General features: G+C 35.0%; 1 protein-coding gene across 2 annotated transcripts; it reads right to left on the reverse strand.

Moving 5' to 3' along the window:
• Nucleotides 1-41,971: 41,971 nt before the first annotated feature.
• Nucleotides 41,972-108,285, reverse strand: LOC149560108 (AT-hook motif nuclear-localized protein 10-like). Of its 2 annotated transcripts, XM_089824510.1 has the most exons (5): nt 107,683-108,285; nt 91,868-91,920; nt 65,529-65,660; nt 42,653-42,814; nt 41,972-42,567 (listed from the first exon to the last, which is right to left on the reverse strand). In XM_089824510.1, the coding sequence occupies exons 1-5, from the start codon at nt 108,041-108,043 to the stop codon at nt 42,343-42,345; spliced, it is 933 nt and encodes a 310-aa protein (XP_089680636.1). In that variant the 5' UTR covers nt 108,044-108,285; the 3' UTR covers nt 41,972-42,342. The 2 variants fall into 2 exon arrangements, with proteins under 2 accessions (XP_089680636.1, XP_089680637.1); XM_089824511.1 differs by lacking the exon at nt 65,529-65,660.
• Between the last annotated feature and the right edge of the window lie 35,894 nt (nt 108,286-144,179).

Raw genomic sequence — 144,179 nt, forward strand, 5'->3', positions numbered from 1 at the left:
GCATTTAAATCAGCACACTTTGAAAACTATCAATCTTTGAAAAGATGGAAAAATCTTCACTTTTTCATATTTCATACTTCTAGCTCATACTCCTTTATCCAGCTCAAACATGGCCATTGAAAATTATTTTATGTGTTAAAATGTAAAGTTGCAATGATGCGATGACCTATTTATCATTTCTTCACCAAGTTTTTCTTTCTTCCCTTATCTCTATTTGTGACCATGAGAAATAGGTTATTTCTACCATTTCGCAACTTCACTCCTCTTTTCTTTATCTGCTATGTCTATCTCATGATGTTGCAATTTCCTTTGTTCGTTGCTTTGCAACTATCTAACACTTTATCTTTCTAACCGTTGTGATCTGACAATGACCTCTTTATTCATTACTTTGCATCTTTATTGCAATTTGGAACCTAACATCTTTCATGCTTACGATGATGTGATGCTTAATATAATGACCTTATCACTTCCTCAAACTTTCTAGACATGATGTTTACTCTAACCATGCGATGTTGCACTAGCCCTTTTTCTTAACTGCTACTTTATCTCACAACATCGTAACTCAAAATTTCAACTGTCTTTGAAAGCTTGCAAAAGTGCGATAAACAATTCTTCACTGCTTTGCAACTTAAAATATTAACAACAAATGAAACCATGTGAAGATGTGAGGATCACCTTTAACTATAACATTTTCTTTTGTTTGCAAGCTCACAACTTCATTTCTTAACCATAGCTTTTGACCTAGAAGGATCCAATCATGAGTATTTCACAACTCTGACCTCAAGTCAACTTTTACTCCTTGCGATGTTATGATTTATTTGACCTTAAATGTTAGGTTATTGTTTGCACATTTTCAACTATCAAATGCAAGCATTGCTTGGATATGAGATGTTGCAACCACCAATTATACTAACTACCACTTTATCTTGCAATTTTGCTACCACAACATCTTAACCTCGCTAATCCTTATGATGCTGTGATAGTTTAAATTTTGACTACTTGACTACTTTCCACACCATCACAACTTAAGTTTTCATTTCATTTCAAATCCTTGTGAAAGACCATTGACCTTTTCTTCTAACCATCAGATTCCCTCATAGCTTTCCAATTAAAACATTAGCTTCCAGCTTACCAGTGTGATATTGTGATCAATCGTTAACTTGATTGTTTTCTCCATCGTCGTTGCCTCACAACTTAAACACTTAACTCAATAAGTAACCTTGTGAAGGCATGATTACAAGCTTTTTTAGCCTCCCCACCTTAACCTAAATTTTCTCTTAACCACCTACAAGCATGCGATAATCTTAAAAGATAACCATTGTTGTCTTTCACATCCTCGCAACTCTACCTTCAAGGTTTATCTGACTACCTTTTATGGAGAGATAACTATTTAAAATTAATTACTTTTATCGAAAAGACAACTCCTTTGAAATTTAAAACATAGGTTACTCTTAACTACTAGTGATGTTGCGATAGCCTAGACTTTGACTATCAAATACTCTTCACAGTTTTGCAACTTAAAATTTACTCAATTCTTTCTAGCCTGCGACCTTGCGATAATTGTTTGAAGCTAACTGTTTCCTTTTCATCTTAACCTCACAACTATACACTCAGACATGTCTTTCAGCCCAATGATGTTGCAATAACCATCTTTTTTACTACTTCCTTCTATTCGTAGCATTGCAACTTAGACTTTAGAGTTAATCTGATTGCTTTTGATCATGCGCCAATCCAAATTTAGGTTGCCACTTATGTCCTTGTTTGTATCATCATGACTTGAATTTCTTTAAGCCCACATTGATCTATGATGATATGATCTCTATTATATCACCCCTTTGCACCCTTAACTTGACAGTTATCACTAATATTTGTGAAGTCGCGCTGAAATAATGATAGACCATTTACCATCCTCTCACCCTTCAAAAAGATTAGTAAGCATAATAGAGTGATGTTGTGATTAAATGACTTTTGCAACATCACAACTTAAGAGATAAGAGAAGCATGAAATATAATGTGGATATACCTAGGGATATAATTTCATAAGAAAGATTTGTATCTATCCCTATTTGGCACTTCATGTCACTTTATGAATATTTCAACACAGCATAAAACATAACCTTTTCCCTAGGGTTTTTTCATGTGGGAAAAAAAATTTTCTCAGAAACTCTAAGCAAAGTAAACATAATTTCTTCCTAATTTTTAGAGAATATCACAAAATTTTTGGTAGGTGAAAAATTAGGCCATCACAACCAAACATGTTTGTGGATTATTTGATGAATCAATAAGATATTGTCAGTTCTCTCTCCTTGGTGTTGTTCTTTATGTTTTCTTTCATTGTATTTTCTTAGTGAGGTGGTTAGATGGTTAGTAATTCCTCTAGCCCTAGTTAACTAAACTACACTTGTGTCACATCCCAAAAACATCAAAAATTAAATACAATGAAATTAGTTCTTTAATTAATAAGATAAATTCTAGCTTATTATAAAAATTCTTAAATTACCAAAATCTTTCTTTGTGGCTACCATCTTTAGCTCCATTGACATGATGTCCTCCTAAACATGTCTTCTTCATGGCTTTACAATATGGATCCTTATTATTGTAGATATTTCTACTTCTATTTCATCTCAAGTGCCTCTATCACTTTGGTTCTTGTGATTGTTTCCTCCTCTCAAATATGAAGGTGTTTAGTTATCAATGACATCACCATGAACTGTTGGTTAATCGCATCTAACCCTATAATAGGATCTCATATTAGATCAACATATATTTTTTGATGCCCTTATCAACCCTTTTACACCACTATTGTACTTGATAACATAGACTACTCTTATTTTTATTTGGCTGGATTGGTCTCCCTTATCATAGAAATCTCTCACTAATTTTGGTTTCTATCTTTACTTCCTAAGATGATTTATCCTCATAGACCATTTTATCAATCCTCTATAATCTATTCTCATTTATGGAAAATATATTATTGTAACATCTTAGTTTGGTAAGTATTAATGCTTGAGTATTTTAATTAGTCTGTCTATAACTTCTTAAAGTTAAGGAAATACTATAGGGAGCTTAAATATAACTTGAGAATGCTACCTATTATAGAACATTTAAGGATATGACTAAAGTCATTATATATTGGTGTATGCTCAAAAGATGAACACACTTCTATAGACCATTATTCTTGAGAGATTCCATGATAAATAGCATCTCAAGAGGTGATCTAGTTTCCTATTTATGAAATGAAAGGATTCAAAGTAGTATGGTTGCTCTCAAAAGAACCTAGTTAAGAAACCCTTGCAAGGTACACCATATAATGAAAGATTCACAAGAGTAGAGACAAGACTACCAATATCCTAGAATCATAATTATGTAATAAAAATTGAAATCTAAGCTAAAAAAATGAAAAAGTTACAAAAAGTCAAAAAACCCTAGCTATACTATGTGAGCTAAGCTACTGCATAAAGAAAATATAAACTAGAGTGTGAGTAAACAAAATGATAACATAATATTAGAGTGCAAGCATGAGATATGAGAGAGTGAGGCAAGAGACTTCTTTTAAAGAGAAATGGATGATAGAGATTAGGAGAAAAAATCTATGGTGGAGAATGAGTCTCATGTTGACTATGTGCACAAGATTCAAAGAGGAAAAATCAATGGATATTTTTAACAGGAAAAATATGTGTGGAGAATAATTAAATTTATTTAAAAATAAATAAATATTCCTCTCACATAAGAAAGTGTTCCTCAATGTGTAGACAAAATCCCTTTTTCTTTTTCTTTTTAAAATAGAAAGAATCCACTTCATGTGCACACATAGGATAAGAGAGACTTCTAGAATTTTTATTTAATTAAAAGGGGACTGGTTTTTTTATTAAATAGGAACATAGGATACGGTGGTAAAATATAAAGTATTTTGAATTAAATCAAGATTTGATCAAAGATGGTAGATAAAAGAGATTTAGTTGAGCATTTAGGAATTTAAAAATATGGGTGATTACAATTTGTTGAAAGGAAATTATTTTATTTGACAAATTAAGATCTATGGAAAAACTAGTAAAACTTTTTCAATTTATTATGGATTGTGAAAATATTATGATTTTAATTTTTTAATAACTACTAGTTGTACGTATTTGAACAGATGCTATGGAACATCAACATGAAGTATGTGTTGAAAATAATTGGTTAATTGTGTATTGTCTTCGATGTTACACAAAATGTCATAACTTTACCAACCAGTGTATGTCGAGCTCACTAGAGCGATGAAGATAGTTTCCTATGTTTTTTCAGCATTCCAATGTTTGCCAAGTTTAGAAGGTAGTATCTATCGAGTTCACTTGGTCATCGAAGGGAATTTCACATAAATTGAGTGTTAACTAAGCTCATTCAAGTAACCAAGGAAATTTTGGATGGAACTAGTGTTAATCTAGCTCATTTGGTTACCAAAGGGAATTTGTAAAGATGCAGTGTTAACTAAGTTCACTTGGTTAACACAAGAAAATCATTTATGAGTTAGTGTCTACTGAGCAGGGTCGACTAATGAAGGATTTTTTTTTTAGGCATGTCAAGAACAATGGATTTTTTTGTTGGTTCTAGCTAACTAAGGGGATGAATATTAATTATATTAAGTTGTATGCAAGCCAACTTGACAATGTCTATGATATAAATATAAGGTCAAGTTGACGATTGACTGTGACTAAGTGTATGGAAGAATAGAATACGCTTAGAGGACACAAAATAGAGAGATAAGAAGAATATCTTTGAGGAGTTTCAAAGACACATTTGATCAGAAAGGATCAAGTATTCAAGCTAGAATTGAGATCTACAATCAGCAATCAAGTTGCATAAGAAATTAGGTCATCTCATTGTTACTCTCTAACCATTATAGTAGTGATCTGAATCTCGTAACAGAGTTGGTTTAACAGTTATTTGTAAATCCTCTAACAAGGTGGCATTTCTAGATCTGATGCAGGAGCATCCAGAGGTATAAGGGCAATCCTATGTCACCCAAAAAAAATGTACTTAGAAATAGTTTATATTTCATGTGTTTTCATTTTTGGATACCCATTTGGGTCAAATAAAGGTTCAACCTCTCACAGTGCCACTATCAGTGTTCTAGGATAGAGTATTTGAACACCTTGGGATACGTGTAAATGCCAAAAAATAGGAGTATGTAATTGAGAAATCATTTTGGTGAAATAGAAGGTGTAAATTTTTCAAATGATTGTAATTTTAATTTAGAGCATTCCAAAAAAAGAATTAGGTCAAAAGGCCCCACGGTTTGAAAGTTATCGCAGTTTTTCAATTTTTGGAGACCTCCTAAGAATGCTTCAAAGTCAGGTTAGGGGCATTAAATGAAGTCAAAAAAGACCAAAAAATGGGTTACAAGTGAAGCTGGTCCATGGGGATATAGAGTACTTCAAGAGCTTTCCGAAAATGTAAACGGTTTGTCAATCGGAGCTACGGTTCAAAAGTTATGCCTCCCGAAAGTTCAGTTACCATTTTTGGATTCTTCTAATTTTGTGCCAACTTCTAATGCAACTTTTGGAGCCTTCTATTTGATTGGTGGATGCCAACTAGCACTTTCTAGAATGTATTCCTAATCCTTAACCCTCCGGGGTCTATTTAAGAACATTTCTGGCATTGTAAAAGGCAGTTCAGAGTGGAGTTTGAGAGAAGGTACTAGGAGAAGAAATTATCTCCAGATTTATACTATTGTAAGCCCATAGGGCATGTTTTGAAGTCTATTTTCTATGTACTAAATGTATTAGCATATTTACATAGTTAATAAAATTTTCCCCTTTCCTGTTGTGTCCATTCTGTGCTTGGGTTGTGTCCCCGTCAAGTGGTATCCGAGCTGGTTTTCTTGAGTGTGTAGACAGAGCACCGCCTATGATGCAGTTTGCACTAGGACTGTGTGGTTATAGGTTTGAGTTAAGAAGATGCCTCCATGAAGAGAGCATGGTGGAAGAGCAAGAGCTATTAATCCTGAGGAGGTTAGAGCCCTCCAAAGGCAAGTACAACCATTGCAGGAGGAGCTTCGTAGAGGAACAAATGTTACTGCAGGTGATGAAAGTGAGGATGACAATGAAGAAGAAGAAATTGAACTAGAAGGGGAAGTTGACAGGGAATTTCTAAATCAGGTAGAGGAGAGGCTTTTTAGGGCCATTACTAAGTTTGGGAAAAGACCTATAATTGATGTGGGTGTATTTTCAAGAAACCTGAAACCGGATGAGTTGATCAACTGGATCAATGAACTAGAAGAGTACTTTGAGTATGAGGATATCAAGGATCCAGATAGGGTTAAGTTTTCAAAGGCAAAACTGAAAGGACATGCCAAAATCTAGTGGCAAGAGGTTCAATTGGAAAGAAATAGAAGAGGAAAGGATAAGATCACAAGGTGGGATCGCATGGTGGATAAACTAAAGAAGCAATTCATTCCTATTGACTACGAGATTGATTTGTTTAAGAAGATGCATGGGTGAAAGCAAGTAGGAAAATCAGTCCAAGAATATAAAGAGGAGGTTTACCGACTTCTAATTAGAGCAGGGCATGCAAAAGAAAATAAGGAGAAGGTTGTTCATTATATCAATGGGTTTCGACCTAGCATCCAGGAGGAATTAAGTCTGGTAAGAATGACTAGCGTTGAAGAGGCATACCAATTTTCCCTACGAGTTGAAGAGAAGCTAAATAAGAGGTTTGAAGGGAGACAAAGAGGGCATGGTCAAGGAGGAAGGGGTAGTGGTAGGTCATCTGGAGACTGAAATGAAACCCAAAAGAAAAATGAAAATGTGGATACTAGCAAAAACCAAAGGAATGAGGGTTTCAACCACTCCCATGATTAGGACTTTGGAAATCAGAGAGGAAGAGGCAGAGGATGTGGACAAGGAAGAGGAGGCCTCCATGGTACCTATTTCCATTGCAATGAAGAAGGTCATCGTGCCTTTAAATGCCCTCAACGACAAGGAAGGACAAATAGGAGATCTGAGGGTCAAGCTAGGGTTGCTCATGTGGATGAGGATGCACAATCATCACATTCAGAGGATGCAAAAAGAGGAGATACTTTAGTAAATGAAAGGGTTCTACTAAGTGGTGAGATTGAACCAGGACAAAGGAGGAGTTTATTCCATACTAGGTGCAAGTGTGAGGATAAATGTTGTGATGTGATCATTGATGGTGGTAGCACTGATAACTTGGTATCAGAGGAGATGGTCTCTAAGCTAAAGCTCAAGAGGAAGAAACACCCCCAGCCCTATCAGATTGCTTGGGTGAAAGATGATCATAAGGTCCTAGTAACTGAACAATGTTTAGTGAAGTTCAAAATTGGGAGTTACCATGACGAAGTTCTCTATGATGTTATTCCAATGGATGTTTTCCATATATTGTTGGGTAGACCATGGCAGTTTGATAGGCATGCAATACATGATGGTCATGCAAACACATACTCTCTAACAAAGGATGGAGTTTGCCACAAACTGAAGCCCATGAAAAAGGAAGGTGAAAAGGTATGTAGCAGTGCTAGGATTTGTCTTGTTGATGGAAGGAAGTTTTTAGATGGCATGAAACATCAGCGTATGTGCTATGCTTTGATTCCTAGGAAAGATAAAGAAGGTAGTAGTGAAATACCACTTGAAGTTTCAGATTTACTAGGTGAGTTTGGAGATGTCATCTTTGATAATGTTCCAAAAGGATTGCCACCAGTAAGGAAAATCAGTCATCAGATAGATTTAATCCCAAGAGCTAGTTTGCCTAACAAGGCTGCTCACAAGATGACTCCTACTGAAAGTGAGGAGCTAAATAGACAAGCTTAGGAGCTATTGAGGAAGGGCTTGATTCAGGAGAGCCTGAGTCCATGTGCAGTACCTACAGTACTGGTACCAAAGAAGAATGGAGAGTGGAGGATGTGTATAGACTCTTGAGCTATAAATATGATAACCATCAAGTATCAATTTCCTTTGCCAAGAATGGATGATCTTATGGACTACTTGAGTGGAGCTCAGTATTTCACAAAGATAGATCTCAAGAGTGGCTATCATCAGATATGGATATGAGAGGGAGATGAGTGGAAAACTGCCTTCAAGACCAAGGAGGGTCTTTATGAGTGGTTAGTCATGCCATTTGAATTGACGAATGCCCCAAGCACCTTCATGCGGCTTATGAATGAGGTACTTAAGAAGTTCTTGCAAAAATTTGTTATTGTCTATTTGGATGATATTTTAATTTTCAGCAACACTTTGGAAGAACATTTATTGCATATTCGTACTGTCCTTGAAAGGTTAAGGGAAGAGAAATTTTTAATTAATCTGAAGAAGTGTATCTTTGCAAAAAAGGAATTAGTCTACTTGGGGTTTGTTATATCACCTGAAGGTCTCAAAATGGATCTAGAGAAGGTAAAATCCATCTTGGAATGGCCTACTCCAAGGTCTACTACTGAGCTAAGATCATTTTAGTGGCATATCTGCACCCTTAACTGACACAATAAGAGGGGATAGAAAAGAGTTCAAATGGACTGCGGCAACTACAAGAAGTTTTGAATTGCTGAAGAAGAAGGTGATAGAACAACCTGTGTTGGAACTTCCAAATTTTAGAAAGGTTTTCCAGGTGGATTGTGATGCTAGTGGCAGCACTATTGGGGCTGTATTAAGCCAAGAAGGTAAGCTTATTGCATATTTTAGTGAAAAATTGAATGACGCGAAGAAGAAGTATTCTATTTATGATCAAGAGTTCTATACAATAGTTCAGGCCTTAAAGAAATGGAAGCATTATTTATTGCCAAATGAATTTGTTTTATATACTGATCACCAGGCATTAAAGTACCTAAATAGGAAAGGTAAATTGAATTAGAGGCATATGAAGTGGGTAGAGTTCTTGCAGAGCTATACATTTGTGTTGAAGCATAGAAGTGGAAAATCTAACAGGGTTGCAGATGCATTAAGTAGGAGACAGTTGTTGCTTACAGTAATCTAGGTTGAAGTAGTTGGGTTTGATGAACTCAAGAATCTGTACCCTAAGGATCCTAATTTTTCTAAAGCATAGAAAGCTTGTAAAGAGCATGTTGTTGTAGATAGAACCAAGTGGCTAGACTATTTGATTCAGGATGGTATGTTGTTCAAGGGCAGTCAATTGTGCATTCCAAGGAGTTCCATGAGGGAAAATCTGATTAAGGAGAAACATAGTGGAGGGATGGTAGGACATTTTGGTCAAGGTAAGACCATTGCCATTCTCAAAGAATATTATTTTTGGCCTCAAATGTCACAGGATGTGAAGAAGTTTGTACAAAATTTCCAGGATTGTCAAGTAGCCAAGGGATTTAGTCACAACACTGGACTATATTAGCCATTGCCTATTCCATCAAAGCCATAGGAGGACATAAGTATGGATTTTGTTCTTGGATTGCCGAGGACACAAAGGGGTAATGACTCAATATTTTTAGTGGTTGATAGGTTCTCCAAAATGGCACATTTCATTCCATGCCACAAAACTCATGATGTTGTCCATATTGCAAACTTGTTTTTCAGAGAGGTGGTAAGACTACACGGTCTCCCAAGGAGTATAGTTTCTGATAGAGATACTAAATTTGTGGGGTATTTCTAGAGAACATTGTGAAAGAAGTTGAGAATAGACTTGAAATTCAATTCCACACATCACTCGTAGATTGACGGCCAAACAGAAGTGGTAAACAGAAGTCTGGGCAATTTGGTGAGATGTTTAGTTGGGGATAAGCCCAAGGTGTGGGATTTGATTCTACCACAAATAGAGTTTTCTTACAATAACTCTATAAACAGGAGTACTGGTAGATCACCATTCCAAATTGTATATGGAAGTACCCCAAGGACTATACCAAAATTGAGGAAGATAGAGCAAGGGGAGAGGACAAGTGCTGAAGCTGAAGAATTTGTTGAACATATCAAGCATCTACATGAGGAGGTCTAGGCACACATTACCAAGATGAACCAACAGTATAAAGCTAAGGCTGATCAAAGGAGAAGACATAAGGAGTTCCAAGTAGGGGATCTAGTCATGGTACACTTAAGAAAAGAAATATTTCCAGCTGGTACTTACAACAAGCTGAAGATGAAGAAATTTGGCCCCTACAAAATTTTGAAGAAACATGACTCAAGAAATGCATATGAGGTGAAGTTGCCAAATGGTATTCACATTTCTCCTATTTTCAACATTGCAGACTTAACAGAGTATCATGATGATGGTGCAAATGAGGAGTTGATGTGAGAGCCATGTCCAATTCCTGCTTCTAAGAAGGAATAGATAGAAGACATTCTAGATCATCATGTGGGTAGGAGTACTAGAAATAGGCAGTATGAAGAGTATTTGGTCAAGTGGAAAGGACGACCGATAGAGGACTCAACTTGGATATCAGCAGCTGAGGTTTCTCATTTGAGATTTCCTCTACCATTCATAAAGTGACAAGGTCGCTTTTCAATCTACCTTGGGTGTCTGATGCAGGAGCATCCAGAGGTATAAGGGCAATCCTATGTCACCCAAAAAAAATGTACTTAGACTTAGTTTCTATTTCATGTGTTTTCATTTCTGGATACCCATTTGGCTCAAATAAAGGTTCTAGCTCTCATAGTTCCACTATCAATGTTCTAAGATAGAGTATTTGAACACCTTGGGATACGTGTAAATGGCAAAAAAATAGGAGTATATAATTGAGCCATCAGTTTGGTGAACTAGAAGTTGTAAATTGGTTGGATGATTGTAATTATAATTTAGAGCATTCCAGAAAAAGAATCAGGTCAAAAGGCCCCACGGTTTGAAAGTTATCACAGTTTTTCATTTTTTGGAGACCTCTTAAGAATGCTTCAAAGTCAGGTTAGGGGCATTAAATGACCTCAAACAAGGACAAAAAAAGGGGGACAAGTGAAGTTGGTCCATAGGGCTATAGAGCGCTTCGAGAGCTTTCCAAAAATGTAAACAGTTCGTCAATCAGAGCCACGGTTCAAAAGTTATGCCTCCCGAAAATTCGATTACCATTTCTAGATTCTTCTAATTTTGTGCCAACTTTTAATGCGAATTTTAGAGCCTTCTATTTAGTCGGTGGATGCCAACTAGCACTTTCTAGAATGTATTCCTAATCCTTAACCCTCCGGGGTCTATTTAAGAACATTTCTGGCATTGTAAAAGGCTGTTCGGAGTGGAGTTTGAGAGAAGGTATTGGGAGAAGAAATTATCTTCAAATTTATACTATTGTAAGCCCATAGGGCATGTTTTGAAGTCTATTTTCTATGTACTAAATGTATTAGCATATTTACATAGTTAATAAAATTTTCCCCTTTCCTGTCGTGTCCATTCTGTGCTTGGGTTGTGTCCCCATCAAGATTGAAGTGTCTAAAGACCTCTAACAAGGCCACTCCTAATAGGGTGATTAAATCTTCTAATAGGGTCACACCCAACAGTGTGGTTTGTAACCTTTAACAGGGTTGGCTCCTAACATTGTTCACTTCAAAAGAGTGAAAATCAGTAACTAGTTGCAATTGGTGGTTTTTCCCAATTTGGGTTTCCATATTAAATTTTGGTGTCACCTATGTTCATATTATTTCTTTCATGTGTATGCAACTAAGTTAATTAATGTTCATCACAGAAAACATCTTAAGATTTTCATGTCAAGCATTTTTCGAGTTACAACATATTATCAGTATTAACTGAGTGTATGTGTGTTGTTGAGCAATAGTATTTTCAGTAGTGTTTATGTTTTATGCTGATATCTAAGGGATCTAGGATTTATTTTAGTGGTAACTAATTCATCCCACCCCTCTCAATTACTCCTCTTATATTTCTAACAACTAGTATCAGATATTTTGGTGCTTACAAAGAAGGTTTCAAGACCTAAGTGAAAGATCAGGATGTCTTATAGAAGAGAGATTCCCAAGCTGAACCAAGATAACTTTAAGGCATGGCAAGAAATCATGAGATTGCTTTTGGAAACCATTGGAAACTCAAGCCTAAAGCACCTAGACATCAAATATGTGACACCTGCTAGAACTATGACTGATAAAGAAATTATAGAGATGAAGAGTCATAACATCATGATGATTGATATTGCTTCATTTCTCAACTATGATGAATTTGATGAAGTCAAAGACTGTGGAACTTCTTATGAGATGTGGATCAAGTTGAAAGCCATATATGGAGGTGGTGATAATATTATAAGAGCTAAATTTGAAAGTCTCAGAGAATAATTTAATCAAATAAAGATGAGAGAAGATGAGAACATTGAAAAGTATAGTGATAGAATCAAAGCCAGTGTTTGTACAATCAAAGCTTCAAGAGGAAAGATTGAAGATGAGACAGTGATAAGTAAGTTTCTTAGAACACTTTTTCCTATATATGCAATCAGAGTATCAGCAATTCAATAAATTAGATGCAATCCAAAGAATGATATAACATTACATGCATTAGTTGGAAGATTGACAGCATTTGAGCTAGATAATTATGATAATTATATTCCTAGTTTTAGCAATCTTGAGTCTGCATTTGAAGCCAAGTTATCACTCAACAAGAAAGCTAAAAATTCAAAAGGAAAAAAATTTGAAAGTGAAGAAGAAGATAGCTCTAACAGTGATCTTGAAGCCATTGAAGCATTACTTACAAGAAGGTATCCCAAAGGCAAAGGAAAGTATAAAGGTAAAATTTCTTTATTTTGCTTTTCTTGTGAAGAAGTTGGTCACATTGCAAGGTGTCCAAATAGAGAAGATAAAGATGAAAAGAAATGCATCAAGTTCAAAGGAAAGAAGGATTTCAAAAAATTCAAAGACTACAAGGATAAAGGTAATAAATCTTATTTTATGGCTAAAGATTCAGATAGTAGTGATGATGATGAGATGGTTTATATTGTTGTAAAAGATGAATCTGATGATGATGAAGATAAAATGGAACTTATTTTTTATATTAGAAAAAATGATACATGTATTATTGATAGTGGTTGTTCACATCATATGATTGGTGACAAAACAAAGTTTGAACATACAGAACACTATGATGGTGGAATTGTGAGATGATGTTGCATAAAGGGAAAAGGGTGTATCTCACTAACCAATGAACTTAGATGTGATAATGCTTACTAGGTTGAAAGACTAAAACATAATCTACTGAGTGTGGCACAATTTAATAACATTGGATTCAAAGTAGAATTCATGAATGGGAAGGTGAAGATGCTAGATGGAAAAGGAAATCTAGTTGGGTCTAGTAACCAAAAAAAAGGTTACTTATTCTACCTAGATCTTAGTGAAAGATCATGTTTTATTGCTGAAGTAGAAGAAAGTTGGTTGTGGCATAAAAGATTATGTCATGTGAACTTTGATAACCTAATCAAGATAAGAAAAAATAAAAGAGTGAGAGGTATCCCTAATTTGAGGAAACCTAATATGGGCCTATGCAAAAATTGTAAAATTGGTAAGATGGGCAACATAAGTTTCAAAAGCAAGAACTATCATTCTAAAAAAGTCTTGGAGTTGGTTCATACTGACTTATGTGGACTTATTGGAATTGAGAGCTATAGTGGAGATAAGTATTTTATTATTATTTTTTATGATTATTCTAGAATGATGACTGAAATGTATCTGAAAGATAAGTCTGAAGCATTTCAAAAGTTTAAATGGTATTTGGAAAGAGTAAAGAAGGATACTAGAAAGAAGCTGAAGTGTTTGAGATCAAACTGAGGAGGTGAATTCATTTCCAATGAATTCTTTATTAAAAGAGGAATTAAAAGACAAGTATCATCCCCTGGTACACCACAGCAGAATGGTATAGCTAAAAGAAGGAACAAATTCATCATGGATTGTGCAAGAATTTGGATGATAGAAAAGAATGTTGCAATCAAATACTAGAAGGAAGAAATTGGTACTGCAATACATACCTTGAACAGAGTATAGTTGAAGAAATACTCAAATCAAACTCCTTATGAACTATGGTATGACTAAAAAGCTAATGTAAGTTACTTGAAAGTATTTGGTAGAAAATGTTATATCTTGAAGGAATCTAGGAAAGGTAAATTTGATGTCAAAGGTGATGAAGGCTTATTCCTATGTATTCCTACAAAAGTAAAGCATATAAATTTTTGAATTTATCCACTCATAAGATTATAGAAAGTTTACATGTGAGAATTAATGATTTTGTAGAAAAGAGTGAAGAAGAGAGCAACAAAGAACTTGAGGATTATAGAAAATTTATCTACTCTAAACATGATACATTGTCAAATTCAATTAGAAGTTAGAAAACTTCACCTCCCAAGTCTCTAAAATCTTCAGAAGCTATCGAGTTGCAACCAATGCAACCTGAGTCACAATTTGAAGGACCCGAGTCACAGTCAAAAGCTATTGAGTTATTGCCAGAGAAAACTAAATCTGAACCTGACTTGAGTCATAGATAATGGGACTTGAACTTGATGCAGAAGAACATGGTGACGCAAGTGGAACAAGTTCTATATCCAAAGTACCTATGTTGGCAAGATATGTTAGAAGGCACCATGCACCAAATCAGATCATTGGAGATAGGTCACATGGAACAATGACAAGAAACAAATTGAAAGGTACATGTTTGCTTACTGAATTTGAACCTAGATCAGTTAAAGATGCTTTAGATAATGAAAGATGGATTGAAACTATGAATGAAGAGATAGAAAATATAGAAAGAAATAATACGTGGACTCTTGTTCCTAGACCCAAGGATAAAAATGTAATTGGCACAAAGTGGGTTTTCAGAAATAAGTTGAATGAAGATGAAGTTTCCATAAACAAAGCAAGGTTAGTATGAAAAGGTTATTCTCAAGAAAAAGGTATTGATTATGGTGAAAAATTTTCTCCTATTGCAAGATTAGGTGTTAGAACTGTACATACTTATGTTGCACATAAAGGACCTATTGCAAGATTAGGTGTTAGAACTATACATACTTATGTTGCACATAAAGGATTTAAAGTTTATCAAATGGATGTGAAATTTGCATTCTTGAAGAGGAATTTTACATAAAACAACCTGATGGTTTTGTAGATCCTAGCAAAAGGAATATGGTTTGTAAATTGCACACGGCATTGTATGGACTCAAGCAGGTTCCTAGAGCTTGGTATGAAATACTTCATAACTACTTGATAAAAAATACTTTTCAAAGAACAAATGATAATAGCAGCCTATATATCAAAGAAGGACCAGACAAGAAGATTGTATTGGTAGAAATATTTTTGGATGACACATTATTTACTAGAAATCATGACTTGTCTAAAGAATTTTTAGAAGAGATGAGTAGAGAATCTGAGATGTCCATGTTTGGAGACATAAAATTCTTTGTTGGATTGCAAATTCAGCAAAAGAAAGATGGTATCTACATTACTCAATCCAAGTATATCAAGAAGATGCTAAAGAAGTTTGGAATGGAAGATTCAAGACCAGTTGGAACACCTATGTCTACTGGACATAATTTTTTCAAGAATGATGATTCCAAGGAAGTAGATTAGACCACATACAGATCAATGATTGGAAAAATGCAATATGTAGTGCATACAAGGCTTGATATTGCATTAGTAGTTGGTATGGTGGCAAGATTCTCAAAAATCCTAAAGAAAATCACATGATGGAAATCAAGAGAATCATGAGGTATATGAAGGGTACTAAATACTATGGATTATGGTACGAGAAAGGAGGCAATCTAGATTTGAAAACCTTTATAGATGTTGATTGGGCAGGAAGAGCACCAGTGGTGGAGCATTCTTTCTTGGTAAAAGACTAGTGTCTTGGACAAGAAAGCAAAAAAATTGTATTTCTCAATCTATAGTAGAAGCAGAGTATGTTGCAGCAATAGTTATTTGTTCCAATGTTGTTTGATTCAAGCAAGTGTTGGCAGGTATGAAGATAGAGATCAAGGATCCAGTGGTTATATTATGTGATAACACCAGTGCAATTAATATATCAAAGAATCCTATGATGCATACCAAGGCCAAGCACATTGCTATAAAATATCATTTCCTAAGATAATTGGTGCAAGATAAAGAGGTAAGATTGGAATATGTAAATACTAAAGAGAAAATTGCAGACATGTTCACTAAGACATTACCTAAGGATGCATTGTTGTATCTAAGAGATAAGTTAGGGGTTATTCCCCTATCTGAAGCTCACTAAATGAAGTTTAGTTATGCATCAGCCAGTACATGTTGAAGATCAGTTAGTTGATGTAGTATTGGAAAAGGGCAGATTGCATATGAATCAGTACATGAGGTACATTGATATTCACTAAATATTGTCTTTGGCATAAGATGTCAAAGAGGGAGAGTTTGGCTGTCATATCAAAGAAATTGTCTAAAGACAAAAATTTTGCATATCATTAGAAATTTTGGCATAAGATGTCAAAAAGGAATAATTTGGTCTGATATCAAAGAGGGAGTGTTTGCTAGCAGAAGGAGTTCACACTGATAGAGAGAGTTCTTGTGGACGAGAATCAGAATGAAACTAAGGATATTTTCCTTACTTTATTTTTTCTCTGAATTTTTATTGTATTATGACATGTTGTGTTTCCATCAATGCCAAAGAGGGAGATTGATGAAAATAATTGGTTAATTATGTATTATCTTTGATGTTACACAAAATGTCATATCTTTACCAGTCAGTGTATGTCAAGCTCACTCGAGCGATGAAGATAGTTTCATGTGTTTGTCAAGGATTCCAATGTTTCCCAAGTTTCGAAAGAAGTGTCTACTAATTTCACTTGGGCATTGAAGGGAAGTTCATAGAAGTTGAGTGTTAACTGAGCTCACTTGGGTAACAAAGGAAATTTTAGATGGAACCAGTGTTAACAGAGCTCACTCGGTTACCAAAGCAACATTGTGAAGATGTAATGTTAACCGAGTTCACTTGGTTAAAACAAGAAAATCATTTCTAAGTTTAGTTTCTACCAAGCAAGCTTGGCTAACAAAGGATTTTCTTAGTTTAGCATGTTGACAACAATGGATTTGTTTATTGGTTCTAGCCAACCAAGGAGATGAATATTAATTATTCTAAGTTGTACTCAAGATGACTTGACTGTGTATGATATAAATATAAGGTCAAGTTGATGATTAAATGTGAGTAAGTGTATGGAAGAATAAAATATTCTTAGAGGAAGCAAATTAGAAGGATAAGCAAAACATCCTTGAGGAGCTGCAAAGACACATTCAATCAAGAAGGATCAAGTATTCAAGCCAAAATTGAGATCTATAGTAAAAAAATTAGTTGCATCAAAAATCAGATCATCTCATTGTTACTCTCTAATCATTGTAGCAGTGATATAAAATCTTAAGAAAGTTGGCTTAACAGCTATTTGCAAATCCTCTAACAAAGTGGCATTTCTAGATTGAAGTGTCTAAAGACCTCTAACAAGGCCACTCCTAACACAGTGATTAAATCCTCTAACAGGGTCACACCTAACAATGTGTTTTGTAACCTTTAATAGGGTTGGCTCATAACAAGGATCACTTCAGAAGAGTGAAAATTGGTAACTAGTTGCAATTGGTTTTCCCAAATTGGGTTTCCATGTTAAATCTTGGTGTCACCTGTGTTCATGTTATTTCTTTCATGTGTATGCAATTAAATTAATTAAGGTTAATTACAAAAAACATCTTAGTATTTTCATGTTAAGAATTTGTTGAGTTATAGTTGTTATTCAAATGGTTACCAAGTTACAGCATATTATCAGTATTAACCAAGTGGCTATGTGTTTCCCGAGCAACAATATTTTTAGTATTGCATTCATGGTTTTATTTGTCATTGATGTCAACATTCTGGTGTATCTATAAAGATTGGCAGAGTAACAGATAAAGAACAAGGTTGTACAAACTATGTGTTGATGCTCAAGTCAAGTATAATTGTGGAAGAATTCTACATTGTGTCCTGATGAAGTGGACAAGAGCGTGTGTAAAATGCCAAAGATATGAAGAAGATAATCCTAATTTACAGAGGATAGTATTCAGATCGAGTACCTGAAAAGCAGTTTTTGATGGTTGGATTATATCTCCTTATAGAGATAGAATCTTGATATGAGAAGTTAGAAAGTGATAGTAGATAGCATCATCATGATGTCAGAGAGTGTGCAAGGAAAGGGGTCACATGTGTGAGAAGTTGTAAAGACTGAGCCAAAAGTATTGAGTAATTTTAAAATTATTGTTTATCTTAAAGAGGTCCTATTATAATTAATTGGAAAAGCCTCAAGGATGAATCAAGGATTTATTTTGAGGATATGGTATAAAGGAAGGTTATTATACTTGTGGTAAAGAAGGGAATTGAAGTATTCAAGTGTGTGATATGTGAAGTATTTTGTAAATGTGAGTAAATGATCCAAGGGATTATTGGATGCAAAGTTGGTGATCTAGTATCAATATCAGAAGAGGTTTGGTCCAGTTAGAGAATAGAGAATGACCTATACATTTCTATTATTCTACAAGGAATAATCTAGAGAGTAATTGGACAGTGAGTTTGGTTGTATTGCTCCTAAATCTATTTGCACAGTGGGTTCGTCTATCTTCTATTGTTAGAAAGGCCAGTGTTATCATTGTACCAAGAGATCAACATATTAATGCTTGATACAACCAATAGTCTTATAGAACCACATAAGGTGGTTAATCCATGGCATGAACCTTGTGAGGGATGCTAGCCCACTGTAAAAAATCCCCCTCCCATCATCACTCGCCATGGCTTACAAGATTCAAAGTTGTGACCAAGCTCTGATACCAATTGTTAGAAATGCCAGGGTTGTTGCACCAAAAAGATCGGCCTATTAATAGCTAATACAACCAATAGTCTTATAGAATCACAAGAGACGATTAAGCCCTATCATGAACCCTACGAGGCACGATGGCCCAGTGCCAACATCTACAAGTCCTAAGAGGGATTCAAAGTCTCCTAACAGGGATTGATATGTACTTAATGTATTTCATTGACTCCTAACAGGGTCCATCCTCTAACAAGGAATTTTTATATCATTACATCATTTTGTGGGTACCATCCCCACCAAGGTTTTCTCTCTGATCAAGGGTTTCCCTATAAGTTAATACATCTAGTTTTTTATTGTGTATGAGTATCTTCTTATGGTTGTTGATTATGGGTCCAAGATATTAGTTGATGACAAATAATGAAAAAGAGATTGTGGAAGAAAACAAACTAGAGGAATGCAGTAAAGCTTAAAGAGATTTGTTTATGTGCAATATGCTTTCCATAAAAGCATCATTGTCAACTCTTCTTGAAAATGAATACAGTCAAGTAAAATCACTAGAGACGTCTCATTAAATTTGGATCCCTTTAGAATCTACTTTTGAAGGTGATATGAATGCTAAAAGAATCATATTATAGAATTGGATATGTTTGTTCCAAGATGCTAAAATGATGGAAGATGAATCTATGAGAAGATATGTTGGTATAATATCTAAGATTGTTGCAGGAATCAAGTCTTGTGAAGGACCTAAGGATGAAGATGAAATTATCTAGAATATTTTGAAAACACTAACACCACCATTTAGACAAACAGCATAGATTATTGAGAAAGTGATACCTTGCACTGAGAATTTTACCAGAGAGACTTTACTTGGAAGGTTGGAATCATCAAAAGTGAGCTTGAAGAAATCCAGAGAATTGTCTAGAGTGGAAACAACTTTTAGTGCATTAAGTGTTTGGCCTTCTTTATCAAGAACTGCAAGCACCAGTGGAGACTATGCCATCAATAGTAAATCCAGATCTGAAGATGACAAAAAAATTGAAGGGATAGCCATGCTTATAAGAAGAGACTCAAACGGTAAGAAAAAAATTTAATGTTGGTCGACTTGCAATGAATTTGGTCATTATGCTTCTAAGTGTCCTAAAAGAGAGAAAAATTATAAGAAGAATTTCAAACCTAGAAGACCTAGAGATTTTTTTTATGCAAATGAAGATGATGAGTCTGACAAAAGAGTTTAGAGTAAAAGTGATGATGATTTAGGATTTATGGCTATAAAAGAAGAGAAATTTGAAAATGAAATTAGAGAAGAAAAAGCCCTAGTTTTGCAAGTTGAAAATAAATCTGATTGGATTATAGACAATGGATGTTCACAACACATGATTGGAGATATGAATAAGTTTGTCAAATTTGGAAATCATGATGGTAGAATTGTTAGAGTCGATAACAATGAAGCTTGTCACATCATGGGAATAGGGTCTATTACTCTTGATGGAAAAACTAATAGATATGATGTTTATTTTGTTGATGGACTAAAGCATAACCTACTAAGTGTTGGACAGTTGGTTGATAAAGGTTATCAGTTGCAATTTACAGACAAGGCATGCATTATCAAATACAAATATGGTAAGTTGATCGGAACTGGTACAAGATCTAGAGGTAACATGTTTCAATTGAAACCTACTGAGATGACTTGTTTAGTTGAAAACATGGTTAACAGTTAGTTGTGGCATAGAAGGTTTTGTCATGTGAACTTTGACAATATTGCAAAGGCTAGTAGTACATTTGTTGTCAAATATTTACCTAGAATCATGAAGTCTGCTAATGTTTCTTGCAAAGAATGTATTATGACTAAGAAGAATAAGGTTTCTTTTCCTAGCAAGAAGTTCACTACTATATAGGAATTGGATATTGTTCATACAGACTTGAGTGGTCCTACTAGAAAAAGAGGATTCTATGGAGAAAGGTGTTGGTGTTGTTTGGACTACCAGGTTTCTCTAAACCCAATATTAGGATGCACAAGATGAAAACAAGCGTAAGGATTAGCTAGGTCCAATATTCAGCAAGATTCATCTCAGTTTTGAACCAGCTTCAACAGAGTACACTAGACTCTCTACACTTTAGGCTCTATAGGGTCAAGGCAAGTGCACTTTAGGGATATGAATATGACTAGTTATTTTGATTTTCTCTTCAGACACTTGCTCACTAATACTTCTTCTTTGAAACCTATCCATTATAGTGGATAATGGTCACAATTTCTTCTTAGATTTGCAACAAGCTCCTTGATTACAATAGCTAGTTATAACCAAAAGGAAAGCTATCACAATAAGTGTTGACCAACAACTTTAGTTCTTCATTACATAAATGGAAAAATTATTTTTGATTGATATATGTATTTTACAACTATATGAACCATCAACTTACAAGTGAATTTAATTGATCAATACCTTATCCATTGTTACATAGAGTCAAAACTAGCAACTTTAGACCTATTTAATTGACTTGCTATTAAATTTGTCAATAGTGAACTCTGAATCTCATTCTTATCATATCCCTCTCATATACCCGAAACCCTATCACTTATGTAAAGAAATTACTCAATTCATTGAACTAAAACCAATCAATAAGAGACATACAATTCATCCAAATTGCATTAAACTGAAAGAACATTGTTCGCTTTAATCCCAAGATCACAAATATACAAGAAAGGAGACAAAACTCAGATACAAAAATATGCAAAACTTCCTTTTGTATTAATTTCCTTTAAAAATGAATACAATATTGATATAGACTCAAAATTAAACTCATAACTTGACAACTTGAGCATTCATATTCACTGTATCTTCAAGTTTACAAGACTGAATGCGTTCATATAATAAACAAAATTGGACGGACTGTAAATGACATAAAAACTAAAATTTCTACAAACTTCTGACCTCTACTCCACATCTTGGAAATCCTTATAAAGGATTGTAACAAGCTTCAGATGGGAGGAGGACATATGTCAAAACCTTAATGGAAGAGAAAGGTGGCAAGACATGTACAAAAAAGTTACAATCAAGACATTCCTCTACACTTGAAACAAAAATAGGAAGTAGTTGTAAAGTCAGCAAGTGACTATTTATTCTTGGAGCTTTAACTTTAAGTCTTTTTCTTCTACTATCTTCAGCAAGTAAATCTTCAACTACCTCCCGCTAGTAGAGTTTTTATTTCTCCAACCACTTCCCAAACATAGATCTCTCTTTTGGTGAGCCACTCAGTTGATTTAACGTCTTCAAAGTCCTTCGTGGTTTTAATCCACCTAGCATCTATTATAGCTTTTGACTCCACTAAAAACTTATTTAAATCTAATTCAGCTCTGAACAAGGAGTCAATCAAATTATTGAATGGGGCATCACCATTATCTTCAAAAATTGTTGTTGTGGTTTCTTGAGTTAATATTGCATTGAAGGAAATAGACCACTCTTGCCAATCTCTCAATTTACTATTTGCATCCAGAATGGGTGGAATAAAGGGCTTAATTCCCTAAGATAAAACTTTCAATTTTCCTCATATTATTTGCATTTTTCCAGTAAAGAATCCAATTAATTCCTTTACCATCTCCAGGCCCTCCTTTACTGTAATAATCTTAGCAGGAAAGTATATCTTTTTAGCCATTAACATAGTAAGCCTCTCTAAAAATTGAATATATGGCCCGAAAGATTAAATGTGGGTGACAATCATGCAAAAGGTTCATTGCAAACCTGCTGAGCATCTTGTAAAGAAACATAGAATGTATGGGCATGTTGAGACATATTATTTAGAGTTTCAACTTTATGGCCTATCATACTTCTAAGGACAGTAGTTCTTACCTCATTACCTTTTTGTATTGGTGGAGCATCAAAGCTCATTCTTCTAAGCTTTGTATCCTTTGCCTCTAGCTCATTTGTATGTGTAGTTATCTCTGTTGTGACCTTAGCTAGCTATTCCTGAATCTCATGTGCCTTTCTCTATTCTATAGTGGCCATTTGTTTTTGATGCAAGAGCATCCAGAGGTATAAGGGCAATCCTGTGTCACCAAAAAAATGTACTTAGACTTAGTTTTTGTTTCATGTCTTTTCATTTTTGGATACCCATTTGGGTCAAATAAAGGTTCCAACTCTCACACTTCAACTATCAGTGTGCTAGAAAATCTCAAAAAAATAGGAGCAGGCAATTTGGCCATCGTTTTAGTGACCTAGAAGGTGTGAATTGGCCAAATGAATGTAATTGTGATTTAGAGCATTCTAGAAAAAGAATCAGGTCAAAAGACCCCACGGTTTGAAATTTATTGCAGTTTTTCGAGTTTTGGAGACCTCCTAAGAATGCTTCAAAGTCAAGTTAGGGGCATTAAATGACCTTGAAAAGGGCCAAAAAATGGGGGATGAGAAAATCTTGTCCATAGGGCTATAGAGCACTTCGAGAGCTTTTCGAAAATGTAAACGGTTCGTCAATCGAAGCTACGATTCAAAAGTTATGCCTCCCGGAAGTTTAGTTACCATTTTTGGATTCTTCTAGATTTGCACCGACTTCTAACGCAGCTTCTGGAATCTTCTATTTGGTCGGTGGATGCCTACTAGCACTTTCTAGAATGTACTCCTAGTCCTTAACCCTCTAGGGTCTATTTAAGGAGATTTCTGGCATTGTAAAAGGCAGTTCGGAGTGGAGTTTGAGAGGAGGTACTAAAAGGAGAAATTATCTCTAGATTTATGCTATTGTAAGCCCTTAGGGCATGTCTTGAAGTTTATTTTCTCTGTATTGTTTTTACTAGCTTATTTTCTAAGTTAATACAATTTCCCTTTTCTGTTGTGTCCATTCTGTTCTTGGGTTGTGTCCCCATCAGTTTTGCATTTGAAAGTCGCTCTTTGAGAGATGCAACTTTAGCCTCCAATCCTTGGACCTTAGCCTCAAGCTCTTCAATTTTCTCTTTATAAACATGGCACTTTTTGAGCTCATCCTCATAGAGCTTCATGACATCAATGTAGTCATGGAAGGATTTGGCTAACCTTGTCTCTATCTCCTCTACCTTGGCCTCATTCATGAATCATAAATGAGAAGTGTTTTACAGCCTTGGAGATCTATGCACCTGAGGTACCCTATAATGTCCATAATATCATGTTGCCCTGATTTGTGCTTTGTGCATCTTAGTTTGGGCTTGTTTTTTGTAGGAGTCATACTCAATACTACTAGAGACTTGGTGTCAATGTTAAATCCAAATCTTCTCTGTAGTCCACAAACACCATATGCCTCATATGAGATGGCATTGTTTTGTCTTCTAATTTGGTCAAGCATAAATGCTTGTTCCAAATCCCAACCAGGTACTAGTAACATCTCCTCTTCACTAGATCCCTTGCCTCCTCAAGAGTCATGAATCACTTTCAAGATCATAGGCATGCAGTTTCTCAACTAATTATTGCTTTTTTCATCTAATTCCCCTGGTTTCATCTTTAACACAAGTTCACTCTGATTTATTTTATACAAGAAACTCTTGGATTCAGCAGATTTGATGAATTAATCATCTTCTATGAATTGTTGGGCTTGGATGATCATGTCATTCAACCTTGCTGTTGCTAGTTCCAAGTTAGTTAATGTGTTCTCTGGTGCAGTGACTCTATGTTGGATATAACTTTTTCTTAAGTTAGCAAAATACTAACTCTTACTAGGCAAGATCTATAGTGTCCTCTATTTTACTTTCTCAGGAATGTGCACTACCTTATGCCTCTTATTTCCTTTGGTGACCCATGATGCTTCAACAAGCTCATCTTCTTCAATCTCTAAAGTCACATCAGTTCTAGGGCTATTAGGGTTCACCCTCTCTACTTCTCCAAGTGGTTCCTCTGGCATTTGTGTCATAATTTCCGCATGGTCGGTAACCATCTTCCTTATCCTTTTTGGGTAAGGGACATCTAGGTAAAAACCTTTGAAGTTTGGATCTATTCTCTTCAACTCCCTCTCTACCCTCAACACATCATCAAACTTGGACAGTTTTTCCACTGCCTCCCCCTCGGCAACAATGTTTGGAATAAGGTCCTTATGGGGAAACTGTTGTGTACTTGGTAGTACATAGTTTTTTATTTCCTTGAGGGTGTTCCTGATCCAGTTATTAGGGACATACATCCTATATGGGCCAATTGATAGATTATAGTGGTGAAGGAAAGAATGAATATGGTCTAGAGATTCTTTTTTGATTGAGGAATTCCCTACCCTAAAACATCTACATAAGAATGTGCCTCTATGCACCTTTGGTCCTAAATACTCCCTGTTTAGCATGAATAACTACCACATGAATTCAATGACGAACAATCTAGGGGGAATGAATTTTGGAAAAATATGAGGCAATTGTGGACAACCATAAACTCTCATTAGGGAGAAAGTAGGAAAAATAAAGATATCTTCCCAATTGCGATCTAATCTTGTATTTTCTAGGAGTAGGGCTTTCCTTAAAAGACTTCAAAATCTTAGGGGCCCTAAAATAGCCTAGGTCTAACATTTTCGTGATAAATGTACTAAAATTATTAACAAATGAAACAGAATCATAGTAATGATAGGAACTATCTCATACCCATGTCCATAGTTGAACTGGAAAATCTCCATTGGCATCAGAAGTGTGATCAATGAAATCTAGGCTTATGTACCCCACATTCTTGTACAGGATCAGGTGCATCAACAATTAGTAATGATGTAATTTGAAGTTTCCCATTTCTCCACTCTATGCTAGTCCAATATTATCCTTCATTACTTCTACATCCAAGGATGGCTTTCTACGCTGAGCACTTCTTAGTTATCTGAGATGGGATTATCGTACGCCCTGAGTACTTACATAGATACTAGACTCACACCCTGCGTATCTCCCTTGGCTCCTTTAGGGTGGGCTCACACAAACTCTGAATTCAAGTCGATCACCATATTTCTAGAGAGGATTAGGTGTGTACACTTTGTACCTTAGTAGAGGCAAAATTTGAGATTCATTTTCTTTTCAGATGCCCCATATACTACGAGATTAGAGGGAGATTTTACTATTTGTTTAGAGATTGCGGATCCCTCTCAAATTTTTTCAAGTACATTGATCAGCGTTGCATTGCACTCTATCTCCGCAAGTCCTTACAGCTTCGTGACCATACTTTATAGCTTTCATTTCCCAGGAGTCAGACCCAGGCACAGCTTATTACGACCTTCTTCTCACCCTTAACTCCAACTCGGGGCATGAAGCAACCATACAGTTTCCCTAACACGGGCTATTCCAGATCAGTGAGACCAGCAAGGGACCTTTTTGCCAACGACGGTCCTCTCGTGGCACTCAGCTTCATCATAGAGCTTTTGGTAGCCATACAGATCAGTCACTGTTGGACTTTTTTCCTGTGAAGACGGATACCTAATCTTTTCCATGATGTTTCTTACTTTCTTCTTCTTTTGTCGTGCTTGTTCTTTCTTTTTTGGACACCGTTTGTCTGCTTTTTCCTTGTTGTAAGCTTCCTGTCCCATAGACCCACATTGTGGTCTTTTGTTGGACATTAATAAATTTATCTTATCTAGAATATACTCAACATAGTCATATTCTCCTCCATGGTAGGAGTTGCACATCTTTGGAAATGATAAATTGGGCTCCATAAACCATATCAGTTCCATCTGTGCCAACCACCTTGTGGACACCATACACTATTTTCACAAAATAGATCTTGAACTTATGTAGTAACCCCAATAGATTATAACTTCTTCAAACATCAAAAATCTTTATACTTCAGTTGTTTGACATTTCGTCAAACACTTTGCAAGAAAGCTCTGATACCACTGTAATAACCCTCCTCAAATCTGCTCTCAAAGATGCTGATTGAAGGCTCAAAGAATTTTGTCAAACAATTCACATGCAAGAGACATATGACTGATATAGTATTTCAGCTTGCTTTAAATAACTTTTTTCCAATTTGCATCAATGAGAATCTAGTGATAGAAGATTACAATGAACTACACAATGACCTAACATGAGTGTGCTCCTAATTTTGACAATATTCAGTGCATATATTATGATCTAAGCATGAGAAAAGAACACCTACAGCCAACTGGCATTTTTGCAAACAGTTGGTATGCAAACTATCTAGCTGATAAATAATGAGATTGAATTGCTTAAATGACACTAGCAACTATTATCTTTTGATTGCAATCAAATTTCTAATACAATGCTCATGAAATATAGCCAAGACTTTGGCATTTACATGGATTACCAAAATGACAATGTTGGTATAATGCACACTTACAGCTGAAACTTATAATACCCTAAAAAAAAAAATACTAACAAGGGAACCTGGTTGTTGATGGTTGTAATAATTTTCCTTCAATGCTGCCCCTTCTGCTTTACTTTTTCGAACTACTTTTTTGGCCTACTTTTTTGGTTCCGCTTTTTTCGCTTGCTTTTTCGATTCTGCTTTTTTTGCCTACTTTTTTAGTTCCGCTTTTTTCGCTTGCTTTTTTTATTCCTCTTTTTTCGCTTGCTTTTTCGGACTACTTTGTCGTTTCTGCTTTTTCGGATTGCTACCCTGTTAAATCTCAAGACCATATCTTTCAATGGCGTCAAGATTTTCAGCTTGAAGGGATTTCGTCCTTCAAACTATTGAGACATAACCTCCAAAAAATTTTCCAATTTTTTTGATATTTCCAACCATGCTTAAAAGAAGCTCTTCCATTTCTTTTATAGTGTTCTTACAAGAGCTCCATCCTTCGTTTTCTCAATATGGGATAAAACATAACTCCTTTTATGTAACTTATGTCTCCAATGTGTTATAAAATAAAGGGGACTCTTTTAATTTAAATATTTCCCACAAACTATAGTTTATGCATTAATAAAGTTAAATATTTAAATTTAATTTTATAAATAGCTTTATCAATGCAAAACAAATCTTATCAATGATAAACAAGTCTTCTTGCTGATTTTAAACAATTACCATCGACGTATCGTTGCCACTGGATGTCCACCCATGCCCAAGATGACTTACTATAAATAGTAAGTATGCCCAAAGTTGCCTCAAAACCCCTCAGAAAGACCTGCAACTGAAACTATCTAGGCCAAATGGCCTCTAAGCCCCTTTACTGTCCTGGTTAGCCTACGGGACCGTGGGGAAATAGGCTAACGACAACATCATGCTATGAATGCTAAAAAGGGGACATTACAGTCTGCCCTTCCCAAAATTGCTTGTCCCCAAGCAATGGCCGAACAACAACCCAATCAATCCACCTGGATCCCAAATGTAGTCATGAACTATACTGTTGTCAGTCAACATAGGCTCCTGCAACAACCTCTGAAAATTAACCAAGAGGAATCCATAATCAAATTGGCAAATACAACTCACCCAAACTCCAAAGTCAGGAACCCATGAGAAACAAGCTCTCAAAATATCAGAACCCAAGTAGAGTAGATAACCCAAACTGCCAACACAGTAAATACCATCAACGCATCCCACTGGTCTATATGGAATGTACAATCCAACTCTGCAACAACGGTGACCACTCCCACATGAAACTGAACCAAATGCAAAGAATCCACACACTGTACATCTACTGCAGTTAACACAACTCTGTAGATTACGGGCCACTGTCTCATAACCATAACTCCCATGCACCGCTGATGGTGAAAAGACATCACAAGATAAACAGCAAGAAATGGAACCCAAACCAAATCTTCCTGCCACCAACTCCTCAACACAAGGATCAAATGCTAACTGATGTACATACCCTGCAGTATAATGCTGATAAAAAGAACCAACCCCAGTCAACAGCTCACCATGAACAAGTGATACAACCCACTGTGACTGATCACCAGCTAAGTCAGGAGATGTCATAGCCAAAGGAGTAGAATCAATAACAAAAACCGCTGAAGAATCACTCCCAAACTCCTGCTCTAAGTCATGTATTATCAAGCTATCAACCATAGAACCTATTGCCATGTCATGCCCATCACAACTCTCATCCTGTGGCGTCAAACCATCCCATAACTGATGACAACCACTAGGAATCAAAGTATATCTCTATATCATCATCTCATCAACATAGTCATCAAAGGTAAATTGATGAGCATACCTCACAGTGTAATGTCGATAGAATGCGCCAATCTTAGTCAGTGGCTCAGACTGCAACCCAGATGAAACTAACTGTAATTGATCACTAACCAAGCTGGAACTGACTACTACCTCCGAAGACATCACCAAGGGAGTAGTATCACTAGCAGGAACCATGCCAACTGTCGGCTCACCAACATCACACATGATCTTTGATACAACATCTCTAGTCTCTGTGTCATCAGTACTAGAGGCCACCACCATGTCAGGCATACCAAAACAATCTGCTATAGCACCTAACTCAACTGAACCTGACTCTAGTAGGAACAAAACCGATATGCCAATGTTAGTATCAAGGGTGGATGCATCCCCATCTCCACTGTCTCTGACAATCTCGACCATGGACATCCTCGGATCACTAGACACCACAGATTGTGACTGTACAGAATCTGGTAAAGACTGCAGTCGCTCTAACTCCATGGTCACCTTAGTCAAATGAAACTGTGACTCCTCGAAAGCCAACTGTGTACTCTCAAAAATCTCAGAAGTCACCTCGAGCTGCTAAGTAAGCTCACTCACCTCATCTTCCTTGGCCAATAATGCATTGTATGTCGTACTCCCCCACTCCATAAGATAATCTCTGTCGGCTACCAACTGCATATAATCCTATCTCAGAATCCAAATAGCCTCCCATAAAGAGTGGATCTCTATCAAGGAAAGATAATTACCTCCCTGCTCATCACTAGTAGGACAACCCCATCAATAAACTGCTAAAAACTGACAAGCAGCATCAAAATGCTAGCAAGCGATAGAAATGTCTCGCTCACTAACTCTCAACTGACTAGACACGTGATGACACTGGCTAGATTGTCTCCTACAAACCTCCTCTGACACACTGTCTAAAGGAGCATCCTCAAAGTTACTGGTCTCTAGAGTATTACCATCCATATCCTACAAATCAACTCCAAAGCTCATATCAACATACGTAGTATCAAAAACTGTAGCATCGTTGTCCAACCCCTTCGTACCATAAGAAACTGTTGAGGAAACTAAGTCCTCAAAACTATCCACAACATCCCCCTGGGTGTCGTCTGTAATAATTAGATCCTGGGACTCTCCTGTAAACTCTGTCATCTTTGAGAAATCATCAACATGTGACCTAATTATAAAAGAAAACTGAGTCCCTGCTATAAGCGCTAACTCCCGAACTGAGCTCACCTCAAGACAAAGCTCGTCCGCATGTCTCTCAAAATCTTGGAGAGCCAATTGAATACACACCAAGGAATTTTGAGTATCCTCTAGCTCATGAGAAAGCTGGTCAACCTCCTCCTCCTTCTTCAATGCATCTAAATAGATCCTTGCAAGATTAAGGAGATGATCGTGATCTGAAAGTTGGTGTATGTAACTTACCTTCATTGCCTCCATGCCTTCTTTGATCTGCTGTAAGTCATCACAAGAAGAACCTGTTGTGACTCCTTTCTGTCTCTCTTGCAGTTGAATCATCCAAATGTGATTCTCAATCAATCCATACATCCTGTCATGATGAGATAAAGCCGTGACAATATCCTTGTCCCTTGTCTTTAGCTGGCTTGCCAAACCAAGTGAAGAGCTACTAGCCTCTATCTCATGTGAAGAAGCATCCAACTGTGCTTGATACTCATTCTCTGCAAAGTCCTGAATGCTCACTTTCTGATCAACTGTACTATCCTCAAACATGACAGTATCCTCAACTATTGTAACTTCATCCAGCCCAACTATACTGGAATCACTATCTGTGTCAATCATGCAATCCGATGTGCCTATGATATCACCTTCTAATGCAATTGGCTCAACCTACACAACATCTGAAACCCCTTCTACCTGTGAAGATGATGCAGATAAACCATTACCTGAAGATGTGTTGAAGTCTCCCTGTATCGAATCTGCATGTCTGTTAAACTCCTCATGCAAGTTTCTACCTGTCATAGGGAAGGTATGATCCTTAGGCCTATCAAAGCATTCAATCAGTCTCTCTGAAAACTCCACATATGAGGTAATGTGTGCATGACCCATAGTGACCATACCATGATGCCACCACTTGTGTGCTAACCCATCCAGGTGAATTGCTGCATACTTAATAGCTTCTTTCTCAAGCATAGGGTTCATTTGAAAGTATGTGTCAAGCTTTTGAACCCAAGCTCTTGCTGTAGACTTCCCTGAGCCACCATAATATGGTAACTAAAGTTTCCCTACTTTCTTCTGTAGCTCATAGCTTCGGTTCCTGTCATGTCCACGTGGCATATGCTTCATTCGCACATCTATATACTCCCTAAAGGTAATTGCAGCAATAAAATATGGACCTCTGACTTCCCAATCTCTCCTCAACTGGTTTTGTATATCAGTGATCTGGGGCTCTGGTACGGGCTGCTCTAGAGCTCTAGGAGGAAATATGGGAATCATGGGCCGCAAACTCACTGTCCTAGTTTGCTGGGGTGCATGACCGAAATTGTTCCCAACTTGTTCGCCTCCATTATGTGCCCCATCCTGATTATTACCATTCTGATTATTCCCTCCACCCACATTAGCATTCAACCCCATTTGACAAGCCATCATCTACATCATAAGCTCAAATCTTTGACTCTGTTCCTGTGCTCTTTGTCTGTTGATCACTATCCCTGTGCTAAGGTGTCTAATAATTGTAAGAATCTTTCCTTTCCCTGATCTGGACCGGCATTCATTTTGTCAAACATTTTTCTCTCTATCTGGCTATTCCAAATTCCTTATAAGACCTCCACAGGATGGCAGGACTTATAGCTCTGATACCACTATAGTAACCCCAATAGGTTATAACTTCTTCAAACATCAAAAATCTTTATACTTCAGTTGTTTGACATTTCGTCAAACACTTTGCAAGCAAGCTCTGATACCACTGTAATAACCCTCCTCAAATATGCTCTCAAAGATGTTGATTGAAGGCTCAAAGAATTTTGTCAAACAATTCACATGCAAGAGACATATGACTAATATAGTATTTCAGCTTGCTTTAAATGACTTTTTTCCAATTTTGCATCAATGAGAATCTAGTGATAGAAGATTACAATGAACTACACAATGACCTAACATGAGTGTGCTCCTAATTTTGACAATATTCAGTGCATATATTATGATCTAAGCATGAGAAAAGAACACCTATAGCCAACTGGCATTTTTGCAAATAGTTGGTATGCAAACTATCTAGCTGATAAATAATGAGATTGAATTGCTTAAATGACACCAGCAACTATTATCTTTTGATTGCAATCAAATATCTAATACAATGCTCATGAAATATGGCCAAGACTTTGGCATTTACATGGATTACCAAAATGACAATGCTGGTATAATGCACACTTACAGCTGAAACTTATAATACCCTAAAAAAAAAAATACTAACAAGGGAACCTAGTTGTAGATGGCTGTAATAATTTTCCTTCAATGCTGCCCCTTCTGCTTTACTTTTTCGAACTGCTTTTTCAGCCTGCTTTTTCGGTTCCGCTTTTTTCGTTTGCTTTTTCAATTCTGCTTTTTTTTGCCTTCTTTTTTAGTTCCACTTTTTTCGCTTGCTTTTTTAATTCCGCTTTTTTCGCCTGTTTTTCGGTTCTTCTTTTTCGGACAGCTTTTTCGTTTCTTCTTTTTCAGATTGCTACCCTGTTAAATCTCAAGATCATATCTTTCAATGGCGTCAAGATTTTCAGCTTGAAGGGATTTCGTCCTTCAAACTATTGAGACATAACCTCCAGAAAATTCTCCAACTTCTTTGATATTTACAACCATGCTTAAAAGAAGCTCTTCCATTTCTTTTATAGTGTTCTTACAAGAGCTCCATCCTTCGTTTTCTCAATGTGGGATAAAACATAACTCCCTTTATGTAACTTATGTTTCCAATGTGTTATAAAATAAAGGGGACTCTTTTAATTTAAATATTTCCCACAAACTATAGTTTATGCATTAATAAAGTTAAATATTTAAATTTAATTTCATAAATAGCTTTATCAATGCAAAACAAATCTTATCAATGATAAACAAGTCTTCTTGCCGATTTTAAACAATTACCATCGACATACCGCTGCCACTAGATGTCCACCCATGCCCAAGATGACTTACTATAAATAGTAAGTATGCCCAAAGTTGCCTCAAAACCCCTCAGAAAGACCTGCAACTGAAACTATCTAGGCCAAATGGCCTCTAAGCCCCTTTAATGTCCTGGTTAGCCTACGAGACCGTGGGGAAATAGGCTAACGACAACATCATGCTATGAAAGCTAAAAAGGGGACATTACAACTTATCCAAAGGCATCTTTGTTTTCCACCTTTTTAGGGTAATCACCCACTTTCTTTAGGTCCATGGGAATATGTTGTAGCATACACTTCCCTGTGTAAGCTTTAGTGTTTGTTTTAAATTTATCTTGCAAGTCAACTAGGTCTACTGGTTTGCTCATAGCTCCATCTAATCCAAATTCTTCAATGAAAAAACCTGGTTCAATGTGCATAAAATGGTTCCATCTCTCCTGTGGAATGATTTAGTATCCAGGTTGTATGATTTGATTAGGGGCTTTACCAAATCAACGTCCACAAAAACCTTTGGAAAGATAAGTTTTGCCATATTCTTCTTCCAAGGATTGCACTGGGATCTTCTTTGGATGGTTATGGTAGAAATATCCAAAAAGTTCATAACCAATGACTCCATGGAATGTAGCATCTCTGCAAAATATATAAGGGTCTCTGAAATCATGATCATTTGCACCGATGGCATTAGAGGATTCTAGGAACAACCTGATCCATTCCTCAACAAACCTATTAGGTTTCTTTTGCCTAATTTTCCCTCCATTGGAAATTGAAGTTTCTGCAACTTCCATGTTTGCAGCTTGAATCTCTTTCACCTCCTTATTAGACATCTTGAAAGTAGACTAGAAGACTAGAACACTCTACAGCCAGCGTTGAAAACAATAATCTTCTCACACTAGAATACTCTGCAACTACTCTGAAATTTCTTCTCTCTGCAAACGCTAACAGATTACTAGATTATGGAATGTTTTATGTTGTGCATACTTTCATCAATCTTCTCTGTGCATTGATATTATGCATGTTCGAGCTTTAAATTCAATGTTGTCTATCACCTCAAATGGAGCGTCCACATAACTATCCAACTCAGGAACTTTTGTACTTTTCTCAAATTTCATTGGTCGCAGGTGTTATGTCATTATTCCATCTTAGAGAAGTAAAGTTCACTTGTTTATGTCAAACTAGGGTTTACCATCTTATGATACATTATGAAAGAAGAGCTCTTCATATCATCTTAGGCAGGGAAATTCGGCTCTACGATCTTACAGTCCTTTGAATTCAAACATTTATCACATTATCGTAAGCCTTGAAAATGGCTTTCACGATCCTATAATAAACCATTCATCGTGTCTTCGAAACTTACCCTTAAATATCCTATGATCTCATGAGACATAGTGTATCTTAAGATTGTAACACCAGAAACAATGAACACCTTTAAGAGCCGCAAAGTTATGTTGAGCAATTAACAAACCCCTTCATAGCATCTTATCTTGCCTTCACTTGCCTTACGATCTTACGATCATGGCTTATTGGACCACTTCATAACTTCAACCATTACCTTTAACACCCTTACAATGTTACGAGCACTACTTTGGTGTAACATTGTATCTCCACTTTTAGTTCCTTATGACCTCCCGATCATAGTCACTAAACTGACTTTTTAACATCGGAGGTCACCTTTAGCTACTATCATTGACCTATGACCACACGACGGTGGTTATCCTTTCTTTATCATAGCCTTGGAAGCATCAATTTTCATCTTCATGATCTCACAATCTAACACTACTTCGTAGCTTCGTAAAGCTATTGAATTGCCCTTGAGATCTTACAATCTACTGCTTCTCGTAGCATTAGAAAATATGAACTGCCACGTGTCTCAAAACCTTATGCAAAATGTGCCTAGCCCCACCTTACTTTATCATTTTTATCTTACAATCACTTCTTTATCGTGGCATCAAACACCTCATATTTTTCTCTCACGATCTTACGATCATAAGCCTTTTGTATCTTCAAAGGTCTCCTTGAAAGTCTTAACAATGTCTCGATCTCCCCCTGTCATAAGATCAAAACTCTCCACAACCCTTTGCACTTTTATGTCCTTGAGATCTTATGATCACCACTTTATCGTATGGTCGAGAGCCTCCATTTTTGTCTTTGTGATCCCACGATCACCTGTTTGTTGTAACATCATACACCTTGATTTTAAAACCTTCCATCAAACACTTAAGATGACACGACACAAGGGGAATCGTAAGATCAAAGACCTTATTTTGAACACTTGTAATGCTATGACCTACATCATATCTTAAGATCAGGAGACTCAACACATTACCCCTATGATCCTCTGCTAACCCTTACATCGTAACATTAGGAGAGGAAAATTTTAAGCTCACAACTAGACGCCTAAACCTTGATCGTAAGATCATAACATATGAAACGGATGACATTCAATCTCTCGCTTGGAATAAAACCTAGGGTAAGGGTAAAAACTGTTGTAGATTTTAATGAATTTTTTCATGACACTGATGAAGACACAACCTTAGGATATCACATTATTCCACTAGGGATAAATTTTCAACATTGGGCTAGGGCAAAAAATAACCAGGTTAGGGTTGTTTCTAGAAACTAATAACAAATAAAACACAAACCCTAACAATGCAACACAGTTCAAAGTATTTTCACAATGAATTTTCAAATTTTTGGCATAGTGAAAATAAGGGCTATCAAAAGGTACTTTATGATTTTTTTGTTGATGATTTCACTAGAATGATGTTGGTAGTATTTCTTAAAGAAAAATCAAGGCATTTGAAAAGTTTAAGGTGGTTAAGAATAGAGTCAAGAATGAATTTGGTGTAAAGATAAATGTTTGAGATTAGATAGATGTGGAGAGCTTACTTCTAGAGAGTTTAACATATTTTGTGAAGAAAATGGAATTAAGAGACATTTATCATCACCCAAGACTCCTGAGAAAAATGGGTTTCCGGAAAGAAGGAACAAGTCTATATCAGAAGCAGCAAGAGCAATGATGTTTGAGAATGATGTATCCAAGAAATTTTAAAGAGAAGCGGTCAACACAGTAGTATGCACCATGAACAAAGTGCAAATCGAAAAAGGTACAAAAAAAACTACTTATGAATTATGGTTTGAACATGCACCATCAATAAAAAAATTTATAATCTTTGAAAGTAAGTGTTACATAAAGAAAGATAATGATATTGGTAAGTTTGATCCAAGAAGTGATGAAGGCATATTCCTTGGTTATTCATTGAAAAGAAAATCTTATAAATGTTTAAATTAGATAACTAAGACAATTGTTGAGTGTGCAAATGTGAAAGTGGATAAAAAGTTTAGAGTTAAAGAGAGAATGATGGATCATATTTCTCATGACAAAGAAGATAATCCTAAACTTGTTAAAGAAAATTTTGAAGATTCGACCAACAATGATTTGTAGAATGATGTTCAAAGAGGTGAACAGAGATCAGAACCAAGAGAAGAGATAAGAGTTGAGGTCGCAACTCCTACACCTAACGGGAACTTGGCAAAGAATCACCTCGTTGAACATATCATTAGAAGTAAAGACAAAGGAGTGATGACAAGAAATAGATTACATGAGGAATTATGTTTGATTTCTCAAGTTGAACCAAAAAGCACAATTAAGGCATGCAAGGATTATCATTGGATTCAAGTAATGAAGGAAGAACTAAATCAGATTGTGAAGAATGAGACATGGGAATTGGTGCCTAGACCTAAAGACAAGAATGTTATAAGAACTATATGGGTATTCAGAAATAAGATGAATGAACAAGGTGAATTTGTATGGAATAAAGCTAGACTGGTATTAAAAGGATATTCATAGCAAGAAGGTATAGATTATGAAGAAACATTTTTCCCTATTGCCAGAATGGAAGCACTTTACATGAAGCATCTTGAAGGATTTCCTTTGACAGAAAAAAAGGATACAAAATGCAAATTGAAGAAAGCATTGTATGGTCTAAAGAAAGCACTTAGAACCTGGGATGCAAGATTGGACAAATATTTGGTAAATTGGTATTTGTGAAAGGTATGACAAATAGTAATTTGTCTTTGAAAGAAATTGAGAATGGATTATTAATCATTGTAATATTTGTTCATGGTATAATCTTTGGAGGTAATAATGAAGCAAGTGGTAAGTTTGTTGATGAAATGAAGAATGAGTATGAGTGATAATCTTATGCCCTGATTTCCCACAGTACCGGCAATCTCTTGGTCCTCGAGATTGAGACCTCTTTCCCTTCGTTTTGTCTCTGTTTTGTGCATTCAAAACACTTCCTAGTGTAGATCCCCCTCATCTTTTCTTATGAGTTTCATCACTCAGAATAACACCAATCACATCATCATATTTTAGAGTATTAGATCTAGAAACAGAGTTACTCATAGCCAGTACCAAGTCATTTCAACTTTCAAGCAAAGAACACAAAATCAAGAGAGCCCTAATTTATTTGTGAAAATTAACATTTATAGAAGATAATTGCCTGGTAATTGCAGTAAATTCATTTAAATGATTCACAACAAATCCACATTCTGTCATCTTCATATTAAATAAATGTTTCATGAGAAATATCTTATTTGAAGCGAAGGGTTTTTCATACAGCTTCGCTAGGGTTTGCATCAACTCTTTCATCGTCTTAGCATTTGTAATATTAAATGTCATAGATTGCACCATGCATAAATGAATACATCCAAGTGCCTTTCAATCCAAAATATCTCAGTCCTCACCTGTCATAGCAGTTAGTTTCAAGGATTTTCTTTGCAATGGCTGCCATAAATCTTTCTAATAAAGATAGTCCTCCATTTTCATTTTCCATAACTAAAAGTTATGCCCATTAAACTTCTCAACCTTTAACTTGTCATTATCTTTCATCACTCTCACTCAATCGTGAGACCTTCCTACAAAGGATAACTAAAAGCAACCTTACTCTGATACCACTTGTTAGGATCAATGAGACAAAAATAATAATTACATGCAAATATAATCAATATCAAAAAATAATAAATCACACAAAAGAGAACACAAAACAAAAAGATTTCACATGGTTCACCCAATCCCTAGACTAAGTCCACCAAATAAAGAGTCCAATATCATTTTCATCCAATGATGACAACTTGATTACAATCTATAATCCCTTACAACTCAATACTGCCACAAGAAGCTACAATCGCATCATACATTACGAAATCCCTATCCCTGAGCCATTTTATACAAGCATTTTGTTGCTTACAAATTAGGGCTAGAATAAGCCGACTAATAGAAAATTGTAACTTCCTATGCCTTTTACAATAGTAAATTCATTTTGGCTTCGAGGGCGTTGTGCCTCAACCCCACCTTGTATCGCGACATGGAGCGCCTAGGGTCGCTAACCACAAGACCCTGTAAGGGGCGCTGCCCTAGGAACTCATAAGGGGTGTTGTCCCTTGACCCCTAGAGCATAAAGGCGTTGGCCCCAAACCCCTGTAGTATAATCTAGAAGAAACTACACCGAATAATATGGGGGGAAATTAACCTCGGAGTCTAATTAGGCTCCACATCACAAAGAAGTGGATTTAAAATCATGGAGGAAACTCCATAGTTAAGCACGCTCAAGCTGTAGTAGTATTGGGATGGGTGACCTTCTGAGAAGTCTCAATGCTTCACCTCTATGAACATCACCAAGATCCAATGAGTGCTAAGTGTTCCATTTATTGTCATGAAAGATGGATTCGTGTGAATCACTACTCATGAATCATGAGTCAATGAGTTTGAATCAAAATAAACATAGTGAAATCCTAACAGCAATATCACAATTTGACTTGCTATGGAAAACTATATCCTACTTATCAATTGATGAGCTTGAGGGGCTTTCTAATGAATGATTCATAAGACACAACACTTCGTGAATGTTTTGCAAATGAGGTTGCAAGCAAAGCAAGTTTAACCATGGAGGAAACTCCATAGTTAAGCACGGTCAAAGTTGTAGTAGTATTGGGATTCCAATGAGTGCTAAGTGTTCCATTTATTGTCATGAGATGGATTTGTGTGAATCACTACTCATGAAACATGAGCCAATGAGTTTGACTCAAAAACTACACCGTTAAATCCTAATAGCAATATCACAATTTGACTTGATGTGGGAAACTATCTCCTCATCAAGAAATAAGTAGCAAAAATCTATAATTTTTTGGGCAATGACTGGTAATGAAAATAAGCTTGGCAGTCACGTGAGAACCTGCCCTTACTCTTAGAATTCAATTGTGCAATTTTTTAAGTTAAACTCATCAACCTATAATTTTATATATATATATATATAAACAAATTAGTATTGTCTCTCACTTAACCATAGCTCATAAGTCCCAATAAGAACAACAAACAGCATAAACAAAAGTGCTGACCTTTTACAGAGACCGATCAAAAAGACCATTTACAACAGAGACAAAAAGAGACAATAAACATCAGATTAGCAGAAAAGCCTGGGCTTAGCATGTTACGCGCAAAGCCTGTGTCCCAAGCAAATTAACATGACAGGCTCAGTTTAGACCCTGCCGAATCCAACTTACTGTCAGAAAATGCTTTTTATAGTTGACAGGTCCAAAATCCACTTATGGATCTTATCAATAACAAACTTCCGTCCTATAAACGAATGCTTTCTACGAAATTCAAATTTTAAAATCGATTAAATGTATAATATCGACAGAAAACTCTCTTTCCAAGAATGGTCTTCCGGCAAGAAATTTTTTAACACAAAAATATTGATAAATCAAACTTGAAAGTTCATACATCACTTTAATGATGCCTAATATGATTTCTTTCAATAAGCTTTCTTTCAAGTAACAGGTATTGTGACTTCTGAGATGCTTGCGCTATAGAAGATTATCCCTCGGCTAAAGATGCCGACTATTCTTTCATGAATAAATAAGATTTTTTAATATTTTCTCAGTATCAGTAGTAACAAATAATATTCCATCGTCTGTTTGAAGAATTGTATGATTGATTTTGGTTTTAACTTTGTATATTTTTCCAATCAACATTTTAGATCACCCAGTCATCCATTATCAAAAAGCATAGAGTGATGCAAACTGACAACTAAAAAAACATGGTGTTATAAACCTAACCATCGATTCACCATTTTAGATATGCATTCATCATGTTAACATAATTTTCATTTTATTGTACCCATACATCTTTTCAGTAGTTTTCAGTGTATGAGCTATCATCCAGCTTCGATTATATCAGTTTTTTGGGCAAACGTGGCACCCAAGCAGATATCATCTTCTATGATATGTAATATGAGGAACTGTCTTGTGAAAGCTTAATTGCCTAGGAACAAGTAGCCCTTTTGAGTCACATATGAGGTAGCTTGGAAAGTGTTTAAAAAAAACCTTTTTTTACCATCTATCTATCGAGCTTTAGGGTTGAGTAGGAATTATCATAGAAAACTTATTTGCCAGAAATTACTACTGTTAAGTACCATTCACTTCAAAGATTATGCAACATACAAGAACCGCTGAAACAAAATTGAAATGTAACCAAGTACTTGCCTGTGGTATAATTACGATACTACGGCAGATTACATTTCGCTTCAACCAGTTCACCAATTGTCACATAACTTTTCCTTATAATTTGTTTTCGCAAATCACTTTAACAATTTGTTTTCGCAAATCACTTTAACGAGTATAAAAATTAGCTTATTATATGCATTGATCCTAAAATGGAATGAACCAGAAGCATATATCATTTTGTTATCAATATCATGAAATGATATTCAACAAGCAACTCAAAATACATGTTAGCTTCTTACAGATGCAAAATACATGTTAGATTCTTACAGATGGAAAATTGTCAGCCAACTTCCAATTCCTAACCTGACACATCATTAACTGAAAAAGAATTGATAAGTAGTAGTTATTTTCCACAGCAAGATAAATTGTGATATTGTTCAAAATTCAACTATAGTTTTAAAGTCAAATTCATTGACCCATATTTCATGGGTAATGGTTCACAAGAACCCATCTCTTATTGCATCTAGGTGATGCTCAAAGAGGTGAACTGTTTTGGCTTCTGGAGATCACCCATCTTGATACTACTCCAGCTCAAGCGCACTTAATCATGTAGTTTGCTCAAAGGATAAGCCCACCTCACTTGAGACCTCATTTCCAAAACCTTGAACAAGTGGTGCGCATTATAAACCATTCATTATAAAGAAGCTTAAGTCCATCAATTGACAAGTCAGAGGTATTCTTTGTAGCAAGTCAAATTGTGATATTGCTATCAAGATTCAACTGTGTAGTTTTCACATTACACTCATTGACCAGTGGTTCATGAGTAGTATGGTTCACAAGAACCCAACTCTCATGAGAATGGATGGGAAACTTAACACTCATTGCACCTAGGTGATGCTCGTGGAAGTGAAGCGCCAGGAATTCCCAGGAGGTCATCCATCCCAGTACTACTCCAGCTCAGGAGGGCTCTTAATAGTAATAGGACAGGGGACCTCCTGGGAAGTCCCGGTGTGTCACCTAGGTGCAATGAGCGTCTAAGTTTTCCATTCATTCTCATGAGAGATTTGTGAACCACTAATCATGAGACATGAGTCAATGAATTTGACTCAACGACAACACAGTTGAAGACTGATAGCAATATCACTGTTCAAAAGAAGTTTATTGCTACAGATTACATATTCCAAAGTACATGTTTTCGAAAGACCTTTCGTTGCAATTAATTTTATAAAATTCAAGATAAGCGTACCTTGATATTTACTTAAAGATGGTCATAAATTATTTATAGTTTTAGCCTTCAAAATATTAGCATTAATAAACCTTAATTGATCAAATTTACAACTATGCGCTTACTTCAAGTTACCTCAAATACACTGGATCAAACCAAGCTGTCTGTAGAAATTCTACTTAGCTTAGCTGCTTGGAATGTTTGAGTGAAAACATCGTAAATGTTTGACATAGAAACCCAACAAAGGGAGAAAACAATTAATCACCAAAGCTAATATATACAATCCCTGAGTCATAATACAGAGTGAAATAAAATAAAATCTTGGAAAGCATACATAAACTACAGCTACACATTATGCAATAACAATAAAAGATCTGATCTCGGCGGCAACATAAAAGATGGTACCTGCATGTTGTAAAGAACAACAAGTGGTTCTTTATCTATTGTCAAAGCATGAAATGATACAATTCGGACTTTACAGATTGATTCAGAAGGTTGAAAGTACCCACAGCCACTACAATTGTCATATTAGGCTTTAAATTTCAGTTAGTTGGCAACAGATTAGAAAAATAACAACATTCTCTTTGACAAGATTCCAAACGTGCTGCACATAACTACAGCACAATGTAGTGCCTAATGGAAGTTAGCTTCTCAATTCTAATAAATATGGTCGATGACCTAGCTGTAGAGAAAGATTCAAAGCCTCTTTACAGCTAACCCCCATACAGAAGAAACGTTAACATTTGTGGCATGCATAGGCTCTCCCAAAAAAAGGGAATCGCTTTAGCTTGTTGACTGATAAGTGGCCAAATTGTGAGTTGGCTGCATAACAACACCATGAACACCTGAAGCACCAGTGCATGGCTTCAATGGTGGACTACCTGCAGCTGGATGTCTAGCTCCTAGATGTCCTGGAGCAGATGAATGCAGCGAGCCAAATGAAGATTCAGGATTTTCAGACTTGCCTTGGCTCTTTTTGTTGTCCAAAAGAAAGCTCCCTACAATCACCTGCATTACAAAGCACGGCATAAAAACACAGCAAAAAACAAACCAAACCAAGCATCAAAATTGTAGAACCTCACTCATATGTCACCTGCACTGGGGTGGCTGCCATTAGCATTCCAGACACTCCACCTCCGAAAACACGACCATCAGGGCCAGCCAATGAAACACTTAACCCACCTGTTCTACTGCGTGCTCCATTATCATCAATTAACAAGAATGAGCCGGACAATGACACTATATCAAAACGGCCCTGCAGAAAGAAGTAATGGAACATAAACTCCAATTGTGCATCCAGACAAAAAAAGCATCAATACAAAAGGCACTAACTAGAAACAAGAAACATAGCTACATCTTAACCTGAACCTGCATGACAAAAAGTAAAGGAAATGAAAAAAAGCCATAAATGAAACAATGTTTGTGACAATACTCTGAAACATGGTCTTTAAACATTGAATCATGGAACTGGACACAAGCTCCACTAAAGTTTAAAAGGTTAAGGTGATTGATATCATGTCCCTTTTGTTTGAGCAAAAATTTAAAACTTTGGGCCTGATCAGTTCATATTACTATTGATCCCGTCTATTGAAAATTCTAAAGGGGGCCCAATCAATGCAATTTATGAGTATTTTAAAGTACATAGAAAGCTCAAAAAGAAGCAACTATAGAAGAAAGGCAAACACATCAAGCAAATCAATGTATTATTATACAAACAAATCATAACAACCCCATGCATGCATATAGATATTTTCAATAAATACATACATATACACGTGTGTGTGTGTATGTTTGTATGTGCGTATGTGCATAGATTCATACATGTAACATGTTTAATGTTCATTCATCATTGGTTCAAATCTTCAACTATATAATAATAGTACTAAGTTAGAGGTGTGATAATCATAAACCTATAATTGACAATAAAATTATATATAAAATGCCTCGTATATCATATCGATAAATTGCAAAAGTCTCAAAATGTCATTGCACAATGAAAACTTCAATTGCAAGCCATAATTCATATGTTATATCCAAATTCATCTCATTATCTTCATAGAATTAAAGATTCACCATCAAAGAAAAAATGCTTCAGCTGTAGCACAATGTAAAAATGATGAATAATGCTTGACGGATGAATGAGCGATCATCAAATGACCAAACACATGCTTAATGACCAAAATTATGGTCTTAAATGCAATTTATGAGTATTTTAAAATACATGGAAAGCTCAAAAAGAGGCATCTATAGAAGAAAGGCAAACACATCAAGAAAATCAATGTATTATTAAATAAACAAATCATAACAACCCCATGCATGCATATAGATATTTTCAAATAAATGCATACATGTACACGTGTGTGTGTGAGTGTGTGTTCATGTGTGTGTGTGTGTGTGTTAGTGTGTGTGTGTGTGCATAGATTCATACATGTAACATGTTCAATGTTCATTCATCATTGGTTCAAACCTTCAAACATATAATAATAATACTAAGTTATAGATGTGATAATCATAAATCTATAATTGACAATACAATTATATATAAAATGCCTCATATATCATATCCATAAATTGCAAAAGTCTCAAAATGTCATTGCACAATGAAAATTTCAATTGCAAGCCATATTTCATATATTTTATCCAGATTCATCTTCATTATCTTCATAGGAATCAAGATTCGCCTTCAAAGAAAAAATGCTTCAGCTGTAGCACAATGTAAAAAGGATGAATAATGCTTGAGAGATGAATGAATGATCATTAAATAACCAAATACATGCTTAATGACCAAAATTATGGTCTTAAATGCTTTTCAGATTTGAAAGTAAATAACAAATGGAATGTGCGGCCCATTTTTTGGGCACCCACAGCCTTGGTTGGTGCAGGAGCACCTTAGGGTAGATGCAAAACCCTGGTCAAATTTTGGCTTGATGACTCTTGTATGAGTCAAGGATGTAATAAGGGGCCTTAGGAAGTCCCAAGTGTGTGGTTAAGTGTTTTTGGTGTGCCTTAGAAGATAATGTCAAATTTGGCACTAAGTTGCCCAAAGTTGCTTTGTAAAGGTAAAATGTCGTCAAAGTGGCCAAATAGGGCCTAGGACTCAAAAGGTTGATCTGAATGGTAGAAATGCTTGTTTTGAGCATAGACAGCCTTAGAATGTCTTAAGAATCATTTCACAACTTGGGTTGGCAATGAAACATGCAAATTTGAAAAGTTGCAAAAGTTGTCAACGACAACTAGCAATTTTTTTGCAACATGTTGACAACTTTTTGCAACCTTTGGCAAAACATGGCCAGGCAGTTATGCGCGCCCAAGAATCAGTTGGGATCGGAGGCATGGGTATTTTTAAGCCCTCTAGACTCATTTTGTATGGTTGGTTGTACGAAACTGAGAAGTTGAATGCAAAGACTGCCAAACTGTTATCACCAATGATACTTGCAATTTGGATATCTATGCTCTAATGGATCACATTTCAAGTCTTTTTGGTGTGAATAGTTGGTTTACATTGTTTTCCATCTTTGTACATATTGGTGAGGTTAGCAGTTGAGTTTTGGTGTGCTAAAAATTATTTTGGTTCACTGCCAGTCACTGGCCTGTATAGAGTAAACGGGAGAGAATGGACTCCCATTTCATTTCTCACCGTTGAAATTGTACGGCTTTTGGAGGAATGCAACTAGGGAGCGTCTATATTATCATATTTTTGGTTGGAATTAAAAAGATGCAATCTGCTAATTTTCATGCGATACCCTAGGCAACATAGTGTGATTCCCGGCCAGGAGTTGATCACATAGATTTGCCTTATACTTGCAAGGGGGGAAGAAAAGTTGAAGAATCTTGTTTGATGAAGCTAGGACAATGTCCAAAGATAGTTCATGTTGAAAACCAATTGGATTTGAATCCATTTGCCAAGGTTTTGAAACCGAAGTATACAGTTGATCCTTGAAAACCCTAAAACCCTTTTAATCCCTCACTTTCCAGTTAGGGCATGTATGAATAGAGTCAAAAGTTGAGACCAAGAAAATTTTGTGGGGAATCCAAAAGGGTATATAACATTGATTAATTTGAGGGGTTGTTTGGACGTTTTCAGGATTAAGGCCCAAAAACCCAATTAGGAGGCACAATTGAGTGCTAGAAGGCTACAAGGCATAAATAGGAGATTTGGAGAAACGGTAAGACAATGAACATTGGAAGGGATCAAATGGATCATCAAGGAAGTCCGTGTAGTTCGATTGCACACCTCCACACCCCTGCAATGTTTCTTTAAATGAGGTAGAGGTCATGCTAAGTTGAGTTAACAAGTGTTAGGAGAGAGGAAGTTGCAAACTCTAGTGATAGGATATACCCTTAGTTACTGATGCGGCCTCCTGGAGCCTAGAGGCGGAAGCGTATGCGGACAGATGCGGGATGCATTTGGAAGAGCGTTGGATGCTGGCAGGGTGCGTTTATTGAGTGCTAACTTCTATTTACTAACCAAATCACTGCCCAGAACTCCGTCAGACTCAGTCACTGCCCAAAACTCAGCTACAGGCCTGGTACTGACCTCAATCATCTTGTACAACACCTTTAATGGAGTATTTCAGACTTATATGGAACTACTGTAGCAGTCCCTATCATAGACAGCTCCTTCTGTGGCAGTACGACCCTCCAGTAGGTATGTACATTGTATATAGAGCCTTTGAATGTGTGAAGTCCTACTCCAACCTTGATGGCTCTCACAAAACTCCCAACATTGCCCAGATTGGTATGGCCAGCTGATAGACAATTTGTAACAGCAGTTACCACTCAATGAACTCCCAGCAGAAAGACATTTATATATTACCCTGTGTGAGCAATGTTGGGTGTTTTGTGAGGGACAGCAAATAGACAATTAAATATATAATGTTTAGCAATTTTATATACACACACACACAGGCATCCATATGCATCCGCATCCCTCGCAAAAAAAAAATCACGCTTCCTGCATCCGCTTCACGCATCCATTTCAGAGTCTACATCTGAATTGGTAACTTAGGATATACCTAGAGAAGTAGAGAGAAGAAGCCTTTGCTAAGCATTGGGAAACGTCTTTAGGGCCTTACTAAGCATCAAGAAACCCTAAGCTCAATCAGGAATGGTTTAAAGTAGTAATGCTCTAGGTGATACCTATCACTGGTATCCATAGAATCCTCTAGATTCCACCTAGATCCTGGCCGGGAACTCGGATTCCTTGTGCATTTCCGACAGGAATTCAGCCATAATTCAAGAGGAATCAGTATTGGCATCACATTAAAATGAGGAACCCACAAGGAATCTGGATGCCCGGTTAGAATGCTAATCTGGGCTGAATAGGAATTAGTAGCTGATTGCGCTGTAATTAGGATCTGGGCCTCTATGCAGGGATCTCGTAACTTGCAGTTTTTATTTGTTTTGAATGCTTATTGTTGTTTTTAGGTTTAGTTTTTTTTCCAAGACCTGTGCGGGCTCTTGTACTGTAAGAGACAGCTAACTGTCCCTGGGATTGCCAAGAGATGTCATAGGCATACCCAGCTTGTCTCAAGGATGAGTAGTCGTCCCTTGTTGTTCAAACTTGTGCAACCCTACCGGAAATGTATTGGGTTTTTTAATGAACTTTCGGGATGGAAGAGCAGACTGCCGAGGCATCCCTGCATCCCTTAGATGTTTTCAACTTGGGATGGCCTGATTTTGGTCAGGTATGCATCCTTGGTTAACTTAACTTACAATAGTAGAGAGAATCCTTGGCTTTTGAGCCTCCTTTTGCATAGTATTTTAGTAGGATAGTTTGGCAAGGAGTATAGTACAGCAGAGCTGTTTTGTATTTGACTTGGATATACCTATGAAGAATTCACCAATATATTTCTTATTCCTCATTTGCTGTTTCAATGTCCCGTGGTATTAAAAGACCAATCAAAGGGTGAAAATTTATCTTTACTATAAATCTATTGCTGTAATCTGTATCATATTGATATATCTATCTATTGAGTCATGCTCACTTCTTCCCTACAATGCCTATGTATCTTATCTACTTCTTTGCTAATATCATCATGTGATTGTATTACTTCAATGGGACCTTTGTTTCAATGACAGATTGTTGAGAAACAAAGATAAATCATACACATTGTTTGATGATCAATCTTCAAATGGACCCTTCACTGAAGGAAAAAATACTGAGGCTAGAGTAAGATGTTGAAGGCTTAGCTTACCCATCATTGGAAAATCCTGTTCTACAATAAAATTGTTTGGCTCACCTTCCACTCTATTGTCAGCTGTTTTTTACCCACAAACAGGATGACTAAAAGCTTAGGTGCTTCTAGAAATGACTGAAAAAGTAGTAGAGGGTATGCCTCTTGACCATATCAAATCAATGGTTTTGTCCTCATCTCAGGGAATTCAAGTGTAAAAAAATAACATTATTTAGCTTTTTTCTTATTTATGCATATCAAAAGTTACCTACTCAAAAAACATTTGACAATATTATGTTTGAAGACAATACCAAGTTATTAACTCAGATGATACAGTGGAACTCAGGATTCCCCACTTGTGTACACATGATGAGTCTGATAAGAATTGGTTAGTAATGGTTACACAATCCAACACAACATGGATAAAAATTATTAGCAACTCAGTCTGCAAAAAAGAATTCTGGATTTGAAAAAGATATTAGGCAAAATTGGGCGGCTAAGTATCTAACGCAGACTGTTGAACCTGGCAAACTGAGGCTGGTGACTCTGCTCTTGCTGCCACTGCCATATTGTTGTGTGAAGACCTGCATTTTAATTTGTTTTCTCCAGTCCAGTTATATTTTAATTTTATGGGTTTTTAAAACTTTCCATTTGGTATATGAAGTGTAGTTTATAAAATAGATTTTATTTATACTGTATTTTATATTTTCTATTTACAATTTGTATCTTTTTATTCATTTATAAACTGAAAATCAGATTAAAGGTTATATTTTTTATCTGTGGTTTGTATTTTATATTAATATTTTATAGTTTTTATTTATCAGTGTACTTTTTAAAATCTCTAAATTAAAAATCCTATTAGATAAAATTGTTGATTTTTTTTTTTTAAATGCTATATTTAACTAGTTATATATTGTTAAATTATTTTAATAATTCATTCAATACTTTATTTATATTAATATGTATATAATTATATAAAGCGAATTTAATCTGAACTTTTTTCTTAATTCTTACCCTTGCCAAACTTCATCCAAATTTTATGGCTGCTGAACTCGAATTTGAATTCGAATCTTGAGATTTAGCGTATATGTATTGTGCTTTCGAGAGCAGCAATAATATTTCTATAACAGACAAGAGTATTGTTGTGTATTTTGGATTCACATATTAAAAGTTCTCTTAAGTAATATTTTCAGAAATTGTCACAGAATATATATAAATAACTGAGACTCTTCTAAGATATATGTGCAGATCATTATTGAACAGTTACGGTTTGCAGAGCAATTGTGATTGATTTGTTTCAGACTGGATTCAATTTGCAAAAGTTATATTTTAAATTCATGTACTTAAATTCAGATTGATATCAAAATCAGAATATTTTTGGCATTTCATATTTCAAAGGAGAATCGCAGAAAGCATATTTTTCATTCATGTACATTCTCAGTTAATTCTCAGGTTGATGAATTATGTTTGTAAACATTGGTGCTTAAGAAAAATTGAGTAGGTGCTCATATTTATAAGAGATGATGCTCTAATAACAGGGGTTTGGAGACTCCTCAAGGTTGATGCTCTTAAAAAGATGTAATGAAAACTTCTTTGGAAGGCTGGATTAGGACAGTAGATCCTAGCACCAATTCTCACTTTGGTTTTTTCCCTTCTTGGCTTTCAAATTCACATCCCTTAGTGAATTGTCCTTGTGTTGTATCTTTCTTCAATGGTTCGCTGTTTTTATTTCAGTTTTCAGCTGGAAGCAATTGATTAAGGGAATTTAATTGGATAAGGATTAAGATTTACTTATTCCTAATTCACACACACACACACCCCGCCCTCTTCTTGTAGTAAATCTGTGTTCTACAGTAACTTGGTGATTCAACCCTAAAGATATATTTGGAAAATATGTAAACTGGAAATGAGATACAAATCAAGTTCCTTTCGACTTTCTAGTCATCCAGATCCTATAGTAGGCAAGGTAACAGCATATGATGTATAGGAATACAATAGCTTCTCAATACTGCTTGATGAAGGGTACTCTTATTAACACAAACACACAATAGAAATAGAGAAATAACAGCAAATTGCAAGAACATGAAATTGGCTTCTTATTATCTCTAAAATAATGGAATTACAATATTCGGAAATGGCATGCAAAGCCACATGGGCATGTTAGGATTAACCACGGACAGAAATAACAACTACATACAAATATAACCAATATCAGAAAATAATAAATTGCACAGAGAACACAAGACATGAGAATTTAACGTGGTTCACCCAATCCCCAGGCTATGTCCACCAATAGCAAGTCCAATATTATTCTTATCCAGTGATTACAATCCACAATCTCTTACAGCTCAATACCGCTGCAAGAAGCTACGATCTCATCATACATTATGAAATTCCTAACCCTAAGTCGTTTTATACAAGCTTTTGCCACTTACAAAATTAGGGCTAGAATAAGTCGTCCAATAGGAAAATAACAGCCGATGCCTTTTACAATAGTAAAGTCATTTTTGGCTTCAAAGGTGCTGCCCCGAAAAACCCCCCCAGGGTGTTGCCCCTCAACCCCACCCTATATTGCAATAGGGAGCACACTTGAGGCACTGCCACTTGACCCTATCTTGGGGGTGCTGCCCTCAAACCCCTATATAAATAATTTCGAGCGAAACCATGCTGAATAAACCTTTGAGTCTGATTAGACTCGGCATCACAACAATCTCCCACTTGGAGACTAATCATAGAACCGCTAAACCTGTAGCTCCCGCTGGAATATCAAACCGCCCTGGACACTATTGTTCTTTTATTTTGTTCAATCTAGGAGACCAATTAAAGCTAAAGAGGAGTTCAGCTTCTCCCTTGTTGCTGCCTTGGTAAACATATTTGTTGGATTATCATCTGTATGTGTCTTCTCCAGCTTTAACTATCCATCATCCAAAATTGACTGAATTAAATGGTACTGCAAATGTATGTGTTTAGTCTTTGAATGTAAAGCAGAATTCTTCGCAAGATGAATGGCACTCTGGCTATCTCTAAACAAGTAATGATCCCTCTGTGGGTGTCCCAATTCTTCCATGAAAAACTGAAGCCATATCATCTCCTTGGTTGCCTCTGTAACAACAACATATGCTGCCTTTGTAGTGGATAAAGCATTTACCTTCTGTAACCGAGAAACCCAGCTCATTGTTGCCCGACCAATAGTAAATACATAACCTATAGGACTCCACCTGATATCAATATCCCCTGCCAAAACAAAGTCAACATAGCCCTATAAATCAATAGTAGAGCCCCCAACATGTAAACACTCACTGGATGTTCCTCCCAAATATATGAGAATTCATTTGACCACATTCCAATGCTCAATTTTAGGATGACTCGTATACCTGCTAACAACTCCAACTGCATGTGCAATATCTGGCCTAGTACATACCATGGCATACATCAAACTTCCTACAGCTAAAGCATAGCGTACCTTGGACATTTTGGCCTCCTCTTCCTATGTCTTAGGACACATCTCCTTAGTCAATTTTAAATGACCACGTAAAGGTGTGTTGACAACTTTAGCATTCTCCATAAAGAAACGTTGCAACACCTTCACAATATAATCAGCCTGAGATAAAGTCAATTTTCTATTTTTCCTATCTTTGCAAATCTTCATACCAAGAATTTGTTTTGCTGGCCCCAAGTCCTTCAGAACAAATGAATGTGCTAACTGTTGTTTCAGCCCCTTAATGTGATCCATGTTAGACTCAGCTACAAGCATATCATCAACATAAACATAAAATAAGAATGACATCGACTGTAACCATGCTCATACATAAAACTGTCAAATTTAAGATACCATTGCCGAGGTGCTTGCTTCAAGCCATATAAACTTTTCTTCAATCTACACACTAAACTCTCCTCGCCTTTGACCTCAAATCCTTGTGGTTGTGCATATATATCTCTTCATTCAAATCACCGTGAAGAAAGGTTGTTTTTGTTAATTTTGGAGGATCGTTGCATATGTAATTGCATTGCCATTTTGGTATATGTTTTTCAAATGCATCAATCTTCTCTTATATATATTGTAAAAGACGCATGGTGAACATGTCTCCTCATGAGACATGTCTATCCATTATAATTAATAAAATAATAAATTATATAATATCTCACATATATATATATATATATATATATATATATATATATATATATATTTCACTTATATATGTAATATATATATATATATATATATATGAATATTTATACTATAGTCTCATAGGTTTAACCGACTAAAGCTACCAAACATCAACACTCCCTCTTAGCTAGGGAGGATAAACAAGAATATGAACAACATAATACCTCAATGTAAAAAATGGTTTCGGGAATGTCAACTCATTTGACTTCCTGGTTTATTGAATGCCAGCGCATTTGGAAAATGTCAACTCATTTGACATTTGAAAGTCAACTCATTTGACCTTGAATATCAACTCATTTGATATTTGAATGCCAACTCTTCTGACATTCGTGAATGTCAACTCATTTGACATTCACTAGGTGCTTAAATTTTCATAAGGTATGTGCACTCACATTCTCATTATGCATACCATATAAACATCCACCATACAAAGTAAAATCTATCATGATCTGTGTAGACATCGTAAGATATTCATCATAATAGATTAAGTTATTGAAAGCTTGTCACCTTTCAATAACTTTTGCAAATACAAGTAATGATCATTTGGAAGTCGTCACTTCGTTATGATGTACACAGGGGGTAGAGCCATTAAAATCACATAGTCACAAGATATATTCATGAATTGCAGTCCTCTTGACCGCTACAACTTAATGATTACAGAAGAATCCATCTCAACATGGTTTACTCCCTCTGAATCACCAAAAGGTTGAATCATATCCTCTATCTACTCATTTTGACGAATGTGGCAGACTCCCTCTAAACATCAATCTTTTGAGCTCCTTTACCTTTCAAGATGTGTCTGACTCCCTCTAAATGTGATATCAATCTACCTTTCCCTACAATAATTCTTAGAGGAGAAGATCAGGGAAAATAGCTCTTATAGTAAAATAAATAAATAAATCACCTTTAATAATTATTCTCAATAATAATACTATATTTTAACTATAAGAACATTAAAAATTTGATTGATTTCACGAGCCATAATTCATATTTGAAACTTTCATAATATTCAATATATAGAATTACAAATAAGATATCATGTTAGATTTACTATATTAGTAATACTTGAAAATTATGCTCAAGAGAAAATACTTATCTCATGTAGTAACTTCTTCTATTAATCTCACTCTCTAATTTAAAGATAATAATCTTATCTTTAAATACACCATATGACGACCACACTAACAAGAGAAGGTCACAGCCCAATAAATAGACACCCACGTTGAATAATGGAACCCCAACTACTCATGTCCAACCACAATGGACTTGGAATTTCTTAGAATCCCTTTGCCAACAACTAAAATACATAAGTCATTTGTTCTCGTATAATTCAATGGAACTCTCCTTTAAGATATTTGAATGTGAATTGTATGGTGTATAATTTAAAATATGTTGTTTCTCGTCTTTACAAAGCTTGAGATGCCCACCTTCTATTACAACAATGGTCTTCGTGATATATGAAAGATAAGAAAAACACTTTGATGTTAGATGTTGAATGTAACTAATTTGGCAATGATAGTCACCGGTGCTCTTACTATAATCTCACGGGAAGATGACCTTTTGCTCTCCCCCGATTTCCCAATATTATTAACTCCCTTTGTACTTCATTGTCCAATCTTCTGATCACATCCCTTGGTTTGGTTCAAGTCTCATGATAGTGAAACATGTTTTGTTGCTAGTGTGGGCCCTTTCTTAGGGAAATGTTGGTCTTTTTCAATGCCTTCTCCCCTTATATGAATCTTGATTCCCTTTCTATATCCATCCTGATGTATACACTACTGTAGAAACATTTCCCACTCTATACTGAGTTGGATGTGACCATATTTTCCTTTAATGTCTTGATTTTGATCTGTATCATATAGACTGTATTTAATAAGGTGTGATGGACATAAAAATGAGTATAAAAAATGTTTCTTGATCATTTAGTATCACACATTCCTCCCTCTTGTTCGATCCTCTCCTGCTCATCTATATGCAACATAGCTTCTAGTCTCTCTTCTTGTTTCTTGTTGTTCGCTTTTCTTGGACACCATCTGGTGCTCCTGCTATCGCCAGCTTTTCATTGGACATTAATTATTTTATCTTATCTAGTATACGATTCTCGTAATAACATTTTATAATATTGTTGATATCTATTTCAATCTATACGTCTCCTGGTTTTGCTATAGGATATCTTTATATCCTAGTTTTGCTATAGGATATCTTTATATCTTTGTATTATGTCTGATTGGTTGGTTCATCTGTTGAGCACTTAATGTATTGTATTTATATTATTATATTATATGTTCTTGCTTATGACAACCTCTGGCATGCACAAGATGTCAACAATATTTTAATTTGGGTTCGGCATAAATTTTTAGGATCTCTATGTAAATATAGTCTTCAACACTGATTCCTCTGATGACTAAAAAATTTGTGTTGATAAAATATAAAAATGTCGATTGTGTACTCCTTGAGTCAAACTTAAACTCATTGAATGTCTCTCAGTCTCATAAAGTCTTTGGAAAGAGCGCTACTCTGATACCATGTTAATTTTGGAGGATCATTGCATATGTAATTGCATTGCCATTTTGGATATGCTTTTCAAATGCATCAATCTTCTCTTATATATATTGTAAAAGACACATGGAGAGACATGTCTCCTTATGAGACATGTCTATCCATTATAATTAATAAAATAATGAATTATATAATATATCATATATTATATATACATATATATCTCACTTATATATGTAATATATATATATATGAATATTTATACTATAATCTCATAAGGTTTAACTGTCCAAAGCTACCAAACATCAACAGTTTTAACATCAAATTACTCCAAATGCAAATCTTCAATAGCTACAATACCTAAAACAATACAAATAGAAGTCATTTTATCAACAAGATAAAATATCTCATCAAAATCAATGCCCTTTTTCTATGCAAATCCTTTTACAACTAACTTGACTTGAAACCTTTTCTTACCTGCATCCTCTTCTTTCAACGTATAAATCCATTTATTCTGTAAAGTCCTTTTACCTATAGGCAAGTTGCATAAATCCCAAGTCTGATTTTTCAGCACAGAGTGCATTTCTTCTGTCATCGCAAACTCCCACTGAGTCTTATTATCCACCTGCACAACTTCATCATAACATTCAGGTCCACTCGCATCAATTAGTAAAATAGAGTACAAAGAGAGAGAAAATCTTTTTTGAGGTTGACTTAGCCTTGTTGACCGTCTAACATTCACTAGGGTGTGTGGTATTTGTTGTTGCAATTGTTGCAGAGCATGAGGGACTACTGGAACATCTTCCTTTTGAGTATAATCCAGCACTATATAATCATTTTCTTTCTTCTCATGTTGCTGCAACAGATCTTTGTACAACACTTTCTCATTGAATAGGACATCACTACTTCTTACAATTTTACGATTTTCAAAATCCCAAAGCCTATAGCCGAATTCATCAATTCCATATCCAACAAATACACATTTCTTTGACTTAGCTTCCAGTTTGGTTCTATTTTCAAAGTCTATATGTGCAAATGCTTCACAACCGAAGGTTTTAAAAAAAGAATAACTCAGCTTACCAGTCCATGCTTCCTCTGGAATACCATAGCCCAAAGAAGTAGAGAGAGCTCTATTAATCAAATATACAGCAATATTGACATCCTCTGCCCGCATATTTAAGGGCAGCCCAATATGCAACCTCATGCTCCTTGTATGCTACATTATTGGCATGTTCATGCGTTCAGCCAGTCCATTTTCCTATGGAGTCCTTAGAATAGTTCTCTTTCTACGAATACCATTAGTGGAGCAATAATTTTCAAATTCATAACTACAATACTCACCACCATTATCAGATCTAAGACATTTTAATCTCTTACCGGTCTCATTTTCAACCAAGCGTTTCCATTTCTTAAAAGTTTGAAATACATCAAATTCTTGTCTAAGGAAATAAACCCATACTTTTCTAATTGCATCATCAAAGAATGTAACATAATAATAAGAACCACCAAGGGAAGATAATTGCACTGGTCCCCATACATCTGTATGCAAAAGCTCTAAATTTCTCATTTTTCTTTTCCTTCCCACTCTTCACAAAACTCACTCTCTTTTGTTTTCCATGTCCACAACTTTCATAGAAATCTATATTGACACTTTTCAGACCTGATAAAACTTTATTTGAATGGAGTAATTTCATAACTTTATCACTCATGTACCCAAGTCTGTTGTGCCATAGCGTTGTATCAAAATCTACAACTATTTGTTCTCCTTGCTCAACTACAACAACTGTTCCTGAACATTCATTTTTCTCATAAACAATTACAGTAGAAGGAACAGTATGACCTGTACAAAGATATAAGGTGCCTACTTTTACACCTTTTGCTACTACAACGGAACATTTTGAAACCTTCCAATTTTTGTCATTAAAAGTAACTATGCAACCCTCATCACTCAATTGCCCTACTAAAATTAAATTCCTACTTAGCCTTGGAACATGTCTTACCTCTTGCAGTAGCCAATGATTCCCATCCATTCTACAACTTAATCTTAATTTTTCCCTTTCTAACAATCTAACAGGGTTCATTATCCCCGAAATAAACGAGTCAAAATCCCCCTTGGACATAATCTAGGAAATAACCTCTATGGGGAGTAGCATGAAATGAAGCACCTGAATCTAAAACCCATGAATCATCAACACTTTCTAAAGAAAGAAGCAAAGCATCCTCTTCAGATTTGCTACTTACCACATTTGCCTCCTTGTTCCTTTTTGGTTTATCTCCTTCATTGTTCTTTCGAGTCCAGCAATCTTTCTTCTTATGCCCTGGTTTCCCATAGTACCAACAATCTCTTAGTCCTCTAAACTGAGACGTCTTCCCCTTTGATTCTCCTCTTGATTTCCCATGATTTCCAGAATTACTTCCTCTCAGTTGTTTTGTCTCTTCTTTGTGCATTCAAAGCACTTCCTAATGTAGATCCACCTACGGCTTTCCTACGCATTTCCTTACTCAAGATAACACCAATCACATCATCAAATTTTAGGGTATTAGAGCCAGAAACAAAATTACTCATAGCCATTCCAACTTTCAACCAAAGAACACAAAATCAAGAGAGCCCTAATTTCATCATCGAAATTAACATTTACAGAAGATAATTGAGTAGTAACTACATTAAACTCATTTAAATGATCTGCAACAGATTCGCCTTCTGTCATCTTCATATTAAATAAACGCTTCATGAGAAATACCTTATTTTAAACGGAGGGTTTTTCATACAACTTTGCTAGGGTTTGCATCAACTCTTTTGTTGTCTTCGTTTTTGCAATGTTAAATGTCACCGATTGTGCCAAATATAATCGAATATTTTCTAGTGTCTTTCTATACAAAATTTCCCAATCCTCATCTATCAAAGTTCCCTGTTTCTTGGCTTTTCCTTCCAATGACCGCCATAAATCCTTCTAATAAAGATAATCCTCCATTTGCATTTTCCATAACTAAAAGTTTTGCCCATTAAACTTTTTAACCTTCAGCTTACCCTCATTTGCCATTACCCCCACTCAACCGTGAGACTTTCTTACAAAGGATAGCTAAAAAAATAAAAGATAAAAACGACGACAGTCTAGCTCTGATACCACTTGTTAGTATTAACTACGAATAGAAATAACAATTACATGCAAATATAACCAATATCAGAAAATAACTAGTATAGATATCTTAAATAAATCTATCTAAATAAATGCCGATAGATATCCACTACAAAATAATGATAATTTAATTTACTATATCTAAAATTATTTATATTTCCTTTGTCTCCATTTATTTAGGTTTTACCTAACTTAAGCCTTTAATTTTAATTTTAATTTCTAAAAAAATGGATGATTTATATCTCCAAATATTATAATTTAAACAAATATTTAACATGGTATTTATTAAATTCTTTTTAAAAGTATATTCTATTTATAATAAGATTTAAACTTCTGACATGTAGATAGTTGTCAAATTTAACTTAGAAGAATAAAAGTTAACATTAACACGCTCACACCATCCCACTCCACCCATTCTGCCATTGTAGAATGCCTATCGACATTAATAAATCGCACAAAAGAGAACACAAGACACAAGGATTTAACATGGTTCACCCAATCCCTAGGCTATGTCCACCAACAGAAAGTCCACTATTATTATTATGATTTATCAAGTGATTACAATCCGCAATCCCTTACAGCTCAATACCACTGCAAGAAGCTGCAATCTCATCAGATATTATGAAATCCCTAACCCTAATCCATTTTATACAAGCTTTTGTTGCTTACAAAATTAGGGCTAGAATAAGTCGTCCAATAAAAAAATAACAGCTGCTGCCCCTTGACCCCGTCTTGGAGGCGCTGCCCCCAAACCCCTGTAGAAATAATATGGGGGAAAACTACGCCAAATAAACCTCTGAGTCTAATTAGGCTCCACATCACAACAAGGCATTTTTCCTTACCATATTCTACAAGCCAAAGCCACCATATACCTCCCCCAAATCAGTCCTAGACAACCATACAAGCCTTATATAGGCAATTTTCCACCACCCAAGAAGGTTCTAGAAATTCCAACCCTAAACTTTAAGGTCGAACAACCCTAAATTATTATTATTTATATTTTATTACATCAAAGAAGACCCCAAACAACTTCAAAACTCGAAAGAAATTTTGAAGGAAATTCATTTTCGTCCATTTCAGGAAGTGTAACTTCTAGACACCATAACTCATTTTTAGTTGCTTTGATTGGCTATTATGACCCCATTTTGAAAATGTCACAAATTGCTCTACAGCATTTAACCTAGCACAAACTCTAGTCAGCTAAGGTTTGACCCTTTTTGGAGCCTCTACGCCTTCAAAACTAAGTTCAAATATTTTGTACCTTACTACCAATATCAAAAAAAATAAGTATCTTCAAATATAGACTTTGATCCTGCATTGAAATCTTATTGGCAAGCTGATATATCCAAAGTAAGCCTCCATGGAAGAAATTAGAACATTTTGAGCTCTAACAACCAACTTACTAAAAGTAGTAAGCTTTCAGAAATAGCATCTGTACGTTGAGATAGCCCTTATTGAATAGACAAACCCAAAATATTTTTGGGTGACGCAAGATTGCCCTTAACCCAAGATGCTCTTGCATCAAACACTCAAGGTAATTTGAGACGTGACCTTATCACCTTTCAAGTGTTCAAAGAAAAATCAAGACAATTAACCTGCTCCATTGTCAGCCATAATGAATCTTCAATAAGTCTTCCTTTCCATTTGACCAGATATTCTTCATATGTCTTTTTTTTGTGCTTTTGCCAACACAACTGTCCAAATTGTTTTCAATCTCCTAGGTAGCTGAAGTGGTTACTGGAATATTGCATTGTGCTACTATGACCTCGTCGTCAATACCTCCATGATATTCTATCAAATCTGATGTTAAACAGTGGTTAAATATTCAATTCATTAGGCAACTCTACTTCATACACATTTCTTGAATCGTCCTTCTTCAGCATCTTATATGGTCCAAACTTCTTCATCTTCAACTTATTATATGTTCCCACTAAAAATCCCTCCTTTTGCAAATTAACGATGACTTCATCTCCAACCATGACTTCATCGTCCTTCTTCAACATCTTATATGGTCCAAACTTCTTCATCTTCAACTTATTATATGTTCCCACTAAAAATTCCTCCTTTTACAAATTAAACATGACTTCATCTCCTTTTACAAATTATTCAATTCCTCATGCCTCATTTTCTTATCTAGCTTAGCTTTGTACTATGTATTCATCTTAGTAATGTGCATCCTCACTTCCAAATGTTAATTCCTCAAGTATTTTGCAAAAGCTTTACCTTTCGCAAACTTGTCTCTCCTTTGTCCAACTTCCTCAATTCAAAAGCATTTTTGGGACTACTTCCATATATTCTCTGGAATGGTGATTTATTAGTGCTCCTATTGATAGAATTATTGTATGCAAATTCCACTTGTGGAAAAATCAAATCCCATCCCTTTACTCCCTTTGGTTTATCTCCAATCAAGCATCACAACAAATTCTCCACTCCTATTCACCACTTATGTTTGTCCACTAGTATGTGAATGATGTGCTAATTTGAACTTCAGATTTGTCTTGAACCTCTTCCACAATGTTCTCGAAAAGTATAACGAACTCAGAATCTTGATTTGAAACTATGCTCTTAGGTAGACCATGTAGTCTTGCCACTTCTCTGAAAAACAATTTTGCCACATGAAGAACATCATTAGTCTTCTTGCAAGGAATGAAATGTGTCATCTTTGGAAACCTGTCTACCACCACAAAAATTGAGTCATGCCCTCTTTGAGTCCTTGGTAAGCCAAGAACAGAGTCCATACTAATATCCTCCCATGGCTTCTCTAGTACGAGTAATGGTTGATATAACCCTATATTTTGCTTGGCTCCCTTTGCCATCTAATATACTGTACAACTCTGTACAAATTTTTAACATCTTGTTATACTTGTGGCCAATAATATTTCTCACTAACCAAAATGTCTAGCCATCATTTCACTATGCTTCTCCTTGATAAGATTCTCCCTCATAGAACTCCTTGGAATGTACAACTACCTACCTCTGAATGACATATCATCCCGGGTTATGAAGTCCAACCATCTGGTTTTGTCTAACGTAACAAGTTTTGTACAATATTTCCAAGCTTCACCAAAATCAGGATCCATAGGATACAAACTCTTGAGCTCCTTGAACCCTACAATATTTCCAAGCTTCACCAAAATCATGATCCATAGGATACAAACTCTTGAGCTCCTTGAACCCAACTACAATATTTCCAAGCTTCACCAAAATTAGGATCCAAAGGATACAAACTCTTGAGCTCCTTGAACCCAACAACCTCAATTTGCATCTTTGTCAGCAAAATTTGTCTCCTACTAAGAGCATCTGCAACCTTGTTACGGTTCTCACTCCTGTATTTTAAAACAAATGTCTAACCATCCAAAAACTCAAACCATTTCAAATGTCTTTGATTCAACTTTCCTTGACTATTCAAATATTGCAAAGCTTGATGATTAATAGGCAATTTTCCACCACCCATAAATATTCTAGAAATTTTAACCCTAAACTTTGAGGCCGACCAACCCTAAGATATTATTTTATTAATATTTTATTACATAGGAGTTGGCCTCAAACAATTTCGGAACTCAAAAAGAAATTTTGAACAAAATTCATTTTTGTCAATTTCAAGTCCAGAGACCTTAACTCATTGCCAGTTGCTCTAATTGGTTATTAAGACCCCATATTGCAAATGTCACGAACTACTCTATAGTGTTTCTCTCACACAAGCTCTAGGCACTCGAGGTTTGACCCCTTTTCGGAGCCTCTAAAGCCTTCAAAACTAAGTTCAATATTTTTGTACCTTACTGCCAACACCGAAAATTTTCAATATCTTAAAAAATAGACTTGATCTTGCATTGAGACTTTATGTTAGGATGATATATCCAAAGTGAACATCCATGGAAGAGATTATAACATTCTAAGATCCAATAGCCAACTTACCAAAAATATTAAGCTTCCGGAAATGGCAAACTCTACACTAAGATAGCCCTTATCAAAAAGATAGTAAAAATATTTTTGGGTGATGCAAAATCGTCCTTACATCCACAATGTTGTTGCATCAAATACACAAGCTATGGTTGATTATTAGAAAAGAATTTGGAGAACACGATGCAACATCTTATCCAATGACGGAATAGGACCCTCTTCAACTTCGCCTCTAATGAAATTAAAAACGTTGAGACTTCATCAATTTATTGGAAGGGGTGATCCAAAAGTCGGAGTAAATATTGTTGTCCAAATTATCATGGATAACACAGCTACATATGGTAGGTAGATTGCTTATGGATAGACATTCCACAATTGTACGGAGTCCTTGTATTGTACATTACTTGAACTAGTTAGAGGACATTAGGAAGATCAAATAGATGAAAAGGGTGGCCAAAAATGCTAAATTGTCACCAAATTCATCTACAACCATACTTGGATCCTCTCTTTGATCAAAATACAAAAATGGCAAGTACCTCTAGGAGTGACACAATTTGCCAGTCATTTCCTCACATTGTAGAGCACTCTTGGCAACATTCCTCATCCTAACAAAATGTTTGAGTCTAATGCTTGGTTGGAAACCTTTATCTTCAAAAGAGTTGTGGCAGAGAAGATGGCACTATTTTTTATGATGAGTTGAGGAAAAGAAGGTAAGAGTTTATCAAGGTAAGTAACAAGCACAAATATAAACTTGTACAAGATAATCTATTTGTTGTTTTTTTAGGGATTAATTTTGTCATAATTTTAAATTTTCATTTTTTTAGGTATTGACCTTTGGTAAGGGTTTGTTCTTTGTATAGTGAATGGAGAGGTTGTGCCAATGGGTTTTACTTATGAAGCCGCAAATGGGGCCAAAGACACAATTTCACATTACTACAGTGAAAATTCAAGAAAATACTAAATCCTTTGGCGCATTATTGATCATAGGTGGAGAATATAGATCATAGGTGCACAAACCAATATCACCAACTGATACATGGCTTGGCCTACTACTTGAACCCAAAATTCTACTTCTCTGATTCATTTAGGATTGATGAGGAGGTCATGGCAAAAGTGTTGTTACATGCATTGATAAGATGGCACCTAATCATGACTTAAAAGACAAGGTTCTTGATGAGCTGGAGCTGAGGTTTGAATTTGCTATATCTTATTATGAATTTAAAAATGTTCATTGCATTTGACCATCTTATTTAAGAATTTAGAATGTTCATTATTCAAGATCTACAAGGATGCAAAAGGGAGACTCTTCTCTTCAAGACAAGCAATTCATAAAGAGATAAACAACCATGTAAAAAATATTGATCAATGCTAGAGGAAAAAATTAGAACCTTAATCATGATTGTTACATTTTTTGACTCAATTCTAAATTTCTGATATATCTAAAAAAAAATTGTAGATTTATGATCGGAGAATTATAGTATTGGCACACCTAATCTTCAAAAGGTAGCCATTTGTGTTTTATCCCAGCCATGCAGTGTTTTTGAGTGTGAACAGAATTGAAGTTTATTTGATAACATTCACACAAAGAGGAGAAATAGGTTGACCTTGTCTTTGTTCAGTACAAACTTCACCTTTGCAATAGAAAGGTGGAAAGTGTTTCACATGAGGCCATTGACTTGGACACAACTGATCCATATGGTGATTGGACCATCAATGAACAAAATGGTGGCGATGATTTCATCCTTACTAAATAAGATCTTGTAGAATTAGAGAGAGAAGCAGCAGAAGAAACAGAAGCAACAGAGTCGGATGATTCCGATGAAATGGAGGAGGACAAAGACAAGGACTTTGAAATTGAAGAATCAACTATCATTTAGTTACCTCAGCACCTACTAGTTCAAGGCCTGAAAATTTGAAGTCTATTAGGAGAGGAAAGAGGAAGAGTAGTCTTTAGTTTGCTGTTTTTCACATTTGGACTTATAAGTTATCAATATATATAGTTTTATAAACATTTATAAATTTCTGCTGCTTTTATACATTTTTAAGTTCAAAACTATGAGTATGAATGATGAAATTACAAATATTGAGAGTTTGGAGATCAGATGATGTGTAATGTTTCAATTATGGCTCTTACATTCTCTAAATGTGTTAATTTCTTTTTGCTTTTTCAAAACTAGGTTTTTTTTGTTGTTTTTTGCTGAGTCCTTTCCTCAGTTTTTAGTGAGACCAAGTCTGAGTCTAATTTTTTGGGCTGCCAAGTCCGAGGACAGTCCAAGTTTTCCAATTTTGATATGGATTGTGATGATATTTTTGAATACCCATATAAATCATGTTATTTGAATTTGAGTAATTGCCATTGTAATATTTTTTATTGGTGTGGCTGTTTTGTTTTTTATACATTATGTGATGCTATGAGTGGTATTCTACATTTAATTAGTGCTGCAAATACACATATATTTATGATTTTTATATTAATTTTTTTAGACAAAACGAAAGAGCAAACACAACCACCAAAAAATTTAGCAACCACCCACAAACTGAACCTCAAACCCAAACCCAACCACAGTACCTATACCAATACCAAGACCGGTAAATTAGTTTTTTTCATAAATAAAGTGGAAGAATTTCCTTACATTCTAAAAAACCAAGATGAAACTGAAAATCAAAACAATGTTAAAAAATGTTCAAATTTTGCAGTTTCTCTCCTACAACTCTGAAATCTTCAAATCATCTCTCAAAAATGCTCTAACTCCTCCAAATATCCCATGCGAATGTTAAAAGTAAAACAATGTTTCTACATCCCAGAAATCTCCAAATCCAGCTATAAACTTTACAAATTCGTCTAAAAACCCCATGCAGACAAAAAAAAGAAACAAAACAAAACAAAAAATTTATGTCTGAAAAATTAACAACTCATAAAAGAATTGGTCAAATGAGGAATCAATTAGTTAGACTCGTGCTATTTGACTATTCTGACAAGTTTATTTATAGTTTTGATGATTTTTCTCAAAAAATACCATGTCATTATTTGATCATGGTATTTGAAGTTTAAAAGTTGGCAGAACTAGAATTTCAAAAATACTCGTGATTTATTTTGCAGTTTTTGCTTCTACGACTTGTTGTTTAATATTAAACTAACAAAATCAGCTACCACTATCATACTATCATGACAAAGATCATCATCATCATCATTGGCTTTAGATAATGACAGTTTTATTTTATCCAATCCACAAGAATAAAGTTTAAACAAAAGGATCAAAGCAGCCTCATTAAGGAAATGAAAACTCGTGCTGGGAACATGAATCACTTGATGGCAGGTAGCATAATAGCACACCTCAAATATGGATACACCTTGGCCCTGGGACCAAGCAACTCAGCCTCATAGTCCAATTTATTAAGCCACGTGAACCATGGCCAAGAAAAGGAATTGTACTGCTTTAAAATACAACACGAACATTTAAATCCAAGTAGGCGTAGTCAATTCTACTACAACATGCAGCTGTGGCATAATACTGACAAGCTTGTTCATGCTATCATCTTTGATAAGATATAGAGCAGCTGAATACAAAAATTGTTTCAAACTCAGCACAATAGTTCTCTTAAACTTGGCAGCCAAGATAGGCATTCTCAGCCAGTAACGAAGAAAATGAAATGAGCCTATAAAAAAACCCATCTTATAATCCCAGGCTTGTTCCAGTCAAATCCAGGCCTGTTTAACAGGACTCCAAACAGGCCCAAAGGTGGATCAGCTTCCAACTGGACCCAAACCCAGGCATGTTTTCTGACAAATCAGCAACATAACTGTCTAAAAATTTGGCTCTCTGCATTGACTTCCTCTATCAAGTATGATTTCAGAATCACAACTTTGGGATTATGATTTGTTATACCATGCTTCACTAAGGATTATGACAAATTATACCCCATCATCCATTAAAACAATTAAACGAGTCACGGATTAGTAATACAGTATTAAAAACACTAAAAAATTCTCTAAGATCAAATCTTGCATTATATAAAACCATAAAACAAAGGTGAAGAGGAATCAACCAAAATGTAGACAGCAAGACATACAAACAATGTCCACACCTCATATGTCACTGCTCCTCCAGAAGCAGCAGGCTGGCGTAGAACCACATTAGATATAGCCCCATGTGCTGAAAGAATGCAGGTTGCACGAGGCCCTTGTTGTGAAAATGACATAATTTTTGTGGCAATGTCCTGCATGTCATCAACATCTCCTTAAGATTCAAGTCCGGTTCTAAGCTCTCTATCAGATGATGAAAGTATCAAATTTCTCTCTTAAATAGCTTTCATAAGGAATATTTATCAGAGGAACTCAATAATAAGGTTTTAAAAGGACCATGTTTAAAACTAGGCATATGGTTTTCCTATCACCTATACTACAAACACAACAATAGTTCCAAGAAATTACAGATTTACAATAACCTGAAATCTTCAGAATTGATAAAACATCTTTCAGAGAGTTAATCAAATCAACCACATTGAACCCTCTGCAGTCAAAATACTTTTTTGTAACAAATCTAAAATAAGCATCAGTAGTTGCAGCAATAAAAGTGCAAAAACAAATACCTAATCAAAGAATCAAATACATATTTATAAAATTCAATTATACAACTCTATTATAATGGGTATTTATATTCATTTCCACTACATAATTTATAAAATTTATTGCAGACAGAGTCTGTCTTAAGTAGATTCTCTCATGGTAAAACAGAGCAAGATACTATAAGCAAAACATGAATTGGATAAAGTATCACAGTCAGAGACAGAAGCACCTATAATTTGGTAGCAATCTCTAAGAAGCGAGAAGGTTCCACTGACTAAATGGGGAAACAAATAATTCAGCTTATGTCAACAGTCTCATAGATGTCTTCCTCCTCTAAACATGAGCCTCTATATATTAATCATTTACATCATGAATCATTTCTACGCAAACATCTAATTTACTATTTTTTTTGTGCATATTCCTTTAAATGATAACATGATACATCAGAACAATGGTATTTTCAGGAACTCTATGTTGGATAGGTTTGTCATTGATGTTGCATTAGATAGATGCAAAATTACAATAAACTTGCAGACTATTCCTATTCACTGGTTATCTGGTTATCACAGAATTACAGGTGTCCATTGGGATTATATATATGTAATTGTTAATGACAGCATACAAGTAGAAATAATTTATTTTCATATACCTTGGTATTGGGAACACCTTGGTGATAAATATTGATTAGTATTTATCAGCCAGCACTTGCAAGTTTCCACTTTCATTGTTGTTTATCATGAGACAGAATATATTTATGTCAATTTGCTGAAGAAAGATGGTTCTGGTTTTTCTACTGTGTCTGTCATCAATGAAAGAAACAATGATAGAAGACTGGTCTGAATCTTGCAAAAACCTTTCTGCTATCCAAAACAAGCGATGGTGATTAATTACTTATTCACAGGAGTCATACATCTTAAGGTTCGTGAAGCACTACCAAGCTCCCTCCAACTAGAGTAGAACGGGCACTGATTAATAAAGTGGGTGGCCCCTAAACAGCATCTCCTCCCAGCTTAACCCTCCCTCTAGAAGACTATGAGATCACAGCAGTTGTTCTGAAAGAAAACATAATGTGGATGACTGAGAAACAAGGTATTGTTTAATCGATTGTGTGAGGAAATGCTATTTCTTTCATTCAATGGTGACGTGCTGTCCATTTGTAGATGACATCAGGTTAAGCAAATGAATTGGTTGCATAGTTAATGGAATCACAACTAATCTGTAACCATTAAACCAATTTTTATCTTTCCTTCTGTATCGGCATGAATAAATGTTATCAAATATGATATCAATGCAAGGAACATTAAGTTATGAGAGAGTTGTAACTTCTAAATGCTTCAACTGTGGTCAGTTACGAGCGAATGAAACTATATCCTACCAGTTTGAACAATAGAAATTAGTATTTGAACAGAGCAAAGGATTATGAAATGGTGTGCAAGAATCACTGGATGGAGACTTCTTGTATAGTATGTAAACTCAATGAGAGAATTGTAAATATGGATTGAGTAACGAATGTTTTGACTGAGATTGTGAAAGCAATATGTGTGTGCCATTGAGAAAGATGAAAATATATTTATAAGGAGTATTAAGTGTTACGATTATATGGATAAATTGAAATGAAAGATTAAAGATTATATACTAAGATTACAAGGCATAGATATTGATTATAAAAGGAATGTTGTTTGGAAACATCTTCTGAGAAAGACATCTATTCTGAGATCTGAAATTCGATACAGTAATAAGGAAGTAATTGATTTCATTTGAAGATGGGATACCGTTTGATCAAGTTCAGGCACAACAGTAACAATGCACCAATTTTGTTCTCTCTTCCAAGTCAGTTCTAAAATTGTGAAGACAAGTTTTCCAGAGATTGCTGATAGAATTGAGAAGTATTTGCACTCAGTTTACAGAGAGGTTTATGCATATCATCTTTATACAAGATATCTATCTGAAGTCAGTTCATGTTCAAAGTGTAATTTCTTGTGTTTCAAATGTTGTAAGAGAAATCTCAGTGTAACTTGTAATTGTGCCATTTTTAGAATGGGCACTCCAAGAATTTCTGAATTGGCACTTAAATCATTGACATGTGGTTTTGGAAGAGTTGGTGCTCTTATAAGGAATTTTGGAATTTTGTGATTCCTTGTGGTTGGTGTCCTAAAAGATTGTAAGCATTAGGACAGTAGACCCTAGCAGCATTTCTCACCGTGGTTTTTCCCATCCTTAGTTTCCACATATCTCTTGTGCGTTGTCTTCATTGAGTGGTTGCATCTCTTTCTGATTTCTGTTTCAATTCCTTTTCACTTTTCAAATTAAATTTTGACAGGTCCATTACAAGCTTAAATTGACTATCAGTAGTAGAATTGTGTTATGCACTCTCAAATTAAACCCTGACAATGTCGACATTGAAGTTTAGTTTTAACTTTTGACTGCTGTCTACCTGTCTATGAATCATTCAAAATGTCGTTCTTTCAAATCAAGTTAAAGAGTTTTCCCATTCTTGTCACCTACTATCCTCGAACAAAATATTTCTAGACAACTGATGTCACAACTCTACACCAACTGGCTCAATCATCATCTATTAGGAGGCCACTTAAATTTTCTTGAAAATCATCTAATGTTTTCAATTCATCAAATGGGATATCAATCGCCATTTTTTTCATAGCAAAAACAAGATTCTAGCTAGTTGTCAAGTTTCTAGTTAAGCTTTTTTACACTCAAAGGAATCCTATGTTACTTATCACATTCTTATGCTCCGGAAGGAACCTCCAGCATCTACATTTTTGGGTCGAGGCACCTTTACAGGCATGACCATTGCCCTCCAGTTCCACCTCTATAAATTTACAAGTTATCTCTCTTTCGTCCATAACTAACTATTTCTTCTTATATAGCTCCATATCAAGTAAACAAAATACCTCAAAAATCTTACCATAAAAGTTCATCCATTGTCTCTACACTATTGTTACTCACCTTCACCACTAAATAGCCATTTCAGATAAGTTCTAAGCCTTCATGCAAATTCGCTTGCATAGTTCTATATAAAAGTCCCTTTTTGACTTTATAAACATTTTCAATAGTTTGGTAACTTTAGTTTGTGCCATAGCTAATCAGAATCCATGATACAGGCAATTAATTTTCCTAAGATGTCACCACATTCAACAAATCTACTTTGTGAGCTCTCTTCATCTTCCAGACTTCAAAGAAAACTTCATTAGATACAATTATACAGAATTACATTCTTGTGTAGATTCTTCCCAAAGGATTTGTTTTGCAGGCTCTTCCTATCGAACATCCAACATATTTTCATCACCTATCTTTCAATAAAAACACCAAAATGAGAAAACCTTCATTAGATACAATTATATCGGAATTACATTCTTGTGTAGATTCTTCCCAAAGGATTTCTTTTCCAGGCTCTTCCTATTGAACATCCAACATATTTTCATCATCTATCTTTCAATAAAAACACCAAAACGAAAAAACACTTGAATACTCCTCCTATAGTATATTTAAATAATTTTGTTCATACAATTTTCCAATATCTTAAATGTTTCTTTTTCTATGAGTTCTAGCATTTGAAAATATTCATTGACAAACAACTTCTCTTGTAAGTTTCCTATTTAGTCTTTGAACAACTTTTTAAAATGAAATATCAAAACATTTCGATATTTTAAAAAGATTCAACCTATTTTTTACTGTTCCCTCCACAAAGTTGGCATTGGCAGAACCATCAATCACCTGTTACAATATCTATTCATCATCCCAATTGTGAATGACGAATTGCTACCGACAAGTATTTGTCAGCCTCCCATAGAGTGAGCAATAATTTTATCAAGGCCAATCTGACTCACCAGATTCATCAACATCAGAACATTGACTGTTCAAGTCCAATTAAACAGCAATATGATTATTTAAAAGACATGCAATCAAACATACACTCAATATATCAATCCGCGTACTACACAAAACTTTCATTACAGAATTACCATTGCAACAACATCATATGACAAAATAAAATGCCTGAAATGGGTATTTTCATCATTAAGGTAATAATAAATGATGTACTTTTGGAGCCATTGTTCATTCCTTTAGGTTATTCATGTTTGGAGTTTTGGCTGTAGCTTTTTTGGAGGCTTTCTTCTGGGTTAGTGAGAATGAACCCCCTCCCTGATCACATCTTCTACACTATTGAAAGATAAAGACTCAGAGATATTAAGTGTTTATTATAAACACAACAGTTCAGCACAATAATTAAACAATTCAATATCCAAGGCTGTTGCAGATCTATCAAAGCTGATTGGACAGATTTTGGGTTTGATCAGACCAAATTGGAGGTTAGGGGCTACAGACATTCTTCCAACATTGGAGGTGTGTTACCCAGATCTGGGAGTTTGCAGGTCTGATTTTATTACAGCAATGACTCCCAGTCAATAACTTTTTCTGGGCATGTTTGGCTTTGATATGCAAGGGTTTTTGATGAGCTGGGTTACTACTGTGATATCAAAAAATCCATTATTTTGATCAGCATCTAAATCGGGAAAAATTCTGCTTCTATATTGCATGTTATTTGTATTGTTCCAGAATTTGTATTTGCTGTTATTTGTTATTATTGCCAGCTGAATCGTCATCAAAGCAAACAAACCCCTTCAACACCTTCTGTCTAGTCTGTTTATTATTTCTTCCTTTGGCTCTCCATCATGCATCCTGATGATGGATCACGAAGTGTGATCCAAACATTGATGCTAAAAATATTACACAATTAAATCCAGAAGCAGCTTGTAATAATCTAATGGATTGTGGAAATCTACTGGTTCTTAACATAACTTATAATTAAAAAGAACAACAGGGCAGGCATATTAGATAGCCTTACTAATAAACTCACTGTTTGTCATTATATTAGTTCCACCTCAAATTGTAACCTTTGACATTTGACTAGTTCTCCATTGTGTGCCTCATGAATGAAAATGACAGATCAACATGTGCTTCACTCATTCATCTAAAATCATGTTCTCTAACATCTTCAAAAGACTCCATTTGTTGCAGAATGTCAGCAACTAATCTGACAATGCGTTTGTATCTCTCTAGATGACTTGAGGTCAAATCATTTTCCATGTAACTTCTTGCACTCTATTGTACTTTGCCTTCTTGGAAGAAATAACAAGTATCATCTGCTTCTTACTCAACCATGAAACTGTAACAGAGCTCGCATGAAACATAAACCTAGCTGTAACTATGCTCATCAAGAAGACTTTCCAATCTCAATCTGGATCACTTGTTGATCAAAACTTCTTGTTTTCTATGCATTCCAGTTAAAAGGTTCAGGGTGACACAAACATATCTGAACAACCTGCCAGTTGCCTCCCAATTAAACATTCAGTGAACAAGTTTGTTCTATGTGAGATAATTAAGACTCCCTAGAACCTACCTCTAGAGAGTTTCATAACATCCTACTTAACAAATCTAAAAATATTTATCTCTGGCCCAAGGGGCATCAAAACATGTTAGCAACCAACTACCTGATTTTCATCAGCAGTTACTATGCATCAAAGTAACGAGAATTGGAATCGTATCGGAATCGGCACGGCCGAATCGAATCGTGAATCGGGGGTGAATCGCCGGTGAATCGGCAATGAATCGGCAAATTTGTAAAAACCCTTTAAATGTAGAGATTTTAACAATTTAAGACTTATATCATGCACCCTTTATTGAATATAACTTAAACACACTATAACATCATCAAATAGAAGTTGAAACTTAACATATATAAACATGGAAGTTTGTGTTTACCACATGGGGTAAAGAGTTTTTATAAGACAGCTTCACATCCAACACCTACTCCAAGTGCTTCAAAGCATATCACCCCTCTCGAAAGGCTTGCTCTATTGTTCTCTCCACCACAGACACTCCATGCCTGCAACAGCTTCAGGTCTCATCAACTGGTGAGACTTCCCACGATTGATAACCGCAGCGACTGGGGGTCTAGGGGGCAACGCCCCCAGCGGGGTCGAGGGGCAGCGTCCCCGTCGCCAAAACCAAATTTGCACTCTGAAACCCACACAAAACTATATGGAACACAGTGTTTTTGTGATTTTCTTCTGATCCCACACTCTTTTTGGGAACCGCTGATGTTTTACTACCTGATTATGTCTTTCCCTTCCCTTGGGCATCATCCGTTATGCATTCTAAACATTTTTTATTTATCGTCGTTTTTTTATTTTATTTTATTTTTTATAACCTATGGTTCTTCTTTTCTCTTCTCCTCTCTTCTAGTCATGCTTAACAATTAGAAGGCCCTTTAGGGTTATAACAAAGAGGAAAGGTAAAAAAGAAAGCAAAAAACATAAGTGATTTTTTTATTATTTCCAACTAAACATGCATGCTGTTGCTAGCCGATTTTTGGCGATTTCTAATGGCGATTCAGGCAATTTTTTGAGTGAATCGCCGATACATGCGATTCAAACGATTCACCCGATGAAATCGCCGATCACGATTTCCGACTCCAAAAAAATCGGGGTGCATGAATCTGATCGCTGAATCGGCGATTCACGCGATTTCAGCGCGATTCTCGTTACTCTGCTATGCATATTCTATTTGTGATATAAAACATGACTCGTAATTAGTCATTCCTACAAGCCAGTTTTAATGTGAACTAAGGAAAAAGATGAGCATGGAAGCATGCTCCTCTTGGAGAGAGCACAACAATTAATAATATACAAATTTAGAAACACCCAGTTCAGCAACGTCACTAAATAAAGTTCAAGAACCTCATTAATTATACATAACACCCTTACCTATTAAATACAAGTGTATCGTATCATTATTCTAATATATTTGAAAACCCTACCTTCAAATACCCTTCCTTATTGACTAACCCAAAAACAGCATCATACTTGTCCTCAAGCATGAGAAAGTAAACAAGACCAAGAGGTATATATTACAATAATAGATAAGATGTCTATTATTAGTTAATGGTTATCTTGTAAATATCTTAAGCTTTAGTTTGCTTTCGTTTTTTGCTTTCTCTGGAATAGAATGTTTCTATTCTTTACGATCGTTTCCTAAGGAAACATCGTCTCATTCTTTTGTATAAATTGACCTTTCGGTCTCTGTTATTAACAAGCAAGTATTTACCAATTACCTCGTAATATGGTATCAGAGCCTAGTTCTTGAACTTTTTGAAAAATTTTCGAAATCCAGCTAGGTCTCTTTTCAGAAAATCGTGGGAAGATTTTTTTGTTTTTGCAAAATCTGCAAATTGAGGGAAATCGTGGACGATTTCATCTGCAACTCGCAATTTTCTTTTTCCTACTAGTGTTTTTTGAACTCGCGTTTGTGACTAAGGAACTCACGTTTTTTTTTTGTGCTAAAAAAAAAATGACGGGTTTTCTAATTTCGGCTCAGTGAGAGATGGCACGCGTGTTCAAGTCCACGGTTTTTCAAGGGCAAAAGCAAAACCGAGATCCTCTGCCAGTGAAAGACGGGAGCAATAATTTTTTTTTTTTTAAAACGTATAGTTTTTTTTGCAGACGGTTTTCTGCATTCGGCTCTACAAACTCACGCCGTTTTTTGGTGTTTGTTCAGCACACTCTAGCCCCATTCGTCCATGCACATCGATCCTTGAAGAAAAATCTGCCATTTTTTATCAAGAAATCTGAAGTTCTTTCAAGCTTTTTTCAGCTAGGGCCTTTTTTTTTCGAAACCCTAACTTTTGGGGTCGAAAAAATATTTTGTTTGCAGATTCTTGGTGGGTTTTTCGAGAGCTCAACTGGGTTGTCGTCCGTTTTTTCTAGGTGCCTCGATTTTTGTGCCTCAATTTTCGAGCCAGCGGATCCAAAAAACGACAGCATATTCCTTCTAGGTTTTTCGAGCTCTCTTCAAGGTCATTCTCTGATTCTTTTGGATCTTTCGTATTTTTGCCTCGAAGAACGTGCTTTCACAGATTTTCACAATTTTTCATTGAAAAACGTGCCATGGCATCTCTGACAAATATTCTACTCGAACATAATTCCAAATTCAATGGTCGCAATTATGGAACTTGGAAGCAGCGCATCATCGCAATCTTCGAATATCGAAACACCGATCAACTTGTTCTGGGTGTTACGCAGCGTCCGACTTCTCCGGGTCCTGATCAAGATACATGGGATCTGAACAATCGAGAGGCAGTAATGCTTCTCAAACTATCCGTAGCTGATGACCAGCTTTCTCAGATTCCATTCGGCAAGACAGCTGCCGAAATATGGACACATCTAAAAGGTCTTCATGAGACTTCCGACAAGAGCCGAGCCTTCTTTCTGAAAAACACTCTGTTTTCTATTGTCATGGATGAGCGCACCTTGCTCCAGGCACACCTGAATCGGATTCAGGAAATCCGTGATTAGTTACTTGCCATCGGTCGCAAGATGGAGGAAGAGGATATTGTGGTAATCACTCTTCGGAGTTTACCAAAATCCTATGAGCATTTTATCGAGACTCTCAACATCACATCTACTGGTGTTGATCTAAAGTTCACTGATCTCTACACCCTGCTGCTTCAGCAAGATCGGTGGAAACAACAGTTTGGTAGCAGCTCCAGTTCCACCTCCACTGAGCAAGCCTTTGCTGCGAAATCCTTTCAGAAGGATAAGGGCAAATTTCAGCAACCATCTCAGCAGAGGTCTTCTGCTCCAGCATCCGATGGTACCAGAAAGAAGAACATTCAATGCAACTACTGCCACAAATATGGTCACATGAAGGTCGAATGTTGGAAACGCTTAGCTGCCCAATCTAAACAATCAGGTTCGCAACCCAAAGCGAACAGTGCAGAGCACACTGAGCAAGCGGAATCTGCCTTTTACGCCTTCATGGTTAAAAGACCCGCAAATCATGTGAAGTCATCTGCCTGGTACATTGATTCAGGTGCCTCTCGACATTTCACTCACGCAAAGACTGGTTTACTGACTACCAGCCTTATTCAGATTCTGTTATTTTTGGTGGTGGAGAAGAGTACACAGTTGTCGGTAAAGGCAACATTCAGATTCAGTCTGTCGGGAGGAATCTCATATTCCTTGATGTGTACTACGTTCCAAGGATGGAACTAAATCTACTCTTAGTCAGTCAGTTGCTGCGACATTCTCCACACTTGGCAGTCACTTTCAGTTCACATCAGTGCACCATCACTGATCGGGCGACTAAGTCTACTGTTGCAGTTGGTCTTGAGGATCATGGTCTTTTCAGACTTACTGATTCTGGTGATTCTCAGGACTTAGCTATGGCTGCTCGACGATCTTCCATCAGCACACTTTGGCATCAGCAATATGGGCACTTAAATGTGCATTATCTCTCACAACTTGCTCGGGATGAGCTTGTTCTTGGTTTGCTAGAGATTCAAACTCAACACCTTGGAGTTTGTGACGCATGTCAGGCTGGGAAGCAACATCGCACACCTTTCCCCAGTGGCGATTCTTGGCAAGCTTCTCAGGTACTTCAGCTTGTTCATGCTAATATCTGTGGCCCTATGGCCACTCCTGTTCTTGGGTACAGGTATTTTCTGTTGTTTGTAGATGATTTCAGTAGAAAAATGTGGGTGTATTTCCTTAAAAAGAAATCCGATGCATTTACTGTATTTCAGAAGTTTAAACCCTTAGTTGAAAAAGAGTCTGGGAAATCTATTATTACTCTTAGATCAGACAATGGGGGGGAATTTTGTTCTAATGTTTTCTCCAGCTTCTTGGATACACATGGCATCCAACGCCAATTCACCACACCCCACACGCCACAACAGAACAGTGTAGTTGAATGTCGAAACACAACAATCACCGAGATGGCTCGTTCCATGCTCGAACACAGACATGTTCCGAAGCGTTTTTGGGCAGAAGCAATTAACACTGTAGTTTATCTATTGAACCGGTCACCCACAGTGGCGGTCAAAGGTAAAACTCCGGAAGAGGCCTGGTCAGGTCGCAAGCCCAGAATCAGTCACCTGAAGGTTTTTGGCTCTCTTGCTTTTGTTTGGATCCCTGATGCTTCACGCACCAAATTGGATGCCAAAAGTCAGAAACTGATGCTTGCTGGATATAGCAGTCTTCACAAAGCCTACCGCCTTATTGATGTTGAGACATCTCGTCTCATATACAGCCGCGATGTAGTCTTTGATGAGCAGCGAGGACCATTCATGCATGTTTCTCCTGTTCCTAATCCAACAGACCAGCCTATGCAGGTTCATGATTTGGGAGTTCGGCTTCCATTAGGTCCACCTGAAGGGAGGGCTCCAGTAGCTCCTACAGCTCCAGTCATGCCAGTGATACCTGTACAGACACCTCCGACTTCTCCTACAGGATCACCTCGTTTTGAAGATGCTTCACCTGAGTTTGATCCAAATTCTTTTGATGAGGATCCTGCTGATCAAGCATCTCCTAGTACTACTGTTGGTCATTCTCCTCTCTGGCCTAAGTGGTGGGCTAAGACACTTGCTGATCTTCATGATGATGAGCTCATTGATGGGAGAACTGCTCGAAAAAAGAGCAAAACTACAGATTCTGTTAACTTTGCTCTTATGGCCAACATTCACAGTGTGTTTGAACCTCAAACATATTTCGAGGCTAAAGGAATTCCAAAGTGGGAACAGGCCATGCAATCTGAACACCAGAGCCTGCTGAAGAACAACACTTGGGTCCTTTCTGATCTTCCCCTAGGGAAGAAACCCATTAGCTACAAATGGGTCTACAAAATCAAATACAAATCAGATGGTACTTTGGATAAGTACAAAGCTCGTTTAGTGGCAAAGGGCTTTTCTCAGCGTCAGGGCATTGATTATGAGGAGACCTTTGCTCCTACTGCAAAGATGAGCACCATCAGATTAGTCCTAGCCATAGCAGCACAGTTTGGCTGGAAGGTCCATCAGATGGACGTAAAGAGTGCTTTCCTGAATGGTGGTCTCCATGAAGAGGTCTACATGACGCAGCCTCCTGGTTTCAAGGTTCCTGGTAAAGACCATCAGGTTCTCAGATTGGTTAAAGCTCTCTATGGTTTGAAGCAGGCCCCTCGGGCATGGTACATCAAGATTGATACGTACCTCAGTGATCAAGGCTTCAAGAGGAGTTCTTCAGACTCAAATCTGTACATCAAGACTACTGACAGTGACATTATCCTTCGTAGCAAAGCGTGTGCTTCATTATGTGAAGGGCACTTCTGATTATGGACTTCTGTATTCTCGGAGTTCTAATCCTAAACTCAGTGGATTCATAGATTCAGATTGGGCAGGCTCTGTTGATGATAAAAAGTCAACATCTGGATATGTGTTCAGTTTGGGATCCGGTGCAGTCACATGGACCAGCAAGAAGCAGCAGGCAGTTTCTCTCTCTTCTACAGAGGCTGAATACAAGGGGACTGTTAAGGCAGGATGTGAAGCCGTCTGGCTTCGTCGGATGCTTGGGAATATGCAAATGTCACCAGCAGGACCGACTACTCTGTTTGTTGATAACGAAGGCGTTATCAAGTTAGCACGGAATCCAGTCTTCCATGAACGAACCAAGCATGTGGATGTTCATTGTCATTACATACGACAGCTAGTTGAAGACGGGACTATAGATCTGCAGTATGTTCCTACCACAGATCAAACTGCAGACATTCTCACCAAGCTTCTTGGTCCTGATAAGTTTGTCAAATTCAGAGGACAGCTTGGTGTGTTAGATAGATTAACCATTAAGGGAGGGTATTACAATAATAGATAAGACGTCTATTATTAGTTAATGGTTATCATGTAAATATCTTAAGCTTTAGTTTGCTTTCGTTTTTTGCTTTCTCTGAAATAGAATGTTTCTATTCTTTACGATCGTTTCCTAAGGAAGCATCGTCTCATTCTTTTGAATAAATTGACCTTTCGGTCTCTGTTATTAACAAGCAAGTATTTACCAATTACCTCGTAATAGTATAGACATTAAACCAGCACACTGCTCCTGAGAAATACAAGAGCAGAAAGAAATGTCTTCACAATCCACCAAATGATGAATACGAGGTTGAATCTTAATGTGTTTGATTAGGCTGTAATTAGGCTGTACTTCAACACTCTTTATTAATACAGAAAAACAAAGTAAGGGTATGGTAAAGAAGTTGAATATCTGTCAAAATTCTAGATAATTGAACCACTTCACATCTGGGACCCCCAACTGTTTTGCATTCAACTTCAATTGAAGATAGAGCTATGATTTGCATAAGCTTACTTTGCTATAGAATTGCTCTTGAACACAAAGAAAAGAAAGACATAGCCAATAGTAGACCATTAAATATCAGCTAATCTTTCCCAATCAGAGTTTATATATCCAATCAAACCAAAAACTGTTGCACTCATAAAGCATGCCAAACTCAAGATTGCTTTTGGCATGCCACAATATTCAATTTGTGACTATCCAATGAAAAAAAAATAGTTTTGACAAAAAAGAGAAAAAAGTGTGGCTAACAGAAAAGCAAAATTCCAATCTAGTGGTTGTAACATATATCAGGTTGCCCATTTATATAGTTACTCATTAATCAGAGATGAATTATCAAAATCTAAAAATTCATCAGATGTCCATAGTTGAAGGCAATGAATTACAACATGTCATCCCAAAACATTCACAAATGGAATCATGGCATGTTTGATCTCAACCATGAAGATTGGAGGATCAAAATTGCCAAAACTTAACACCTTGGTAATAACATAAAAGGGTTAGATCAAACATTCCAAAAGCCACACACAAATCTGATTGTGTTCATTAAATTGTAGTGTCTATGCTATTTAGAACAAAAGATCATCAGCATATACAATAAAAATCACAATATCACTACCATCACTTTAGGCCTAAAAGGGTTAAAAAACTCCTAAACCAAAATATTTAAACATTTATCAATTTCAATATTCTATGCTTAAGGAGCCTTCGCAAACCCATACAAGGACTTAATCAACCAACAAAAAAGATGTTCACAACCATAACCCTAAAATCCTCTAGCTACGCTATACAGACCTCCTCATCTAAGCCCCCATTCAAGAAGACATTTTTGACATCCATAGAAATACACCTTCAACCAAACTAAGCAACTATGGAGAGAAATAACCAAAATTGGAGCATGTTAGTAGATACAAAGTTCTGATCAATTGAGCTATATTCCTTCCTTGCTCTATTTCAATTTATGTTAAGTAATTGAATGTGGTACCCACTTTGTTCTCCACTTTGGCATTGGAAGTCTCCAAACATTAAGACAATAAAGCTTAGCCTTCAAGAAGTCACATCTCTGGGGAGTCATCACAAACAAACAAGTGTCACTGTTGGCTAACACTAAAAGAAGCCAAAATGGACCCCACTAAGACCATTAGTTAAAGAAACTCCTCAACTTTGTTCAACTTTCTACTTTCACAATTTTATTTCTGTTGCCGACCAATTAATATTTGGAAAAGGATTCTCAATCTATCTAAATATTCGTGGTGTTGAGGAACCCCGTTTTGCTTATTCAACACCAAAGGCAAACAATATTTAAAATGACCAAATCATTGCTACTACAACATGGATCAACCACTGAGCCAAAATGTCCATGTAACTTAAACTTCTTATCGGACTGGTATAATATTAGCAATTTGCAGATTGTAGAGTACTAATTTCTTATTTGAATTTGCAGATTATTATCAGACTGGTTCTTGAATGAATCTGAATTATAATGGCAATGAAATATATATTCAAATCTGAATATTTGATTTTATCTTCAAGTTTGAAATCACCGATCTGTACTCAAGAAAGCATTTATCAAATTCGATGATTTTCTATTGGATATCGGTGGGTATATATAAGTGTCTTATGGGACATGTCATGAGAGGACATGTCCACTCATGACATGTCCTTTCATAAAGAGACACAAGGATTCCTAACAACTCCTCGAAGAGTCCCGATGTTGATTGAGTTTGATTTGCAATAAACAAATGCTATTAGAAAGTGGCCAATCTGCATAAACTTGAATGGATCATTTTGCTTGATCCAATTATAATTCAATATGAATATGTTTGATCATTACTTGATTGATTCTATGCATGAGATCATCACTCGATCTACACCAAGAGATGAAGAATAATATTATAATCTGTTAATACAGATTTCAGTATACTTAATTTGATATATAGAGTTCCAATTGAATGCAAGGATAATTGCTTGTCTCCAAGGTATATGAAATGATAATTCTAATTGAGCACAAGAACTGTGTATGTGTGCATGTATGTCAGTTCACGCTGACATACATACATATATGCACATATGTATATAATCAATATAATCAATAATCCTTGTATCTGACCGAAGCTATTATGTATCAACACAAAAATACCAACACATTGACACGAACATACCACATCCTTTCGACCCTTCTACCATGACCCTGTAGTGTTTGATCTTGTATTTCGTGAGGTAAACTTTCTAACTATTTTTGACATCAAATTCCATTTTCAAATTAATATAGAGCATTTAAATAATTGAATGTGTGTACATGTTTATTGGCACCAAAAAAGAATGTTATTCATTTTGCATTCTTATTATTGAATTCCAAAGAAACAAAATTGGTATCTTTGATAATCTTGAAATAGACTTATCTCATGGTAACATATCTTCTCACTTTGCTCACTTGTATTCTTTCCTTAATGTCTTTTTCATTTTAACATTTCTTACATGGTATCAGAGCTAAGGTACTAATCCTTGTTTGAGTTTCATGTGTAGAAAGTTGTCAATCATTGGAGCTCACCTTATTTGGAGACTTTTTTTGAACAAAGAGTTTTTTGTAGTTTCTAGCTCATTCTAATATTTTTTGTGTGCAGGATTTATTTATTTTTTTCTTTCCAATAACCCCCTTTGGAAGGCTTACCACCAAAGGGTTATTTTCTTGGAAAATCCTCTTTTCCTCTCTTGTTTTGGAAGGCTTGCTGCCACAACAAGAGGATCTTAGCACTATTTGTTGCAGGCTTTATTAATCTAATATTCTTATTGCAGGTCTTGCATTTATTTGTAACTTTCATTAAAAACTCTCATTCATAAATATTGATATATTGTTATTTTATTTAACTTTTCTCTTAGAGAAATTTATTTTATCTTATTCCAACTCATCTGAAATAAAATTTATCTCTGTACTATCATTCTTCTAACTTTTTTTTTTAAATTTAGCTCATGCTCGTATCATATCTCTGATTATAAAACTCTGCTCACAGCCAGCTGTTGCTTTTTCTTTAAATCTTGTTTTGCTGCCCTTTGGTCTGTACGACCTTCCATAGGTGGCCAAGATCTTCATCATTGTCGTTCTTGGTACCTCTGTTGTTTTTCATCCTCTTATGCTTTTCATTTTCAGTTTATATCTGCACTTTCTCTGTTTAAACTTTATCTCACCAAACCATTATATCTGTTTGTGATAGCTTTCATCGTCCCTTCACAAATAGAGCAGTCTCCTTTATTGCCAAGCTGTGGTATTTTGTTTTTCCCTCTACTTCACAGCCATGACGCGCAAATTTCTACAAATTGTGTATCAGAAATTTTTCCAAATCAATTATGATTTCATATAATTTCTTGGAGAGACTGTCACATTCAATATTTTTATTCTTTGTTATGTCATTAGCAAGCCATCATTATAGTTTAACTGTGTAATACCTTCCCCCGAGAATCTTTTGTAAATTGTAACGTTTCTGCCAAAAATTTGTAATCAGGACTCCTTCCAGTCGCTTCTTCCATCTTAATTGTTTTTTTAACCATTCATGTTAGTCGCTTTGCAAAGTCACTCATTCTTCTAACCGACCAGACAACCTTTTCCTTTTTTACTTCAAAAATGTTGGACGCCACAAGCTTTTCTCTTTTCGCTCCCATTCAAAATTGGGTTTGTCTGAATCTATGATAAATAGATATCCTTAATGGTACTGAGGTTGCCGCTTTCATTGTGCTAATGTTAGACATTTAACGTTTATCCTCATAGACCATTCAAAATCGCATTATTTACCTTCTCCCACAATTCGCAGTTCCAAAGCTTGCTGAGAACGCAGTCAATCATTGAATCACCAATACTGCTGGTTTTCAATTTGTTCTATCAATCATGCTGCCAGGATAGGCATATTCAAATTTTAAAATTTCTTAGTAACTTAACAGGTGTAGTGGATCTGGCTGTCATTGCCCTTGTTGCATCTTGTATTGCTTCCTTATAATTTGCTCAATAATTGTTTAGCCTTATTGAGGAACCTGCTACCAAAAAAAATTCAATAAACAGAACAAAAATGTTAAAAAAATTAATGTATCACTCTCACATAGAACCATTCTTCATTATTATTTCTGCAGCTTTTTTAACGCCTCTGCCAGCCGTGTCTATTGCTCCACTATAAATCTGTCGTGTGCTGAAAGTCTGTTAGAGCAGCTGCAACGTCCCTTTCCAAATGAGGCTTATCTTTCTTGGTCAAGAATTCAAAACTCTGGTCCAGAATTCTATCAGTGAAACCATTTTTTTTTTCAAAAACATTTCATACTTGAGTTTTATCGCATCCTTTATGCTTGACCCTCTCAAGATATCTCTGATTCTACTTTTTCTTGCCCATATTGATTTTGTCTTCCTTGATTATCTGAAAATAGTTAGGATGATGTCTCATTTGATCCTTATTTTGTTGACTAAACTTCAGTTTTAACAGTGCCAGTACTTGCATAACAATTAACGCTGTACTCTATTTGTCTAATATATTTTATTTGAGACTGTAACTAGATACCTTTTTATAATGAAATATAACTATCATGATAATGACACTCTTTTGAGAGTACGTATATAATTATTTGCACCTTGTTGCAGCCTAATATGATAACGTTATGGCTAAATCTCCCTTCTCCATTACTCGTTCGAATATTCTTTTTTATCCTAAAAATATTTCAAGGCTTATTTACTTTTCCTTAAAGTTCTCATTCAAAGTTATTCACTAGCAACACGTGGTCCTCTTGAACTTAAAGTCTTATGAGAAAAAGGCTCTAAATATACGTTCTTTTGACTTAAGAAATAAGCCACGTTAGTTTCTTTAGTTTAAAACAATAAGTTTTTTTAAAATAAAATATAGTTTTTAAATAAAACCTTCAAAATATTAACACTTATAAAATCTTTAAAACTATTTTTGATTTTATGTTTTTGAAAAATATTACAGTTTCTTTTCATTAACTTAACATTTAATTTTTATAAAGTTTTTTTTGCAAGGAAGCTTTTCCTGGAATCTAATTGTTTATAAAAATGTCTACATTAAAATTTCTACCTTATTAAATTCTTCTTTTGTTTCCATTTACTTATTGAATCAAAGTATATTTGAGAGGAAATAGCCTTGGTCCCAAATCTATCATGCTTCAATTAGTATTTTGAATTGTTCATGACATTGACTTCTAATATTGAATTTTACTACATTGAGTCGGTTCTATAGTTTTTTTTAAAGGAGTAAAACACTTGGTGAAGCTTAAAAATTGTGTTAAAAGTATTTGTTCAGGTTTTTTAAATAAATAAATAAACTCTTTAAAGATTTGATTAATTTTAACTATAGACTTTTAATTAAGCCTTTCTAAACAATATTTTTTTATATAATTTTATTTTCCTCGTTAAGAAGTATATTTAATCGTATTAAAATTTTTTTTTCCAAATTTTATTATTACAGGGGGATTTATTTATTTCCTCGAAGTTATTCAATATTATCACTTACACTTTTTGTGTGACTTCATACCATGACATTTTAGGTATATTGATTCGAGTATATATCGATGCACACATATATGCTCAAATAAATATACACTATGACTATGATGATTAATATAACTATGTAAAAGTACCCATGTTCACCTTCGATCAAGTTTCTAACCTATATACATACATTTATATATTTCTCATTGCTCTTCCAATTTATCTTTACATATTCCCCAAATTAGTTGGGATTATGATTATCATACACAATTGACTTCAATTTTTACTATGTTCTATTGATTTGCACATAGTTGCAACTTTATGCTTTTATAGCATCTATTTTTGCCCATGTTGGCATTTTATGGCTTACACCACTGATTTATATGTTTATTAGATCTTTTTTGTAAGTTGCATAGGGAGCCAAGTTTTCAAGGTTAACTATAAAGAGACAAGTAATTACATATTATATGTATAGTCCCATTGCCTTCATTAAATACTAGCATGCTCCCAGATCGCGGGCTTTTTCACGCCCATCTCAATAAAGAAATTGCTCTCCTAGTCAATTGTATTGCGTGACTAAAAAAGTATATGCAGTATCACTTGGCCACTATCTCCTTCACTATCAATGACATTTCTTTGATGTTGGTTGTTCAAGGATATTTGTCTTTATTGACTGCCTATAGATATTTTGTGAGTCTATTGTAATTATAAAACAGTTATATTCTTAATCACCTTTGGCCTTCCTCAAATCATCGTTTAATAAATTTATTACTATCTTCTTTTATTTCAAGGCCTTTCTTTTCTGCAAATAGAGGTCAGCCTACTTTCTATTCGTCTTATTAATGTTATGCTTTCTCCTTTTGGCATAAGCCAACCAAAACATTTACATGGTATGTCAATCTGAAATGGTCAAAGAAATAGTCAAAGCTTTCAAAGATAGTGAAAGCACCCAAACATTGTCAACATCAGCTTATTTTCAAAAATAAGCACAACCAATTCTCAAGAGGTAATTTATCAAGGTTTCTTGATAGAGAGACAATTCAAATCCCTCTATTACTTGCTTAAAACGTACACGTGTTGAATGTTGAATTAAGTAAACTACCATCTCCAATTTTTTGGTGTGCCATACCCCAACAAACAAGACTATATGTTGTTTAGGGGAAAAAGGGAGACACTTTAATAGGACTGTAGATTTCCGCTTTTTCGGTCCACTAAGTCATTCAAACATATACGTGAGGGTAAGAGGGAAATCTCCAAATAGGATTCCTCTTTATAACCGAAACTAGATTAGCTAGGACCCAAAGAAGAAAGGGCGCCAATTCCAATTTTGAATTATAAAGGAAAAAGCAATACCAAGAAATACTCTTTGGCGCTTATAGGATAATGTGTATGCAAAATTGAACCAATTGCTTAAATAATGTATACCTAGGTGCTAAGTGTATACAATCAGCCCAATTAAGATATAAATCTAGGGTAAAGATATGAAAGGAAATAAAAAAATGAAAGACTCACCTTGAAATATGTAGTTCATGTATTTTAGCTCTGAAAGTCGCAGATTCAAGCCTATTTCTGAATATCCGACTATGGATTCCCAAATGAAATGACGAAAGTGTTACATCCCAATTTTTGCCTAATTAAAATTGCTCATATAGTCGTTGAGTTTTCATGTGAAGTCAATTCACTGTTAAAATTAGTTATAATCATGTGAAATGGTAAGGTGGTTAACCGTTATGATTTCATGTAACAATGACATGTTAGATAATCATTATGATGTTATTATATTTTTATCTTGAAATATTGGAAAGTTGGTTATTCATTCATGGGAAGTGAAATGGTAGTTAGTCATTATAATGTTTTATGATTAATAACTTGTTAAAGTAATTGCGATTACTTGAGGAATATGATATTATCGTGGAGAATTTCTGCTTGTAGGAGCACGTCAAAGGGCGGGAAGCATTGCCAAGAAAGGAATTGAGCAAGGGACACCACTTCACCTATGCGTCTACAAGTATGAATTCTATCCACCAAGGCTAAGGGGTAAATAGCTAGGCAAGCAAGAGTATACTAGGGACTACCATGAACTACCCGGTCTATAAATATGAATTATTAAAATATCACTAAACATTCAATTAAAATATGTCACCTTATAAATTTGACACTCTCAAAGCTTCGTGCAATATAGTCATGCCTTAATACTATAGTATCATATTATCTATGTATGCTTGCATATATATATGCAAGCATGTATGTATGTGTGAATTTGAATAAGACATATGCATACATCCACATAATATAAGATGTATATGTTAAATATATTGTTATAATATCACACACATATATGTGTGTGTACATACATACAAGCATGGGTTAATATTATTCCTTGGCAATAGTTTACCATTCATCTTGAGCAGCTATATTTCTATCCATCAACCTCATTATTTTGTTTTGGTGGCCACATTAATACTTTTGCCACATTAAATCGATGGTCTTGTATCTAATAACTCCTTGCCACCTTTGCAATCTTGCTCGTAACTGAGCGTGCAGCCGAGAAAGCTGAGCCTTTGGTGCGAAAGCTCATTTTGATATAACATTTTCATCTCTAACAGAAACCATACCACTACGAACAAAATTACTTCTTTCTCTCACTCTCATTCTTGCTTCACAATTACCCCTGCGAGCTTTATACACACCTTCTACATGCGTTGAATCAATCATACTCAATATTGTGGTGCCTAATCAAAGCAACAATAGCTAATAGTTGCTTCCTTGCTTTCACAGCTTTCAGTGCTTGGGCATTCTGAGCATCGTTCAAGTATTGTTCAGACCGTACAAGGACAACCACCATTCAGGTCATGATATCACCATTGTTTGCTTATGTTTATATTTTCAAATGATATAGTGAGGTTTAGCTTAAGTCACTTGGAAAGTTTATGTAATGCTAATTAGAATTGATCATGATATAAACCGATGTTCTCTCTTTATGCACACATTGTAAGAATGTTTCAAAACTGTGGCATTTCTTATTTAAGAATGCTCCTTTAGAAATCATAAATAACTAGAGTGTGACTTCTACAAGGATATTTGAAATATATTCCCTAAGATAAGAAGCTACACCTTGTGAATCAAGAATAGTAATTGTTTTTTAAATTCAATTACCTTTTTATAATGGCAGAGTCGGAATGGCAAATGTATTGTTTGTGCATATAAATGCTTTAACATTCAGATTTCCTTTATAATGCCAAGGCCAGTTTGGCACATACATTGGTTGTGATTACAATTGTTCATGCATCCACCCAGTGAACATCCAGGAAGGCCAACATGGTCGAGAGAAGGGTGTGAAATGGCAATCATTGAACTATGGTTTATTCTTGCATGATAACAAGAAAAGAACTATCAGTAACTCAAGAAAGTAAAATGATTTGTTTAAAAACCCGTGTCAGCTCATGATAGTCGAGTAGTGGGTGATCAGGTACATAGTGCCCTCATAAATCCTTGGCCAAGGTAGGTTAATGGCATGCTTGTTGTTGTGAATCTTGTGATCACTAGAGGTCAGGGTTGCTAATAGTAGGCAAATATGTGTATGGAAGGTATCCTAAGCCTATATGGTTGCTTAGTTAGCGCTCTAACACCAAGATGCTCAAGGCTGGACAATAGTGCCCCAAGCCTAAATTCCCAGGGTAGGGAGGGCATTTCTCAATAAAAAAGCCCATGGCAATGCTTCTCCTCTCCTCCAGAAGCCAAGGCTTGCACAACTCAAGGTCAAGATGTACTTGCAAGCATCTAAGATTCAGGTTCTTTATTTTATATTTATGTTTTGCATTTTCAGTTAAGTATTATAGTTAGATGATATGGTTAGTTTTCCTTTATTTGAATTAAAAGCAATTAATTTAGTTATTCTTTACTTGTTTATGTATTAAATGGAAAGGAAATGATAAACCATGCATAGTTAATTATAACTGTATTTCATGTTACCTTGAAAAGAAATGTTATTTTTAGATAATTTCAATTCATTAATTTAGTATGGAATTTTAAACTATTAGAGAAAAGAACAAAACCCAAAAATCGTTCGTCCAGAAAAGCGATAAGTTCCAAGTCGACCTGGACGGTCGAATTCCGACGAGGTTGGCGTGGTCCAAGGGCACTACAGCAAAGTTGAACCAACTTCTCCAAGAAGCTCTCGGGAAGTTATTTCCATATCTAAATGAGAGATTCAACTATCGTGTTCCTACAAAAAAAATGAAGGGTTTTTGTTTTTTGTTGGATGAGACTTGCCTTGGTAAAGCCCTAGATTGAGGAATCAACCTTGTAATTGATAAATGTAAATGTAAATGACTGAAAACAAGATAAATGTTAGGATTCACATTGCTTGAAACCCTTGTCAACAAGGATTTTGTTTTGTAGTGTTGTAGATCTTGAATTAGGTATAGAAATGTAGGGTATCTCCATAATTTGCAACGGATCTACCATTATCCCATCATGGTGCCATGGATGTAAGTGTGCATCAATGTAAAAGATAATGAATATTTCAATGTAGATCTTCTGCCTTGATGGCCAACAATAAGCTAGATCTTGAAGAGGAAATGCCCACAAAGGATCCTTCAATGCTTAATAGAAATCTCCCTTGCTTGAATGCTTGAACTCCTTGAATAGCTTGCTTGTCTTCAAAAGGATATGAATGCTTGAGCTTAGGAGATGAAATTGGATTGTGTGCGTTATGTTATGAAATTGAAGCCTCCAAGCATCCTTATATATGAGTTTTTAGGCGAGGAAACAATACAAGATGACTGGTGAGAGAGATTAAACTAATTAAACCCTTGAGGCTTTTCGGGCTCCAGGCCCCACAATCCTTGGGCTCAAACTCGACCTGGGTCAACCCTGACCAGTCCAAGTTAACCTGGTCTCAGAGGGGAACACAAGAGAGCCACAGAAAACTCAAGCAGATGTTAGAAGGAATAGAGAAGAAAGCGAAAGGAAACAAGGAAAAGAGAGCACCGAGCACAGGTTCATCTATGGTCGAGGACAGGCATTATGGAAAGGGTGCTAAAAGGTCTTAAAGGGAAAGTGCGTCCATTTTAAGGCAATACACGCGTAAGTCCTATGTGAATTTGACGAAGTGATACTCCTAGGTTGCACCATCTAAGCCCCATTCCGAATATTATCCACTCTAAAAAATAACATCATCAACCTCCCTCTCAACATCCAATAATTGATTTTTCTAACAATTTCCTCAATTAGTCTAATCATTCAGCATTTCCATCTGCATGAAGATGCGTAGAAGTTTTACCTGCAATATTGAAGCTTTGTTCATTCAAAACAAAATTCTTGAGCCACTTCTTGATTTTTGTCGTTGTAACTGTAGGGTTCACTCTCTTCTTCATTAATACTCTTATGAGCTTATTTATTTAATCTTCTAACACTACTAGTTTCTTATCACATCAAGCTAAGGAGAAATGGCCAGCTTCTTCCTAGCTGTATCTCTTTGTTCCCTTGAGGCTACTCTGTTAATTACTTGCCTCTACATCAAGAAGAAACCTTACTGTTTAGAGAAGTCCAGAAAAACTAAACCAAATACCCTTGAAGAAATTTTGCATCCAATGGTAACCTATTCCTTTGTCAAGATATAAATATGCAGACGTCTTATGAATTCATTTGAATATTTCCTTTTCAATGCAAAAATATCCTTTAATATTTTTTGTAAGATTCAAGGATATTAAGACTTTCCATTTTCCTGTAAGGATGGAGACAGGAAAACATAATAATACAACAGCTTTAAATGTCAAAAACCCCGAGGTTTAGAATATTTAATGTGACCATTTCCCAAATATCAGTGTACTCTTGATGGTGGTATTACTCTGGACAAGTGCTTCAGCTAAGAGAAATATACACTACAGTATGAAGAGCTTTTTTAAACACCAGCAAAAATCATCTTCCAAACCACCACTCTGAATTGTCAGTCTAAACCACCAGGTACAAACCAAATAGCAAAGGCCCATATATGCAAAAATGTGCTGAACTTAGTTAAAATTAACATCACTAGATGTATGGTGTATACTGATGTACCCAAATGTTCAGTGTATTGATGAACAGAAAATCACTGGGAATGCACCATACAATATTCCCACAACAAAGGATCACTCCGCAATATCCCATTGCAAGAACCATGCCTACTACACTGCTCAATCTTTACAAACTCAATGAAATTGACCAATAAACTGAATATAACTGATCCATATTTTCAAGTCTCTCCTTCATTTAATAATCCTACATGTGCTTATTTGTTTCATCTTCTGACACTACTAGTTTCTTATCTCATCAAGCTAAGGAGAGACTTCCTCCTGAGAATATTTCTTTGTTCCCTTGAGGCTATCCTGCTAATTACTTGCCTCTACATCAAGAAAAAGGCTCAGTGTTTTGAAAAGTCTGGAAAGACTATAACAAATACCTTTGAAGAAATTTTGCGTCCAATGGCAATCTATTCCTTGGTCAAGATATAAATATGAAGACTCCTTAGTGAATTCATTTGAAATTTCCTTTTCGATGCAAAATATCCTTTAAATTTTGTAAGATTCAAGGACATGAAGACTTTCCATTTTCCTGTAAGGATGGTGACTGCAAAATATGATAGCACAACAGATACAGAATGCCAACACCCCAAGGTTTAGAATCTTTAATGTGACCAATTTCCAGGTATCAGAGTGTACTCTTGATGTTGGCATTACTCTAGGCAAATGCTCCAGCTAAGAGGAATATAGACTACAATATAAAGAGCTTTTCGTTAAACACCAGAAAAGATCGTCTTCCAAACCATCAGTCTGAATTGCCAGTCTAAACCACTAGTTACAGACCAGATGTTGAAGGCCCATATATGCACAAATATGCTGAAATATAGTTAAAATGCATGTCACTGAATGTATGGTATATACTGATGCTCGCAAATGTTCAGCATATTGATGAATAGAAAATCACTGGGGATGCACCAATGATATTCCTTCGGCAAAGGATCACTCCACAATATCCCATTAGGAGAAACATGCCTACTACAGTGCTCAATCCTTACAAACTCAATAAAATTAATCCATAAACTGAATATAACTGATCCATATTTTCAAGTTAAAATTTATATTATGGTACATGCCTCTCCCCATTACAGATTAGTCTTCCACTCCAGTCCCAAAAAATATCTTTCCAAGAAGCTGCAGGATATCAAGTTTGCAAAAGAGATTTGTTAATGTTACAAGAATATGCACTTCTAAAGTTTGAACCACACAAGAAAAATGAAAGGAATAAATTCCATTGATAAAAGTAGCTCAGATATAGAGATTAGTACTAGGACTTTTATTTCATCAATATCTGATACTGCTATTGTGTTTATGCAGCGGTACTTATTCTCTCCAGCATCATTGTGGCCTATAATTGAGGATCTGCAACAATTTCAATGAGAAAACATATGAGGATATAATGGCTGTGTGATGCATAAATTTTGAGCTTTCGTATATTTTTGCAGTGGTTGCAGTTATTTCAGCCTCTTAACAGAATGATTTGCACAAACACGTGAATCCTTTGACTTGGTCTTTAATTTTCAACATTTGGTGGTGAAACATTGCAAGAATAAGGTTAAGCTCTTCAATGCCTCCAAGATTCTATATCAAAGCTTTGAATATTACTATACTAGTAGTGTTAAGTTGCTGAAAGCCCATTTAAATAAAATTGTCATATAAAATTTTAAAAATACTCTAAATTAGCATATTTAACTCATAAAAACCTCTGATCTTTCATATTGAACTAATAAAACTTCCAATCAACAGTTAAAGAATATGCCTACCATACCCTCTCTACATCCAAAAATTATCATGTGATGATAAAGGTATTTGTTTGCACCAAATTCTAACTTTTGAGCAATGACATGAGTGATGTTTTTCCACACAGACCACCAACATTGTAAAACATAATGATATATGAAACTCCTCTGCCAAGTACATAACCCATGAAGCAGAGGTATAAAGGATTCCTTTCATGTCTGGGCACTGACATCTTAATTGATGTTATAGTTCTGACCTTTCATGTCTTCTCTTTTCTAAGATAGGGAGTATCCTGACAGGGTTACCAGAATATACACTGGAATTGAATAGAATGCAATCATGTTACATCACTTATTGCAAATAATGCTGATGACCCTACTTGAACAGTAAACACTAAAACTTACCTCCCCTGCTGCTACAGTGATGAGATGTGGAGTAAAGCCCAATCCTGCTGAACCTGCCAGCCATTCCCTTTGTATAAATACATTTTCTTCATGGAAATCAAGATATCATTTATGATGAACAATAGCAAACATCTGACTGAAAAAACAAAAGCATCTCCCTGGGACCAGAAAGACCAAAGAAAAAACTACGAACATTTTTTAAGGAAAGCCACGGTGCCATAAAACCAACAATTTGCATTCTACATGCATAACCAATAAAAATGGCAATTTTTACAATTGCTGATATATTAAAAAAATTGCTAAAGATGCTGAACAAACAGAATAGCTATTTGTATGAACTGGATTGGTTGTAAATGTGAAAAAACACTCCAACAGGGAGTCAAAGTCAATTGACTTTAATCATGGGCTGTAGCACTTTCAGAAATAAACATATAATAAAAATCAATTGGCTATAGCCAGAACACTATAACACATCAGTATTGAAATAAAGCTAGTTACTGGATTCGGTAACTGGAACCCAGGTAAGGGTCCAGGTTCGAGCTGGGTCCCAGTTCGAGCCAGGTCCACATATGGGTTCGCAGATTATATTCTGACTACCTGGCATTATTCTTCAACTTCCCAATATGCAGCTGAATATCCCAGGACTGATGAATAATCCAACTCAGTGTCGGTCAATTCACAGGGACATTCCTAGTGCCTTTCACGGGGATCTTACGATTTGTTTATTATTCAATGTATTAAAATTTTAAATTGGATTTTTTATAATGATATAGTTATCATTTATATATTAATAATATTTTAATTATAATTTTAAACATATTTTTATTAGTATGTTTTGGAATTTATTAAAATATATTCTATTTTAATATTATATATTTTTACTTTTATGGGTTTATAACTTATATTTTCAAAAATCCAAATTTATGCAAGGGGAATTCAATCACAATTATTTTCCAATTTTTTACTTTGTGACATAGTGTGTGTGGGTATGTGTATATTGTACTCACGAACCCAAAAGCCATTTCAACATTTACTCACGAACCCAAAACATATTTCAAAACTGTTCGGGTTCGGGTTCGGGTTCGGGTTTGAGACTGGTTTGCTGGTACAGCAAAATTTTGAAATGGATTTTGGGTTCATGAGTACAATATACACATACGCACACTATGTCACAAAGTAAAAATTTGGGAAAAAAAATTGTTATTGAATTCCCCTTGTATAAATTTGATTTTTTTTAAATATAAATTTATAAATCGATAAAAATAAATTAAGCAAACCAGTCTCAAATCCGAACCAGCAACATTGAAATAAAGTTCACCAATGATTGGTGGAAAATGACCCTATGCCAAATTTCAGCAGGCTATCATCTCTGACAAGTAACATTAACAAAAGAGAAATTCAGCAGTATGTGTAGCACTACAGTTCCTGTAGCTATGCATTGAAAATTGTGGCAGCATATCTTCTGCAACAGCCGATGTAACAACGATAATCAGGAGTCAAAGCAAGGATATTTCTATATTCTTAAATCAAATTTATTTGTGCCACGCAACAATAGAAATCTGACAACCGTACACCATGGACCTTCAAGCTATAGAAACAAGGTGGTGGTAATTGCTAAAAAGCAGTAATCATTACAAACTTTGTATAATTGCTAAGGTTGCCATTGACAAACACAAGTGGCAATCATCACAAACCTTGTATAATTGCTAAGGCTGTCATTGGTAAATACAATTGCTAACTATCACAAACCTTGCATAATTGCTAAGGATTGCTAAGGATGCCAGTGGAAAACACAATAGCAAGTAGAGATTTCCTTCAACAAGAAATATCTAAAATTAAATCAATGATTAGCCATTATTAAAGGCCTAGATTGCAAATGCAAAACATAAACAGGGATAGAAACTAGCAGAAAATCAGAGATATAAGAGAGTAGCAACATAGAAACTGGAAGACACCAGAAATAGAGGATAGTAAAATTTATGCCAAACATGCTTAAATAGACAAATTAAATAACAAAAAATGAAGGAGAAATCCTGAAAAATAATCTAAAACAAGAAATGCAGTAGAAGTTCCTATGTCCCATAAACCAATAAACAGAACAAATAAAACTAGCATCATAACAAATCTCAGCATGGTAAATAAGAACTGTAAAAGTAAACACATTAAATAAAAATTGCAAGAAGAAATTTCTAAGTAAAATTAATTTTAAGGAGATTTAGGCTTTTAAAATCAAAGAAACATCATATAAACAAGAAATAACAACAGATAGAATGTTTTTATTATGACAGATAAGACCTTGAAAACCACAAAACTATCAAATGAGATTTTTTAATTACCTAAAGTTAATTGGTATAAGTCTTAAACAAAACCATATGAATACATGGGCCATGTTAAGTTGTCACATTTTGCTGTAATCATAAATAAAATGTTAAAAAAATAAAAATAAGAAACTTAATCTACATTTTGTTTTGTAGTAATAGTGTGAATAAATATATGAGAATAAGATTGGATTTGATTATTCAATAACTGACAAAACAGTCACACAGGAATAAATAAAAATAAAAGAATGTACAATGGAATAGATGTTAAAATTAAAACAATCAACCATTTTAAAAAGAAAAAAGAAAAGAAAAAATCAACAGTCTGCCAATAAAGGTGTACTAAATGTGGAGTTAAAATGCAACATAATCTCCCCAAGAACAGTCCTAAGCTATATTACACACGGATGGCACATCTAGTGGAAATATTGAGGCTTTCGGTCAGGATCTTAGTGTGGCACATGCCCACCAAAGTCGATTGTACTTACTGAAGTCTGAAACCATAAAAGCATAAATCGGGAAAAAGTAATGGTTAATCATGAAACAGTGAAAGTCCCAATTTTTCCCTCATAAAATACATTCTTACCTTCTAAAAATGCATTCTTTCCTTATAAAGTGCATTTTTTACCTTTTAAAAAAGCAAATTTTATTAATAAATGTTGACCAGGGATTTTAAGTGATCTTTTTCATATTTCAACTGTTGTTCTAGTATAGTGCAATTTTTTGAAGTTCAAAATGTCAGATTTCTCCTGTGTGCTATTTCAGTTTAGGTGCTGACCATTATTTTTCATGTTTTTTTAATTTTTCTTCCTCAGTTGTACCATGATTTTTCTTTTAAACTTCCAGTGTGCAGTGTAGTGTGATTTATTTCAGTAAAATTACACCCTAGGGTTTTCTGTGATTTGTTTGTCTGCTGCTGCACGATTCATCATTTTGTTAGTTGGGTTTCCTCAATAATCAAATCTGGGACAACTTCGGAACCACAAATGTAAGCAGTTGCATAAGTTCCTATTAATGGTGAATAGACAAGAATCCAATTATAAATAAAGAATTGGCATAGCAATGCCTGAATCTTCAAAGATCAGCTGCTTAACAGTGCACAGCGTAAACAGTGGTAAGCACAGCTAAAAACATTGCAACAGTCGAATATTCCATCCATGCATCTTCTTCATTAGACTTTCTCATCAATTCAAGAATTCAATTGTAATGTTCATGGCAGTCTCCTCAAACTGTTCTCCACCCAACTCCTTTTGTGAACACCAAATGTCAAAATGTCAATATATCTCTAGAAATCTACCACAAAGAATCAATGTAAGATATCCAAAAACTACCACATGTAGAAAACATGATATAGATGGGTAACATTGTACCAAATTAATTTTAGTTGAAATCATTTATCCCCCCTATAAAGACAAAATCCAATTTACCATTTTAAAAGACATGTTGATGGGTGTTTTATGACCACACCAACACAGAATAGAGTGTCAAAGACACTCTTTCCTCTCTTGAACATAAAACAAGAATGCTAAGATTGCAGAGAAGATCATAGAAGCATCTCCAAGGTTCCAACTGAGAACTTGTGACTTTAGCATGCATATGATCTTGTCTGGCTTGATGTATGCTGGTAATCCAAGGGGATTTACGGTATTCACTCTTGACTTTTCAACTTTACTTTGCAAATGATATAACAATTGGGTTCAACAACTATTCCTAATTTCAACTTGAAATTAAGTACAAAAGGGATGACGGTTTCAAGATCAAAGCTACTTCTAACTCTGCACCTACTAATGCAAGACAATGTTGAAGTTGTGCTAAGAGCAAAAGAGTTCTTGCTTCACCAAATCAACAACACTGAGGGTGCAATCTTCTATGAATGCAAGTATGATTTTCAAATTACAGATACTAATCAAAACCATAAGCTGTACAAATCAATGAAAATCAAGCAATTGAAGTGAAGTGTTCACAATGAGGTTCAAACCAACCTTTAACTGTTGTTTGCAATCAACCACCACCAGAAAGTATTAACACTAGTTTTGCCATGATTTCAACAATAAGAATGTCTTCCATATCTAATTAACTACTAAATTACCTTTAACTTCTACTCAAGCAAGTTCAAACTAAGTGAGAAATGTGGAAACCATGCAACACTCCCAAATTTCACAAGTACTCATCATGAAAACAACAATAAATAAGGAGCAATTTTGGTAGTATTTTGACAACAATTTCTTCAAGTCTTGAGCTTCTCCATTCAAATTCTCACAGCAATTCTCACTTTAGCCTTGAGTTTGACTTGACTTGCAAATGAAAATCCCTCTTCTCCCAGAAGGTTTTGAAAATCCTTCCTTCCTAATTTTGCCCAAGACTTCAACTTCTAAATCCTTCAAGACTTCAAATTCTTACCAAGCTTCAACCACAACTTATAAACTACTCACAACTAAGCAAAAAGTGGTGATCCCCATTTGCAATGGGGCATGTGTGTGCTTTACAACACAAACCCAAGCCCGCCATTAAAATCCAAATGATCCATCTAGATGATAAAGATTGGGGACAAAAGCACAAACTACAAAGAGAAGTTGACCAAGCTAAGTCAACCAAGAGCAATAAAAGAAAGAACTATTTGGAACCAAAGAAGATCAGTTGTTTGCTGACCAAGAACACCCTCTAGACTCGCTTGTTGGAGGGAGAGGATTAAGCAAGGCAAAGCACTAGCTCCCCCAAGAGTTTCTACCCATCACCTACCATATTGCCTCATACGATGTACTCTCTCATCGAACTCCTAGAGTAGAGAATTGGGGAGCAAGCTAAGAAAACAGGGATAGGAAACGTAGCAACCTGGTGTGACCATAGAATAGGATCTTGTTCAAAGAGGAATAAGGGGAATAAGCATAGCATCATTTGCCATTGGTGGAGAGGGAGGGCTCCTCCCTCAACCAACTATATCTAGAACCCATACCCATGCCTACGGGAAAAAAATCCCATACCAGTATAACAAATGCAATGCCCCATCCAAACAACCAAGGCAAAATCTAACAAAAACAGCCACAATGTTAGAGATACATCACAACATGTCGCACTAGCAAAACAATTTACACACAATTGTCATGCAAAAAATGACACAAAGGCAACAACAAGAAGGTTAAACTCTTTGTTGCATAAGCACAAAGGCACCAATAGAAGACTAGGCAATCTCAAGACAAATCCACCACGATAACGAGAGAGAGAGAGAGAGAGAGAGAGAGGATGACACCTCAACAATGATTGGGTACTCCACGATCTCTCACAACACACTTGAAAATTGGACACTAACAAAAGGATGCCTAGGAGCCAACTTTGCTTGACTAGACAATGACGTTGTTGATTTCTTGGCTGAGTAGAACAAGAGTACAATTGCCTCAGTCCACTCAATAATAGCTCTAGACTACCTCAAACAATAGCCAACCTACACTAAGTTCACTCAGCTAAGAGGTGTACACTGAATGGAAGGACAATAAGTCACTTCCAAGGAGCTCCACACTTCCTAAGGCAAGGAAATGCCCTAATTCTCTAAGTTGTTAGTATGGGCACAAGCATGGGCAAAAGAAAAGTAATGGGCACAGGCAAACTATATTCTACCAATGGGTGCATGTATATATTTAGATATGTTTCATTATATATGCATAGAACTTAAAGAAATATACGCAAGTGTAAATCTAAATACATTTGATAGTATTGTACTTCATCATTGATCAAAGCCAAATGCCAAAAAGGTGGTGATAAAGATAAATATTAAATGTTAGTTAATGGTTAGATATCTACTATTTATCTTTATCAATTACCATTTAATAGTGATAATTTTAGTTGTCTAAGTTCTTGATACTAGTCTCCACTCCCAAAGCCCCTCATTGTAATCAAATTTCTTATATGACGAGATCCCACTAACTAGTGAGGATTTGGAAGTGTAGACCCTAACAAGATTGAGGGGCAGCCATGATAAGACAAATGAATGTCAAAAACTGTATTTTATTGATTAATGTCTAGGTATGCTCAAGTACATACCTAGGCTTACCCAGAGGCCTAGGTGCACACTCATGCATACCCCCAAAAAAAAAAAGTTTGCAAAATGAGAGCAAGACACTTTATGTGTGTACCCAACAACATGGCTAGTTCTCAATGTGAGACACTTGTCAACATCATGATGGCTTTTGAAGGCTCTATGGGGACCAACTTATATTCATATTGTACACAAAGATTGTAAAACAAACATATACCTCAATATCACCACAATAGGCCTATAACATGCATGTTCAAATTTACTTTTCTAAATTAAACTTATATTCATATTGTACACAAAGATTGTAAAACAAACATATACCTCAATATCACCACAATAGGCCTATAACATGCATGTTCAAATTAACTTTTCTAAATTATGGAAAAAAAAAAAAAGTTTCAAAACTTTTCCATTATGAAGATGGATCATGTCTCGGGCTTAAACATAATGAAAAGAGTTGAAATGAACATGACCAACAAATATTTATATATTCTACAATGTTGACAGGTGTTTCACATGAATGAAACAACACATTTTTGTCCCTTTTGTATGGCTATGAGAGAGTGCAAAGAGCATAATGATCTTTGCATTGGGCTAAAAAATGCTTTTAGGGGGCATTTAGGGTTTTTGGATGCAAAAACAATTTTAGAATGTCTTTTTTGTTACTTTCTATTGCTCAGTGCCTTAGGTTACAATTAGGTACATACCCAAAGCAAACAAGTCATAACCATAGGCAAAACCCATACCCAATTTTACCTAGTACAAGTGTGGAAGGCCTTAACGACGTAGTCAATAACTTAGTTTCTATCATTTGGAGACAAATCCTATAGAGCTAGAATAGATATGAATTCTAGAAAATACAAATTTACGAATTATGGATAAAATCAAAATTTAAAATAAGGGCTTAAAAACAGCATAAAGCATCTAAAGAAGTTGCTTGAACTCCATCTCATATTTCTTCACCAAATTCTACAATCAAATGTTTTGCTAGTTAGAAAATATCTTTAAACAACAAATCTACATTTCTTAAGAAATCAAAATTAGATAATCATATAAGAACAAAAGAATTCTTAGAAGAATGATGAACCTTGATTTTTCTCATTGTGGTTGAATGTTGAAGCAAACTAGCTACAAAAGTTGATGAAACTAAAAGAAGCAAAACGTGATAGAAAGGTAAAAAAATGTTGCTTCTAATTTCCTCTCATTTTATACTTTAAAACTATTGCCACCTCCATCTTTCATATAGCACCACAATGGGCAAATAAACAAAAAACTAATGGGCACAAATTGAGCACATGAGAAGCAAGACAAAAATGAACGCAAAGGACCAAAAAAACAAGACAAATGATCAAACAAATTAAAGATTACAAAAGCACTATCAATATTTGAAACTTATGCCACCCAACCTCACAACAACTATGAAAATACTCTCAATAACATAAAATCAACTTTAAAACTTTATCTGAAAACCAATTTGCAGAATATTCAAAATTGGTCTTCCAACCAAATTGTTCAAACAAGTATAATATACAGGTGTGGCCCCGTAGCACCGCATCTAATTATAACAAAAAAAATGTTCAAATGACCAAATCTTCCAAGCATAAAGCAGGTTCCACTTACACTACCACGCTATATTGAAGGCAATCACTAAAATAAATCTACCAAGTAGTAATTGTTATGGTAATTGTATATTCAATCATGAAAACGGAGTTACATTATATAAGAAATTGCATTAGGATGTTTCTTTTAAAAACAAACATAAAAATAAGCCAAAAATGAAAACTACCTAAACTAGCTAAAAGATTAACATTTAAGAAACATTACAATATTTAATAACCTCAATGGTCATATAGTTATAACTATCCTATAGAAGACAATCTACATGTCTTTTAGTTATAAATACATAGAAGGTTGCCTCCTCATGGTCACAAATGCATAGAAGGTTGCCCCCTTCCGTACAAACACTTTGCGACATGAATCTACTATTGAGAGCCTCCCCCTAATGCTGCAAAACTTTTGGAAATAGCCAAGATAACCAAAATCCTTCCACCCTGAAGTTGGGAAAGAAAATTGTCCCCCCTGAAGTAAAAAATATTGAGAACAACTTTGCAAATTGAAACTATGATTTTGAGGAGAAATTTGTCAAAATTGAGCCGCTCCAGAAAACCAAACACAATTTTGTTCAAAATAATTGCCAAAAACTTTTTGCGGATGAACACTATGACTCAAAACAAACAACAAGAAATCACAAATTTTGTAGAAAAAACCAACAAAACCCTCCAATGATTTTTTTCGGAAAAAATATAAAAACCTAGAAACCAATGACCTCACTCACAAACCCACTAATAATTTTTTTGGAAAAACCAAGAAAACCACAAACGATTTATGAAGAGAAAAATAATCAAAAGCCACAATAATTGTTTAGGAAAAAATAATAAAACTGAACAAATAATTTTTTAAGGAAAAAATCATAAAACCCATATATGTTTATAACAAACATCAAACATGACTTTTGGTGGAAAACAAAAAACAAAAAAAACCCTCCAACACAGAAAGGCCTCGAAATTTTTGCTGCAAAAATGGGACAAAGGGCAAAAACTCATAATTGCAAAAATCTAAATGCAATCAAGCATGACTTTTTTGGGAAAAAATCAAAAAAACCATTAGCACAAGGCATGAACACCCACAAACAAGAAAACCCTAGACATGTATCTAACATCACCAAAAAAGAACAAGTCATCCACCATGAGTTGCGAAGCACACAGAGAACAAGGTGATCACGAGCACATAGAGAAAACGTAGGGAAAAAAAAGCTACTCAAAAAACGCAGGGAAAAAACTCTTTGTTGCTCACACCATCTTAGTTCATAGAAAAGAGGAAAAAAACTCAAAATGTCACACATATCAAGAAAATAACATGGGACCTCTTGAGGATCTAAAGAAACACAATGGCAAAAAAACGTGCATGTCAATTTTGCTAAAAATGCAGGCTCAGACAAATTGTGCATAGGTAACACTTGCCCAAACCAAAACAATAGATGAATGAATGATTTTAATAACGTCTGCGAGGCCAAAGCAGCCTATGGGACCCACAAGATAAAAACATTAGGCCTTTTGGAATTGCTTCTTTAAGTTTGCCCTTCAACAGTGAATACTGACCACTAAATTTGTTGTCCTACCCAACTGCTCTTCCTAAAAAGAGTACCTAAATTGCCATTTTCTAGAATATCCTGATAGCTAAAGCACATGTCACTATATGTTGGGCATTCCATTAGAAAGTGTAGTTCGGTCTCCACCACTCCCATGGGCAAAACAGACATATTCTCTCATTCCTTTCTTCCTTGGGTATCATCCATCTGCATGTTTCGCATCTCAAATGATGATAGCATATCCTAAGTTGCACTATGAGCATCTTCGCTCCCCATTTGATATTTGCTCCTATGTATGCTTTCTCCTCATGGGCCTTGTTGGGTTAAATTCTTCAGCGCAAGCATGAAGAACTACAAATAGGTAAAATCCTTGACCATGTAAAAATATCCACCAAATTCCTCCTCGATTTGCAATGAAAAACACTCAAATTTTGAAAAATGACCTTCAACAAAAATAGGTTAAAACGTCAAAGTTGTCAAAAAATCCCTCAAAAACAAACTATAAAACTTTGAGTAAAACCTTCAAAAGATTTTTTCATTAAAAATTTTGGAAAAAAGAAGTTCCAACGAGTTCAGTAAACTTAAAAGAGCCCTATCGACCTACTTTGCTATAGCGTAATGGTGATTGTATATTCATTGTTCAATAACAAAAATGGTGTTACATTATATAGGTAATTAAATTACAATGTTTTAAAAAGAAACAAACATAAACATAAGTCAAAAATAGAAACTACCAAAACATTACCATTAAAGAGACATTACAATATTTAATAGTAGCTTAGCTAGTAAGGAGCCATCTTACAAAGAACGGCCAAATCATTCCTCAATTAATTTGAAGTTACATCCTTGTGAGCTTCCAAAAGTAACATACGAATAAAACATCAGCCACGAAATGACCAACAACCTAAAATGTGACATTGATTAATTTCACAAAGTATGCACACAATGCACAAATTGCATGATCCAATAATCGATAAATCTTCCACACAACTCATCTTTGTCATAGTTGGCAAACTCAATGGGTCTCGCCAAGTCGGAAAGAACCCGCCAAAATAAATTGCGTAGAGAGTTTTTAGCAAGTACTCAACATTAACTTAGCAAGTTCTTGAACAAATAAAAACAATTTATTTTTTAGACCATTTTTAGAAACAAAAATGTGCCAAATACTTAACTTCTCCTTAAATGATAAAAATTGTGAAAATGTTGTGCAACACAATGTTAAGTGGGGTATCAGAGGCCTCGATCTAGGCTTGGTGTTGAGGGCTCTACCCCTCAACCCTACCTTGTACTACAACAAGGGTGTTACCCATATATCTCGTAGGGGCATTAATGCCCAGAATGGATGCTACCTATAGGATGAGTTCTAAAACTCAACCTATATGTCCTCTATATTATTCACTTGTCAGGATTCTAAAACCTAACAAGTCCTCCATGCACCAAGTGTTGCTAAAGTTTCAAAACCCAACCACATGTTTATCTATTGCATAGCATATGCAATAAAACTCAATAGCATTCAAGTCGCACATTACACATATGCAATTGGGTTTCTAGGATCTAATTGTTAGGATTATTAGACAAGAAGATAACAGTTGCATGCAAATAAAACCAACAACGCAAAGGAATAAAGCTCCCAAAAACAAAACAAAAGACACAATGATTTCACATGGTTCACCCAATCTTGAGCTAAGTCCACCAAACAGTATCGAATGTTTTTAATCCAATAATTCAACCAAACAGTGTCCAATATTATTATCCAATAATTCAACCAAACAGTGTCCAATATTATTATCCAATAATTCAACCTTATTCCAATCTGCAATCCCTTGCTACTCAATATCACTACAAGAAGGTACTAAAATCATTATACAAGACTTAGGTTGGTTACAAAATTGGGGTTAGAATCATAGTAACACAGGGACACATCCCCCCCCTTTTTGCCCTACATCTCGAAGACGGGAATGCACCGAGGACTTGGGACTCCATTCCCCCATCCCCAACAGCGCCACCAAATTCCACCACCTCCACCAAAGATGGGGGGATCTCCTGGTGTTGACTATTTGTTGATTTAACTATTTATGTTCAATGTACAATGTTCCAATTCAATGCAACGTTCAAGTATTTATTCTTTTACATCTTTATATCTTATATTGCAATACATATTTTCATAACTAGCATTTTAAATAATATATAAAACCCCTCCTATCCCTTGCCACCGTCCCCAAATTAAGGCACCTCTGTCCCCTCATCTCATAAACTTGTCCCCCCGTTTTGTTGTCCCCCCATTCCTGAGGGTGATGTAACTATGGTTAGAATATGTCGTCCATTAGAAAAATAACTCAGTGCCTTTTACACTAATAAAGTCATTTTTCTCCTCGCGGGGTATTGCCCCTCAACCCCGCCCTATATTGTGACAGAGAGCACACCTAAGTCCCCACCCCAGACCCACAAGGGGCATTGTCCCTTGAACCCATTATGGAGGCGTTGTCCCCAAACCCCCATAGAAAAATCAGGCAGTACACCAATGGAAGAGGGGGAAAATTAACCTAACAATCTGATTAGGCTCCACATAACAACACAGATTGCAGTCACCTTTCATTGTACAAACTTGATATCGGGTTTCTAACACCCAATTACAAGGAAACTCTTGTACTAAAATGAAATCAAGATTCTAGAACTAGATTATATATTAGACGTTTTGCATTTTTACATGCATTTTGAATTTTGATACCCGAATTGCAACTTCACCTAGACTTAATCAATTTTCACCTTCCCTTCACATTGTCAAGTTTTTCCTTCATCTTTACATTGCTTTTGTCAAACTTTGGGAATCTTCCAAAACCATTTTGTAACTCCACTTTAGATGCTCATATCCACATACCCAAGGACTCCAAAACACGAGTAGCTAAGAGAAGACATGAAAACTCTGTTAACAAAGAGTGTTGGTAATAAGTTGTGTCCCTAGACACTTACTTCAAGTCATGCATTATGCAATGTGTTTTGACACATTGGATGCAAAGTTGAAAGATGCAATTACATATGATCACATTACAAGACATGGTATATTAGGATTGTATTGTGGAATAAGTCAAAGTTAGCTTATCTCTCCCACCTTTTTCTCATAGCCTCTCGTCTATAAATATGAGAGTTTTCAATGTAAATATTCATCTTTTGGCAAGACAACAACACTTAGCCATTTCAGGTAGCACTCTAAAACTTTGGTTTGAGATGTAAACCAAATTGTGATCAATAAAAAAGGCAAGTTGCTTCCAATATTTGTGTTGGAACAAACTGCTATATGACGACATTATCCAAAGTTGATTGTGAGTATTGTGGTGTTCTCTAAAAGCGATTTAAACCCAATCTCGTAGTCTTTTACTACTTATTTTAGTTTAGAAATAATATTATGTTTTCAAACTTGATCTTGTAGTCTTTGAGCTGCTTATTATGTTTAAGACTAGTGTTGAATGTTCAAACTAAAGATATCATCTAGTCTTTGAGTTACTTTTATCTTCTATGTTTGTGTCATGAAGGTCTAATGTATGTTTAAGTCTTTGACTTGCACTTACATTCCATCTTTGTTCATGAATTCATATAACAAGTCATTGAAAGTCTTTGAGCTTTCACGAGCTTCTTGGTTACTCACTAAAAATTTGTTATAAGAAAAGATCATCTATTCTAAAAAAAATAAAAAAAGGAAAGAACACCTATTTTGAAAGAAGAGAATATGGTGAAGGTAACACCCTATTAGTTAGTTTAGTATACATAATCTGAGATCCTATTTAAGTGTTAGTAGTTTTCAGTAGCAATAAACAGGGGAAGCCATCCCTTACAAAGAGGAGAGACTACAGAGTGGTTGAAACTACAATTTTGCCATTGGTTGAATCAAGTTGGTTGTAAAATATTCACCCAACACTAACCTTCAGCCCCGTTGGGGTCTTCACTTCCACACCCCACTAGTTATTGGGATCTCTTGTCATTTAAGAAATTTTATTACTATAAAGGGGTTTAGTAATGGAGACAAAAATTGGCAACTTATGTATATTTGTTACTATCATAATATCACAATCATTGATCATTTTGATCATACAAGAACATCAATGGTTCAAAAGACGTTATCATTGTAAAATACAACACAACCCTCAACTTCACACAAGAAAGGTAGAGAACAAACCAAAGGAGGTCATCGATTTGGTAGATGGTAGAGACAAGGCAAACTGAGGATACCAAATAGTTTATTCCAAATGACATTTTGAGAGGCAAGAAAAGGAGGATGTAGCTGCAGCAAAAGGAGCTACTAGAATGGCATTAAATGACATTGGTCATTGCCATCTGGCAGCACCATAGAGGTCAAGTTGGAGCCACAAATATAGTCTTCATAGTTGAGTGAGGGGCTGCAATGAAAAAAAAGGATTAGGACATTGCCCCAAGTTTCCACTAGACTAGGAAAAAGGAAGATGTGAAATGCTATAAAATGCAATTTGTGTTATATGATGATAATATTCAAAGGCAAACACCATAAATTCCTGATAGTTGTCAACTGACCATTGAATCAAGATTCAGCATAATGTTGTGATTTGTACTCAAATTTTATCCAAATGAATAAAATTTACTACAAGACACTTCCATATATATTTCTAGGAAATTATTGGATACATTTTGTCAATAAATTTTGCAATAATTTAAAAAAGTATTAAGAAAACTTTTTTTTAAATTAAGATTGTTGTGCTTTTTCCAAGTCTTTGCAAAGTCGCAAATTTTGGATCTACCTAATTTTTGGCCTTTCCGAAGTTTGCCAACTATGATCTCTACAACGATGGTGCATGTAAACATACCACTAATAGAAGGGTGCACCAACAAATAGAAAACCACACATAACCCAAGCCACCCACCCAACCACACACAACTAACTGCCATAGCAAAAGACAGAAATTAGGCTTGCATGAGAAGGGCGATGCAACATTGTGCCAACCCAAGAATGTTCTTGAATCAAAAACCCTTGGTAAAAGTATTTTGACCGTGGTTCTTATAATAAGGACAGCTCAAACAACTAGCTTGGCTACCTGAGTTGACTTATTTCACCCTCCAAAACACATGAATTGTCTTTTGGCCCCTTAACCTTCTAACAATTAATGTACTAACACTCCATCTAAATCTTATTTCCTATGTGAGATTCTCTCTTTGTTATCATCATTATCTTGTGTTGATGAATAATACATTGTAAAATGGCTTCTTATATAAGCCAAAGAATTAAGCAATCAATGCTCATATTTAGGAACATATTCCCAACAAATTACGTGAAATAGCTCCCAACAATGTGCTAATGATAGCATACTAATAGTAATTATTAAAATTATCCCATAATGTTAAGGCTCTTGCTCACAACAACTGCCATAAAACATCAACTGTGAAAAATAACAATAATAAATAAATATGAGAAAATTTATCTTTATTCAGTGTAGCCATTTGCTTGTTTCTTCTAAAAGGTATAGATCATTGCAACTATAAAAAATACAAAAATTAAAAATCTAACTGTAAAATTTCTAAAAAAATGAAGAAGAGGGGAAAAAACCATTTACCTGATGCATCCAACTTCTGTTTCCTCTTAATGCAAAGGCATATTACCAATGCTCACTAAAATTGCAGTTTACAAAGTTGGAAATAATACCAGCAGCAAGCTAAATAATAATAATTAATAGGAGATACTAAGGAAGACAATTCTTTGTAAATTCAGAGGTAAAAAAAATTTGCTCAAGTCGATTTCACAAAAAACAGAAAAATATGCTCCCCCAAAATATACTTTTAAATGAAAACGAGCAAATATGTTTTATCTAGCACAGCCATTTGCTCCTTTACTTTAAAACTCAAGATAAAGATAACTGTGCACAGGAAATCTGGTAAAAAATTAAAATAAAAAATTTCCCTTCCCAAAAGTAACTCAATAATAAGAAAAATGATTTTAAACGTTGCATCTGTTTTTTTTCGCTAAATTCTAGAGTATATTCCACTGCACACTGCAGATTCCTTTAAAAAACTAATTGAAACGAAAAATAGTACTATTGAAAGCAAATTAAAAAAGATTCGTGAGAAAATAATCATTACTCCATGTAGCCATTATTTTCTAATAGGGTTAACACCACTCCTCACTACAAGCGCCTTTAATTGCAATAAATTACTGTCTTAATTTACATATCAACACAATATTACTCCCCTGCTGCAGCCATTTTCTCTTTTTCTGGCAATTCTAGGGTCAAAATACTCCTCACAGCAAATGCTTTAAAAAAATTACATTTTTTTCTTTCAAAAGGAAGATAAACTTTACCTAGAGCAGCCATTTGCTGTTTTCTACCAGAGCCAGGCGGGCGACCTCTTCCCCGCCTCTGCGAAGAACCAGGAGAGACCATTACCATGTCCGACGATGATGCCACGGGAGGCGGCAGAGCCAATGTCATGCCGCCATCTGGCCCGTACTTCCTCGGCCTCCCCCTCTTCCTCTTCAACATTATGGCATTCGAAACCCCCTGCATTCCCATAGCATTTGAAGGCGAAGCCGAAACAGAAGCCGCCGAATTATTATTAATATTACTGTTATTGATGTTAATGGCAGCAGACGGCCTTGCAAAAGCAGAAGGAGGCTGCCCCCCATGCTGCTGCAAAGCCACAGAAGATTCTCTGCCCTCCATAATAATAACTACATAGAATTCAACTGGTCAAAAAAATTACTCTACAGCGCCTCAAAATTCAGAAAAAAATCCGTCCAGAAGTTTTTCTCTTCATCTCTGTCGCTAGGGTTTCACTCGAAATCCCAATTCTTTTTTTAGCTAAAATTGGAGATCGAAATCATCGACATTTTTTTTTTCTCTTTTAGCTGTGGTTTTCGCTGAGTTGAGCTGTGAACTACTGCTCAGTACGTAGCTAAGAAACTCTGTACACAGATTCAAACGGGATATAATTATAATGTCCGAAAAGGGCTTCTTTCAGCCCACGTGACCGCCCGCTTTAAAACATTTCGCCTTTGCGTTTGTTTGGCTGTGTTTTTTAGCTGCCACCTAAAGTCTCCGCATGTGACCACAGACTAAAGCGAGAATTGATATTCGCCGTGTGGGGGCCCACAAATCGATATTTTTAGGCAGGTGGGGCTGTAAAGGTCTCTAGATGGTAGGCCCGCGTTTGTTTCTGCAGTGGGTGTATTGATAGCATTATCCCAAAAGTCTTATGTACGTGTATATTCGTTTTTCTTTCCCCATATTAAGAAAAATGAGATAAATTCAGGTCTGTTTTTCTTATCTAATTTAATTTTGTATAAAATTGTTATTGATAAAATGAAGTGGTGAAAGTTAGAATATGTCAATGGTCTTTGGATTGTTGATGAAATTGAATGGTTCTAAATGGGTCGTCAAAATCAAGTCATGTTCAATGTAAGGTTCCAACATTATGACACATAAGGTCAAGACCCTATTAATGGATAAATTTGACGGAATAAATATTCTTTTAGTTATTGGTTCTTAGTTTGAACCCTAAGTTTCACTCCCCTGGTCAAATAGGTAAAAGTACTTTGAAGATGAGAAAAATCCTCCATAAAAATAAAAATTTAGTAAAAAGGTTTAAAGTAGAATATAGAAGGGCGTAATCTAAATCTATATTTGAAAATTTTCCTAAACTAGAGATTAAAATAATTGAAATATTGTTAGGGAAATTGATTATGTTGTGACGTTGATCTAACACTTAGATTTTGACTGTAGACTTGGGATGAATGGGGAAAGGTAGATACATTTTGTAATTAAATCAATTATATAGAGATTTAGATTGAGATTGCAGTAGAAGTCTTGAAGTTTTTAAGGATGTTGTTGACCCTTTTGGGTAGCCTTAATCTTTTGGATTATTGTAATGCCTAACAAATTTGGGTTTCAAATACTTGTAAAAAATATTTATGTGTTTATATATGTCAATAAAAACTTTAGTGGTGTTGAGAGTCATTGTTAGAGCAGTCCTTGAGACTCCATCAAGTGTAGTCTAGCCTTGTTAGTTGATTCAACAATGTTGTGATCAGAAAGGAGATACATGAAATATTGTCCAATTGATATGTGTGTAGCTAACACTGATTGTATGATATTGATGAATCCTTAAGAAATTATACAATGGATGAAATGCAATGAATAAATGAGCAATATACAAGGTGCAACGAATGGGTTTTAGAATTTATTAATGCAAAAGTTAGTGCAACAAATATTTGATCAATGCAAACACACAAGATATGTAAAGAGGATATTGATTAGCAATGGGTTTTCGTGATAGTTGAAAAATTTGCATGATTGAAATGACTCAATGATGTCATCCATTTATGCATTCATGAGTGCACAATTTATACTTTCTTGACATATGAATCAATAAGCAATAGTACTATTAGGTCAATTCAACCTTTTGTCATGGTAAATTGTGATTTTAAAAATGTGTTTCAAAAATTCTTGGCAGGGCATGAAGCCTATAAAAAGTAATAATAAATAATTTTTGTTTTAAATAAGTTTGTTATGGTCTTTTAATGTAATGCTATTAGGAAAATAGGTGTTTTACACCTCACACAATAATGTTTATTATTGTAATATTTTATTTATTGTGTATGTTGCACATAGGAGCACTTAGAGGGGTGTGCACCATCTATCGAATGTTGTATTCTAACACTATAACATAATATTGTTGTAATTATTTGATATTGGGGAAAGGAAATTAATAAAGTGCCCAATATTAAACATGGGGGTAGGGGTTATGTAGCACATGGTTTATGTACCACCATTTAGTGATTTTGTGGGAGCTTGTTTCTATGAAAGTATGTTAAAGTGCAGTTGGTATTGCACCAAAGGATTGGTCTATCAATGCCCAATACAACCACTCAACTTACAGTACACAGGAGGTGGTTAAGCCCTTGTCACAAATCCCTAGGGGAGCATTAAACAAATTTCCAACAATCTCCCTCTCAACATTACCTAAGGATCTGAGGATTCGAACCTATGACCAAGCTCTAACACTACTTGTTAGAGTGTTCGTGTTGTTGCACCAAAAGATTGATCTATCGATGCCCGATACAACCACTCAACTTACAGTATATAGAAGGCAGTTAAGCCCTTGTTATGAATCCTAAGGAGAGCATTGAACAAATTTCCAACAAAGTAACCAAAAGGGTAGTTGTTGAGAGAAGCAAAGCTAGAATTTGCAGAGGTTAGAAGCATGGCATGGGATGTGAGTTACATTATTTTCACATAGACTGCTTATTGATGGCTAGGACTTCAAAGAATTTCATGCATGTATTGTAATATTTCATTGTTGAATGATACAAAGTGATAGATATTTTTTAGAGGTTGGGGTTTTCCCTCATGTGGGTTTTCTTAAGATATATCTTGTGTTTGATGGAAAAGAAGGACTAAAATCAATTGAACATACAAGTTCCACTTAAATACATTCAAGGTGCATTTTATTGTATGCCACTTAGATGCATTACTTCTTTTGACTTTTGCCATATGTTATCCAAAATTTACCAAGGACATACAATATTAATCTAATCATAACCTCTTAAAATGAGTAGTATTGACATATAAATCATCGCTACATCAAACAACTTAACAATGTAATATTTTGTCAAAGCCTCATTTCACCAAGGGTTATGGCAATATTTACTATGAAAAGACACACAAAAACCTCTGTATCTTGTACAAGTGATCAAATAATTATTAACCATGAAGAACCATGGGAAGAAATATAAAGAAGACTCTCCCCAATTTTGAGCTTTTGTGGACAATGCAATACAAAGATATAGTTTTATTAGTGCTTGTTGGAAATCCTAGTTTTATCATAGACCTGCCCTCACAAGAAATAGCATAAATTGTTCAAAAGTTAATGAATTGTTATCAGAGAAAAAGGAAATGAAACTAGACTAATGTATTTATATTTTTATCAATTGTTTCATTCCCTTTGTGTTATATGTCCATATCATATTAGTGACTAGATTTTTAAGTTTTGACAACATTGACAACTTTTGTAACATTTTACATCTTCTAACAACTTGTCATGAATAATCCTAAATGATCTTGAATGACCTTAGTAGTCTTAATCAACATAAAATGAAATGAAAAATCAACATTTTCCTCTTGGAGGTAAATTAGGTCCCAAGGGTGCTCTTGCACTAGTGTCATATTTTTGTGGGTGTAATGTTCATTCTCATTCATCAAGCACTTGATGATAGTATATGTTTTGTTCCATGATTTTTCCATTTTAATATGTTTTTGGGGCTTGTAAGTTGGGTGTTCTCTATTTTCACAATTTTATTCAAATCTTTTATATACAAAGTCAAATTTTTAATCTTGGACAGGTATTGGGGAGCATGTTCAGTTAACTACTTGAAAGTTCTACTATTTTATTAGTTTGATGAGTAAGGGGAGTTGTGTACTTGTTTGTAGATTTATTTGTGTTTGGTATTCAGGGTACAAGTGTGATCACATCCATATGAGTTAAGGGATAATACCTCAAGGGAGACATGTTTTAATGAGATATTTATGATATAGTTGATTATCAAATATTGTACTTCCTAATACAAGTTTGCAAGAGTTTTTAAGTTTTTTGGTTCCAATGGTTGGACATGATCAAAGTCCATGGTTGGACTTTATTTAAGATGTGGAGTCTTATGTGGGTGATATTTGAGTGTTGGTATAATATTGTTATTGATTTTGTGTCATGGGTATGCAGGTTCATGTTTTGCACTCACATGATATAGTTAATTTTATGGTGGTTTGGTGGTTTGAGATATTTTCTTGTCTCCACGAGGTTATTTAGTTCCTTGAATATGATACATGATTTTGGACTTTTTTGAACCAGTTTAGATGTCGATTTGGTGTTTGACTTGTTTGGTGTATAGGATTATTCTCTTTGATAGCTTAGTTTTAGGTTAATGATATGATGGTGAGTTTTCATGTTTCATTTCTTAGATCTTCAAGTTATGAATAATGTGGATTAGCTACCCACTCACTTGTAGTGGGATGACTCATCTATGGACTACCTATATCCATCAAGTTCAATTCAATGGTTATGCAAATTTTATTAGTTAGTCATGTCTATGATCATTTGCGTGTTGGTATATTTTTATTTGAGATGAGGGGATGAATTATATTAATGGTACTAGTTGGTGTTGGTACTCATAGCACATGGTTTTATCACATTTCAAAATAGCTTGGTTATTCATTATTTAGGGGTGAAATGGAAGCAATCGATTCAATAATGTAAAGTAGATGAGATGAGTTTATTAGTTAAACATCTTCACCCTAAGTCATTCAATACAAGAGACTAATTAACTTCCGAACATAACTCTTCGCTAGAATCACAACCCAAGTGAAGTGAAGGGATGTCAACATCAAACCCAAATTATATCATGGAAGTACACAAGAAAGTCCTCTTTCTTGCAATGTTCATTAACCTTAGATTTTACAATGTGATTAGATTGAGATGATTGGATTGATTGATTAACTACTAGATTTTTTAACCTGCTTAGCGTTAATTGATTTAAATGAAAGAAATATATATACCTCCATATTAAAGCAAGAAATCATATATGAGACACAAGGAGAAGATAGAGAAAGGGACTAATCTCAAATATGTGTAGTGGAAGACACCTTTCACCTTGAAAAATAGCAAACCAGAAACTACAAGACAAAAATTTAAGTAAGATCTAGAATTAGGACAAAAAAACCCCCAAAAACTAAAAAAAGTACAGATCTCTAGGTGCAGGTAAATGTGGTTGAAATTCAATCAACCTCAAATCTTCCAAACGCTTGCAACAATAGGTTTCTAATCCCCAATTTACAATTTTGATAACATGTTCCTATACACAAGAAAAAAAAAATTTTATTGGGCAGGAAGGGACTTGCCTTGGTGAAGCCCCTATTTAAGGATTAACCGTGAAAGAATCAAGTATGTAAATACATATAAAGAAATAATAAAAATGTAATAATTCACCTTACTTGATGAAACTCTTATTATGAAGAGTTTCACAAGGCTAGATGTTGATGATATTGTGTTCTCGATGATAAATTTAGGAAATCTCCACAAATACAATGCATCTAATAAATACCAATTCATGGAGCCATGGATGTAGATGTGGGCAAAGGAAGAAAAGGGAGAATGCCAACACATAGATTTCCTCCCTTGACTATCAAAAAAATATTGGATCTTGAAGAGGAAATGCTCATAATAAATCCTTAAATCTTAAGAAATGCTTGATAATTTGATATATGCCTTGAGTATGCTTGTTTTATAAATCTCGTGTGTGCATGGTTATGTGATATTGTGATATTATGTTTTATGTGAAATAAAATGCCCTAAATCCCTTAAATACAATTTCCATTATTGAAAAACAAAGTGATTTAATCGAAGAACCAAATAAACTAATTGAAACACTCAAGACAATCCCAATCTTGGGACCAAAAAGGGTCTAGGTTCTGGTCAACCTGTACCAAAGATTATCTTGAGGAGAGGTATAGGGTCCCAGGGATGGTGTAAAAATAATTGGGAAAAAAGATAAGAGAGCAGGAAAAATAATTGTTTGAGCACAAATACATACATGGACCATAAAATCACTAGTATGGGAGATAACAAGTCTTGAATGAATAGAACTTCCATTTTAAGATGGTACATTTATCCCCCACTTTATCAGGAGTATGATACTCACAATAAAGTAGATCAAAAGAAAGAGTTGATCTCATCATGACTAAGGAGACAAAGAAACTACCCAGCCCCCGGTAGACTTGAGACTTTACCATATCCAAAATCATAACAAAAGAGATGTCACTAACAAGAGAAAGAGAAATAGAGAGATAAGGTGGGTCAACTCACCCAATAAGTTTGTGTTCCTCATTGTGAACTATACAAAAAAAAAGTAACATTTCCAAAAAGAAATGACATTGAATGGTCTAACAACTGCGTGTGACATGCTATTCAACTCATAACAAATGAATTGAACAGTCTACTAAGTGTGAATGGCATTATAGTCAATCCAACAAAGATTCCTCCTTAAGGGACACTATGCCTCAAAAGGGGAATCTAGAAAAAATGACACATGCATAAAAAAGTGTGTGTCCTTAATAGATTAAAAAAGCATAAAGGTCGAGATTAGGCTTCCTAGATTGTTTGGTAATTCAAGGAAGGATCAAAAACCAAGGATAAGGCCTCCTGCATTGTTTGGTAATCCAAAGAGGGATATGAAAATATGTGGGTGTCAGGCTTCCCAAGTTGTTTGGTAACCCAAGGAAGGATCCAAAAAGATGCAAAGGAAAAATCATCATAGTGTATGTGTGCACAAGTGATTGAAGTATATTATGGCAAATGCATCAAACAAAATAAATGGATTCAACAAAAGCATACATGCATCCACTAGATTATTTTCCACCATGAAATGCCTCCAAAAGGGAATATTTCAAGCGAAACAAAGACATGACAAAAAAAAAGAGTACAAGAGGGATCTACCAACTTTGGGGTCAATATGATCACATGATAATATATGAAATATTATGTCAAAAAAATGTCATCGTTACTCAAAGGAATTAGAACTACAACACAATGGAGCAAAAGCACATAAGAAGTATAAATAATATTCTTTTTGGATCAACATCATGGAGACCAAAAATATTCAGTACTACCATGTCACAAGCATCGAAGTGGATGACACATATACAACATAATATATAATGAAATATAAAAGAAAAGAGATACAAATAGATGAATATGTATAACATGTTCAATTACTTTTTTACCTTGTGTCAATGAAGAAAAAAGGATTGTCAAAAAGAAATCTAGACAAAATATATAATAAGTAGCACATTATAGGGGAAACATAGTACAGCAAGTAAGAGCACAAAGACTACCATGCTAGAGAAATTAGTCCAGCATGTTGCTTGCCCTCCTCTCCCCCTTCACCACTAATCTTGGTCTTTATCATTAAGAAATATGGGAAACTTGAAAGAGGAACAATGTCCAACATAGTAGAAACAACAACTATATTCAAATAAGGACTCTATTGGGAGTCACTATGTTTGATACTAGGAGCAATCATTTCAAGGCATGCTAGGAAAATCATGATCAACATCACTAGTCTCACATTCATCATCACTAACATGTGTTATCATTAGCATCAATACCTTCATAATCAAGAGTATCTTCTTGATCAATATTAATAATAAAGTATAAGATATGAACATGTCATGTTTATCTATTTGTGTGCTATTATTATTGTGGTTTACTTTCTCCAAAGGCTCAAGTATGTGTTGGTCAAAGGAAGGAAGTGATTGCAAAGATGACACGGTTTGGAAAGCATGAGCACATCCTTTATCTTTAGCTTGAGGATTTTGGTGAAGCTTCTGAGTATGTTGAGTACGAATGGTTTTACAAGATAAAGTAGGAGTAGGATCAATAAACATAGGTTCTAATGAAGGAACAATGATAGGTTGAGAGATATTCAAGGTTTGAGAAATATGATATTGTGAAGGAGGAATAGATGTAGTAGTTAAAATATCTTTAGAATGATTAATCCTAGTTTGACTAAGTTTAATAATCTTTGGAATTTTGAATTTTTTATAGGGTCAATAAAGATGACTAGGATTGGTTGGTAGTTTTCGAGGTAATGAAGGCTAAAAGAAGTCCATTTCAACATAATATTGAGGGTGAGAAGGTTGATAAAGAGAATGATTAATATTCATGATTTCTCTTTTTATGAGGAAATTAAAGGCATCTATGAATGGGAGAAGTAATGACTTGCATGAAGGAAAGCTATAAAATGCCAATCTTAACTTGAAATTTATCAAAAGTAGTAATGGCCAAAAAGTAGTATCCATGATGTTACCCTAAAGGGTTGTAGGAAGAGAAATAGAATCCCAAGGATGATAAAGGAAACCACTAGAAGTTAGAACCTAAACATAAAATGTGCTATGTGAATCTTTATTCCATTTATTTTTTTAAAAGATGTTCTTTAATGATAACATTAACCATGGAAGAAGGGTCAACTAAAACACCATGATAATGGATATGGGCATCACTAGCAGTAATATGAAGAGGACCATCAGGTGCTATAATAATCTCAGAATGATTAAAGGTGATAAGAAGTGAAGATTTAGGTTCAATTTGAGTAAAATTATAAGGTTTAGATTAAAGTTTGAAATTATTAATGATGTGATTAGATTCTTCCACCTTGTCATCATAAGTGATATTAGTAACAAAGAAGAAGGATGATTTATAACATTTGTTGAATAAGAGTGTAAAGGATTGGTGTAAATTTCCAAGCTTTTATTGGGAAATAAATTTATGGGAATTATTAACCTTGACATCAATGGATATAGCATTAGAATTGATGAGATCTTATATCATTTTTTAAAGAATAATGCTATTTAGTATCATGGTTAGGTTGACAATGATATTGATAAAAAAACATTTAGATCAAATGATTTGGGCATTAGTTTACTAGTATCATGAAGTCACGTGGGAGGAAGTTTAATAATATTATAATTATTTAACTTTGACATCACAACATATAAAGGTTCAGACAAAGAAGTTTACTTATGATTAGGATGATGCAAAGAGAAAAGGTAGGTGTACCATTAAATGTGGCAACAACTTTATCATCTACTATATTTTTTGCCTTGCTGATTTTGATGGTTGTAGAGAACTTGTATCAATGAATAATAATGTCACTCTTATCAACAGTCATATGAGCTATTGGAGTAGTGCTCTCAAATTGTCTCAATTGTAATCAATAATCGTGAAGCACTACACAAAGTTATGAAAATGAAGAGTACTCAATAATGAGGATCTTACCTCTAATGTATTTTTACAGATTAGAAATAAAAATACATTGAAAATAATGATCAGGAACAACATAATATATTTGAGCTTATAAGTGTTTGAATCTACAAATAAAGTCACTTTGTCTTTGACTATTTATTTACAATTCATTAAATTAGTTAAAGAAAATTGAGGATCGACATTGTTTTGCAATTGTTGAGTGAAAGTGTTGGAAAGATTTTGAAAGGAATTAATATAGTAAGGGATAAATAGAAATATCACTGCAAAACTTTATCTTTAAAGGTCTATGTGAACAACTTATCCATGAGCGTATAATCATTGGGCAAAATACTACATATAGTTTGGAAAGTCCTAACATGGATCACATGATCACCCTTATCATTGTAAGTCTCAGTGAGGTATGCCAACATGTTGCAAAATAACAACATGAGGGATGTCTGAAGAGAGAGAGGATTAGCAATGTCACATGTAGGAATCTTGTATTTGGATTGTGTAAATTGAGCAACTTCTTGTTGTAAAGATGAGATAGTTCAAACTAGACTACTAATAATGGAATTGGAAGATGAAATAGTATGCATAGACACATTATATGTGTTATTCAAGTTATTATAAGAAGCTGAGGTAATATTAAAATTGGTAGGTAGAAGATTTGAAGAAGTGGGAAGATGATTGAATATTTAAAAGACACAATGTGATATAAAGGCAATAATGAAGGTAACAGAGTAGGGGGAATAATTGTGGGAAGTGTAGGATTACTTCGAGGATTGGAAACCTATGTAGATGTTTTTATAAGAGGTGGTGCTAGCAATGCAAGTTGAAATGGGAGTGGAAGGCTCAACGATTTTGGAAGGAGGATTGTATCCTAACTCTTGATAAAATTCTATCAAAAGCTTAGCATGAGTATCGATAAAATGACAAATACCACACAAAATGGAAATATTATTGTGATGAAGGGTGCTCCTCTTAATACCATAAACACATAACAGAAACAAATAACAACAATTTGTGAGAACAAAATATGAGCTTCTTATTATTGCCGCAAATGTGAAATTATAGAATTTAGAATTACAATATGCTAACCCACATGGGTGCCTTCATTATAGTAATCTGCAAGACAAAGCAATGAACTATCATCCAAAGTTGTCCTAGACAATGTTTGAACCTTTCTTAAATAGGCAATGTTAGGCTGCCCGACAAGGTTCTAGATCCTCAAACTTAATACGTAGGGTCAACAAACCTTAACAATACATATAGAGTAGGCCAAATACACCTTTGACATTTATTCTAGAAATTTTGGGTAGCCCAACTTTAGAAGGCCATAACTCTCAAACTGTTGCTCTAATTGGCTATTATAACCACCTTTTGGAAACCTCAACTTTTGATCTATAGGCTTGGATTGGTGCAAGTGCCCATTTGTCGAGTCCTCAAGCCTCATCCAAGGCCTCTAAGGCCTTCAAACTTGAGCCTAAAGTTTTTATACCAAAATTACACACCAAAAATCTACAATAACCTCACAAATACATATAATCTAGCCATGAAACTCCATAGACAAGTTGATATATCTAAAATGAACCTCCACCTTTGAAATTAGAACATTCCAAGCTAGTATGACTAACTTACTAAGTAGAAAGCCTCCATAGACAACAACTCTACATTAATACAACCCTTATTGAAACAACTGAAATGAAATATTTTTGGGTGATGCAAGATTCCTCTTACACCATGGATGCTCCTGCATCATATTGTCATCATTTTTAAGAAGTTTCTTTATGGCTTCAATAATAACAACACTATCAAGATTTTGATTATCTTGCACAAGCCAATTTTATATTTTGTCAAATTCATGGGTGAGTTTGTCAACTTGAGAAGGATGAAATCTTAAGTCTTCACCTTCATCATGAGAAGAGTGAGAAGATTTATTCTCCATGATAGGACATTATGATCATGAGGGATAATGTTTGTATCATCACGGGTCCTAGGAAATAAAGAAGAGTCATGATAAAAAATGCCCATGATCTATGAATTCCTTCTAATGGGAATGTTAGAAGTTGGACTTAACATAATGAAGATAATAAAAGGGAAGATCACACAAGGACAATCCAATGAGATCTTACCACAAGGATGGAAAAGAAGATCAAAATTCTACTAATGCAAACAAGGTCATACAAGGAACAAGATCTAAATACTTGTAATACAAACAATAGCATACACAGTAGATCTAGATGCACAAAGAAGCAATCTAACTCCACAAAAATTAAAAGAGTCACAAGTTAGGTGCTAGAGTGGGGTTGTCATTGCACCAAAAGACTGATATGTCAATGCATGATACAATCACTCAACTTATAGTCTACAGGAGGCATTTTAAGCCCTTGTCATGAATCCCAAGGAGAGTGTTGAACAAATTCTAACAATCTCCCCCTCAACATTACCCAGGGGTCTAAGGATTCGAACCTATGAACAAGCTCTGATACAACTTGTTAGAGTGGGGTTGTCATTGCACCAAAAGATTGATCTGTCAATGCCTGATACAACCACTCAACTTGTAGTACACAGAAGGTAGTTAAGCCCTTGTCATGAATCCTGAGGGGAGCATTGAACAAATTCTAATAGTTAGGTTCACCAATATGTTTAGGGAGAATATATAAGTAATCAATTTAGTAATGTAAACTAGATGAGATGAGTTCACTATTTAAGCATCTTTATCCTAATTCATTTAGTACAAGAGAAAGAGGGGCTTCCAAACATAACTCTGAATATAACTCAATTTAGATTATAAGGGTGCTCCCCTTAAGACCACAAACACATAATAAAAATAAAGAATTAAGAATAATTTGTGAGAACATAATATGGGCTTCTTATTATCGCCACAAATGCAAAATTACAAAATTTTGAAATACAATATGCAAACCCACATGGATGCCTTTATTATAGTAAGTTGCAAGACAAAGCTGAGAACTATCACCTAGAGATGTCTTAAACAATCTACATGCATTTCTTAAATAGGAAATTTTATGTTGCCTAGGAAGGTTCTAGACAATCAAACTTAATACCTAGGGCCGATGAATCCTAACAATACATATAGAGTTGACCAAATACACCTTTAACATTTATTTTGGATGTTTTGGTTGGCCCAACTTTGGAAGGCCATAACTTTTAAACTATTGCTTTGATTCTATTATAACCCCTTTTAGAATCCTCAACTTCTGATCTATAGACCCAGATTTGCGCAAGCACCCATTCGTCAAGTTTTTGAGCCTCATTTGGACACGTTTAGGCCTTCAAAATTGAGCCCAAATTTTTTGTACCAAAAATCTGCAATAACTTCACCAATACTTATGATATGGCATTAAGCCTGAATTGGCAAGCTGATATGACTAAGATGAACCTCCACCTCTGAAATTAGGACATTCTGAGCTCGTATGACTGACTTACTAAGTAGCAAGCCTCCATAAACAACAACACTATATTAAGACAACCATTATTTAAACAAATAAAATGAAATATTTTTGGTTGATGCAAGATTGCTCTTATACCTAGTATGCTCCTACATCAGACACCCAGGGTAATTTGAGAAGTAACTCTGTCACATCTCAGGTGTTCAGGGGAAAACCAAGATGTTTAATCTCCTCCCTTGCTATCCATGATGAATTTTGTACTAGCCTCCCTTTCCATTTGACTATGTATTCTTCATAAGTTATGTTCCTTGTACTTTTGCCAACAAGACTATCCAGTATCTCCTTAATCTCATTTGTAGCTAAACTAGTTGCTAGAATACTCCACCATCCTTCTGCAATTTCATCTCCATCACCTCCTTCATAATACTCTATCAGATTTGAAATGTTAAATACTAGTGAAATATTCAATTCAACAACCAACTCCACTTCATAAGCATTTCTAGAATCGGGCCTCTTCACTATCTTACACAGGCCAAACTTCTTCATTTTTAGCTTTTTATATGTAACCATTGAAAAATGCTCCTTCCTCAAATGATCCATGACTTCATCTCCAATCTAAAATTCCTTATACCTCCTTTTCACATATGCCTTAGCTTTATACAATGTATTCATCTAAATAATGTGCATCCTCACCTTCTCATGAATATTCTTCAAGTGTTCAACAAATTCTTCTGCTTCAACACTACTTATTTCTACTTTATCCAATTGCCTCAATTCATAAGCATTTTTGGGACTGCTCCAATATACAATCTAGAATGGTGATTTACCAGTACTCCTATTGATAGAATTATTATATGCATATTCTTTCTATGGTACATTGGATCCCATCCTTTTAGTTTATCTCCAACCAAACATCTCAACAAGTTCCCCAAACTCTGATTTACAACTTCTATCTATCCATCAGTTTGTGGATAATGTGATGAATTGAACTTCAAATATGTCTTCATCTTTTTGCATAATGTATGCCAAAAATACGCAACAAACTTGGTATCTCAATCATAAACTATACTCTTTGCAGACCATGTACTCTCACCACTTCTCTGAAAAATAATTATGCCACACCAACAACATCACTTGTCTTCTTGTAGGGAATGCAACATGCCATTTTTGAAAATCTGTCAATCACTACATATATGGAATCGTACCCTTATTGTGTCCTTGGTAAAAAAGAACAAAATCCATGCTAACATCCTCCCACGACTTCTCTAGTACATATAATGGTTGATACAACCCAATATTTTGCTTTACTCCCTTTGCCATTTGACATACTCTGCAACTATGCACAAAATTCTTTACATCTTGTTGCAACTGTGGCTAGTAATAATTCTCAACAACCAAAGTGTGGTCTTATCTCTACCAAAGTGTCCAACCAACCCTCCACTATGCTTCTCTTTGATGAGATTCTCTATAATATACCTTAAAGGAATGCACAACAAACTTCTTTTGAACAACATACCATCTTGGATAATGAAATCCAACCACTTTTTTTTGTCAAGTGTAATATATTATGTACAAGCTTTCCAAGTGTTGCAAAAATTAGGATCCTCTAGATAAAAATTCTAGAGTTCCTTGAACCCAACCACCTCAATCTGCATCTTTGTCAGCAAAATTTGTCTTCTACTAAGAGCATCTACAACTCTATTAGACTTCCCACTCCTATTTTTCAAAACAAATATATAACTCTATGAAACTGTGAAAACTCAACCCACTTCAAATGCCTTTGGTTCAGTTGTCCTTGACTATTCAAATATTGCAAAGCTTGATGATCAATATATAAAAAAAAACTCCTTAGGAAGAAGATAGTGTCTCCACTTCTTTAATGCCTTAACCGCAGCATAAAATTCTTGATCATGAGCATAATATTTTTATTTGGCATCATTCAACTTTTAACTAAAATAAGCAACAAGTCTACCTTCTTGGCTCAAAACAACTCCTATTGTAGTGCTACTAGCATCACAATCTACTTGAAACACCTTGTTAAAATATGGAAGTGCTAAAACAAGTTGTTCTGTAACTTTTTGTTTAAACAAATTAAAACTCTTATTTGCTCCTACAATCCACTTAAATTCTCTTTTATCCCCTCTCATTGTTTCAGTCAAGGGTCCACAAATACTACTAAAACCTTTTATGAACTTTTTGTAGAAACTAGCTACTCTATGAAATGATCTTAACTCTGTAGCACTCTTTAGAGTAGGCCATTCAAGGATAGTCTTCACTTTCTTCAGGTCCATTTTTAGACCTTCTATTGATACTATGAATCCTAAGTACACCAACTCCTTTACAAAACTACACTTCTTAATATTTATCAACAGTTTGTATTCCCTCAACTTATCAAACACCTTACATATATGTATCAAATGCTCCTCCAATGTCTTACTAAATATCAATATATCATGTAGGTAAAAAATGACAAACTTAACTAGAAAATCCTTCAGTATCTCATTCATGAACCCCATGAAAGTGCTCAGTGCATTGGTTAGCCCAAAAGACATGACTAACCACTCGTACAATCCTTCCCTTCTCTTGAAAGTAATTTTCTAGTCATTTCCTTCTCTGATGAGAATCTGATGGTACCCACTCTTCAGATCTATCTTTATGAAATATACAACTCTACTCAAGTAGTCCATAATATCATCCATCCAAAACAATGATAGCCTGTGAATCTGTGCATGTCCTCCATTCTCCATTCTTCTTTGGTGCTATTATTATTGGTACAATACATAGACTCAGAATCTCTCAAATCAACCCCTTCTGCAACAACTCATGCACTTGTTTGTTTGACTCTTCACTTTCTGTTAGTGTTATTCTGTATGCTTCCTTGTTTGGAAAACTGGCTTCTGGAATCAAATCCATCTGGTGATTGATCTTCCTCATCAGGGGTAATCCATCAGGTACATTGTCTAACACAATATTAAGAAACTCTCCCAACAAATCTACAACTTTTGTAGGTACCTGCTTTACTTCTTCTTTACCATCTTTTTGGGTTATAACAAAACATGTATGCTTATGCTTCATACCTTGGAGAAACTCATTTCCATAAATAAAACACATTTTGGCCAAACTACATACCTTTTCTTCTTTCTCCTTCAATGGCTTTAACTTATGTTTCACTCCATCCTTTGTCAGATGTAGGCATTTGCTCGTCCACCATGTACAACATGGTTGTCAAACTGCAATAGCCTACCCAACAACATATGACATATGTCCATAGTTATGATATCACACAACACCTCATCCTAGTAGTTTCCAATCTTGAACTTCACTAAGAATTTCTCATCTTGCACTTGGGCAATATAGTATGGATGCAAATTTTTTTGCCTCTTTAGCTTCAACTTTGTTACCATATTTTTTGACACTAGATTATTAGTAACTGCACCATCAATGATCACATCAAAACATTATAATCACATTTGTACCTTGTGAGAAACAAGCTCCTTCTTTTATCAGGTTCATTCTCACCAGTCAACAAGAATCTTTTTTTAACTAGGACCTTTCCTCTTTCAACATCTTCAGAATGTGACGATCTAGTATCTTCATTGACATGCACAACTTTGGCTTGGCCTTCATTTATTCTATCAGTCCTTCCTTGCCACTAGGAACATTCATATGCTCTATGCCCTTCTCCACAATGAAAATATTTTCCATGAAAACCTCCTCTTCCATATCCTTGCCCTCTTCCTCTTCCTCTCTGTCTCTATTGTTTTGGTTGTGGAAATGATTAGAATTGTTTCCCCTTTTGTTATGAATGCTACTTATAGCATCATCCTTGTTCTTATAATCATCATTTCGGCCTCCATAAGACCATCCGCTAGATCTTTCACTGCAACCTCTTCCACTATTCTTGTTCCCATATTTCTTACTCAACTTCTCCTCTACTCCTAGGGAAAATTGGTATGCCTCCTTAATACTGGTCATTTGAACTAGACTCAACTCCTCCTAAATTCTTGGCCTTAACCCATTAAGATAATGAGAAACTTTCTCCTTGTTAGCTTCCATGTGGTCTTTTCTAATGAGAACTCTGTAGAACTCTTTAGTGTACTTCTAAACAGATCTTCCCACCTACTTCAAGCCTTTTATTTTCTTTAGTAAATCAAGCTCATAATCCACGGGAATGAACTATCACTTCAATTTATTTATCATCTGATCCCATTTGGTGATTTTGTCCTTCCCTCTTCTATTTCACTCCAACTAAATCTCTTGCCACCAGATCTTCGCATGTCCCTTTAGTTTTGTCTTTGCAAGCATGACCCTATCCAAATCTTCAATATCTTCATATTCAAAGTACTCTTCCAATTCATTGATCCAATTGATCAATTCCTCTGGCTTAAGATTTCTTAGAAATGTGGGAACATCAAACTTATGTCTTTTTACAATCTTGGAAATGACCTTAAAAAGCTTTTCCTCCTTCGGGTTAAGAATTTCATCTACTACCAGTTGATCAATGTTTCTTTCTTCTTCTCTTTCATCCTCACTTTCATAATCTCCTACAATAAGATTCATTCCTTTGCGTATTCTTTCTTGTAATTCTTGCATTTTCCTTTGGATGACTCTAAAACCCTTAGGTGTAACACCTATGACTCTCTCACCACGCTCTCTTTGTGGAGGTATCTTTGTGCTTCTACTAAAACCCTAGAGTAAAATGCCTCACAGTCAGCGATCTATCTACACAAAAGACCCAAACCATAGTCTTGGTGCAACCGCCTCATAATTGGTGATCTATTTACACAATTAGGAATTCCTGTTCTGATACCATTTGATGAAGAGTGCTCCCCTTAAAACTACAAACACAACAAAAACAAAGAAATAACAACAATTTGTCAGAATAAAACATGGGCTTCTTATTATCACCACAAATTTGGAATTATAGAATTTTAAAATACAATATGTAAACCTACACGGGCACTTTCATTACAATAATTTGCAAGACAAAGCTATAAACTATCATTGAGAGTTGTCCTAGGCAATCTATAGGCATTTCTTAAATAGGTAATTTTATGCTACCTAGGAAGGTTCTAGATACCCAAACATAACACCTAGGTTTGATAGACCTAACAATACATATAGAGTCAACCAAATACACCCTTGACATTTAATTTGGAAGTTTTTGTCAACCCAAATTTAGAAGGCCATAACTTTTAAACCATTGCTTTTATTTTCTATTATAGCCCCTTTTCAAAATCCTCAGCTTCTAATCTACAAGTTTGAGTTAGTGCAAGTGCCCATTCATCAAGTTTTTGGGCCTCACCCAGGCACGTTTAGGCCTTCAAAAATGATCCCAAAGTTTTTGTACCAAAAAATAATACCAAAAATCTATAACAACTTCACCAATACTTATGATATGACATCGAGCCTCAACTAGCAAGTTAATATGACTGAGATGAACCTCCAACTCAGAAATTAGGACATTTCAAGCTTGTATGACTGACTTACTGAGTACTAATCCTCCAAAGACATCAACTCCACATTAATACAACTCTTATTCAAATAACTGAAATGAAATATTTTTGGTTGATGCAAGATTGCTCTTATACCCAGGATGCTCCTGCATTAGATTAGCACAACCCAAGTGAAATAAAGGGATGCAAATACTAAACCCAAATTATATCAAAGAAGTACACAAGCAATTCCTCTTCGATAAAATGTTTATTAACCTTAGATTGTACAATGTGATTAGATTAAGTTGATTGTAAGATTGATTAAATGCTAGTTTGATTAACTTGCCTATAGTTAATTGGTTTAAATACAAGAAGACATATACAACCCTAGTAAAGAAAGAAATACGATCTAAGACATGTAAGGAAAATAGAGAGAAATTGACTAAGCTCAAATATTTTTAGTGGAATACACCTTCCATCTCAAAAAATAACAAACTTGAAACTACTGGACAAAAATTGAAGCTAGATCAAGAATTAGGACAAAAAACCTAGAAAACTTAGAAATGTGCATATCTCTAGGTACGTGTCAAATTACTGGAAATATCCACAAATTCGATGGATATAATGAACACCGAATCATGGATCCATGTATGTAGGTGTACACAAAGGAAGAATAAGGAGAATGCCAATATGTAGATTTCCTCCCTTAATGACCAATAAAATGCTAGATCTTAAAGAGGAAATGCTTACAATGAATCCTAGAATCTTGAGAAATGCTTGAGACGTTTATACATGCCTCAAGTATACTTGGTGGATATTTCTCATGTCTATTTGGTGGTGTGTTATGTTATGCTTGATGTAAAAATGGAATGCTTGAGATCTATTAAGTACTAGTTTTTGGCATCGAAAACAAATTGAGTTGATTGCGGGTACCAAACAAAACAATTTAAACACTCATGAAAATCCTAATTCCAAGACCAAAAAGGGCCTAGGTATAGGTCAACCTAGTCATCCTATACTAAGATAATCTTGAGTATATATAATCCTAAGCTCTTGAGGATGGTGAAAAAGAATGAAGAAAAATATAAGAGATCATGAACAAGAATTGTTGACACAAAAGTTTGCACCTCTGCTTAAGGTATGACCCTCAAGTGATCTTGTTTAACATGGAAACAACCTCCAAGTGTGGGACTTGCACTTTGAGGTTGAATCTCTGGAGAAGACTGACTTCCTTACAATTATGATGCATCTAAACTAAAACTTGAGAGGAAAAGGGAGGAGAAATGCATGAAATTAAATGTTGAAAGGGAAAGGGGGTGATGCACCAGATTGAAATGTTGTTACTCACTCTGGCTATAGATGAACTACACATCAATGAAATACTCCAATACATAGATCTAAACTCTAATCTACCTTCCAAGAAATCACACGTAGGTCATAATTGATGAAATGCTGAAGGAAGAAATTCTTCACAACACAACACATACCAACAAATTAACACAACAAAACAAATATTATAAAATAGGAAAGAAACATTCAAAGTGAGGCAATAAACATGCACATAATATCGAATGGAAGGAAAAGGTAAAAACAAAGAAGTTTCATTAATGGAAGGCAAAGGAATACATTTACAAAGCATGTTGCAATTACAAAATGCAAACAAAGAAGAACCCATTAAACTATTTACAAACTTGCCTTTATAGATCATGCATAACTTAGATTGTACATGAACTTCAAACCCCAACCAGACTAGAGTTAGATTACAGAGGAGCAATAAAGAATATCAGAAATAATTATAATAATGAAATGCAACTTACTGCTAGAAGTGACAGGAAACCCAACAATGAATGCACCTAGTTGCAAGAATGATATCCAAAAGATTTGATCATTACAAGCATTAAAGAGGCATGGACATGTATTGATGACATGCAAACAAAACCCAAAAATTACCCAACATTAAAGTATTGGCCTTGGAGACTTGTGTTGGATGCATGATATCAAATTATGTCACTATCAAAACATGCGGGATGAGATAACACACATCCTTAACCCACCTATGTAAATTGTAGAGTTGACCCACATGGAAAAGATCAAATCTTCTAAGAAAAAGTGATGACCATCGATAAAGATCCTCCATTTAAAATGGATGGCCTAGATGCAATAAAGAAACTCCTAATGAGTGATTAAAACACCACCATTGATGAAGATAAGCTTTAAATCCAATGGTTGGTGCTATTTCACAAGAGGGAAAAAGGGAGCATTGCAAAATAGTGAAATGTGGATAACATAAAATGTTAACCTTGCAATTTTAGATTATTAACTCTGTAAAGAATACAACCCATTGAATTTTTCTAATATCGTTCATATGTGATGGGCTGAATGGGGGCATAAATAGCCAACATTTTTGGTGACTCAATGGGATGCTTTTCTGTTAAGCATAGATCGATGGCCTTAAGCAATCTATTGGGCATAGAGTGACCAGTAAAGAATGACACTTAGCTCACCTATAACTTCACAAAATCTGCAACCAATAAAAAAAAAAACACTCTAGACAACTCCAAAAAACTCCAAGAGAAGGGAACAATGATACACACACACTTCTTGGAAATCTAAAACACCTACTCTACTATGTACAAGTATTTACAAACAAAATAATCAAACAAAGCCATTAACTGGCTTGTTGAAATAATTGCCTTTTCTTACAAGTTGGTTTCTTGTTCCATGCATGTGGGTAGTCAAATGGATTAAAAAGTATGACAAGCATATTATTACATGAAACTCCTTCTTCCCAATGCTGAAAACAAAGAAGCTCTCTAGCACTAGGACATTGTTACTTTGAGCAAGACTTATTGCTCCTTCATTTGGAAATCACCCTTATGCTCAAAAGTAAGCATGACCAAGGGCAACATGCTGATTATTTGTAGAGCTAGATGCCTCATGGGGCATCCTCTTGATGGCTTTGGGTATAAGAAATCAGTCTTGGCCATGTTGTTGTGCTCTACAAACACGGTATCCTACTAGTTCAGAAGTGGCTCTAGCTCATCTTGTGAAGAAATAATCTCCACCTTGTCTTCATATTATTCATGAACCACTTCCTTAGGAGCTATAGGTATGGTGTGAATATCCACTCATTGCTGCAACTCATGATAATATGATGAAGGGGAAATTTTATTGATATCTATGGATGGGTAAAACATTTCTAACTCATCCCAAAAGTTTTCCTCATTAGAATCCTCTTTCTTTGCTACAGTAAAATGCATAGGTTGAGGGACAACCTCATGCATATCATCATGTTCTTCCTCAAGGACACAACTATCCTTGAGGCTCTCTTTTCTATCCTCCATATCATAAAGGATTGTTTACTACAACAAATGATTTTCTTCTTACTTAGCTTGGAACAAACTCTCATCTTCTTCTAAAGGCTCAAAAGCCAACATTTGTTCCTCAAGAGAAGGAAAAACCTTGTCTTATTTCTCTTCCTCAACAAAAGAGGGAAGCTCTTGTAATAAGAGGATTGGATCCTCTTCTTTTTGTTCCATCTCCACTTCTTTTTCGTCCTTTGTAGGCTACAACTCCTCCCATAGAATCTTTGTTGGCTTTGTTTCACTCTCCCAAAATGACATGTTTGGACCATTAGGAGTCCATATAATCGATCCACCCTCAAAGAGTGAAATGGTAATAGGTATGGAAGGCTCATGGGGTCATGTTTTTTGCATAGGGAGTGGAGAAGTTATAACAATAGGCTCTTGTGATCAAGGGGGCTTCTTGAAGCTTGAAATGACATATTTTGGAAAAGGGTTGCCTCTACTTCCTTTGTTTGAAAATGAGCTAGCTTGACCCTCATTTCCTCTTCTTTTGTTGCAGCTATGTCTTTGTTTCTCCCTCTCTTCTTCTTCTTGGAGATAGGACTCATATGCCATCTCCTCTTGTTGTCTCTCTTGCTATTGTTGCTTCTCAATCTCATCAAGTTGCCTATCACAGGGCAACAATTGCCCATTTTGTTCATGAAACCATGAGTCCATTTCTCCTACCTCATTCATGAAATTTCATGTCTACTTTCTTTTGGAACTCCAACATCATGTCTTCAATCTTTTTGTATGGGGATGTTGGGATTTGTGGACAAGGGTAGGAGGATAGTAAGGATTTTGAGCATACTGACTATAACCAGCTTGGGCCTGAGATTAAAATTGGCAATATGAGGGCTGAAGAAAATATTTTTCATGGATGGGGGGGGGGGGGGGGGGGGGGGGGGCGGTGTGTGTAATAGTTGTTTCTATGAAATGGATCCATGGCTAGAACTTCATAAAAGCTCCAAAATCATAGAAAATCATTGAAAATTACAAAAGATCAAGAATGATCTTTACATACCAGGACTGAGTCTATTTGAAACCAGTAGATATGCACTAGAGTCACCATGGTGTATGATGAAATGCCTCCAAAGTTTGATAGCACTAAGAATAACACCAAAATTCTTAGTGAATAAAGATCACAATGACTACCAATGGACTTATGTAGCTAAATTTGTTTGTCCCACTAGGCATTCCGAAAATTGTTAACACAAAAGTCTGCACCCCTACTAGAGGTATGACCAAGTGAACTTTTGTAACATAGAAACAACCTCCAAGTGTGAGACTTTCACTCTAAGGTTGAATCTCCAAAGAAGGTTGACTTCCTTACAATCAAGATGCATCTGAACTAAAACTTGAGAGGAAAAGAGAGGAGGAATGCATGAAATTAAATGATGAAAGGGAAAGGGGGTGATGCACCATATTGAAATGTGATTACTAACTCTTCTCATAGATGCACTACACATTAATGAAACACTCCAATACATAGGTCTAAACTCTAATCTACCTTCCAAGAAATCACATGTAGGTCATAATTGATGAAATGTTAAAGAGAAGAAATTCTTCACAACACAACACTTACCAACAAATTAACACAAGAAGAAAAATCTTAGAATATAGGAAAGAAACATTCAAAGTGAGACAAGAAACATGTATATACTATCGAATGGAAAGAAAAGGTAAAAATAGAGAATTTTCATTAATGGAAGGCAAATGAATACATTTAAAAAGAAAAGTTGTTGTTGCAAAATGAAAATAGAGAAGTACTCTTAAAACTATTTACAAACTTGCCTTTATAGATTAGGTATAACTCAGATTTTACTTGAAGTTCAAACCCCAACCAGACTAAATTTAGATTATAGAGGAGCAATAAAGAATATCATAAATAAATCTGATCATGAAATGCAACTTACTATTGGAAGTAACAAGAAACCCAAAAATGAATGCACCCATCCGTAATAATGAAAAATCCAAAAGATTTGATCGTTACAAGCATTAAAGAGGCATGAAGATGCATTGGCATCACACAAATAGGACCCAAAATTCGCCCAACATTAAAGAATTGGCCTTGGAGATGTGTGTTGGACGCATGAGATCAAATTTTGCCACTATTAAAAAAGTGGGATGGGATAACAAACAACCTTAATCCACCTGTGTAAAATATAGAGTTGACCCACTTGGAAAAGATCATATCTGCCCAGAAAAAGTGACGATCGTTGATGAAGATCCTCTATTTAAAATGGATAGCTTAGATGCAACAAAGAAACCCTCAATGAGTGATTAAAACATCGCCTTTGATGAAGATAAGCTTTAAATCCAATAATTTGTGCTCTTTCATAAGAGGGGAAAAGGGAGCATTGCAAAATAGCAAAACATGGATAACATAAAATGTTAACCCTACAATTTTAATGTGTTAACTCTCTATAAAGAATACAACCCATTAAAATTTTCTTTGATCAATTATATGTGATGGGCTGAATGGAGGTGAAAATAGCCAACAAGAAACATTTGAGTGCAAATGCATCCACAGATCATAAAATCACTAAAGGGTAGGAGATAAAAGGTCTTAAATGATGGGTACTTCTATTTTAAGATGGTACAATTGTTGATTATAATTTTTGGTAGGATCTTTTGACAATTATTATGTGGTGGTCTTATATGTGTTTTGATTGAGGATGTTAGAAGTTGTACATATCTTCTTGTTTTAGAGATATTGGTTTCACTTGATGTTATTGGTGTATTAGTTGTGTGTATCCTAGATAATTTTCATTTATGAGATGGTAATAATAATGTCGTGTATGAGTCAATATTATAATATAATAAGAGTTTTTTTGAATGATGTGGATTCACCATTGGATGATATTCTTTAGTGTTGTAGATGTTGGAGGATGTCTTAGAATTCTATTTTTGAAAAATGGTATTTCACATGTTTTTTTCATAATTGGTAGTACTAATATTCACAATGATTAGAAATGATAACATCTTGGAGGACTCAATGAGTCATTTGTTGAAGTTTTATTTCATGCTTTTGTTTGACATATTATTATGGTTATTATTGTGATCTTTTTAACACTTGATGCACATTTAGAGGGCTGACATTTTATGGCTATTTGATATGTTTATATTGAACATATCATCTTCTTGGAGGAAATGGTTTAGATCGTGTTGTTATGTATATGTTCTTGAATCCATGGTTGAAGCTTTGATATTAATATTGGTTTAGTTTTTGAGTATTGTGTACATGATCATTTTCTTGATACTTCGTGATGGTGTTATGTTGTATTTGGATTTTGGCATTGATTGATCAATTATAAATACACTTGGGCAACATTGATAATATCTTGTTATTAGAGATGTGTTGAGATAATTGATGATTTCAACAACAATACCAAGGCACATTAACTTCATATGGACTTAAGAGAAGAGTGTTTTTGGACAAGTCATCGTAACTTGGACATATTAACATTTCTCACTCTTCATCTACTTGGTAGTTTACCACTTAAGAGGTATTATCCATTATTCCTTTTAGGTACATGATTTATATGCTTATATTTTGTAGATATGGATCTTGAGGTATTATGATTATTAGTTTTAGAGGATCATCTTTGAGAAATATTGATGGTTGGGTTTGGGAGATACTTTATTGGGTTTTTTTTTTGTGTTTAGGAATGAATTATTGGTATGATCTCTTTGGTTATAATATTCTTACATATATGTTGATTTCATGATATATATGTTGGTATGGTTTACAAAATTGAATGGGTTTGGGTGTTGTTATAGCTTCTTATTTAGGGTTTTATAAAGGAGTTCATATTTGACACAATTGAAATTTAGAGGTGCATGTATAAGGACATGCTACAATTTTTTATTAGCATTTATCTCTTTGATCTTAGTTATCTTCCTATAGATTCAATTTTGGATTACATTGAATTGGATGTTAAAAGGAGCTATGTTGTCATTATTTTGTGTTCAGGTGTTGTCATGTGAGATGTTATATGGAGTTTCCTTATCTTCATGACTTGTCATTTATGAAGAACATGATAGAGCATTGGAGACTTGTTGTGAGAGTTTAACTTGCAAAATATTGGTTTACATGTTATGAACATTATTTTTAATGCTCCCTAATACTACAATTTAATGGGTACACTTTCTATGTGATGCTCATAGTGGATTGATTTTAGATTTGATATTATATCTATAGTAGGATCTTCTAGGTTTGTATGTTGCAAGTATTGCACTTGGATCTTGTGATTATATGTTATAGGTTATATATGTTGATTAACTTGATATGCTTTGTATACCATGGATGTAACGTCCCACTAGGAAACCCAAGAGAAATTAACCTAAATATATTACAATGTCCACCTCAATAAAAGAATAACAAATAGACGATCTCATAATTAAATACATAAAGTACATTTGATACAAAAAGTACATCTAACTCACACATCCCCTATACATATTGCAAGGTATTTGATAATAATACAAGTACAATACAATATAATACATCATCACATAAGGAAATCAAGATACAAATACATAATACATGATTACATCCATTTACAATAAGATCAAGTCTCCAAAATATAAGAAATAAAATGGTATAACTGCAACAATGGAACATCCAATGCTAGCATAAGTTTGTCAAACCATAAAGGTAAAAGAATCACTACCACCTGACCTCATGGTAACCTAATTATTCCTACTCCCACCATTTTTATGAGATAACATCAAGTCCTATATGGATAATCAAACCTTAAAATAAATAATACAATCCTTGACAAAGGATCTTGAAATCTCCCTATCTCAAGTGGTGCTAAATAAGTAACGAAAATGATCATATAGGCAACCAACACAAAAACATACAAATAATAATATATATAGGAAACCTAAGATGCATATGAGAAAGTATCATCACATGAGTAAACTCTAAGGTTGTCTTGGAAATACCTCTAGACACTAGTCCCATCTATGTGGCATCAATAACCTTTCATGTTGGATAATAATTACTAACTATGCAATAGCTCAATCAAGCATCTTCACCCACTCCCATCCTAGCATGTACTAGCACTCAATGAATGGGAGAGGAACATAATTAGCTTACTACTTCATTTAAAACCCCCAATTTAATGTGTGGTGTTATCACTTAATTAAGTTACTTAAAATGAGTTACCTTGGCAACCACTCAAGGCCTTTTCCCCAATTGCAAGCCACTTACCCCATATACACCAAGATAACATACCCTAATGCTCAATGAAAAGAAAAATATAATAGAAGGATAAAATAATTCCACAAAATATTCTTATAAAACCAAAGTCACAAAATCCACCAAAGTATAATAATGGAGCATAGGAAGGAATATCATATCAATACAAGGATCCACTATACATCTCAATATAACATCTCAAAAGATCATTCATCCCATAATGGACATCTCACAATCATAATAGAATCCACATAGTCTCATAACATAATAACAATGATAAATCAACATCAATATCATCCATCTCCACTATGGAGTGCATAATCCATAAAGATAACCATCCAGATCATAAAATGACCATAAAGAAACATAATCCTTGAATAGAACCATTTAAAATATAAGATAACATAAATGATAACATAAGGTGACTAATTAAATTAAGATTAACAAAATAATGGTTGTTACCCCTTTGCTTAAAAGATACAATGATAAAAAATAAGTAACATTACTCATAATTAAATCCCAAAACAATACATGGACTGATCATGACACAAGAATAGGTATATCTTCTCACACATAAAATTAATCTCAAAGCCTGTGGATCCTAAATCCTAGGGGTCAACTTAACCCCCAAATAAAAACAAAAAGAAAATACAACAAAATCACATACAAACTAATCATAATAATAATACAAGTTTGGTTTTGCAATAAAATAATTTATATTCTAAAGTTTCATTTGATTATAAGGGTTTCTATACAATAACATCCATGAGTACCTTTAGTATATAAGTATAAATAAATTCCTTATGCCTATTAAATCACCATGTGTTTAATAAGGTTAATTACTTCTCAAATATAAATAACATCTACAAAATCTTATGTGTAAAAGGATAACATAGGATTAATCAATATAATAATGATAATATTTCTTATAATTCATTGGAAAATTTGATATTCAACTCAAATATTAACTATTATTTAAATATTAATTATACTATATTAAATTATAATGCTATTGATTTAAATGATCATCTTTTCATGCGAGTAGTAACACTTGAGATATAGAGCTTTTAGGATCCCTTGCATAGGATTGTGTTGTTGATTTTGTGGTATTATTATTTGAGTGAGACCTAATGTCATCTCCTAAACATGGTGGGAGTGAGCCTAATTAGGTTTTTACAATGTTGGGTGGTAGTGATTGTTTTACCATTGAGGTCTGACAGAGTTGCAATGGTATTGGATGTTCGATTGTTGCAGTTGTACCATTATATTTCTTATCTTTTGGAGAATTTCTCCTATCTTCAATGAATCTATTCATCCACCTTGCACTTTGTATCTTGAGGTCTCTTGTGACTATGCATTATATTTTATTATACTTTTATTATCATTACATACCCTGCAACATGTGTAATGAATTTTATGAATTGGATGTAATTTGTCGAATCAATTGTACTTATGGACTCAAATATGAGATCATGTATCTTTTCTTTTATTATGGATTTAAATATTTTTCTTACGATTAAATCTAATTAATAAATTTATATAAATGTGATTCAATGTTAAGAAACCCTTGAGAAATGTAAATTGTGAATGCATTTCTTATTGTGTGTGTAATTTATAATTAATGTATTGCTTCTGCATTGTTATCTTTATGTTGTTTAAACTTTTGTAATAATTTTTTTTTCATAAACTTAATAGCATGTTTAGGTTAATTCTCTTGGGTTCCCTAGTGGGAGAGGAATGGATTGCTTGATGTGTTAGAATTTAACATGGGTGTGATTTTAGCTGTGTATTAGTTCTTAATAAGCATCGATATATTGATACCTTTGTATTGACCGTGTTTGGGATGCAAGTTGAGATATGATTAGTTATTTGTACATGATATACTATGTGGATTTCTTTTGAGGTGGCTTCTTATAGATTTATAATGGTAGTGAAAATATGGGATGTGAAATTAGTGATTCATATGAGCCAATGGTCATCACTTTGTTTCTTGTTATAAGTATCTTGATGGAGCACATTGTACACTTTGATTCATGATGGTACATGTGACTAGTGAGATTATTCCCTTAATCATATTTTTATGGGCTACTTATCGATCCTTATGCAATGTACACAAAAAGTGAAGTAATACTGGAAAAATAGGTGTTGAACATCTTATATAATGTGTGTATTATGTTGACCCTAAAGAAAATCTTGGTTTTGTCTATTAGTGCAAAACACATAATCATTTATATGGTAGAGTTGGTCAGTCAACACTATGACTGAGCCATAATGAAGGCTAAGTTGCCAAGTGCAAAATTGCACAAGTTTAATATGTGTGGACCGCATAATAGTCTCCAAGCATTTAGTTATTGCCAAGCTATCCAGAAGGTAACACATAACATAAGATGAGTGCCATATGAGCCAAGTCATTTAGAGAGGAAGTAGTTTAAGTTGAGTGTAGTATATGTAGAGGATCAACATGAAGAATCAAGCACAACTAAGCATCATAGGTTATATGTGTCGAGTTATGCAATTTGTGTATATGAGTTTGGAATGGCACAAAATCTTATGTAAACCATTTTGCTGAGCATGAAACATGTTTCTATGATCAAGGTGAAGATCAAGGAGGTGATTACTGTTGATCTCAGATTGGTTTTGATAATTGAGTGTCAACACACTTAAGACATTTACTTAGCTTGTGCTGAACTAGTAATGCATGCCAAGTATAATATGTAAATACAAGACTGTACCAAGTTGCAATGAGTGCTGAGTCACTCATGTGCCGAGCAGTTCAAGTGCCGAGTGAATAGTAGATGCTGAGCAATTCAACTATTGAGTGAATAGTAGATGTCGAGCAATTCAAATGTCGAGTCAAAAATAGAATTACAGTATGTGTCGAGCATCAGTAACTTCAAGTGCTGAGTAACACAGATTAGACATATTTGTTTGTGATTGCACAAACAATAATGTAAATTGTTTTCAAGCTGACATAAGGTTAGATTTTGATTCTTTAAAGATAAGGACAAATCTATTTGTAGAATTCCTATGTGTTTGCATGTAGCCAATCAAAAAATTGGAAGGATTAAGCAATAAAAAGAATGAATCTCAGCCGTAGATTCATACCTAACCCTAAGCCACCAAAGTCTTTATAAGGAAGACGAAGCCCCAACAATTATGTTAAAGTAACAAGGGGTGAATGATTGAATTTGTTCATAAAGCATTCAAGGTGACTTAGTAGTGAGAGTGAATTACAGAATCAGTTTGAGGAGAACAAAGAACAAAAGGATACAACAATTGTTATATCAGATCAAAGAGGATAAAGGACATTGTACAAATTTGATCTTTAATCATGCAACTAGAGCCAATCATAAGATCTATGCTAAAACATCCTAACAAGTGATTTTAGTTAAATCTCCTAGGCGGATTAGTGCTAATAGGCTATTGTAAATCCTTTAACAAGGTGACATTCCAAGTGGATGTTTTGAAGTCCTTTAGCCAGGCACATTTCTAATAAGGTGTTGAAATCCTTTAATAAGGTGGGACTTAACAGTCTTTGTAAGCCTTTAATAGGGCATGCCTTTCATAGGGCAGATCATGTTTCATGGTCAAACCATTGTAACCTTAATTGGCTACACTTTATTGCTGCAGTAGTGAAGATTTGTGGGTGTCATCCCCACCCCAGTTTTACCTCCTCTTTTGGAGGGTTTCTGGGTAATCATATTTGGTGTTAAGTGTGTGTGTTCAATTGTTTACATGTTTTAGATGCATTTACTTTTCATGTTATTTTCAATTCATATATTACATGCATCTAATGTATGGTGAAAGTTTTAACAGCTAAAGTTTGAACTTCTGATTCCACCCCCCCCCCCCCCCCCCCTTAGAAGTATATGTTTCCCATTTGTAATATCAACGATTGGTATTAGAGCCGAGTTCTTAGAAGAAGAAACTTTGTAGCTTAGAGGAAAGATCTTAAAATGGAAGTCTACAAATTGTGAAAGACCATTCGAAAATAGGAGATTGAAATACATCTAATACTACGTGAACTAAATGAAGCCAAAGATGCTTTGAAGAGTTCCTTAAAAAGAAGGAAAGAGATTTCCATAGCAAAAAATGACACACAATACAAAGAGATTGACACTGCAAAGCTATTTGTAGATGGTAACTCTAGTTAATTTGATACAAAAAATGCAGATCTAATGGAGAAAAATAGAGCAAAAGCTAAAGAAATCAGAAATCTCAAGTTGGAGCAAGAATCACAAGCTATACTACTGTGTGAAGTGACTGAACAAAAGAAGAAAGCTATAGAAGACAAGGCCATGATTGAAGAAGACAAAAGAATTTTGGCAAATAGACTGGAGGAAAAGTCAACAGAACTATCCAAGACCTCAAACATGCAATTGGATACCTTGAGCCAAATGATGAATGCTCATCATGAGTTAAATGTCAAGGACATTGAGATAACTACATTGAAGTTGCAGAATGAACAACTATAGAATGACCTAAAAAGAGAAAAGGAATTTGCTGAAAGTTTCAACAAGCCAAATGAAGCCATCAAGTACTTTAAGTAATTACTGAAAGCCCCTAGATCCAATAAAGATACATTAGGATTGGGCTAGACAAGCATTGAAGAAGGAGAATCACCCAAAGCTACTAAGGAAATAAACAACAAAGATAAGAACTCCAAACCTACTTGTCATCATTGTGGAAAGAAAGGGCATATCGCAAATGTATGCAGGAGCAAAAATACAAATCAAAATGCTAAGCCTAAAAACATGGTCCACTGTCATAAGTGTAATAAACAAGGTCATTAGACATATGAATGTAGAACTAGAACCATGCATGCACCAAAATTTGAAGGATATTGCTACAACTGTCAAAAGTATGGACATAAAGCCTTTGAATGCAGATCCAAGTCCACATGGTCATCAAACAAGCCAATAAAAGGTAAGAAGCTATGGAAATTCTTATAATTGGGATTACAATACAAGATATAGTTGTCACCATTGTTAAGAATATGGACATGTACCTAAAAACTGCATTAGGACTCACTTCAGTGGTAACTACAAGAGGTGGTTGAGTCAAACTACATATTTTAGCTATTTCAAGACTAGTCACATCAGTAAACGTTGTCCAACTAGGTCCATGGCACCAAATTGTGAATTTCATAATGGTAAAGGCAAGGAAGATGTTGAACACATCAAGAATTAGATGAATAAGACATGGAAGAAGAAAGATGGTTGTAGTACATCAAATGGAGAAGGGATCACTTCACCTAATGGGTCAAGTGGTCACACCTCATCAAACTAAGCAAACAAGAGGTATGTGTGACTGATACTTAAAGTGTTTCATTATACATTCATTCCAAAAAAAGTAAGTACTAAAAGGGATTACATTAGCATGAATAAAAATGCAAGAATTAGTAGAAAGTTCAAGGTTAAATCTTCAAAGTTTTCATGTTGTTGCTGAGCATGAAAAGTTCTCTGTGTATGTTGAGTGAAATAGTAGTTAGTGTCGAGCTGTTAGTTGAGGCCGAGCCCATAGTAGCTACTAAGTAATGGTCATATCAGTAGATACCAAGTAAAATAGAAATCATGTTGATGTTGAGTTTATAGTTGTACAAGCATTAGGCATTAAATGCAGAGTTTTGAAAGGGTATAAGATTGATTTTCACTCATTTTTCATCATTTCAAATTTAAGAAAATACAAGGAGAGAAGAAGGTGACTCATACACCAAATTCAAAGTATTTGTATAGATTCCAACGATGATCCAAGACAAGTTCATCGAATTTACAAGGTATTCTTCATAAGTCGAGTCACATAGTTTGAAATTTATATAAACCTTAGCTTATCAAATGGCCTCTTATTCAAGGAATATAGAGGGTCAAGAAGTTTTGAATGTTCAATTAGTTAGTAATGAAGTAAAGCAACTAGATTTTAGAGAAATTTCAGATGTTGCATACAAACAAGACCCATTAGGTGCACTTTCCATGATTCCCCTGAAAGTCATAATGGTCCAAGATGTCAGAAAATGCTACAATTGCAAGATAGGTGGAATAGGTGACATGGAAATAAGGCAAGCCTTTGAAAAATTGTGTGAAAATGGCATTTTGAAAGAAGATTTAAGATTATTGAAAGAAAGGGTTTGACCCATGCCCTAGATTTCCCCATAGTGTTCAAAACAAAATGGATCAAGATAGTGTTAAGTAGAATACATGATGGATGCTTATGGCTAGAAGATGGTCCCATAAAATTTCAAAGAGAATAGTTCATAGGGTAACTAGTTTTCCAACCCTAGATCAACCGAAGACTCTGTGAAGCGACTCAAAGGAGGTCATTAAGAAAAACACAAGAGCAAAATGGAACAAACATGGAATGACTATTAATACTATCACAAACCCACTACTTAACTTTGCCATAAGGGTAATTTCTCATAAGTTTTATCAATCAAGTAGATTGAATAGTGTACCCTGCATTACAGTAGATGTGGGCTACAAAATTGTGAAGAGGGATCATACCTATGATCTAGCTGAACTACAATTACAAAAAATAATGGAGAACCTAAGCACCATTAGAAAAACCAAGAGTGCATAGTGTAAGTTTGGAGCAATCCTAATTTGCATATTTTTCTTTGTTCAGAACACATTTCTAGCTTTTGGCAAGGTGAGTTGGAAGACAAACATATCAGTTGTAGTTCAATTCAATGAGTATATTGAGCAAATGGGAGATAACTTTGAGACTATCATGACCAACTATTTTGAAGACTTCAAAAAGTCTATGAAATAGAGGATGAGAATACCAGTTTCTTTGGTTGAGCAGTATTTCAATGACATATCCTTTCTTGTTGATATTGATTATACATATGTATGGGCTGCCATACCTAGGATAAAATGGCTAAGACCCTTAGGCTATGAGATTAATTTTGATGAAGCATCAACTGCCATAACTACACTTCTTGCTAAAGAAGTTAACAAATCAACTAATTTTTTTGGCAATTATGATGTCATGAAATCCAAAGTTGAGATGGTGTTGAAGACAACCTCCATATTGAAGAAGAAGGACATGTTGGTGAAGAAAATAGAGGCCCAATTTGGTGAAGGTATAGGTGAAGAAGAATAAGATGATAAAGAGGATGAAGAGGAAGAATACGAACAAGCTCAAGAACCTCTTACATTAACCCAAGAATTGGGAGAAGATAAGGATGAAGAAGAGGAAGAAGATGCCAAGGAAGTACTAGCACAAGCAGAACCTAAGAAGAGAAAGGCCAGGGCATAGCCTATGGCAAAAAAAAAGGCTAAGAAGATTGCTAAGCCAAGCCCAGCAAAGCCAACAACACCAATAACTAGGGCAAGCTAATGGGCCACTACACAAAAGGCCAAGGAGAAAACTAAAGAAAAGGCCAAGGCTATAGAACAAGAAGGTCCAGAGTAGAAGAAACAAAGAAGGAAATACATTGCACAACCATAAATTGATGATGAGAGGATAGAATCAGAAGATACAAGCCAATTTAGAGTGGTAAGTCACCCACCAAAATCTAATCTTGAGAATATTTGTGAAAATGTTAGAAATAATGTAGATTTGTTTGGTTTGAAAAGAATTAATTTTGAAAAACTTGGTAGAGAAAGCAGAATTTGATTGAAAAATTAATATATGAAATGATGTCTAAGTTCAAGAACACCCCACTTGAATTAGATAACACTATGCCAAAGGAATTATATACTATTGTTGAAAATAAATGGCATTATTGTTTAAACCTGGAGAAATAAATTAGAGAATCCACATTGGCACAGGTAATGCTAGAATTGTCAAAAGGGCTGATTATCAAGGCCAACAAGAAATATGGTTGAAGGTTTACACCAAAATAAAAGGCATTCAACGTTCTTCAAAAAAATATTGCAGATGTTGTGAAGAAATCCACTCAAATGTGGAAATTGATTTATGGATTGACAACTTTCAAATGAGGAGAAGAAGATCCCTTTGAGGGAAGAAATAACAGTGATGATAATAATGACAAGGAGGATGATAAGAAGGAAGAAAAAGAAAAGGATAATACTGAGGAGGAGACAAAAAAAAAAGATGAAGACATGGCTACAACTAAAGAGCAATAGGAAGAACAGAGTGTGCAAGACACACAAATGCCAACTATGAGCCCTCCTCATGACACTAGTATACCTACAGAAGCCATAATTGTTAAGGATGTTCCTGATAGTTCAACTTAGAACATCAATCCTTTAATTGTAGAAGATTTGAAGAAGATTCTTGAGCAATCTACACTACAAGCAAGATTATGTGAAAATCTAGTATTGGTCAATGTAGATGAGCTTTAAAAGGTAGTAGCTGACATCACAAGGGATAAGGTGAATACACAAGAACCACCTTTTGCCATCCCTTCAGCTACTAGTGATCAACCCTTGATTCATACAACAATAGACATATCTACTAAGGTTGACACAAATGTTACAGTTGATTTAGTTGAGTAGGGGTAGACTACTAAAGAAGAGGAAAAGGAGACAACAACAGAGCAAATAGGACATATAGACACATCTATACCTAAAACACAACCACAAGGTGCAAGTCCAATCATTGTGATTGACCAGAGAAGATCCGAAGAGAGTAAGGATACACCAAAGGAAAAGGAGCAAGAAGCTATTCAAGCATTGGTAACATTACAAACATCAAGAACTCCTACAAAAATCCTTTAGAAGCCGAGCACAAAGGCTGTACCACTATAGATTTTAGCACTAGGCTCATGCTCTACAATAGTTGACAAGGTAACTCACTAAGGTGGTGTAACTTTAGATGAAGAAATAGTGATACCTCAGTTTGATTATGCAACAATGACACTATAACAAATAAACATGTTGCAACAAGCTTTAGAAAAGAAGAAACACCAAGAAATATTTAGAAAGGAATTTTGGCAAAGGAAAGCATTACAAAACATCAAGGAAATATTCCTAGATGCATTTAGCTTGCCTACTCCTAAAGAATCAAAGCCTCTATTAGAACAATTGCCAAAAATTATTGAAAAAGGTCAATAATGAAGATATTGACACAAGTGCAAAATTTCTTGAGTGGTTAGAAAAGAAATTCTAGAGTAAAGTGAACAAGAAAATATCTTGTGAGATTGCACTTACTTAAGTTGCACTAACCACAAAGGTTGAAGATGTGAAGAAGGTGTTGGAGAATATTTTCTCATTGTACACTAAACTGTGTGACCCAACACTCTTCACTCAAGAAACAAGACATAAAATTCTGAGTCTGGAGAGAAATCTCAATGTATTAGGCATGCAACTACCTCAAAACCCAACTCAGAGCGAGAAACATTTTCACATATTGCTTCAATCACAGAGTCAACTAGCTATGTTAACAGTAGAAGAGGTTAATATTGTAGACACCTAAAAATCCTTTAGAAAATAAAGTATTTTTATTTTCTGAAAAAAATCCCTGATGACATCATCATTAATTAATTATTTAATTTATTTTTATACCATTAATTCCCCTTGTCTTAATTAAAACTATTTAATTAAGGAATCCCTCTAAAAAATGTTTAAATCTTATTTAAACATTATTTTTCTTATTTATTAATTATTTAATTAATAAATTGACCAAAAATTTTATAATAAATA

This window comes from Cupressus sempervirens, chromosome 4 (genome assembly GCF_028749045.1).
Source record: "Cupressus sempervirens isolate cs-2001-9-10 chromosome 4, ASM2874904v1, whole genome shotgun sequence".
NCBI lineage: Eukaryota > Viridiplantae > Streptophyta > Pinopsida > Cupressales > Cupressaceae > Cupressus > Cupressus sempervirens.

What these genes read in the sequence shown, in the direction of transcription:
- LOC149560108 (XM_089824510.1), bottom strand. Translation starts at nt 108,043, where the DNA reads ATGGAGGGCAGAGAATCTTCTGTGGCTTTGCAGCAGCATGGGGGGCAG. An exon ending in ACAGCAAATGGCTGCTCTAG is followed by an intron (nt 91,921 to 107,682) that starts GTAAAGTTTATC and finishes AATGGCTGGCAG; the next exon opens with GTTCAGCAGGATTGGGCTTT. An exon ending in GAGGAGCAGTGACATATGAG is followed by an intron (nt 42,815 to 65,528) that starts GTGTGGACATTG and finishes TTCTTTCTGCAG; the next exon opens with GGCCGTTTTGATATAGTGTC.